This window comes from Onychomys torridus, chromosome 14 (assembly GCF_903995425.1).
Source record: "Onychomys torridus chromosome 14, mOncTor1.1, whole genome shotgun sequence".
NCBI lineage: Eukaryota > Metazoa > Chordata > Mammalia > Rodentia > Cricetidae > Onychomys > Onychomys torridus.
Window position 1 is genome coordinate 75,083,254 of NC_050456.1, and position 144,179 is coordinate 75,227,432.

At 49.2% G+C, this 144,179-nt stretch overlaps 1 protein-coding gene across 5 annotated transcripts; it reads right to left on the reverse strand.

Moving 5' to 3' along the window:
* Positions 1–34,659: 34,659 nt before the first annotated feature.
* On the reverse strand, positions 34,660–118,921 carry Bcl11b (BAF chromatin remodeling complex subunit BCL11B). Of its 5 annotated transcripts, none has more exons than XM_036206497.1 (4): positions 118,701–118,921; positions 105,398–105,760; positions 81,314–81,529; positions 34,660–36,895 (listed from the first exon to the last, which is right to left on the reverse strand). In XM_036206497.1, exons 1-4 carry the CDS (start codon positions 118,756–118,758, stop codon positions 34,884–34,886), a joined length of 2,649 nt encoding a protein of 882 aa, XP_036062390.1. In that variant the 5' UTR covers positions 118,759–118,921; the 3' UTR covers positions 34,660–34,883. The 5 variants fall into 5 exon arrangements, with proteins under 5 accessions (XP_036062390.1, XP_036062389.1, XP_036062393.1 ...); XM_036206496.1 differs by having other exon boundaries at positions 105,398–105,763; XM_036206500.1 differs by lacking the exon at positions 81,314–81,529.
* Positions 118,922–144,179: the final 25,258 nt, after the last annotated feature.

Below are 144,179 nucleotides of genomic sequence, written 5' to 3' on the forward strand. Positions count from 1 at the left end.
CTCTCTCTTGAGGCTGAGGATTTTGTAGAGATAAGAACATGGCTGGCTTGTTCTGTTTCTCTGATCTTTCAGCTCTCACCCCAATATCTGGCTCCAGGATATTTTTTATTAATAAGACCTTTTAAGATTCATGTTTCACCCATCTCAATAGAACAAAACGAAAAAATAGTAAATAAACAAAATAAAGATTTGGGGTTTAAATTAAAATGAACAATTGTTAAAAGATCTTTATATGTGATGTGTATTTAATAATTTATATAATACATGTAAATTTATATGTGACAACATATAGTTTATAAAAGTACATAGCTTATATCATGAATCTATAAAATATTTAAAGCATATATAAATTTACAAATGAGAAATAAATAAATAAATTTACAAATGAGAATGGTATAACAACAGGAACCATCTAGATTTGTTGCTGGCTACCTTGGAAAGTCATGAGCTTCCCATTGCAGGCAGAGGCTGCAGGGCTGCAGGGCTGCAGGGCTGCAGGGCTGCAGGGCTGCAGGGCTGCTGTGGGAGCAGCTATGAAAAGCAGAGTGCATACACCGAGGGCCCAGGGTTCTCATACTCTTTGGCTGCCACTGGGATTCACTGAGAGGGAGCCAGCTCAGGCTTCCCTTACAGGGTGGGTGGACAGAGGTCAGAGGCAAGGTCAAGAGCAGGTCCCCTTTCCAGTCTTAATCTGGGGTTGTCAGGTGGTCCAGGACACAGTCAGTAAGTATGTGGTGCTCAGTGGGGATTTAAGAGGGCTGAGTGGGGAGTGGGGAGTGGGGCTTGGGGAACTAGCCCTGGCAGGAGCATGGGACTACTCCCCTGGATCCTCAGCAATGGGGAAGATCCTGCAGACTGTGGGTTCTCCCTCTCTACCACGCAGCCCCTGAAGTCTGAACCGAAGAGACACAGTTCTAAATCCCAGCACTGAGCCCTGGTAGCCAGAACAGCCATCTGGCCTGTCCTGATTTTCTCCTTTATAAAATGCTAACATTAAGTGGCTAGTGACGTGGTTGACAGTGAAAGGAAATGACATCTACAGAGGGGCTAGCTCTGAGCCCTGCCCACGTGCCTGGGCAGGCCAGCAGGACTGTTCGAACTCTATAAACGCATGGGTCTTAATGGCAAAATAAACCAGGAGACACTCCGACCCTAGGTCCACTTCTGCCTGCCTCACAAGGCCCCTTTGTTTCTTCTTTGAGAAATGTGGGTCTTAGACCCAAGGCTGACCAAAGACTGTCACATCAGGATAAGCCTGTGACAAAGGAGATGTGCTGGGTGTCGGCTCCACATCTTACAGCATCACAGGGACCCATGACAGACAGGGACTAAGGAACTGCTGCTCAGATGGTGCCTCAGGAATGCATTCCCTTTCGTTTGGACAGCAACCGTGAAAGCCTGTACTTATTCCCGAGCTGGGGAAACAGAGGCCATGTGCACATCACTCAGGGTAGCAGACTGCCTCATTCTCTGGGTTTTTAAACTCAAAGCATTCCACACATCCACTTCTTTTTTCTGGAAAAAGAGAAACGAAATAACAAAGTAATCATAACAAGGCTATGGTTCAGGCAGCTCTCTCCACACTACAGGACCCCCCCCCCCACGTACACACACACACACACACACACACACACACACACACACACAGTCCCATCAGTCTTGTGTTTACATTTTTCCCTTCTTTCTGAGAATGGCAGAGGATGGAGCCCTGAAGCATTCATGACTCTCTCCCTTGCCCCAGTCAGAGTTGGAAATCTCTAGAAAGAACCAAAGAAAGGAGCTACAATCAGAAGGGACTGGAAGGCACGGGCTGCAGGTTTGGGGGTGGTGGGGGGCATCAAATGATGAAGCAACCCTCCGTTTCTTCCCAAAGTGGTTCCCTGTCTAGAAGTCTCTGCCTTGATTCTGACTGGATCTGCATTAGATGTCCCTGGGAGAGAAAAGGGGCTTGTCATATTTCTGCCATGAGAGCATGTTCATGCCCAGAACAAGGGAAGACTCCAGCGTAGTCTTGCCATCACTACAAATGGCAGCTGAGCTGAAGACTCTTTTCCCCTGGGCAAGTATTCCCGGGCTCCATCGAAGCAGCTTCTCTCTAGGGAAAGCAGATCTTCTGTCAGCGGCACAGCCTCCCAGCCGGCCCTCTGCCCTGTCTCTGCTGCAGGTTCACGAGGCCCTCTGTCAGGAATGACAGTCTCCTCTCTGAGGGAAGACAGGAGAGCCAGGGCCAACTTCTTACAGAACAGACTTCTTGGAAGGAAGCCAGAGGGAGTAACAAGGGGGCCCAGAGTCAAACCAGGACAGCAGTCCCCAGGAGGAGCCCAGCAAGACTCCCCATGATCTCAATCAGGGAAGGACACCCAGATGTCAGGCCTCCACCTCCCAACTAGAGCCAGGCACAGCTTCATGTCTACAAAATGTCCTACCTTCCAGGTGTCCTTCATGTTCTCTCCCAGGAACCTCCCCTTGCCCCTGGGAGCCCACCCAACATGGACTCCAATACTCACGGTTCTGTTCTCCAAGGCCAGTTATTGCCCAGAACATTCATACCCAGGTACAGAGTGTCTGGTAGCTCTCTCAGTGTTGAACGTGGAGTAATCAAACACATAGGCCCTAAGCTACACCTGGGCTGCTGTTCCTGGGGGAACATTTCAAAGTGTTACATAGAAAGTGGCACGGCCCTGTTTGTACTCAGTGGGATCAGGTTTCCTCCTAGAATTCCCAGCAAGAAATCAAAGAAAGGAATCCTTATGTCCAGGGGAGGGTTTATACATGTCTGACATGAGCCTCCATACTTAAGGGCCAAAGTCTGCAGGGGTATGAGGCGGGGGCTGTAGCCACACTCAGCCCTGTAGCCTCCATCTGCTTGTGCACAAGTCAAAAATAGGAGCACTTAGTAAGGGGCTTTGGGGCACAAAGCTAAGGTGTAGGCACAGACCCAGGCCAGTGGTTCAAGCCACAGCAGCAGGCGCTGACCAGACAGGATAGAGCAATCCCCCTAAGCCTCTTCAGCTACTTAGTAGGGTTGGCCATCCAGATTTTCTACCCATGTGTGTCTGGAGCCAGTAAGGTCTCCATAACCCTGGTTGTGATTCACGCCACAGTGAGTAAGGCCAGGTGGACAGAACACCTAGAGAGGCCCAGCTGAGCAACCTTTACAACACACCCTCATCATGCCTGGTCCACAAACACCTGAATGCTGCTGCTCACAGAACATCCTCCCAAAGGTGCAGAGTAGGGAACTTGGGCCATGTTCTTGGGTCCCATTTGTACACCTGTCGTCAAAAGCAGCTTGGCCAAATGGCATCAGAGGATCCCTTCCACTGTGAGGCCTGAGGGACTCTGTTCTATAGATTCAGCACCCAGTGGGGTTCACAGAAACCAGTGAGGTACAGGGTCAGAGCAGAGCATGAAGATGAAGAGCTCTCCCTGTACCACCAGGCAGAGGTGAGGCCTGGCTTTCCCTCTGCCACCGGAGACTTTGGCTCTGGGATTTCTCAGACCTGCTTGCCAGCCCCTGCCTGTTCCCTTCCATCCTGGGGCCTCCCTCTGCAGGGCCACAGCCCAGCACAGCAGGGTCCCTTCTGCTCTTAACAGAAGTCTTTCAGCAGTGCCTGAAAGATCAAGAAATGTCAGTGGAACCCAAAGGAACCTCAGCATTTAGATCAAGGCCCTTATTCTTAACCCAAGATCTGGGGGTAGGGGGTCATTAAAAGGGACGAGGGGTCACTTTCCTAGAGGGCATCGATCAAGCTCTGAGACTGTTCTGACCACTCCAAAGACTACAGAGGTGGGAGTAAGGGTGAGTTGGAAGGGCTTGCTCCTTGGTTTAGTTGGCTCATCACAGAGTGCTAGCAGTGGAGAGCCTGCTTGTAGGAAACTCAGGGCAGTGTGCTGGGTATACAGTGGAGACTAAAACCTGTCCTGTGGTGTTTACAGTCTCCAGAGATGTGGAGCTGTCATACATTAATCAGACAGGTAAACATAAGCCAGCAGTTCTGCCTGTTAGGGTGAGACGGGTAAAGGTCCCAGGCCCTGAATATGGGCCCATGACAGAATGGAGTCACGTCCACGAGCCCTGAGTGGCTCTTCAGCGTGTGATTCCAGATAGTTTGATGAAAAGAGAGGTGTGTGGTCTATGGAAAGACTAATAACCCATGCAGCCTGGCTGAGTAATCCCAATGAAAATGAATACTCAGGGTGGTTCCCTCTGTGGTATAGGAACCCCCAACTCCCAGGTATCTCCTGGAGGGTTCTGAAGGGAACCCTCCATAAACCTGAAGACCTGCTTCCTCCTGACACCACAGGAAAGCTGTTAGCTCTCGGGTGGAGTTTCATCACCAGAAGGCCAGACACATGGTGGCCCACGGGCAGAAGCCAAGATAAAGAGACCCATGGGCAGTTGCCAAGATAAAGAGGCCCATTTTGAGGGAGGATGGCTGCAGTCCCATCAAAGTCCCTTGCTTACCTGGAGGCTGGCAGAAACACAGGAACCAAGGGGCCAGCCTCTGCCTTTAGCACCAAACATTGTTCTAGAACCATCGCCCATAAACTCATCCATCCACAGTCCACAGGTGGAGAACTGCAAACCTCAGATAAGTTCCCATGGCTGCTTCCCGTGGATAGAGCTGGGGTACTCTCATTGGCCACCTGAGTTTGTCCCCTTGGAGCAGCATTCCTTCCACCAGTTCACTGCTTTTGGCTTGAGAAAATGAGCATCGAATGACATTGGCCCAGAGTCCCCTGTGCAGGGACCGGCTGAGCTCCAGGGATCAGCAAAAGCTGGTGGGTGGTCCAGCCAGCTGGGATCAGGCCCTCCCACCCAAGCAGCTCTCTGCCCCCTCTGCCACTGTGCCCAAGGCTATAGAGGCCTGAGCTCTCACTCACTCACACAGCATGGCCTGCCCTCTGCCTGGAATTCCACAGACATGGCTACATCCGCGCCTTGCAGAATAGAGGCCACACACAGGCTGTCTGGGGAGCATCAGGGCTGCCACAAAGACCCAGGGATAGGGCTGGACTTGACCTACATAGCAAGTGAGAAAATGTGTAGCAACGACAACCAACAGGGTATGGCTCAGGAAAGGATAGGAATGGACGGAACACAGATAGGGGCAGTATGATAAGGAGGCCAGGGTAAGAAGCTAGAGCTAGACACAGAGGAGATGTCCATGGCCATGCTGAATCAGGAAGGTCCCCTCTCCAGTCAGTGACAGGGCTCTGACCAGTGCTCTGACACGGTCACAATAGACTTTGCAGAGGAAAGCAAGGCGGCGTGCAGCTGGCCCCCACAGCTCCCAGTCCGCCTGGCGCCAATCAATTCCCAAACCCCTCCCCCTCAGGAAACAGGCCTAGGCTAGCTTGGAACAATCCCAAATCAATAATACATCTTAATCAAATAGTAGCAAATCTTTAATTGAAACCAATCACGAAATTGCCTTCTCCTCCCTTCCCCAGAGCGTGCTTTTGATTAGGCAGACAGAAAGTGGCATAATTTCCCACCCAGGGACTCGGGGTCCTACCCAGGCCCCCTTCTCTGCTCACAGCTGGGAAAGATAAGCTCCACAGGGGTGGGGAAGTGGGGGTTGTAGCATCTCAGATAGGCCTGGGTCCGGGGCTGGTCTGCAAGTGTGGGTTTCCTTGTGTGGTCCCTGAAGTGCAGGAAACATTCGGGAATACCCCCCTGTGATACCAGAGAAGATTCTAGAGCATACAGGATAGGCTGTTCTCACTGGACTACTAAGAGCTCCACTTAGTAGCATCTGAAGAATGGCAGGATTCATGGGTAGCTGAGGAAGAGAGGCGCCATGAGTAATCTGCCTGCCAGTGGAGGCTGAGGACTCAGACACACTGCCAGCTGCCAGACCCATCTTCTAGGCCACTATGCACACACAGCCGTCCAGTCGCCTCCTGCCCTGTCATATCTATCCAGCTTTGAACACCTAGTAAACTCCACTTTGTCAACAGTTGAGTGGGCTAGACCTCAGTCCACCACTCTTAACCAGAGCACATTGAGAGCATCTGTGCCTTTGAGCCTGACTCTGCAATGTGACCATACCTACAGTCCTGATCCCCCGTCTAGCTGTGTGCTGTGTTTGCATACCCAGATCCCCAGGGGCTTCCTCAAGACCCGGCCTTGTGCCTGTCCACATCCCACCACTCTACTCTGCCCTGTGTCATGCCCCCTTCAGGATCCCTGAATCTTGCCTCTAACCATCAGTGGGGTGCACCCAGGCCTCTGGAGTAGGCAGTGATAGCTGTAAACTGGTATCATGTGAATATCACACTCCCTTCCTACCCACTCTTCTGGTTCCTTGGAGGATGTTCCAACTCCATATGGCACTGGTAAGACAGTCAGATCCTGTTCCCCACCCATCGCAGTAGCCAAGCTGTCAATCAGAGTACCCCACCCTAGCCACAGCAGCTTGTCAGAGATGGACAGAGGAGCCAGACAAGGACAGTCAGAGGCTCCTGCTGACATAGAGATGCCAGAACCATCTTACCTTCCAGATGAAGCCAAGCGGAGGCCAATAGGACCATGCGGTTTAAGACGCAACTGCTGTTCCAGAGCATCACTCGAAGCTCCGAGTCCAGCTGACTTGAAGGCTTACTAGAAACAATAAAGTCCCTTCCAGTCCAGACCCATTTGAGTTTAATTACGACACTGTCATCAAACAGTCCCTAACCAGCCTGCCATGTGGGGATACACATGGTGTTGATGGAAATCTCACAAGATCTGTGAGCATCCCCGGGTCTAAAGGTCCTCTGGCTACAGATGGACAGGCATCACTGTACTGACAAGGAAGTCTGGGGTCAGTGGGCCTCAGCCCTGGTCTTTCTGATGCCCTCAAATCTTACAAGGCCCAGCAAAATGACCCCTGGCCCTCTGGTGTCCCTTGACTGAGAAAATACACAAATCACTAAACTTTTTAAATGAATGCATTGGTTTCTGCAGCCGCCGCCGCAGCAGCAGCAGCAGCTGCAGCAGCCGCAGCAGCAGCAGCATTTGCACACCAGGAAAAGCAAAACGTCCTGGTTTGCTTTCTGTTTTCTATGACAAACAGCATGACCAAATCCAACTTGGGAAGTGTCCTGGCTAGTTTTACATCAGCGTGACACAAGCCGAAGCCATCTGAGAAGAGAGAGCCTCAATAAAAAAATAAAAATTAAAATAAAAAATAAATAAATGCTTCCATAAGGTTGGGCTATAGGCAGGCAAGTCTACAGGGCACTTGCTTCATCTGTGATTGATGGAGGAGGGTCCAACCTATTGTAGATGGGGACATCCCTGGGCTGGTGATCCTGGGTGCTGCAAGAAAGCAGGCCGAGCAAGCCATGAGGAACAAGTCAGCAAGCAGCACTCCTCCAAGGCCTCTATACCAACTCCTGCCTCCAGGTTCCTGCCCTGTTTGAGTTTCTGCTCTTACTGCCTTTGATGATGAACTGTGATGTGGAAATGTAAGCAGAACAAACACTTTCCTCCTCAAGTTGCTTTTGGCCACAGTGTTTCATCACAGTAATAGTTGCCCTAACTAAGAAAGGGAGGAAAGCATTCATTTGGATTAGCTGTCCCAGTTATACTCCATCACTGAGGGAAGCCACAGCAGGAACCTGGAGGCAGAAACTGAAGCAGAGGTCATGGAGAATTACTGCTTTCTCTCACCCATTGCTTTGCTCAGCTACCTTTTTTTATACAGCCCAGAACCTTCTAGGTACCATCACTGCCTAGGTGATGGCACCGCCCACGGTGAGCTGGGCTTTCCCACATCAATCATTAACTGTGAAAATGTCCCACAGATATGCCCATAGGCCAATCAAATAGAGGCAATTCCTCATCTGAGGTCCCCTCTTCCCAGGTGTGCCGCACTGACTGCTAAAGCTAACCGAGGCACAAAGAGCCCTCCAACCATGCCGAAGAATTAATAATTCCATCCCAAAAAATGTAGGGAGGGTAGACATTAGAGAGAACTCTGGGCAGCACTGGCTGAGGCCTTAGCTTTCATCACTGTGACAGTGTGCTTGAGGAAAACATTTAGAGGGAGAAGGATTTCTTTGGGCTCAGAGCTTTGGAGGCTTTGGTCATGGTTTCTTAGTCCCATGGCTGCATGGCTTCTGGGCTCATCCAGAAATGCAAGTAGTCTTCTGGGCTGCATGGCTTCTGGGCTCATCCAGAAATGCAAATAGTCTTTCTCCAGCTGGGCTCATCCTCTGAATGGCCCCACCACTTCCTAAAGGCACCATCACATTAGGTCAGAGCCCTTTGGACCCAATGGCCTCTCAATGCCCAGTGGCTGGGAACCAAGCATTCAATACATGAGCTTGTGCCATGGGTGGGCTTGGGAAGTCACTTCCTATACCCATAATAATATTTAACAAAGGTAGAGAGAGCCTTTGTCTCCAAACCTGGAGCGAGGCAGACACTCTGAAACTCCAGGTCCTGCCCTGAGAAACTACTAGTCACTCCAGCTGTGCAGCTAGAAAACCATTTTTCTCTCATTCTTCCTCATTCCCTTTCCAAACCTCCTCACTTTCTCCAAGAGGTCTGCGCCGCCCTTGAACCCTGGGTCTGGCCCAAGCACCACCAACCAGCCTCAGGGATGCTATCTCCAGTTCTAGTGGGGACATGGGTCTGACACACACCTTCATGATTCCCGTCCTCTGTTGGACTGCAGCATGGCTGCCTTCTTGCACTCAGTGCTGCTGGGGCTTGCACATAAAAGAAAGTGCTACAACCATGATACAAACCCGAGTCTTAGTCTAGCAAGCCAAGGCTTTCCCCCACTGTCCTGGGCTATCCCTGGGAAATGATGTTTATAGAAGTAGAATTCTTGGGCAACAGTCTCCCTGAAGACACTATAAACTGGGGAGGGGCGACTTATTTCCCTCCTTGCTTTGGGGACTAGGAAGCTCAGAGCCAGACTTATAGCAAGAGTGAAAGACCATGTTGTCTTATGAAGGGTTTTTTTTTTTTTTCCTTTTTCTTTTCTTCTTCCCCTGATGACCTCACCCAACAGTCTTTCCTCTTACATTGTCTATAGAGTTCAAAGAGAAGGAAACAAGACCTACACAGCAGCATGAAAACTTCACTGGAACTGGGATTAGAGGCTGCTTTTCCTGCCCCCACTTCAGTGCCCTTCCCAGATGCCCCCAGCCCCTCCACAGCCCTCCCTCCAAGCAGCTAAAAATCTTTGGGATTTTGGTTGGTTGGTTAGTTCGAAACAAGTCTCACTCTGTATTCCAGGCTGGCCTTGAACTCATGGCAATCCCTCTGCCTCAGCCTCCTGAGGGCATGCATGAACTGATGTCTTTGGAAGATGATCTTACCAGCTTCAGCTTCCCCAGACTTTGGAAACCTCTCCAAGGACCTGACTACATGTTTTCCCAGCATGCAACGAGCACAAACGCTCCAGTCCCCACACTGGCTCTCGGGTGAATGGGAAAAGCTCAAGCAAGGCGCTTGGTGACTAGGAAGACAACGGTGTGGGGGTGCAGCTGGGGTAACACAAGGAGGGACGAGCTGCAGAAGTCACTGCTTCTGACCTATGTGTGTCCCATTGTGACAGCACCTCTCATAAATACCCAAATGTTATGGAGGGTCGAACTGTCCCTCAGGACTGTTCTCTGTCACTTTACAAAGCGGTGATGAACTCTGTGCAGAGGAATTGTCTGTCCTTTGGTACCTGGTATATTTGTATTTCGGTCTTCTCGGTCCCCCCTCCACAGCAGCTTAGGAGGTCACAGACTCGGGGCCTTATCCAGAGGATTCCCCTACCTTACCCAGCACCCAGTATGCTAGTAAGGGCAGGAAAAGGCTGCTGTTGTTTAACTAACCTCCACCAGCTACATCATCTGCTCACAAGGTGCCAACCCAGGAATATATGTGGAAACCCTATTCCCAATGGAACACTGAACACTGGAGTCTAGCTATCAAGACCCAGGTAGTGGCTCCCTGGAAGAGCACTGTCCTAACAGATGTGAGCTGTCGGCCCCCTCATTTCCATCCTTCCCCATGCACGCCTCCACTTCAGCCACACACCTACTCTGGCAGGTCCCAGAAGGTGCCACATCTGGGGTCTGCATGCCTCCCCTCCCCTGTCACTTCTCACACACTCCCACCCATCCTTCAGGAAGCCATGCTGCTCTCCACTTCCCTAAGTGTCCCACTTGAACGGTCCTCAGCAGAAATGAAGTGTCTTCCTCTGACCTCCCCCCAGGCACAAGAGCAGCTCCAGCCAGAGAGGCTCACCCCAAGGCAGCCAAGATCAGACCCAAACTCAGAGCTGGGTAGGAGGCCTCTGGATGCAGTGGGGTCAGGTTTGAGCTTAGAGCTGCCTAGGGCTCCTCTCTGCAGCCTTCTCACACCAGCACAGCTACTGCTACATGATCTGGAAATGCCACCAATATGCACTCAGAAAACCAAAGTCCAGAAATAGGTCCTATTTTTATACTAGCTGTTTAGATTCCCTGTCAGAGCTTATTTAAAACACACACACACACACACGCACGCACGCACGCACGCACGCACGCACGCACGCATGCACACTCACACACATGCGTGCATTCATGTATTTAACATTAGATCTCCAGAGTGGGTGGAGTTACAAGGACCTTCCAGGGGAAAATCACTGTGTAGGGCAGACAACACAGAGGTGATATTCCCAGCAGGGGATGAACCTGTGGAAGGACCTCCCTGGCCCATCAGTCCCCTACAGTGACAGGAGCTCCTCCTGTCCTGCATCCCCAGACTGTCTGCCACCCTCCCTCAATCCCAGTAACCAGCCACACATTTAGGCCTGGAGACAAGGATGCTCACCACCACTGCTGGGGCCCCTCACCAGCCTCTTGTGTTTCCTTTTGTCCTACCCTTAAACCCTGACCAACCTCCTTCTTTTGAGCTTGTTTTCTGTGCCCAGATCCCTAAGCTACAACCTTGAGGCATCTACCAGGCCAGGGAGAGAAGATTTCGGGTTTGTAGAACGCTGTCTCCAAGCCAGGTGGCCTGCCAGTGTCCCAGCCTTTCACCCATCCTTCTCTGTTTTGAGTTTTGTTGTCGTTCAATTTCCCCATCATGACTGCAGATTGACAGGTGAGATGCTTGCTGCCACTGTTACCACCTATCAGCCCACCGAGCTCGCCTAGTAAAACAGGCAAGCGGGCTGAAAGCATTTGTCTTATCTTGCTCATAAAGCTTGTAAATGAACAATTATACAGGGTGAGAACTTGCTTGCATTCTAGGCCAGGGTCACCTGTCTTCCTAATAAAGGTGCCTCTGAGCCAAACAGCAGAAACTGAGGGGGTTTATGTCCCGTGGTGGATCCCAAAGAGCCCGATGGCATCCAAGTGGGATTCTTCTCTGATCATGGATATACTTAAGACCCACTGCAGGGGTCACAGGGGCCAGGGGTCACAGATGCAACTCCTATGCAAGGTCAGGATTCTCCACATTTGTTCAATGGCAAAAATGTGACAGGTGATTCCATCTGTCCAGCAAAGTGGGCGAGGCTGCAGAAATAAGTGGGGAGGTGAGAGAAGGCAATGACCAGTGAGTGAAGCCGACAGCTCATGCTGATGAAGCCTGGGATGGCAGGGATGCTGGGGATGGCTCCCAGGCTCCAAGTTCTTCCAGCAGAATTGTGGGCAGAATGTAGCGTGAATTCCAGCATGCATGCTAGAGTGTATGAATGCAGCATGAAGTCACCTGGACGGTTGCAGATGGGTGCTTCTCCCAGATGTGCTCCCTCCTGCTTTCCTAGAAATGTACCAAGTTCATTTGCGGAGTTCTTGTTGTCAACCACCTTCAGGGGAAGCATATTCAGCGAGATTCACCGATTTCAAGCACACAAGTTAGAAAATTGTGTGATGTGTATTCAGTCCTGTAGCCACCATTGTATTCACAACAGAGATAATTTTCAGCACCTCCAGAAGCTCCCCAGTGCCCCTTTTAAGTCAGCCCTGCCCCATCTATCGGTCTGCTTTCTGGTACTAGGCTTTGCCCTCACCTGAGTTCTACATGAATCCAATAATGTCATCAGCATCTTTCATGAAACATTGGTACCTCTGAGAGCTATCTGCACTCCAGCATGAGTAACGAACGGGTCCCCTGCTTTTTATTGCTGGCTAGTAGTCCATCCTGCTTATACATTCCACCATGGGTGACCATTTGGGATGTTCTCAGGATTGAGGTTCTGTTCTGTGCTGTTGGCTCTTTTTGAATAAAACATTATGCTTTTATTACCCTTCAACAAGTGCTTAGAAGTGCTATGGCTGGTTCCTATGGTAAGGATACGCTTGACTTCCTAAGACTCTGCCAAGCCATTTTCTAGAACTCTGCCATTTCGCATTGCCCAGCCATCCTTGGGTGTTCCTGTTGCGTCCCGCCCTCCTCAGAACCTGTTACTGTCAATCAGCAATCAGTGGCTAGTGACTTCTCTGTCTTTTCATAATTTGCATTTTGCTAATGCCTCACGGTAACGAGCATCCTCTCGTCTGGGTGTTTAACATCCATGGAACATCTTTACTGTCGGGCTGTTTTCACATCTTGGACCTGGTCTTTATGTCCTTGTCTTTCTATCGTTGAATGGTCAGGGTTCTTTTTCATAGCTGCATCTCCCAGCTTGTGCCAGCCTTTCTATCACAAAGGTACCCAGGTTCACAGGTGAAGTCAGGCTTGTGGAGGCAAGGATGGTTGAGGCTGAGAAGCCACTCTGGCCACACTGCATCTCCAAGGAGCTTGGCTGCTGGGGGATGCTTTGTGAATTCTACCAGAATGATTCTCGGGGTCTGGAGTCACGGCAAACATGACATTGTAATCTCAGTTATGTTTTATTTATGGGGAGTGTTGCTGCAGCCAGGGTGTGTTAACAAACAAAGATGATTGCATCTGAGCCACTCTCCTTCCTGAGGTAATTAACACAAAGTAATGCACCAGTTGTGGGGTGCAAAAGACAACAGCTTTTTTTTCCACAAGAAAATGTGATCCTTGGAACCCAGGCCAAAAGGGTGGAGGCAAGGGAAGCAGGGACACATTTTGTCTTTGGATAAAGGTGCGTCATTAAAAGGCACCGGCATAAATTATTCTTCCTCTTTAAAAAAAAAAAATCCATACAACATTAAGAAAACTACAGAGTATAAAATGTCAGGGGCAGAGATGTGTGGATTCGCAGCTGTTAGCAGAGTGGGCCGGGGGCTCCCTGTGTATCTCGAACAGCATAAATTAAAAATATTGACTGCAACCCAAATAGCATTTGCAATCAGCTCAATGTTGCAATGTGTTATACACACCATTTGCTTTTAAAAAAATTAAAATATGAATCAAACCTAGATGACAAAGAAGTTCGGCTTCTGGGGGAAAATCAAATATATCATCCAAAGGCCACAATTCATGGACAAATTGCTGTTAAAATTTATTACTTGTTTGCAAAATGTACTCTTGATCATTGGTAACTGCTAAATGCTTGGGCGCTTCTGACTAAATAAATAAATAAATAGCACACCCTGCATTTGTTATGGGGGAAAAAATACCTGGAATGTCTCAGCCCAGGTGGAGGAGGGCAGAAGTGAGTGTCATCAGGCTGGGTACAGCAGAGGCAGAAGGACCAGGGAACTCAGAATGAATAAGAAGGAAATAACCATGGACAGGGCATGCTCTTCCCTGCCCCTTTGGACAATCTGAGCTTCCAGTACTAGGAAAAGCACTAGCATCCTAGAAGCATCCTCACTCTAACCAGGAGTGCTGTAAGGCCTCTGGGATAGTCTTGTAGACTCTGCACGTCAGTGGAGTGTTCTGCCTGCCTGTCTAGACCTTATGTGATGAGCCAGGTAGTCACACTCATTTGTTTACAGGTGGGATTGCATACAGGTCTCTGAATTAACACAATGAGGTCATACCTACTCATCTCATCCCTAGCAGAGTACCACACATGGGGCGAGGCCCTGTGGTGTGCAACGTGATCTGCACCCAGTACTCTTCCAACCCTCTGCACTTGAGAAGCAGGCATGGACAACTGGTTTGTGGGCTTCTTCTAGCCAAGGGACTGGTTTGGGAATGGCCAATGAGATATGAAAGGAGGTTGTCTGGAAGCTTCAGAAAGTCTCCCTGACTTCTGAGAAGTTTGGGGGGATTCCAGCAACTGGTGCCCTGACATATTCAATATGGAGAGGGGTGGAGTGTGGAGGGATAAAAGGAGGCTGAGTGGAGCTGTGGGATGGTACTAGGCACACTGAGTCCAATAGAAAGAATGCAGTCGCAAGATGAAGTCCTCTACAGAGTCTCTGAAATGAAGGCCATGCCACTGCCTCCTGGTCAACCAGACAGGGGCAGAAGTGATAGTCTCCCAGGCCTGGCCCCTGAGGACTCCTGTTGTCTTCCACTATGAATGGCTCAAGGCAGACTCTCAGTCAGCACTATCCAAGAGCTTACTGTGATGTCAGAAGTGCTGTCCATTGACAGTCAGCAGCCAAATGGTGGAGCACCTGACAAGCAGCAAGAGTGACTGAGGCATGTATTGACTTTTAAATATAAGTTGTTGCTGATGGCTTCCATACTGGACAATGTAGAAGGAACCCCTGAGCCACCACATGAAGGGCTGTCTGTACCCTAACCACTGGATAGGACTGTGAATTAGCAAGAAAGAAACCTGTACTGGGCCCAGCTGTGGAGATATGAGGATGGTTTGTTTCCACAGCTGGCTGGTGTGTCCCCACCTCTACACTCAGGCTCACTGAACACTTGTTATGTACAACAGGCTCATCACATCACCCGCCATGTCTGATTTAGCTACCTCAACAGCCGAAGTAGGCAGGTCCTATTATTAATCACAGTGTGCTGATGAGGGAACTGAGGCACAGAATGCTCACAGAGATTGGGAGGGCCTTCTAACTCAGGTTGCTCTGCCTCTGTAACCCAAGCTCTTGAAGACACCCAGAGGGGAAGCAGTAGGCATTAACCCCCAGAGTACTGTCACCTGAGGTCATCTCAGAGGAGGGTCCCACGGGAAGGAGCCAGGCACCCAGCACCAGCTCAGGGCCTCTAACTCCTCACTGTTTCAGACCCTGTGCTGTTTCCTTAACAGAAAACCTGCTTGTCCAAACTGTGTTACCCCTCGGGCAGGTATTCCCGCCTCTAAGCATAGGAGAGCACCTGAGACATCCAGGCCTTCCAGGACTTGCTGTGCTAAAGGCTGCAGGGTGCTAAATGAGGGGAAGGCTCCCTGATGGAGAAGCACCACACAGCCTGGGTGTGGGGGTCCAGGAGCCAGGGCAAAGGCAGTATCTAGACAATAGGAGCAGGAGGTGCACGGGCATGGCATTTCCAGAGGATGGGGTTAGCGAGGGGAAGCCTGTGGGGGTTTGGGAACAGCGGGGCTCATCTGAGGAGTGGCTGGTGGCAAATCCAGAGGAGTGGGGTGGAAGCCACCATCACCTGGGTGGTGCTTTAGTACATCGTCGTTTTCTAATGTTAGTGTAAAGGCGCAGACTCTTCAGCACATTCTGTCGTGTGTGATCTCATCGATCCCGCCCACAGTGTTGTGCAGACAGCTTGTGCCCCTTGTGAATTTGAAGAAAAGGGGACAGACCAAGAGGTGAGTGGACATGTCTAGGTCACCTAGGGGACAGTGACAACAGAGCTGGGACTCTGTGATGGGCTGAGGATCCCAAGTTCCAAGTTTCATTCACTCCATTACAGCTGCCCTTGGCCTGAGCCCCAGGTCCACCTACTGCCTCCCATTCTCTCCAGTCTCTGTCCTCAGAGCCTCAGAGAGAGCTGTGAAGAAGAGTGGGGGATTCCATGCTAACCAGGTCATAGGCAAGGACAGGCAGGCCCCAAAGACTGGTGTGTATTGGACTCACACCATGCTTCTTGCTCATGGCGCTAAAAAATCCCTTGCCTCAGAACCTTGCTGTTTCATCTTTAAGGATACAAATACTTCACCCTGGGCTCTTCCGTTCTGAGCAGAAAAAGCAGGAGTCTGCATTTCCACACCCTCACAGAAGATCCTTCTGGTTAAATGTGAGAGCTATAGAGTGAATTCTGTGTCCTGGTCTTGAACATTTAGGACACCTGTGAGCTTTTCCCAGTGGTAGCAGGGCCTCTGGACAGGGTTCTGAAAATGACTGATGTGGGAATGGAGGGAGGATCAGCCTGCTGCCAGAGAGAAGCTCATGACGGGGCGTAAGAATCTGAGAATCAGCCAGGCAGTGGTAGCACACACCTTTAGTCCCAGCACTCAGGAGGCAGAGGCAGGTGGATCTCTGTGAGTTCGAGGCCAGACTGGGCTACAGAGAGAGATCCAGGACAGGCACCAAAGCTACACAGAGAAACCCTGTCTTGAAAAACTCAAAAGAAAAAGAAAGAAAGAGATAAAGGAAGGAAGGGAGGGAGGGAGGGAGGAAGAAAGAAAGAAAGAAAGAAAGAAAGAAAGAAAGAAAGAAAGGAAGGAAGGAAGGAAGGAAGGAAGGAAGGAAGGAAGGAAGAAAGACAGACAGACAGAAAGAAAGAAAGAAAGAAATCAGAGATCAGGCAATCCAGAGGGTGGAAGCAGAGAGAATCTGGAAGATATGGAGCCAGAGTGTCAGGAGAGGCCCAGGAAGAGCCAGGGTGACCAGGCCAAAGGAGACTGTGGAGTTCCTAAAGAGGCATAACCAGGCTAAGTGGAGTAAAGAGTGAAGGGAGAGAGGGCAGGAAATGTAAGGGAGTCACCTCATGCTGAGGCTCCAAACTCCAGGTCTTCCAACCTTTGGAGACTAGGAACAGGTGGACAGACTAGCAGTGACCCCTTTGCCCCTCTCCACATGCCTACCACCCCCTGCCTGGCTGCCAGGGATCAGAGACGCTCCTTGAGGTATACGTGGGGGTGGGGCAGAGATGGCTACAGACACCAAGGACACCTCTGGTCCTCTAAGTGGGCCAGACAGTGTGTGTGTGTGTGTGTGTGTGTGTGTGTGTGTGTGTGTGTGTGTGTGTGTAACAAAGAGAAAAGAGACTGACTGGGGGAATTTGGAGACTTTCTAGGGTCTAACAAGAAAAGAAAAAAGAAAAGCCAGTGGGATGTTTTGGGGCACTCTCCATGTACCACCTGCCCTGTCTCCCCGCTTGTCAGATCCTCACAGGAGTTCTCTAGGTATCCTTGTTCTCACATTGCACATAGGGAAACAGGCAGAGAGATTCCAGCCCTTAGACCCTTAGCAAGCAGACAAGAAGCAGAGATAAAACTCCTACAAAAGTCAGAGCTGCTCAGTTCTAAACGCCTTATGCTTGGGGCTGGAGTGATAGCTCAGTGGGTAGCAGCACTTGTCCCACAAGCATAAAGACATGGATCCTAGAACCAAGAGATAAAAGTAGGCATGACCACACACATGCACCTGTAACTCAGCACTGTGTGGAAAGGAGACTAGAGGATTGCTGGTCACCAGCCTAGCTCCAGGTTCAGTGAGAGACCCTGCCTTGAGGGAATAAGGTGGAGCATGACAGAGCAGGATACCCAGCTCCTCTGACCTCTGTGAGCATACATAAATATGCACACCCACATACATGTGTGTGCTTGCAGCACACATAACCCATATCACACACACAAAAAAAATCAATAAAGTCCAGTTCCTTCCCCACAGATGTATCTAATATTTGATATTAATGTTCACACTTGAGAACCACATAATTACGTTACAAAAAGCTTACAAAAATAAATCTCATAAATTTTTAAGTCAGTTGATGATTTTGTGCTGAGCTGAATTCATAGCTTTCATTAGCTGCATGTGGCCTATGGACCACAGCTTTCCTCAGCCACATGTAGCCTATGGACCACAACTTTCCTCAGCCACATGTGGCCTATGGACCATAGCTTTCCTCAGCCACATGTGGCCTATGGACCACAGCTTTTCTCAGCCATATGTGGCCTATGGACCACAGCTTTCCTCAGCCACATGTGGCCTATGGACCACAGCTTTCCTCAGTCACATGTGGCCTATGGACCACAGCTTTCCTCAGACACATGTGGCCTATGAGCCATAGCTTTCCTCAGCCATATGTGGCCTATGGACCACAGTTTGGACATGTCTGCTATCACATTTCTCAGGTCTTCACAGCACAAAGAACAAAGCACAGAGTTTGGAAGCAGTGCCATTTAGCAATATCAGAGCTGTGACCCACTACAGCCACAGAGGTTTAGATAGTAAATGTAGCAGAAGCCTGGATAGGAGCAGACACTGTGGACAGCATCCTGGACAGCTCTGCGGGGCACTGGGCATCATCTCTTTATTTATTAATAGCTCTTTATAAGAGCATCTTCAATATTTATGAGGTTGCAATAAAATTACCTAAAGAACAATCTTATCAAAAGGCTGCATCAAAAAGAATATAAGAAAGACATTTTCTTAAAACCTGAAATGAATATTTCTGATCTTTTGATTGAACACTAAATTTAACACTGAGCTTCCTGACAATGGTGGAAAATGTAAACTGCAGTTGGTTATGTGAATTTGAATACAAAATGAAACATTAAGGTATTAAGGGAGTATTTATTTCCCGTTGCTAAATTCTCCTGGTCCCTGATGGAGACTTGCAGAAGGATAAAATATCCCCAATACTTCCTATATAAGTGTGCATTTATAAAAAAAAAAAATAATGCACATCTAAGTGGTATATCATACATACATACATATGATAATACATCTGTATGCCTATATTCAATCCATGAACTCAAGAATCCATGAAAGCTAGCCTGTTAAGAATTGACTCCACAACTTAAGGGTTTCAGACCCAGAAAGGGAAGTAGGGACATTGAGTTCTAATGTCCATGTGTACATATGGAACCCACACACATAGCTTGGTGGGCTTTGGGGGAGTTACTCTATCATCAAAACCTGGGCAGGAGAAGTCACATTCATCAGGAGACAGTTAAGGAAGTGTGTTGCCACCTCAACCCTATTTGGGAACTAAAGCTTTGGGACCTTGAGTGCATGGGGTCCACACAGACAGTCTCTTCCTGTATTGAAGACTTGGCAAGAAGCAGCTTCAGGGAAAAGGGTTTATTTTTGGCTCCTAGGAACACAGCCTGCCATAGCTAAGAAGGCGTGGCAGCTGGTCACATTGCATTTGCACCCTAGTGACCCACTTCTCCCAGCAAGGGTGCACCGCAAGACCCTCCTGGAGGTAAGAACCAAGTGTTCCCGCAGTGAACTCACTGGGAACATTTCTCATGCAAATCACAACGCTTCGCTACCAGCTAATGTCCCTAGGCAGCCCCAGACACAGCCTTGCAAAGCACTGAGGCTCCGAAGGCTGTTTTCATAGTCAGGACACTGCAGATACGCTTGGGAGGAATCTGAAGAGAGGAGCTCACAGTCTGAAATTACAAACTGAGGAGTCAGGTGACGGAATGAGCTGAGCAAGACTGTAGAACTTCTCCATTCCCTACACGGCCAGCAACGCTGTAGAGAGCTCCTGCAAGCTTTCTTCTTGTCCACACAGTCAAAAGAACTGCTGGATGGCAAGGATTCTTCTGGAATGACCTGTCAGCACCAGATGAAAACCCTAACACTACAGTGAACCTTGTTTTAGATGCTGATATGGGCAAAGCAAAGAACACACAATCTGGATCCTCAGATCCCTCAGATTGTCAGTTCCCTGTTGTATAAATGAGGAGACGGAGGCATAACCAGGTTGCACAATTGGATTCTGAGCCCACAGCCTGCAAAAACAGGGCACAGCTATAAGCTAGGATAGCTGGCTCCCAGCATGCCTCTCGCTCCCAGCATGCCAGTGTTAGCAGCCCCCATGCACTGTTGCTCCACAGATAGAGACCCTGAATTCCCCAAGCAAAACTGGTGAGGATGTTTTTGTCAGCCTTTAACTATGCAGCCTTTCCAGCTTCCTGAATCTGAGAGGGCTCTGTGTAGCACGAATCTTAAATGGTCTTATTAATGAAATCAAACCCAGAGCCAGGTATTGGGGTGAATGTTGGAAGATCAGAGAAGCAGAACAAGCCACAGCCACCTCACCTCACCAGTTCCTCAGCTGATCCTGTTTCCTCAGACTGGAAGCCTCGGAGTTCTCATCCAGAATGGGTCTCAGCTGAACTGCTTCTCAAAAGCCTGAAAACTTAACCAGCTCTAGTTCCTGGTTTTCACACCTTATATACCTTTCTGCTTTCTGACATCACTTCCTGGGATTAAAGGCGTGAGTCACCATGCCTGGTTGTTTCCAGTGTGGCTTTGAACTCAGAAATCCGGGTGGATCTTTGCCTTTGGAATGCTAGGATTAAAGGTGTGTGTGCTAGAGCCTCTGTATCTAGTGGCTGTTCTGTTCTCTGACCCCAGATAAGTTTATTAGGGTGCACAATATTTTGGGGAACACAATACCACCACAGCTCTGGATCTCCTTCCCTGACTTCCTGTCATCTGCAGGCTTCTCCTGGGTCCGTGGCCAGCTATTTACCCCGCTGCTTCTATCCTTCATTCCCACACTGTCTTAGTTTGCTTCTCTGTTGCTGTGATAAATGCCATGACCAAAAGCAACTTTGGGAGGAAAGGGCTTACTTTTTCTTAGAGCTTCCAGTCCATCGTGAAGAGGAGGCAAGGCAGGAACCTGGAGGCAGGAACTGAAGCAGAGGCCATGGATAAACACTGCTTATTAGCTTGCTTCTCATGGCTTGCTCAGTCTGTGTCCTAGGGTTTCTATTGCTGTAAAGAGACACCATGACCACAACAATTCTTATAGAGGAAAATATTTCACTGAGTGTCTTACAGTTTCAGAGGTTTGTCAGGTGGTGGTGGCACATGCCTTTAATCCCAGCAATCTGGAGGCAGAGCCAGGTGGATCTCTGTGAGTTCAAGGCCAGCCTGGTCTACAAAGCTAGTTCCAGGACAGTCAGGGCTACACAGAGAACCCATCTTTGTGTGCGTGCGAGAGAGAGAGAGAGAGAGAGAGAGAGAGAGAGAGAGAGAGAGAGAGAGAGAGAGAAAACAGTTTCAGAGATTTATTCCATTATCATGGTTGGACATAGCAGCATGCAAACAGACATGGTAATAAAGAAACTGAGATTTCTACATAACACAGGCAACAGGAAGTGAACTGAGACATTAGGCAGTATCAAGGTCATAACTACTCCAACAAAGCCATACTTCCTGATGGTTCCACACCCTTTGGGGGCTATTTTCTTTCAAACCACCACATTCCACTGCCTGACCCCCAAAGGCTTGTAGCCATATCATAATGCAAAAGTGCATTCAGTCCAACTTCAAAAGCCCTCATCGTCTATAATAGTCTCAAACTTTTTTAAAAGTCTAAAGTTCAAAGTCTCTTCTGAGATTCATGTAATCTCTTAACTGTAATCCCCTGTAAAATAAAAATTAAAAAAAAAAAAAACAGATCACATACTTCCAACATACAATGGCACAGGATATACATTACCATTCCAAGAATTAGAGAAGGGAGCATAGTGAGTAAATACTGGACCAAAGCAAGATCTAAAACCAACTGGGCAAACTCCAAACTCTGCATCTCCGTGTCTGATGTCAGAATGCTCTTCAGATCTCCAACTCCTTTTGGCTTTGCTGACTACAGCACACTGCTTTCTCTTGGGCTATTTCCACTCTGTGTTAGCAGCTCTCCTCAGCAGGTATCCCACAGCTCTGGCATCTCCAACATCTTGGGGTCTCTAAGGTGATCCAGGCTTCAACTTCATAGCTTCACAAAATGGCCTCCCTAGGCCTCCACTGAGGGATATCCCTGAAACATGCCTGGCTTCTGGATCTTCTCTTAGTCACCAAGGCAAACTCCATAACCCTTTTCTTCTATCCTTAATTCTAAACCAAGAACCACATGACTGAAGCTGCCAAGTCCTGCTGCTTGCTGGGGCTGGAACATGGCCCCTTTGTTCAATTATATTTTCATGCTTGCTGTTTTCCATGGTTTCCTTCACCACCTAAGCTTGGCTGTCCTGAAACTTGCTCTGTAGACCAGGTTGGCCTCAAACTCAGGGATCTGAGAAAATAGATATGAGGTAAATCATTGAATCTACCCTGAGAAAAAAGATAAAGAAATAATAGGATAAATGGGTAGATCACTGAATCTACTCTAAAAAGAAAAAGGAGAAGATATAAAAATGACAAAAGGTAGACTACTGAATCTATTATGAAAAGAAAAGATAGGATAAGTACTGAAAAATTTTTGTCTGAGTTTATCAAATGTTACTGGACTGGACATTATTATAGATAATGGAGTTTTTCACCTGAATCTGTCAAATGTTAATGGACTAGACATTAATGTAATCTTGACTGTGTATATTGTATATACTTATTGGATATGATTTTTCTTGTATTAGTTATAACCTTTTTTTAATTTTAGACAAAAACAGGGGAAATGTGGTGGGTATTGTGTTCCCTGAAATATTGTGTGTTCCCCGAAATAAACATATCTGGGGTCAGAGAACAGACAGCCACTAGAACAGAGCCAGAAATGGTGGCTAGAAAATGGGAAGAGTAAGCCATAACAGAAGTTGGGCGGTGGTGGTACACACCTTTAATCCCAGCACTTGGGAGGCAGAGCCAGGCGGATCTCTGAGTTCAAGGCCACTTTAGAAACAGCTAAGCATGGTGACCCATGCCTTTAATCCCAGAAACCCAACCTTTAACCCCAGGGAGTGGGGGCAGAAAGAGAAAGGTATATAAGGCATGAGGGCCAGGAACTAAGGAGAAAAAAAGCATGTAGTGAGTAAAGCATTCGGCTGGTTAAGCATTCAGGCTTTCGAGCACAGTTCAGCTGAGAGCCATTGGGATGAGGATTCAGAAGCTTCCAGCCTGAGGAAACAAGACCAGCTGAGGAACTAGCAAGGTGAGATAACTGTGGCTTGTTCTGTGTCTCTGATCTTCCAGCAATCACCCCAATAACTGGCCTGGGGTTTGGTTTCATTAATAAGACCTTTTAAGTTTCCTGTTACAGATCTGTTAACCTCTACTTTCCCAGTGTTGAGATTAAAGGTGTGTACCATCACACCCAGCTCCAAGCTTTTCTTTAATTCCTTTATACAAGTTGGAAACTTAGCTGGGTGGGATCTTGCCCTGAGACCAACATTCCCTTTAGTCCATTTCTAAATTTATCTCCCTGAACACAGGACTAAGCTCCATTCCACTTCCTTGTACTCAGAAGTTTTCCTGTCCTGACCACCTGCTCCCTGTCCAGTCAGCTGCTTCCAATTTACCACACAAAGACAATATTATTTATAAATGCTCAGCCAATAGCTCAGGCTTGTTACTGGATAACTCTTACATTTAAATTAATCCACATTTCTAGTTATGCATGGCTCACGGCTTATTACCTAATTCTCTACACATCCTGCTTGCTTGGTGGCTGACTAGCATCTCCCATGATTCTCCTGACTCTGTCCTTCCTCCTCCTACCATTCTCTCTGTGTCAAGCTGTCTCGCCCAATCTCTTCTTGTCCTGTTATCGGCCAATCAGTTTTTATTAACCAATGAGGGTAATACATATTCACAGTGTACAGAAAGATTATTCCACAGCACTTGCTGATACTCCTTTTCTCCTCAGCTTGCTCCTTTTCATTATAAATCTTCATAAGCATGAATACTAGTTCATGACAGAGTCTATACTAGGGTATTTTGAGATTTCTTTTGCCAAAGGAATTAATCCAAATCTCTTCACTTTAGCCTCAGGAAGACTCTTTAGACAAAGGCAAAAAGCAGCCACTTTCTTCACCAACATATCATAAGAATGATCTCTAGGCAACATAAAAATTCTTCTTCTCTGAAACCTCTTGATTCAGGCACCCACAGTTCAAATCATTCTCAACACCATTGTCTTCCATGCTCCTACTAGTATGGCCCATTAAGGTATGCTTAAAATTTTCCTAACCCAAAGTACCAAAGTCCAAATTCTTCCAAACAAAAGCATGGTCAGGTCTATCACAACAATACCCCAGTCCCTGGAATGAACTTCTCTCTTAGGATTTCTATTGCTGTGAAGAGACACCATGGCCATGGCACCTCTTACAAAGGAAAAACATTTTATGGGATGGCTTACAGTTTCAGAGGTTTAGTCAATTATCATCATAGTGGAACATAACAGTGTGAAGGCAGACATGGTGCTGGAGCTGAGAGTACTACATCATGATCAGCAAGCAACAGGAAGTGATCTGAAACACTGTGTGTGACTTGAGCAAATATGAGACCTCAAAGCCACAGTGACACACTCCAACAAGGCCATACCTACTCCATCAAAGCCACACCTCCTAATAGTGCCATACTTTTGAGGGGGCCACTTTCTTTCAAACCACCACAGCCTGCTTTCTTATAGAACCCAAGGGCCTGGAGAGATGGCTCAGTAGCGAAGAGCACCAACTACTCTTCCAGAAGATCCGGGTTCCATTCCCAGCACCCACATGGCAGCTCACAATTGTCTGTAATTCCAGTTCCAAGGGGACCCAACACCCATGGCAAAACACCAATGCATACAAAATAAAGAAAATAAATTAACAAAAAAAAAGAACCAATGATAACCAGTCCAGGAATGGTACCACCCATAGTGGGCTGGATCCTCCTGTGTCAACCATAAATTAAAAAAAAAAAAAAAAAAAAAAAAAAAAAAAGCCTTTTAGATGTGTCTATAAGCCAATAAGATGGAAGCATTTTCTCAATTGAGGCTTTCCTTCCCAGGTAACCCTAGTTGAGTCAAGTTAACAACAAAACAAAACAACAACAACAACAAAAACCACTGCCCAATCCAGTGGCAGATCTTAGAAGTTAGTCAGCTATACCCAAAGAGATCTTAAACGGGAAATTTTATCATCTCACCTCTTTTGATTTGCGCCCAAACCACCAACCTATCCTCTCCCTCTTGAACAGCTTCAGTGAACAAATGCATGGCTAGATCTTCGACTGGATTGCAGCTGCTTCAGGACAGTTTTCTAGAAGAAAAGTCATTGCAAATATTAAGGAGAAAAAAAAAAGAGATGGTTCCCACCATGTCAGTTACAGGAGGGGGAAGGCATTTGTGGACTGTCTGCTGGTAATGGGAGAAACTTCTGTAGGTGTAGCCTTCTCCCAACCATCTGTGCCCAGTCTACATCCACACATTAAACTAGGAATCTTGCAATAATAGCATCTGAATATTCTCTAGCTTTTAATGTTTGTAAGATTGATTTTATCTTTAATTATGTGTATTTATGTGTGTCTGTGCATAGGTATGTGTATGTGTGAGTGTAGTGTCAGCAGAGGCCAGAAGAGGGCATTGGATGCTAAAGAGCTGGTGTAGTAGGCAGTTGTGAATCCCTCAATATGGGTTCTGGGACCAAACCCAGTCCTCTGCAAGTACAGTGTATGCTTTTAACCAATGAGCCCTCTCTCAGTCTCTTTTCTAGCCTCTAAAAATTAACATTATCCTATACACAGTTTCCATGTTATTACCAAAGTCTCCAGTCCCCTCCTTTCAGGTAGATGCAAATAGTTCTTAATGAGGAAGCTAGTCTTCATTCATTTACCCTGTTGTTGCCAAACAGGGAAGCTGCTTATAAAACTTTGACATCATACATGTCATTCATTAATAAGTAATCTCTCTTCATGCATAATAACGACCATGTTTATATTTCTTTTTTCCCTTTGGCTGCTGGAGAGCTTACCCTCAATTTATGGTTTAAGTATACAGTTCTATTTTTGTGAATGTGCACACTTTATCTTCTAGTCTCTTGGGTACTGGTGTTTTGTTGCTTATTTGTGTCTTACATGTTTCTTAATAGCCTGCTCAGAGACTTGTGGGTCAAGGACAAACACCAATTATTAATAAAATATTTGCTGGGTGTTGGTGGTGCATGCCTTTAATCCCAGCACTCAGGAGGCAGAGGCAGGTGGATCTCTATGAGTTCGAGGCCAGCCTGGTCTCCAAAGTGAGTTCCAGGAAAGGCGCAAAGCTACACAGAGAAACCCTGTCTCGAAAAACCAAGAAAAATAAAATAAAATAAAATGTTTAACACAATACTGAAGTGACCATCCAGGCACCTAGCTTTTCCCTCTGTCTGGGAATCACTAATTAGTACACCTAGCAGAATTTTCAAGAATGACATCACCATCACCAGATCAAACACTCAGAATATCATTTAGGCTCTTGATACACACTAGCCCAGAACCTTCCAGGGAGAAGAGGGACATAAGGTTGGAACATGATACAGATGACCAAACCAAACCCTCCCAACACAGACAAAGGGCAGAGTTGTGCCCAGTGTGGAAGGTGTCTGCAAGGCATGACACCTGCCTACTACCTCTTGGCTTCCTAGGTTCACTTTGAACCCAACAGTTGGTCATCCTCCTCCATGCTGCACAGAACATGGAGCAGGCCCTTGGCAGAGTCTTGTTGACAGGAGGCAAGAGGCAGGTGGGTGGTGCTGTCCCTAGGCCCAGGTCTCATTTTTGGGTGAGATGCTAGCCAAGCCTTTGGAGACTTCTGTCTCCAGTGCATTTTAACCAGAAAAAAAAAAAAAAAAAGTCTTCCATGGCCTGGCCGAAGAGCTACACAACAGCATCACTTGGGGTTTGAATAGATGAATATCCCTCTACTTGTCTAGACAGGGCCCCTAGGATCACAACTGTACTGTGTCCTAAACCAGACATTTCCTATTTTAATTTTTTAATTATAAGAGATTACAAAAATACAATTACCTTTTCACTGCGGTCTGAAAAATAAACTACAGTTAAAGGAGACATAGGTATGGGGGACACTTGCTCCAGCTTCCCACTGAAGCCTAACAGTCCCACATGGCATTCCCAGCTAAGATGAAGTGACTCCATGGCAGGCTGCCTGGCCTGGTCTGGAAGTGTGGGCCACCAGGTGGGAACTCAAGAGAGTGAAAGGAATAAATGAGTAGGTAGATGGACCAGTAGTTGGATGAGTGGACCTATGGACAACCTGTTCTGCCCACTGACATCTAAATTCCTGAAAGACAAAAATTGTAGTCACCTCCAGCTTCCATTAGTCAGTGTGACACAGCATGGGTCTTTGATGTTTATGAAATAAACAAACTGGCGGGCCAGTGGGCCACTGAGTAGATGTTTGAGTGAGTGAGTGGGGAGGTGGGGAGACAGATGGATGGGTGATTAGATTGGTGAGTGGGTAGCGGATGAATGTTTGGATGGGTGGTTATGTGGATGAACGCATGCACGTGTGGATGTGTTCATGAATCAATGATTGGACATGAGGTACTTTGGGGTTTGGGAGGGGGTTCCTCTTCCTATGTTAGCTAGGAATACACTAAATGACTTTCAAGGATTGCAGTCAACTCTAGGAGTCTGCTTCTCTGTAAACTTGACAATGCTCTTCCAACCGCCATGAAGTTTCTCCCTCTGCAGATACACCTTCTCTCCCTCACATGTCTTCACCTTCCTGGAGAATCCTCAATGGTCCTTGAAGGAACAGCCCAGTTTCCCCAACCCTCCTGCCACCCAGCTCATCTGTTTCTCCCTCTTTTTCGTCCCTTCATTCTTTGCCCACACTACCAAGCCCTAAAAATTCTCCTTGTCCTGCTTCTCTTCTTAAGAGCAAAGACAAGCCAGAGACTTCCTTGTGTCCCCACTTGTGACATCCGGCTCAGTCCTGGCTTGGGGAATTAAATTGGTTTCCGGGTTCAGCCTGTTTTGACGTCTTTTAAGCGTCCTGGATGGTTTGCAATCAGAATCTGATGAAGCCGTTTTGAAGAATATTCAGGGCAGGCAATTAGTGGCTCAGGCTTCACCTGCACAGAGAGTCAGCGTTTTCATCCTCCCTGGCTTGAAAGTTACATGAGATTCATTATGTATTTCCATCACATTAACATAAAAAGTCCCATTCATCTAGTTTTATCTCCAAAGCAGACAAGGAAAATTTCTCATTTTAATTGCTGGACCTTGCAGCTCAGAATGGGGTGACTAGAGGTGTCCAGAAACTTCACAGATGCCCCAAACCACAACGGAATGATTGGAAATTGCAGAGACCCCATGATTTATGTCATGGAGGAAGCTTTCAAATCACAACTAGCAAGTGGGGTGTTCTGTTCTTGAGGCTTTTTCTCACTCTGGGTATTTGGAGCCCAGGCAGCCCACATCACCCTTAGGGGCTTTCTGTCTGAAAGTAAAAATGGTTCCTTCCTGTTGTCTTAACCCTTTGCTATACAGATAAGGAAACAGAGGCCTGGAAAAGGGAAGGGACTGACCTGAGATCATAAAACCAGTTATCAAGGAAACTGGTAGGAAACAGGTCAAACCCTTCCATTGCTCGCCTTGGTCCTCGATTTGCCACATGGCCCTCAGTCCGTCCATGTAGGCCAGCTATTGGTGAGCATTAGTCCACCTACACATCCGAGCAATTTCCGTGGCTCAGTCTAACCATTTTTTTCTGTGGCTTAAAGAAAAGGGTGTCTCCCCCGCAAAAAAAAAAAAAAAAAAACCTCCATCCATTGAGTTCTTATCGGAAGACCCTGGAGCATTTCAGCTCTGTATTCACAGAGGTCTCTGGGTAGGAGACACCAAGGCTCTGAGGGAGCCTGTTTCTGAGCTGGCAGAAAGGCTATGGAAAAGGAAAGCTTCTTCACTGAGAATTCTCGTCCCTTAAGCCCCAGACCCCACTCCTCATCCCTAGTCACTTTTCATGCCACTCCCAATGCAGCAGTTCAAACTATACTTCTCATTCGGTCACGTGACAAGTTTGGGGGAGGCTGTTGACTTGCTTGGGGTGAAGATAGGTGGAGAGAAGCACACCTCCACCCTGGTTCTCTTGTTACCTCCACAGGTGGGACTCACAGAACACCTTGGCAACAAAGCGCATCTATTTCTTTTCATTGCATGCTCCCCGTGAACACTCTAGCACAGTACTCAGCTCAGGATGAGAGCCCGAGGGCTTGTGGGGTGATTTCAGGTGAAAGTCCCTTGTCCCTTTGAGATCAGGAAATTCAGGGAGAGAACAGGTCAAGAACCCAGGGGACCCTTCCTTCTTTCCCATATGGCTCAGGTGGGCTCTGGTCCTTGCTTATGGAGAAAAATCGTAAGTTCACCCATGCAGATATAGCTAGAAGCTTGCCTTCCTCCATCCAGCTGCTCTCCGCTCAACCTGGGAAAGCCAAGGTAAAGGCTCATTCACTGTGCAAGGCTTAACTATGGTGAACTCCAAAGAGAGTTTCTTCCACTGTGTTAACAACTAGCATTAGAGAAGGAAAGGGAATCCTCCTGTGCAATGGTCAGGGAGGCTGCTTGGCCCAGAAGCCTCATTCTGCCCTTGGAAAGCCAAAAGCACCTGTACAGAGCAGCTGGCAAGGTCCTGTACACTGGTTTCAGTTCCTGAGAGCACCTGCCTGCCTGCCTACCTTACTTCTTGCCTTCCTCCCCTCTTTCCTTCCTTCTCCTCCTCACCTCTTTCTCTTTATCCCTCTCTCATACTTGATCATGCTATGTAGCCCGAGCTGGCCTGGAACTCATCAGTGGAAACCAGGTCAGCCTCAAACTTGAGACCCTGCTGCTGCTTCCAGAATGCTGAGCTTACAAAGCACACCAGCAATGCTGCCATTTGTTTGTTTGTTTGCTTGCTTTTTCAATCAAAATAACTAAGTCATTTCATGTTGTTCAACCTGGAACTGGACTGAGCTCAGGAGTCTCCGTGTGACCGGAAGTTCTCTGAAGCAAAGCTTCATCTACTAAATCTACCACAGAGCGCTTGACCGTGCCTAAATGGGGATTGTGGCACGGGATGTCAGTCAAGATCAAAATTATCTTCGGCTGTCTTAAACTACTTTTCATAGTCTTTTTTTTTTTTCTGTTTTTGTTTTGTAATTTGTTTTTTCATTTCGTTTTGTTTTGTTTTTTAAAGACGAGGTCTCACTGTGTGCACACATAGCCTATAGCCAGGGCCAAGAACTTTTCCAAACCTCACTGCTTCATGGAAGTATTGTCTCTCCTCCTGGTCACAGGCTTAAGGTGCAGGTCAGAAGGGAAATGGAGAAAGACCTTCAATTCCCCCCGTAGAAATAAGCTGTCCATTCCCCACCTTTAAAAGACACAGAAAAGGACAAGGTTTGGAGATCAAGTTAAATGTCCCAATTTATTTTCGTAACTTGAAACCAGAACAAACTTGGTTTTGAACAAGCGTACAAATGAAATGGCAGACACATGCTGAACTCAACACTGTGACATTAAGGGAAAAAGAGGCCCAAAGTCTTGTACAGAGAAGAAAAGAAACAATAAATATTTCACTCAGCCGTATTGAAATGACCTCCTGTCATCTCAACATTTTATCCATAATTAAAAAAAACAAGTGCCTGTTTTTAAAACAGAGCACAAATACCAAGCAATAATAAATAGCTCCAAACTTGTTGTAAGAGACAAACCCTCTAGGCAAACAACAAAAGCCCATACGATAAGTAATAGAAAAGGTAATAAAAATATTTTGCCTCGCCAGTACAAAAGCAAACAGCTGAAATCAATGTGCCTTTGCTATGCAGGGCTGACAGAGAGCACCAAAATCACGGATTCGCCTGCGCTCAACAAAACCTTGGACAGAAGGGCCAGGTGGAAGGCTGGTCACCTCGGGGTTCACATTTTGATTAGAGTAATCAAGTCTCCTCTCCCCTCCCCTTCCCACGATGACCCTCCAATGGCAAGTGGCAGGTTCCAATGTGGGGGCAGCTTTGGGTAAAGTGTGGCAGTGTGGAACCCGACCTGAGGTTGGTTGGGTCACCCACGCTAGAGCCCTTTGGCTGGGTCACCTGCTTCGGGGGGAGGTTGGTTGGTTGGTTTTCACTTTGAGAAGCGAAGCAAAATTCTTTTCTCTGCAGTGGACAGAGATATACAATCCTTGTGCTTTAGGATGGCTTAGTCCTGGCATTCTGGTGACAGGTGAGCTGGTGAGCGCTGGCTAGCTTTTTACGAGCACAGGAGAACCACACAGAGGCTCCCAGATAGCTAACAGGGTAGTGGAGGGGCAGGACAGCAGAAGGGCAGGGCCATCCTGGGCCTTGGGGCAAGTATGTGGGACACTGGGACCTAGGCGTGGCATCCCACTTGGCCCCCATCCTTTAACTGTGCAAAGGCAAGTCAAATGGGAAACAGTGAGGCAGAGTCTGCATTTAGTAAGGACCTGCCTGGAAAGATGCACAGCCATGCTTTCATAACCTGAAATGATGATTTCTTACATTTCCTGAAATTTAAACAAAAAAAAAAAAAAAAAATGGCTTCCTGATATAGATATTTGTGAAAAGTGTATTATTCCCTCATCCAATAAACAACCACTTTATTATCTTAAAGCTACTTGGCTTTACAAAAAGGGGTGTTGGGGGAGAGGGGACAAAGAGGGAAGAGGAAATTAAAGATGAGATGAACAGTGAGAGAGGGTTGGCAGAGACTGGAGGAGGGCGGGGAGGGAACACAGGAGGAGAGAACGATGGAAAGGCACAGAATTCCTTCATCCTAGGCCCCTCACCATTCTGGAACCAATGGAATTGCAGAGGAAAGCAGCGAAGCCAAGAAGGAAAGTGAGCAGACACTGTCCACGGAACAGAAGGATCTGCCTTCAGGGCCCTCCTCAGTCCCGCCTGCACCAGCCTCAGTGGCAGAGGCTCCCCTGGGCCCAGCTGCTCCTTCCAGGAGCTTTGTTCCATCCAGGTTTGCTCAAGGACAAAAGCAGCTGTGGATTCTCTCTCTGCTCTGGAGGGTGGTCAGGGGGCGGAGGGAGCAGCCACAGAAGCCATAGCAGAGTAGGGAGGTGACCTTGCTCCCTCACCCCTACACCTACCCTCTTAGAGGGAGGGCTCTCTCTCCACCACTCCACACAAATAAAGCACTTCCCATGGGATCTGCTGTGGCTGCACCCAGGAGGCCTGATACAAAGTTCGGGCCTTCAGATCGAAGCCCAAAGCCAGTAGTTCTTTGAGTAGGCCAAATCTGACAGGATATATATACAACTAAGATGACTTGTGAACCAAAGCATTGAACTCTTTCCTTTCTGTCGTTTTTCTTGAAGGTTGTCAAACAACCCTTTTTTCCTCCTGTACAAGAGGACTTAACATACAAATGTGGGTGAGGTTTTTGTTTTGTTTTGTTTTGTTTTTTGCAACATTTTATCCTGCCAAATTAAAAAAATATATTATGGCAGCCTGTTTGTTTTTGTTTTTTTTTTCCTTTTTATTTCCAAATTCACTAACAAAAAGGTACATTAAATCCCTTTAAAAGGACAAGCTTACAGTTAAAAAATTACAAGCTCCAGTAAAAATACAGCGAGAGCCTACATCATATGAACCGACCAATATATCCATTCCAGAGGGAGGTGGGGAGAGAAAAATAAGCACAGGTCAGAAATGTGATTTTTTTTTTTTTTTTCTGCAAAGCAGTAACAATATTAAGCACTTTTTTCTACATACTTTTTCTACACGGTGTAGCAATCCCCTTTTAATCCCCAAATACAAGTTTCTATACATTTGTTTTCGAAATAAAAATTCAACACCCAAGGCAGAAAAAAATGTACTAAAACTCCGACTTTACAGTTACTGTGACAGAACAGATTTCATAGACCCACCATTTAAAACTTACTGTAACGGTTTCAAGGAAAAGAAAAAGGACTTTTTTTTTTCTCATTTTGTAAAATGCCCAGGCATTCTCAATTATTACAAATACTGGTCCACTTTGACAGTAATCAAGAAATTTCAATATATATAATGTATACTAAAACCCCGTCACCAAAAGAAAACAATATACACGTAGCCATTGTGGCATTTCTGTATAACCTATTAAGCAAACTTTGAAAATAAAATAAAATAAGAAAGATCGCTCCAACACACATACACACGATTTATTTTACCCTTGTATGTATCCAATACTGTAAACGTATTTTTAAGACAGAGTGCACTAAATTTAAATTTAGAAAAAAAAATTAGCCATTGTTCCTGAATTATTTTGTTGTTTGTTTTTCTCATTCAACGATATCGGCTTGCGTCACTTGAGTTTTAATTCAGCAGTAAATCACCTCCATTCCACATCTAAGCAGCGATGTCCCAAAAAGAAAAGGGGCTGAAAACAATTCTGCTAATGGATGTCCAGGGCTGTGCTGAGTCTACTTCTTCACGTGATTGGGTCTTATGGCATTTTCACATCCTCTATCTTCAACCAGGATTTTTTTTTTTTTTAATTTAAAGTAAATGTGGCTTTGTTTTTAAAGAATGTACTTTTCTTGTTTGCTTTTTAAAGTCTTTTCATCTCGAAAAAACATAACCAAAAAAAAAAAAAAAAAGTTTTGCATTTGTCTCAAGAGACTCAAATAGGAAGATCAGTTTTCAAGGCACGCACATCAAATTGAATGGCAGTAGAGAAACTGTCCAATAAATTATTTAATTTTGTTCTTTATAGTGCCAGTATTGTGAATGCCACGCTTTGCAATACTGACACTCCATCTCAACTGTCCCTTACAGTTTAACCCACCTCTGGGCCAAAGACAAGAATATGCTGCAATTTCTTGTTTAGAAGCCATTTAATTTAAATGCAAACAAAAGCTTTAAAGTGCGGGTCAACAGAATTCAAACATCAAATCTGAACAAGTCCAATGTATGGTATGTCCCAACTAATTGGAGGAAGCAAAAAAAAAAAAAAAAAAAAAAAAAACCATGGAAGCAGCGTGGGGCACCTCAGATGGTACTCTTCCCAGCTCCTCCAGCAAGAAAGAACAGGCAAGATTCCCCTGCCCTACAGTGCTACCAGCACTAGATGAGAGACCCCGGGGCTCACTTCCCTAGTCCACCGTCAGGGCCAGCTTCTGCTTGGGACACGGTCAATTACCAACCGATGTAGCAATGGACACCTGGGATTTATCTGTAGGCTGTGGGGGGTGAGAGAGAGGCATCACATTGAGAGAAGCCTGAAAGAACATTGTTAGTCTCTTGCTCCCTGCCACCGCTGTCTACCCAGTAGATACCCTCAGCCCAATCTCATACAGCCAAACCTACAGCAAAGAAAGGGCAGAGGCTGCTCCCCAGGAGACACCGAGCTCCCCAGAAAAGGACAGCATCTCCTGGTGATGCCCAAGTGCTGAGGCTGTTCCTAGGGTCACCTGGAAAAGTTTCTCAGGGTCCCGAGTGGGGGGGGAGCTTGCTTGCCACATACCTACCCCTCCCTCCAAGTTTTCCTTCCATGACAGGAAAGTTGAATTCCACACAGAGAAGGTCTCTGGGACCTCAGGACATCAGTGCTATGTCTCCAATCCGATGCTAAAACAAAGTGCTACAATTTTCAAGATTGTAATCCGCTGTACATCCACCTCCCAGAAAAAAAAAAAAAAGTTTTTGAAAGCCACCCCCCCCCCAAAAAAACCCACATGCCACTTTATTTTTTTAATTTCAGGACAAAAGTAAATGATGAAAAGGCAAACAACTTTAAAAGTCATTTAAGTGTTGGCTTCTTGACAAGAAATTACACATGCTTAGCTTAAATTTCAAAAAAGCAGCACCCCCCCACACACACACACAAAAATTATAATTTAAAAGATAGCTTCCCTCTACATCACTTGCGAGTCATTGCTCAAACTACTACTGGGTTATTAAAAAATGAAGGGATGGATACCCAACAAAATCTTTTAAAGGAATTTAAACAGAAATAATAATAATAATAAGTACCTGCACATACATGCCAAAAAATTACAAAACCCAATAAATACAGAAATTATTGCACAGTTAAAAGGCTCCACAATTTTTTTTAAATCTTTACTGCCTTAATCAACCCTCAGGTTTCCATAGGACTTCGCAGACACAGGTTAGGTTGGACTGCCGCCTCCCTTGGGCCCCGGGGACACAGAGGCCAGTCCGGTCACCGGGTCCCATTGGCGATGGTTGGCGATGGTCACACTGTACAGACGCACGTGCTGCTCCCCGCACATGCGCTTAGCTCCTCTCGGCCTGCTCGATTTTGACATCATTAGTCAGCAAGTGTTCACCGTGCCACTTTTTCATGTGTTTCTCCAGGGTGCTGTAGACGCTGAAGGGCATCTGGCAGATGTCGCATCGGTACACCTCCTTGCCGATCTGCCCGTGCGTCTTCATGTGGCGCGTGAGCTTGCTGCTCTGCGCACACGCGTAGTTGCACAGCTCGCACTTGTAAGGCCGCTCTCCAGTGTGGCTCCTCCGGTGCACCGTCAGGTTGCTACAGTTCTTGAAGACCTTGCCACAGTACTCGCACGTGTCGCTGCGGCGGCCTTCCTTGGAGCTTGGCCGCCCAGGACCCGGGCCACCCAGGTGAGGCGTGCTGCCCCCGCTCGCTGTGCCGCTGCGGCCCGACAGCCCACCATCCAGCAGGTCCCCCGGTGGCGTGGAGAAGCGGAGGCTGCCATTCTCAGACGAGTGCTCGGACGACGTGGCGAAAGGCGACTGGCGCGCGTCCGTGAAGCCCAGGAACGGGTCCTTCATGAAGTGGCGTGAAGCGGCGTAGCCCACGAGCCACTGCGAGTACACGTTCTCGGATGGGATGAGCGCAGCAGGCGGCAACTCCAGGTCCTTCTCCACCTTGATGCGTTTGGCCGCGTGCAGTGCTGGGCCACCAAGCCCGGGGCTGGGCAGTGGTGCAGGCTTGCGCGGGAAGAGTGCTGGGAAGGGCTCTGCGCCCGGTGCGAAGGCCCCGCCACGCCCATTCACCGCGCCTGGAGCACCTGCGTCCCCGCAGCCACCAGCACCCGTGTCACCCGCATCACCTGCACGCTTCAGGAAGGCGCCACGCTTCTCCCCATACTGTGGCAGTGCGCCAAGCCCCGCATCCTCCATCACCTTGCCCAGTGCCAGCGCTTTCTCATCTGCCAGCGCCGCGGCTGCAGCACCCGCACCCGCCACGCCTGGCACGCCGCCTCCGTTCTCACGACCACGGCCCAGCTCCGAGTCCATGCTGAAGCTCGACTCAGGCCGGCTCTCATTCTCCAGCAGCAGTTCCTCTTCTTCCTCCTCCTCGTCCTCGTCGTCCTCGGGTTCGGGGCCCAGCGATGGGTCGCTCTCATGGTGTCGGAAGTCACCATCGGCCGCTTTGAGGTCGCCAGGCAGCTCGCTGGTGCCTGGCTCTGGGGAGCTGGCAGCCGACAGCCCGTCGTCCGAGCGGCCAGCCAGCGAGCCCGCCTTGTGCATGTGCGTCTTCATGTGGCGCTTGAGCTTGCTCGCCTGCGAGCACGCGTGGTCGCACAGCTGGCACTTGTAGGGCTTCTCGCCCGTGTGGCTGCGCCGGTGCACGATGAGATTGCTCTGGAATTTGAAGGTCTTGCCGCAGAACTCACACGACTTGCTCTTGGCGGGAGGCTGCGGTGGCGGCGTGCCCGCAGGCATGGGTGGCAGCGGTGGCGTGCTGAGAAACGGGGACTTGGGGCTGGGCTGGAAAGGGTTCAGCAGCCGGTGCATAGGGTTGCCACGGCCTGGGGACACCGGCGGCGGCGTGGAGCTGTTGCCAGCCAGTTCTCGCAGCCGCCGCGAGAAGTCCATGGCGGGAGAGTCTATGGCCATGGGGTTCAGGCGCATGACTCGGTCGAAGGCACTGGGGTGCTGGGCCACGAGCCCCATCTCCTCTGCACTGAGGCGGTGTGGGTCCAGGTGATGGCGCGGTGGTGGGCTGAAGAGCGGCGGCGTACCTGGCAGGCGGCCCTCGCCAAAGCCGGGGTGGTCCCGTAGAATGGGGCCCGTCATGCGCAGCAGGTTGAAGGGGTTGCTGTCCCCCAGGAAATTCATGAGTGGGGACTGCGCCACGGCCTCGGGGCCAAGTGGAGGCGGGATGGTGAGCCTGGGCGTGAGCGAGCTGCTGGCCGGCCCGGGCTCCAGGTAGATGCGGAAGCCGTGCGTGTTCTGCGCATGCTGCAGCAGGAACCAAGCGCTGTTGAAGGGCTGCTTGCATGTTGTGCAAATGTAGCTGGAAGGCTCATCTTTACCTGGGGAAACACGAAGGAGAAAGGCAGAGTGTGAGTAGCTGCACGGAGCCGGGGTGGCCACAGGGTGGACAGGCCTCACTGTGTCTGCCCATCAGGCAGAGGGCAAGATCTATGAGCACACCCTGGGAATCCTTGGAGTCAGCTTGTGCAGCCAAAGGGTAGACAGGCCTCATTGCAGCCACCCAGATGGCAGGGAACAATGGGATCCATGGGAAGGCCCCAGGACTCCAGGGAGTCGCTTTTGCAGCTGAAGAGTGGACAGGCCTCACTGCCTCCACCCAGATGCTGTGGACAATAGGTTCTATGAGAAAGCCCGGGGTCACTGGGGAGTAGCTTGCATTCAATGGGCCTGGCTTGGCTCCCCGTAAAAGCGTCCTTACTCTCATCATTTTGGGGACCAGAGGGGAGACAGTGACAATGTGTAAAAGAGCCAGGGTAATAAGCCTCACCCCCACACCATCTAGACCAGGATTTTTGACTCAGTCACTGTTGACATGTAGACCCCACCCTCATAACTCATTGCTGGGGTGAAAAGGAGGTATAGAGCCTCCACCTAGTAGATGCCAATATCCCCACCCTCCAGTGGTGCAAACAGAGTGTCATCAAATGCCTCCTCTGGGATAAAAATTAGTCCACCTCAGCCTCCCCTTGGAGACTACTAACTCCTTGCTTTGCAAACTTAATTTCTTCAACAGAAATTGCTCTGTGGTAGAAAGCCTGCCTAGCATGTATGAGGACTGACACTCAGTTCCCAGCTGCTAGCGACAGACACCAGGCAGCACTCTGATACCTTGCCTACATTGGAGATTTTAGCCACAGGAAATTTCTGTTTCATGGGCCAGCATCTGTGCAGAAAATACTGTCCAATAGAAACCCAGTTATGTGAAGCAAGACTAACCCCGTTCCAAAGTCTGCTGTTCTGTGAAAGCCACCCTCACCTATGGCCTCACACACTCCCACAGTGTGGAAATCGGCTCCACTGTCCCCAAGAAGAGCAGGAGGTGGGGGATGGGACTCCAGCCTGAAAGAGTCGTCCAATGTCTTCTGCCAGAAGACAAAGGAATGGAAGGAGCCGCCAAATGTGACAGCAGTCAGGACGAGCAGCCACACGTGCTGATTTGTTACCACTGGCTCGGGTGACATCTAGTTGTGGACACTAGTGGCCCTGAGCCAAAATACCACGTACTTGTCAGTCACTGCTGCAGTCTCAAGATGGAGGCTGAACCTTTTGTCTGGAGCTGTTGACCTCAATGGGAAGCCACATTCTGCCTGCCAGAACCTTCCTAATGCCTTAGATGAGTAAGACAGGTGTGGACAGGCCTGTCTGCCTTCATCGGATGCAGCGGCTCCGAGGGGTAAGAATAGGCCTCTCATTTCAGACCTGGCACAAAGTATGGCAACCTCAGTCTTGAAAAGACCCTCTCCTCTGTTTAAACTTGCCTGTATCAAAAAGATACTAATGCTGACACTAAGTCAGAAGTTTCAAACTCACCAGCCAAGCCAAACATGAACGGTTACCATACCTCACAGCAGACAGGGCCATGGAAATGGACCTGACAAGTTCTCATCTTTGCTTACCCCCAGCCTATCCTGGAACATCCATAATCCTGGGTAGACAGCTTCTTCACTCTCCACCAGCTAATTCCACTTCCTAGGAGGCTGTGTCCCTCGCTGTGTATGTATGTTCTGAAGTCTCCCTTGGCCTCAGTTTCCAGTGTGCACCTCTCTGGGCAGGGTTGAGATTCCCTTGGACCATGGCACCAGCAGGCCCAGGGCAAGCAGCACTGGGATCTGAGACATGCTTTTGCAAGCCAGGGATTTTCCCACTATCCCCTGATAGTGTGTCTGTGGTTTTGGTGTGGTAGGTAGTAAAGCAGAGAAATTTAAAAAAAAAAAAAAATCCTGAAGTTCAGCCTCATTGCACTGCACATCTGTATTCCTGTTTGCACGCAATGTGGGAGCTAGAGGACAACTTCAGGTATCATTCCTTATCAGGCACCCTGTTATCTTTTTTGAGACAGGGTGTCTCACTGGGACCTGGGGCTCACAGATTAGGCTTGAGCCGCTGGCCAGTATGCCCCAAAGATCCTCCTCTGCCCACCTCCCAGCACTGAGACTGTAAGTGAATGACTCCACCCCTTGGTTTTTATGTGTATTCTAGAGATTGGACTTGGGTCCTCACACCTGCATGGCATACCGGTACAGAAAGCCATATTTCCAGGCTTCCCTCCATAGTTTTAAAATGCTGCAGGAACACTGAGGATACAGCTCAATGGTAGAGTGCTCACCTAGCATTCATGAGGTCCTAGATACAATCTTCAGCACCAGCCCCTCCAGCAAAACGAACAACAAACAGAAGGAAAAAAAAAAAAAAAAAAACCCGAAGAGCAGAGGCTATTGCTCTCTCCAGGTGTCCCAGCACGTCTGGATGGGTCTGTACTCTATACAGGACTTCTGTCTTAGCCTGGTTTCACAAGGCCTGGCCAGCCATAATGCTGGCGATTGGAACCTAACAGAGGAACGTTAGTGCCTCCCGAAGTCCCAACTCCACCCCACCCTCCATCTCAGCTTATTAGCTAATGTGCTTGAGGGACAGGAAGCCTTGCCTCAGATGGTTCACATGGAGCTAGCCAGAAGACAGATTTAGACTGCTCCTCATATCGTGTGAGTGTGTCAGTGTGTGTGAGTGTGTGTGTGTGTGTGTGTGTGTATTTCATAAGAAGGTAAATACAAGTCCCTTTCACTTTGGAGTTACTAACACAAATGAAGTACCATGTCCAAGGAGGTCCCATATCAAATTAACAGTTGCTTCTGTACCCTTCCCTGGGCCCCAGCTACTCAGAGCAATGGATTTATGCACAAGGCTGCTGAGGCCTGGGGTGTCCTTAAGCTGGGCCCCATCTCTTCTCAGCATCTCCATTTCCTCAAGTAGCTCTGAAGCACTTCCTGCCTCTTTATCTGGTGGCCACACGTTTTCTAGATTGTTCCACAGCTAGCAATCAAGAAATGCGGCTATCCGATAAATATAGAAGTCCAAAACTGATTAGGTAGTCAAAATAACTGATTACATTAATTTTTAAAAAAGGCAATACATGCCCGAAAACTCAGATACTTCTTGAAGGTGTGTGCGAGTGGATGTCACCTCCATAGTTAACTGTGAGGAGAAAGAGGGCTGCTTACTCCTCAAGTCAGACAGATTTTTAGGGCCATTTGTCACCCCAGGGTGACAGCTATCATTATTGGAGCCCTAAATGTCCCTCCACAGAACTCCAAGATTCACCACTATAAGCAGCAGCCTCCCCAGTACCTGAAGGAGAAAATAAAAAAATATCCAGGCGCTTGAAGGCCCCCCTAGACAACTAGACAACTCTCTTTCCAGCCACCCCCCTCTTTTTTAAAACAAAATGTTCATTTCCATATGATGACCTCATGGCTCTCCCTTGCCTGGAAATGGCCCTGAGCACGGGGTTGCTCACTTTTAAGAACTGAACAATGTCCGAGAGTCTTTGACAAGCCACTTGGAACATCTTTCTATTCAAGAACTGAGTATTTTACAGACGCAGCACACTCACAGATGGCTGGCTTTTCAACGTGGGAGGAGAGCCTTAGCAGCTTGCTTCTGACTCAGGGCTGGCCTCGGCTCATCCCAAACTTTCCCTCACTGCCACTTCCTCCTTAAACTCACAGCCACCTCACACAGGTGTTCTGGCGGATGTCCTGCAGGAGGAGGTGGCTGCATTGCTCACTGGACAGGATCCCCTGGTGTGGCTGCTTGCTGAAGATCCCAACTGCTGGGTCCAGGTTACTTCAGAAGCACCAGTCCTGGCCTACATTTCACAAGAACAGTGCTCTCTAGGGAAGGGCACTGATTGCCCTTGGACAGCCTCCATTAGACCTTCACCCTAAGCTGGAAGAAGGGAGCCATTTTACAGAGCCAGAGAGCCTACAGCATGTGCTACTTGGTGGACCTATTGAAGGGGCCACATGACACAGAAATGGTTGAACTTGGGACAGGAAGTTTTATCCCTGGATGCCTCTCAGGGATGGTCCTCATCCAGCACCAAAGCAGAAGGCTGGTTTTGCCTCATCACTTAACACCCCCCATCTCCCACCCCCGCACCATCCCCCAACCCCTGCCAACCAACAACTGCTAAGAATTCTGTCTGCACAGCTCCCCAATAACAATAAGTAGAACTATTACTCAGGTGATATATAGGTCCCATGTGCATTTAAACCTTGCCTCCTGGGCTGGAGGTGTATTCCAATGCTAGAGCACTTGTCTAGCATGCATGAAGCCCTGGATCCAATCCTCAAACCTCCCAGCACCAAAATAAATGAAAAACCATTTCCTCTTTCATGACGTCAGAGAGAAAAATGTCAACTGGGCTCCTGGAGTGTTTATGGTCATCTGAAAATCCACAAGCATCCTGCCAGTTCCCAATTCACTCAATCAGACCTCAGCCCTGGGAGGCGGAAAGTCCAGTGGTGGAATGACAGAGGTCGCAACAGACAGTAGGGAATCCATACCGTGAGCTAGGGATGAGTTAAGTACACCCGAGGCCTCACGCAACATTCCCAGGGCTCAGAAAGCACAACCTGCCTTCAGTGCTGTTTCACAGGCAAGGAAACTGAGGGCTGGAAGAGATAGGGGATCTGCCTGATGTCCCACAGCGAGCAAGTGGCAGTACCTACTTGGTACACTGTCAAGATAAAAGCCACTCAAGAGAAATGTGCCCAGAGCTCAGGAACCTAGGGTAAGAATAGGCACCCGTGTCTTGATATTTTTACCTTCCATCCCAGCTTACATGCGAACAGAAAAGTCAGGATGTGTGGCTTTAGGTTATCATAGTGGTAAATGAACTTGTGCAGATAAGCTCATGAGAATGGAATAGATCCACAAGTGAGCCACAGAAGGGTGTGGCACCGTGGTGGCTGTGGGGGACTATGGATGCTCGCTAATACTTTATGATGGCCTCAATCTAACAGTCAGGTCCATCTATGCATTTTGCTCTCCCTGCAAACCTTGGGATTCTCTTTGGTCTGCACTTCAGACAGCCGTGAGCAAATACAGCGAGCTGGGACCTCTTTGCTGTCTGTCAGTCCCAGCACACAAGAGCTCAGGCAGTGGGAACTGGAACAGACAGGTCAGAATAAACTTGTAAGAGGACAATCAACAGACTTTCCATTCAGCGACTGGATACTCTGGATGTGCTTGGTACTCCTCCTGCAGCTAGATACACACAGCTCACAGTCCAGGGACCTTGTGAAAAGTGTGTGTGATGGAACTGGGGAGGCAAGAGCTTGCCTGGAAAGATCTGAGTTCAATCCCCAGAACTCACATTTAACAAAATATCCATTAAGAATCCCAACGTGGGGAAGCAGAGTCAGGAGACTCCCAGAAGCCCATTCACCAGTTAGCCTACCCTACTTTGCAATTTCTAGGCTTGTTCTGAAAAGTTTGAGAAGGAGATAATATCTGAGGTTGTCCTCTGACCTCTAACACATATGCGAGCGCTTTAACGTCTGTGCACTGTGGTCCTGCAGTTCACGGCAGCCTGGGACACATTCTTAGCCTTTGTAAACAGAGCTCCTGTGGCCTTCAGACTGGACACTGCAGTCGAGCTGACAGACATCAAGAAAGCTTGGGGTTCTCATTAGAAAAGGAGACGCCTTGCTGGGGCTGTTTTTTGTAGTAAACTGCCCAAGATGGGGGTCCCTTATCCTGTACTTCCTGGGAACACAGCAGGTGACTCAAGAGACATAGAAAACGCACACCCTGCACCCGTCACCATATTCTGTGTGTTTTCCCGTGGTCTGTGCCAAAGAGAGTGTTACCACCAGGTTTCACGGAATGCCTGTCTTCTGTTCCCCCATCTGTGTTCCCCACGTTGTCAGGTCTACTTTATGCTGGTCACTAAGCTGGATCCTCATTCTTTGACCTCAGCCCTGTGAGTCACGTGAAGTAGAGTTTGGACCCAAACTCCTTGGGAAAAAGAAAGCAAGTCTTGTCTCGGGTGAGTAGGCTCCACAGTCTCACAGCCTGTTAACTGGAAAAGCCAGAATTCACACTCAGATCTGCCTGCCCTGGGTTCACTTTGTGTCCTTATTCACAGCTGACTGGCCCCCTGGAAACAACAAACGTGCTAATTCGTCTGTCACCGGCCCCAAAAGGGGCCTGGACCACTCGATGCAATGAATACCAGACAGCAGGACAGGCAGGGAAGCCCAGTGGAAGGGGTTCAAGTGCAGAAAAGAGCCAAGAAGAAAGAGGTGGGACGGTAAGAAAATCTTATTCTCTTCCCCTGCATGGGACCAGTGCAGCAAAGATGACCATGTGGCTTCATCTACCAGGTGTTCACTCACCCTGGAAGGAAAAGTTCTGTACTTACCACCATCACCACAGTGGCAAACCAACTGCCACACAGTCCTCTCAACAGCCAAGTCTTACTGGAAATGTGAGTGAGTCTTGCTTCCCTCCCCTCCAGGAGGCCACAGGTTAGGGTACGGCACAGTGGTCCGTTAAGCCTTAGACACAGAATATTGTCAGGCTGAGCCTTCAGAGGCAGGACTTCAGAGATACGGGAGGGAAGGGGCAGGAAGATCGGGGGTGGGGTTAGGGGTGATATTCAAGCCAGACCTCAGAGAACCAGAGGTGCTGAGATGAGGGAGAGATGGGCCTGCAAGATAAACTTCGTGAGCACGCCTAGGTGTAGGGCAGGCAGCCATGATGGAAGACACAGCTCTGCCTGCTGGAGAATGGGAGGGAAGTGGGAGAAGCTACAGACACCCCCACAGAATCCAGAAGTTTTGCATTCCAGAGCCTGGGATGGAGGGCTGGCCCCACCCACCCACTCAGCCTCCCAAACCAAACCACACTAAATGCTGAATGTTAGGATTATTCTGTCTCCAGGAGTTCCATCTCCAAGGTCACACTATGTCTGGAAACCCAGAAACTGTACCGTTATGCAAATGTTGCCAGCAACTCCCAGACACCCTTTCTCCTTGAGTTGGGCCATCCCTCTTGCTCTCTACACTCCACAGAAGTGTAAAGCACTGTAAGCCAAGATCTCTGAGCATCCAGACATGGGGTGAAGACTGCCCACACGGAGCTACAGTCCAGCAAGATGTTCGTGACTATGGGATTTCCAGCAAGGGTTCGAGCCACTAGTCCCTAATGAAGAGTGAGTCCAGTAACTTGGGAGCCCTGGGGAAGACGCTCTGAGGACACCCTAATGTTGACTTTAGAAATGAGAGGAAGGAGAGGCCAGAGCAGGAAAGTAAGGACACAAAGCATGGAGGTGATACTCTCTATGCAAAGAGAGGAAACAGTGGAGACAGATCTCTAGACGAGGTTTGGAGCCCATCTGAGGAGAGACTGAAAATGAGTGGAAGGAAAAAAAAAACCTTAGCCAGAGATAGAGTAAATTCCAACTTCTAAAAATCTCAGGGAAAAGGTCATAGTAAAAACACAAGTGTTTTCAAGCCTATTCTCAAAGCTTTACAAGTCAAGAGCTGTTTTGTCAGGCAAAAATCTCACTACAGCCAAGAATGCAGGCGAAGCCCTTGGACGGTTTCCAACTGGATGCCCCTCCACCTTCCCCAATGTGGGGATGACAATAAAATGGAACTTCAAACCAATCTGTGAAGGCCTCTAACGTAGGAGGTGGCTCTCTATCAGTCTCTCCGGCAGGTCGATTATCCCAGCAAATGTCTCATTTGAGAGCTGAGAACCAGGAATCCACACCTTCGGGACCAGGGTAGTCTAGGCTAAGTGGAACAGGACTTCAGCTGCAGGCACCATGCACCCGTCATGTCCCCAAACAGTCTTTATTTCAACCGTTCAATTTTGTGGTCAGACCAGGTGTGCAACGTCAGGGTCGGGGAAACAGCCACCCAGCTCCAAAACAAAGAGAAATCGCTGACCAAGAGGTATATCCGAGAAGGGTGAAAACACCAGTGTCTGTGACAGACATGTAGAGTGGGGAGGGCAGGATGCAGAAGACTCAGGGTGCAGATCCCTTGATATCTGCACATTGTGGGCTTCTCTGAACCATGCCAACACTTCTCCAGTGGGTTTTTGTTTGTGTGTGTGCTTGTGTAAGCTGGTGCAAGTATGCAGGGAGAGGTGGTCTAGGTCTAAGTGCGTGTGCGGAAGCCACCTATGATGCTATGTCTCAGGAGCCATCCCTCTTGGATTTGCTCTGTTTTGTTTTGAGATGAGGTTTCTCACTGGTCTAGAGTTTACTAAACAGGCTGGACTGGCTGGCTAGAGAGCTCTAGGGAACCGCCTGTTTTGGCCTCCCCAGCCCTGAGATCACAGGCTCACACCACTATGCTTGGCTTTTTTTCCCACATAGATTCTAGGGATCAAAGGCAGGTCCCCGGGCTTGCAAGCAAGAGCTTCACCAACTGTGCGATCCTCAGCCCCCTCCTGTGAGATCTGAGGTGCTGATGGACAAATTCATCTGAGCCCTTGTGTCACTCCATGCCACCCCCTCTCGGTGTGGGTTTCTCAAGAGCTCTGGAGCAGGAGTCGCGTAGAGAATGTGCCAGAAACTCGCAAACCATACTTAGCACCTAATGGCCAAAAGGCACAGAATTTAGGCAACAAATCGTGAGGCAGGGAGCCACTGGAGGTATGTGGGAGCAGCCACGTGTGCACCTCGTACTATCTTAAGGCAGCTGAGCAGCACCCCAGTGGACTTCCTTCCCTCCGAGGTGACATAGGACCTCATGTGTCATGGCTTCCTTCCCAGGAAACTCTGTCCTCCCTTCCCTTCCTTAAATCCACAAAAATTTCCACTTTCTACCCCAAGAAGTATGGCCAGGGCAGTAAATCTCGTTTTAATGGACTGTACGTTTAGCTCTGAGGAGATAATTGACGTTATGGAGAGCCTCAACTCCGAGTTATATAGGTTAGCTAATGCAGAGGGGACTCATTACCGACACACTACAAACAAGTCGTAATATATGTATATTGTTCTGAGTGGTGTTATAGCGAAAGTGTTCCGGTCCGCGGGGATTGATAAAGCGCGAGAAAACAGCAGATCCGCACTTGTAAATTTGTCTCATTTGTCTCTGAAGTTAAAGGTTATTCCCTTGTTCTGAATTTGTAATAAAAACACGCTAGCCCAGGGTTTGTGGAGAATGTTTGAATATTTAAATTGTGTATAATGATAGGCAATTATAGGGTAAAAACTGGACCTTATGAATGGGGGGAGCGCCATGTGGACCACAGAGTGCTTACCCCCGATGACTCTTTTATCTTTACTGCATTTTGCAAGCATCACCACCCCAGCTCCCACCCCCCGCTCCTCCCCAAGGGTTAAGGTACACATTATATTCCACAGCCACTAAGTAGGGACCAGTAGGTTGCCTGTGTAGGTACCTCCCTTTCTCCATTCTGCTTCCTTCGGGATGCAGCGCGCCTCTCTAACCCCAGACAGAAGCTTGAGGCAAATGGCTCCTCTTGCTCAGAGGTGGTGTCAGTGTTACTGTATGGCTAAGGAGATGACAGGCTGGGTGCAAGGGGGGAGGGGCAAAGGGAGGGGGGAGGCCTCACACAGGACATGTATGAATTCCCTCTGCCCCTCTTCTTACATATTCCCATCCCCCTAGAAGGGGTTAGCAGAGAACCCCAGCTGTGCCCACAGCCCGAGGCAGGGACAGGAGTGGTGTTAGGGCTCTTTGCTGCAGCCCAGGTGCCCACCTGGTCCTGGCCGCCAATCTACCCAGGTTAACCAACTACAGTGTAAGAGTAACTCCAGCCAGCTTGTCACCAAGCACAAAAGTCATCAGCCGGTGACTGCTCTTTTTTGCACCACAATTAAGACGAATCAATACGACGTGCCACAAATGGTATTTTACTCTCAATAAGAACCGGAGCTGAGTTTATTCAGAATATTTTAGCGCTTCCCCGGGGGATTTTGGGCCGACGCAGATGGCAAATAAAGTACTCAGCCTAAGGCTACAGCACATTATGGTAATTCTGATGTCAGATGTACTTTAATATACAGCTCTATTTAATCACCCCATTATTTCACATTTCCATATGAAAAACCTGCGGCTCTTCTGCACAGCTTTCCCTCTACCACCGTGCCAAGCTTCCTCCAGCCCTCTGCCGGCAGCCGGGCTGTGGTCATCCTCACCAGGCACAGCTCTACAGCACTGGAGTTTCCGGATGCCCAGATGAACGATTAGAAAATCAGAGGACTCGGACTCAGGCCAACATCGCCACCATGGAAGACAGAAGTTAAGCACATATTCACACACACAAAAAACTGAGGAACAAGGGGTGACAACACACTTATACACACGGACACGGACACACACACACACAGGGACACACACACACAGACATGGACACACAGACACCGACAAGGAAAGACATTAATGTCAGACAGTAGTTACTCCTATACTTGTAACATGTCATCCTCCAAATACTGACAGCCCTAGCAAAGTGGCTGGGTGGCCTAGCATCTAGGTCCAGCCACAGCCTGTAACCCATACCAGCTGTACCAACTGGTCCTTCCAGCATCCCATCCACCACCCAAGGACAGTATGCACAGGCAGCCAGGAGGGCTAGCCCAGTAACAAAGATGGTGGCGGTAAGAAGGGGTCCAGCTGGGGAACCGCAGCCCAGGACTGTAAGGTCTGAGGCCAGAAGGTCCCTGGGCCTGGATACTGTACCAGAGAACCGGAAACTGTGAAGCTCAGACCCCAGGGGAGGTGGGGTCCTGTGAATTCACATATCTGCAGAGCCTCAAGGCTGGCTGGCTGGCCAGCTGGCGGAGAGCTGTCAGTGGAAGCCAGAGTTTTGGCTGGGCCCAGGAAATCACTCTTGTGTGGTCACATGGTGTTCCAAAGGAGCTGGGCACAAAACCCATTGACCACCTAACTCTAGATTTCTTGAAGAGGAGTCTGCTGAGGGAGGCCATGACACCTGACACCTGGCCCTACAGAATGTCCCAGTGATGAGTTAATTTAAAGCCACAGAACACCATTCTTGGAAATCATTACAGCATGGGTCATTAGAACAGGCATTTGCCTGAGAGCAGCCTGGGTCCTGACTCCTAGGAATGGGGGCAAAGGAGGGGCTCCAAGGAAAGGGAAGTAGAGAGAGAAAAGAGGAGTGGGGAAGGGAAGAAAGGAAAGATGTCACCACCAAGCAAACCCAGAGGACATTCCAGAGTTGCCAGGAAATTCCTAGAGACTCCACTCACCAAGACAAGTGTCAGAGCTAGGTATGGTGGCTCCTAACTGTAATCCCGGCACTTGGGAGGTAGGAGAGCTACTGTGAGTTAGAGGCCAGCTTGGGCTACGTAGTTAGTTCTGGGGTAGCCTAGGTTAAAGAGACTGTCTCAGAATGGGGAAGAATGTAGAGAAAACCAGCTTGATTACTTGAAAGTACAGGTGTCTGGCCTACCTGACCACACAGGTTCTTCGGGTGACACCTGTGACAGCCAGCTTGCCACCTGAGACCCCTGATGCCTGCATGAGACACATCAAAATCACCCTTAAATCCGAGCCAATCATGTAACACTAAAATATGCTTTGGGGTAAATTTTGACAGTGGACTTCAATCTCAATTTCTAAGGCCTTAGGTTCCTTCCTGTTCATATTCTGCAACATAAAAACGGATCTTCACATTCCTGGGCCATTTTCTAGTCTTGGAAAACAGGCTAGACCACTGGTTCTCAATTTCACCCCTCTAGGGGCCTTTGTCTGGAGACATTTTGATTGTCATGTCTAGCAGGAAATAGAGGGAAGGAAGCTTCTGGCATCTCTTGGGCAAAGGCCTGGGAGGCCATGATGATGAGCAGGCCATCTCTCCCACACTCACAGTGTGACCCGGCCCCAACTGTACAGCAGAGGGTGAGCAGTCCCAGGCTGGACTCTTCAGCATCTATACTGCCCCCCTCCCGCCCCCCTCCCAGAAGAAAATACAGGAGGAAAGTGAGACCAGGGGTGAAGAGGAGAGAGCAGGGAAGGAGAGGTGAGAAGGGACAGCAGGTGGAAGACAGAGTGGAGGAAACCACATCATCTCTCTCTTGTTGACAAATCTCAGAGCTGGTGGCAGCCTTGAAGCCTCCATGCCTTGGAACGGGGACAGCAGCTTGAAAAGCAAATGCAGGCAAAGACCCTGTCCTACCCTCGGCACCCCTGCCCCACATCCCGCCACCAAGCATCCCTATGTGTAGGGCACACACCCCTCCAGAGCTCAGCGGCCACAAGGGCAGGGCAGCAAAGGCTGTCCTAGATTTGGCAGCTCAGCTGCAAGCCCTGCAGCCTGCATGAGACGAAAACCCAAATACACTTCCTGAAATCGAAGAGATAAAAATACAATTTCTGCTGCGTAGACCACTCTTCGAATTTCTGCGTTACATATGGGGAGGTGGGGGATGACCATGCAAGCATAAGTGATTTAAAAAAAAATGATCTAGAGAGATTACATAAAAAGTGCAATTAAGGGACGCTCACCATCCAGGGGCCTTCCAGCGTGTGCCGCTTCTGGGCTATTTTTAGAACAATCACTGAAGTGATTCTTCTTAGTTGTAAAAACACTCCAAATCAGAAAGTCAATTTTTCCTCTATTTGCAGAAGTGAGCTGGCTCCTCTGGACGGAGCGCGCGTGTTTTGCTTGGCGCCTGTTCATAAGACTGTCTTGGCAGCGTTTCCTTGGAGCGCGCACGGTGAACCTGGCTCGCACACACAGTAGCACTTTCATTTGAAGTGCCCCAGCCACGCTTCCCTAATAACAGCCTGGGAACTGCAAAACGCCCCGTGAGCCCAGCCCTTTAAATGGGGAACAGAGCAGGGCTCTGGGGCCGGCTCACCACAACAGGGACTTGGGCTCAGGCCTTCTGTCCAGAAACAAGGCTCCCATTAAAAGCGGAAAGCAAAACAATACCGGCAAACTACTTTCTGGCAAGAGCCCACGCTAACTCTCATCTACACACACACACACACACACACACACACACACACGCACGCACGCACACGCACACGCACACGCACACGCACATGCACACACACGCACACGCCCACCCTTGCTGGCTTCTTACAGCATCCTGCTACCCCGACAGATGCCAGTGTTTCCAGTCACACTGACTGGGTGGACAGACCTGGCTCTCCAGGTTCCTCGCCTTAGCTGCATTTGAATGAGTGAGCTCTAGTCTCCTCAACCATGATGTGACTAATACCTGTATGAAGATGTAAGAAAGAAGGCGTGTCAGGGGGCTACGTCTGGTCAATGCTCTGTAGACACAGCCCCTGAATGGTAAGACTTACAAGGAGTAAATGAATAAGTAAATGATTTAAGTGAAGGAATGAGTGACTACATGAATAAGTAGTGAGTAAGTCAGTGATTGAATGATTAAATGGTGAGTAAATAATGAATGAGTGAGTGAACAAATGAATGAATGAATGAATGCAAACCAACAAGGCAGGACTACAAGGTCCCATCTCACAACTACTTGTGAGCAAATTCCTCTCCATCACAGATCTGTTAGTCCCACTTGGCCCTGCAACGGGATCTGCCACTCATGGAGGACTCGCAGGTACAATTTCCATCCCTCTACAGCATCAAGAAATGTAGCTATTTGGGCCTCTCAGAGCTGGCTCGTCACTACCGGCTCTGTTTCACACATTCCCTTTTCTTTCTCTCTCTGTGTTGTTTACAAAGGTTTCATTATGTTTTCAACTAATCAGAAAGGCCCCGCTAATACACAATTAACATGTGATTATAAAAAAAAAAAAATTAAAATAGCTTCCAGAAGAAGGAAACGTAATTAAGTAGAGAATGCTTTTCAATAAGAGCTTGCTTTAACCCATTGTCAGAACACAGTCTCCGTTCGTCCACAATGCCTGGAACAGATGCCAAGGGCAGAATGTTAAAAGCAAGTGGAAAAAAAAAAAAAAAAAAGGACATTATTCTGGGGGAATAATAACCACCACTTGGCACAATGCGCCAGGGAACTCAGATTCCGGCGGCAGAGGGACGACCTCCCCCAATCCACTTACACGCTGCAAAAATACTTCCCTTCCCCAGATGTAAAGTGAATGACTGTGGCCAAACCCTGGACAACTGGAACAAGTGTCCAAGGTGTGTAAGGGACAATAGGGTACACACAGGTCTTCAAAGCCCTCTGCTAGCAGAAGCTCTAGTCTCTGGGAGAACGGCTTCATTGAGGAATCCCATGCTCATTGCTGGTGATTATTTTCTCTTAAATAATCTGGGTGCAGATTCTAGAAATGCTTTGTCTCCCAAGCCAGAATGAATTCGAACTGGCTGTTCAAGAAGCCAGTGGGCAAGTCTTTCCCTACATCACCAGAAATACTTCTTTATGCCCCAGATGCAGCCGTTTCATTGGTCCTGATGCAGCTTGATGCAGCTTGAGACACTGACTCATCTCTGCCCATCAACATGGCCTCAAAGCAAACTGGAAATCTGACAGTCCCCAAAGATAGGGGTTTCGTGAGAGCCAAACACATGCCTGACCCATGATGCATCTGGGGCTCATGGTGGTTCTCCCAAACATGGTAGAAAAGAAGCATTGTCAAGGGATCTGTCTTCCCTCTGTGGATGCTTAGCCCAGGACTAGATCCAGGCTTGGCCATCTAGTTCCCCTGTACTGGTCTAGCGGTACAGACTGGTGACCTTATCACCAGGAAGAGGCCTAGGGTGTGGTCAACACGCCATCATCCTATTTCTGTGCTTTGAGACAGTTCATGTGACCTATACGCTCAGGCAAAGAACTTAACACCACAGCTAAGTAACTGGGCAAGGCACCTAAGTTCTCTCAGTCTGGCCCTGGTTGTGAAATTCCCTGTCTATAAAAGAGCTTTGGAGAAAAGAGAGATCGAGATAGAGGAGAGAGAGAGAGAGAGAGAGAGAGACAGAGAGAGACAGAGACAGAGAGAGACAGAGACAGAGAGAGACAGAGACAGAGAAACAGAGAGACAGAGAGACAGAGGGAGAGAGATTGTTCCTGGGTGCTAGTCCTAGGAAGGAGAGGAGGCAGCCAGGCCTGGAGGATGTATTCAAGAGCCAGCCTTTAACCAAGGGGCATACTGCCTTCTATGGCAACAGTCCAAAGAGGAGGCTAATAGCCAGACATGAGGATGGGGCATCTCATCATGCTCACATGGCAATCCCATCTTACCATGGCTCCCAAGTGGGGGCAGCAGCGCCAGAGCACCAGAATGCAGCTTATTTTCCCACAGAACCACATTGACAGAAGGGAGGCATTGAGCAGGACAGAGCCCCACCCTTCCCACTCCAGCTGGCCTCGGCTCAGAGCCACTGACGACCAAGATGGACAATCCAGATCTCAGCTCTTAGATTACTGTCCCACTAAGGTGAAGGAAGGACCTTTGTCTCCTGAAGCGAATCCAGGCGATGCTCTCTGAAGTGTGCTGAGTGAGCCAACCTGCGCTCCCTCATCTACACTTACAGCAAAACCCACCCCAGGCACCCACAGCAGTCCACTCTGACCCACAGCTCAGTTCATATCCAAAGGCTCCCCAACATCCCCCTGGCTTCCTCTGTGGTACACTCCATCATAATTCTGCCTCCCACAGCTGACTAGAACTCAAAGGAAGAAGGCACCCTTGGCATCCTAACCTGGTCCCACTCTATCCAAGGACACTTCTCTGGGCTCAACACCCTCAACAATATCATCCCCTCCTGAGGCTTGCTGAACAGTTCAGAATGCCTTTAGCAATCCCAGGTGAGGTTTGGCCACTTTGGATTACAGTCTGAGAATCCAAAGCCCCAAGACGTAACAGCAACCTTCCAGAGACCACACTATCCCAGGCTTCTGGCATAAAAGCCCTCAAAACATGACACAAATGCCATCCCTTTGCACCCTAAAAAGACTGGTCTCTCATGGGCAGGAGCCTGCCCCACTCACCCCTGCAATCCTATCACCACACAGCACATAGTAGGCACTCAAGCAATTCATCTGAGATGCTCTGCTACCCACTACCCAGAAGAGCTGTTAAAATTCTGCAGTCGGCACCCGCCCTGCACGTCTGCACCATGCAGCAAGAACTGACAATTCTTCCTAGATAAATATCTGGAAAGAAGTCGAGAAACAATTAAAACTAGAAGCTAATAAATGATGAAGAAACCCAGGAGCCAAGTCCTGGCCCACTTCCCAGTCTTCATTCATGCATCAAAAAAGCCCCAGCGGTCCGAGGCTTTGAGAGGGCAGCTGGGCAGTGGGGCTGTCCAGTGTAATATAAATGGGATGTGATATGATCGAAGGTACTCATTGATTCCCACAGCAGACACTATCTCCCAGTGCCCCCCACCTCCTGCCACATCTCCCCAGCCAAGCCCCCTTATCCGGGAACACGTGACAGATGATCTTGTAACCAGGCAACCAGGGAGGGGGAAGAAAGGTTCCCAAGTTCCTCAACATGAGTGAGCAAGGATGGCTGCGTTCTTGGCATGGTCGCTACTGGCTGCAAATATCTCTCCTGGGTCTTAAAGAGCAGGGCGGGGATAACACTTAAACACCTCAGCCTCCCTGTCAGCACCAGGTGGGCTGACCCATTCTGCACGTGGCAGCTCCTTGTCCTCTCCAGACACCATCACTCAAAGCTGGCTCCCAATAGTTGGCAGTGACAGGCCCAGGACACTGTCTTTCCAGAACATCCCTTGCTCTGCAGCAGCCCCCCAACCTTTCCTGACCATGCTGGTCCCCAGCTGTGATGACAGGCGAGTGCCTGCCCTCAAGGTGGCTGGAAAGGTGATGGCACTGTGAAGAAATGCCCACCTAGCCAGAGTGTATGTGGGTGTCTGGTAAGATGAAAGGATATGAAGGGGTCTCAAGGGTCTTACAAGTGAAATGGAGTCCTATAGATGGTCAAGGTGTACACCTGAAGGCTCAAAAACCATGATGGTCCTCAGAGTGTAGGAGGCATCCCAGAAGCCTGACACCCTGTGCTTACTTTGGTACCTCACCTACTGGGTGTTGTGGGTTGTTTTTTTTTGGGGGGGGGGGCTGGTGGTTGTTCAGGTTCCTAACCCCAGAGAAGAGAGCCCACCATACTGACCATGGTGCTAATGAGGCTCAGGCTGGAAGTTGTAGAAAGAAAAAGAACCTACAATGTGCTGGGAATGTCACTCAAATGTTTCTCCTATACTTGAGAATTTCCTCTCATACATGGCAGTTTACTTATCATTTTTGTTGTTGTTGTTCACAGTTGGGGGAACTGAGGCCCCACACCAGAGCCAGGAGCCACAATGGGCCTGCCCTTCTGCATCCTTGGTCCTTGAGTCCTTCGGCACACAACCCAACCTCTGCTCACAGTCACTTCGCTTTAGAGCACATTCTAGATGGAAGGCTGGTGACACAGAACCAGAAGCCAGGAGCAGGTATGTGGGAAGAAAAGAGTGCCTGAGCAGAGGACATACAGCATCAGGGACCTGGCAAGTACCACCCACCACCCTGGAGGCTAGAGACCCAGTGGCCTCTCCTGCCAATCAGCAGAAGCTACTATGCAAAGCAGGGTCCCACGCTTTGAATTCATGGCAGAAATGTCATTTTCTCTCTCTCTAATATCCATAGTTCACCTAATAAAGAAAATGAGTGGAGATGAGAAATTGAAAATTGGAAAGAGAATAATTTTTTCTTTATGTGACAAGACTCCAGTCCCTCTGGGTGTCAGGAGGTGTCGAGGGGCATTCAAGAAGGAAATGAAGACCTTGCTGGAGGGGTGGGGGGTGGGGGATCACCTGCATATCTAGTGAACCCCTTCTGATAACATGGAGAGGCCCACCCGCTCTGGCCCCTACCCAGCTGCATACACAGAATAGGATTATTATGACATCTATCTGAATGTCAGTGACCAAAGCCAGAGGCTGGTGAACAGTTCAAGTGGAGGAGACTCGAAAGCCATCCTCCAATTTACCAGCAGCATGAAGGAACCCATCCGTAGACAGTCATATCCCACACATCTCTGCCCTGGGATATGGGGCTCTGAGGGTCCCTGGGCTCCTGCCTCCCCATTTGGAGACCCCAGTGGGGTATGAAAATAACACCAACAAACAGAAGGTACCTCCCAGGACACGGGCGTGGAGCGGTGTTGGGAATCGATCAATTACAGCCCGCTGACACTAGCATCTCCAGTACATCCCCATTACATCTAAGGGCGGAATGGTTTTCTGGGAAGAGAAAGGCAGAGCTAATGAAACCACAGGCTTGGCACAGGCTGCTGGCACAGGGTGCCCAGCCAGAAGCTTTCTTCTCCCATCAGCAAAGTCACTGAAACTTTGGGAGTTGAGGTCACTGAGTTCTCTGCTTTTTTTTCAAAGGTCAAGTTCGTCTTGAAGGAAGCGTACAAGATACAGACAAGGATACGGGAGAGAATGTATACACTAGCGTATGTTACGCTCTGTTAGACCCAGGAGCTGCCATTGGCTCTGGTGTCAGACCTACACAGCGACATCCTCACGTCGCAGTTGGAATTTATTCTTGTCCCTCTTGGCATTTCCCCCATCCCTGAAAATGCCTGTGATGTTGCCATTTTTAATTGCTCTGTAATGTTCCTTACTGTGCCAGCTTTCACGGCTCTCTTCCTATGGGAATCGACTCCCTTCCAGTTTCCCACCTATCACAAGGATGCCACAGGTGTTTGCACATCCCGGTGCACCTCCATGGTCAGTCTTTGTGGTGTCCATGGAGCGGCATCCCTAAGACTGTGGCACCGAGTGCTCTTTTCACATGCTTCCAGCTCCCATATACAGACAGCTCCATCTGGACACACACCCTCAGGCCCCAAGGATACTGGCCTCCCCTCTCAGGGACCACGAATTACCCTCTATGCCACGAATTACCATGGAAAAACATTGCTCGTCACAGGCCAGGAGGAGGTGGCCTCTCGTTGTCCCTGCCAGGCACATCGCCATCTCCCAGGGTGCACTCCAGAGGCAGGCTAGCCCCAGTGACATGCCTATATACCTCACTCAGGCTCCCAAGTCACAGAACAATGCTTTGTCCACAAACAATCATGTTTTGAAAAACAAACAGAAAGAGCATGGCTGGTACTTTCCCAATCCTTTCCACTTCCTGGAAATGTGAGATAATGAATAAAAATGTTCATTACTGAATTATTCACTTTTCCTCCCGATTCACATCCTGGTAATTACCGTGACCAGCCTAATAAAAACTGCTACAAACCGAGGGTCAACTGGCAGTTAGAAGTGTTCATTTTCATTTCAATGTATTCATCTCTGGCTCCTAATGGCCTCATTTTCTCCCATGCTCCTTAATAAATACCACTGAATTACAGGTTAAATAGCTAAATTAAATTATTGCAATTATAGCGTGCAGAGCCCTGAATCCGGGTTTACCTTTCCTAGTTCAATTAGAGGCGAAGTTTCAGCAGCCGCAGAATCCTGATTGCTGTCAATAATCTCAACATTGAGAGTCTCGCCCAGATATTTGGTGGGGTTTTATTCTCCTTTCTCATGTCTAAGGGGCTGATTGGAGCACTCTCCAATGCAACCGAATCACACAATCAAAAGTGGTTTTTGGAAATCGACCACAAGACATAATTGGTTCTTTTCTACTGAAAAGACTTAGCAGGGTTCTGGCTTAGATGCGTGTGTGTGTGTGTGTGTGTGTGTGTGTGTACATAAGCACCATTTTATAAAGGGGAAAGGACATTTTAACACATACAAACAGACTCTCTCTTTCTCATGCCACCAGCCCAGAGCCATTTTCCTGGTCCACACTAAAGAACTTGTTCATTATTTAAATATATTCTTCGAATGCTGGTTGCTTTTACCTCTCCACAGGATTAATTATCCAGCATCCCCTATAAGACAGAGTATCTTAATAATACAAAATGCCTGAGAAGGAAAAAAAAAAAAAAAAAAAAAAAACAATCTGCCAGTTCTGTTTCCCCAAACTGCAAGCTATGACTGTCTATTTCTTGTGTAACAGCTCCCCCTGACTTCTCCATCCCTCGGCTTCAAAGGCAGCAAAGTCTACCACGGACAGGGACTCCTGTGTTGTTTAAACAACACTGCTATTAACACAAAGCATAGGTAGGTGGCAAAACCCCAAGAGCCCACCAAGAGTATATAGAAATCCAGATGTGGCAGGAGTCTGCGGCGGGGAGAAGAGCCCTCGGTCCAGGCACTGAAGGCCAGGTCTGGCTAGTGCTAAAGAGACAAACAGCAACTCCCTGGCAACCAGAGGAGGGGACCCAGTGGAAGAAGCCCCATAGCCTCTACCATTGCTACATGCCAAAAACCAGGACCCATTGCCCAAGCCAAGGGATGTGAGCAATACCCAAGATCCTAAGCGTAGATGTAGACAGCTATTTAATTCTTCATGCTTGCTGAGGGCATGAGCCTGTAACCCCCACCCCCAAGCAGAAAAGGACACCACCTCCGCTTTAGGCCCAGAACAACCAAGGCAAGGAGACGGTGTCCAACTGTCCACGTGTTTACAGTCACAGCTACAGTCCCAAACCTCTGCAAATCTGCTCCAAGACCTAAGCTGCAAACTCCTCCACACCCCCAGGGCTATATGTCCCTGGCCTAAAGCAAGGGGCTGGTACAGTTGTTGCTGGCCTACCATAGAGCAGACCAGAAGCTGCCAGTGAGCCTGGAGCTTCCAGAAGGTGAAGTATGTACCTTAGTGATCTCCAAGCAGGGGCCTCCCAGGTCAGCACAGAGCATACCAGGTGAACAAACTGATGGTGAAGCCCTGGGTATGTAGAAGGCGTGGTACTCAGGCCTCTCCTGGACCACACGGGGCTACACAGGGCCATGGGTTCAGCATGTCAAGAAGGCAGAACACTGTGACAAGGCAGGCCAAAAGGAATACACAACACCCCAGGTTCCCAAAGGGTAAGGCAAGTGGCCAGGGGTCTGTGCCAATATGTCTACAAGGAAAGAAGAGATTCTGGCCAGGCCAGGGATTTCTACCCTAAAGCAAGATCTGGGCTATCTCTGGAGAAGGCCAGGAGATCATACTGGCCAGTAGCTAAAGAGCTGTTACATACAACACATATACTGCTGGAAATGAGGAGGAGAGCATGAACGAACACACACACACACACACACACACACACACACACACACACATACCAGGTACAATCACATATTGGTGAAATTATTAAGGCCACTCCACATAGTTAAAAGGGAGGTTTATTTTGTGGGGTAACTTACAAATGAAGGGATAGGTTGTTGGGTCTGGCAAAGGTATGGCGCATTCCGGCAGTGTTCTCTGGAGAACTCTGCTCGGTCTACCTCCAGCGTCCAGGGTCCCAGAACCAAGAGAGCCCTCCTCTCGATCCTTGGTCTCCCGCTTCCTTCCTCCGCCCCGCCTTGTGGGCGTGACCATTACCGAAGCCTCAATGGGGGTTGGAACTTCCAGGCCAATGCTGGGATGGCTACCCACTACACTCACATCTTGATTCAATCCTGGCAACAAGCTGAGGAACACACCATCACCATCACCATTGTCTATCTCATAGCCCATCTGAGATGTTTCTTCCCCATCAGAGATAAGGAACCTCTAGGGCTCAGAGAAGTGACCTAGGGTCAGACAGCTGGAAACCACTGAGTCATTACTAAATAGGTTTGTTCCCTGAGAAATGAGCAACCCGTTCTTACCCTAGAGCGGTGGTTCTCAACCTTCCTAACACTACAACCCTTTAGTACAGTTCCTCATGACATGGTGTGTCCCCCATAGAATTACTTCATTGCTACTTCATAACTAATTTTGCTGTTGCGATGAACTGTAATGTATAAATGTCTATGTTTTTTGTGAAAAGGTCGGTCAACCCCAAAGGGATTGAGAGCCACAGGTTGAGAAACACTGCCCTTGAGTTACAGTTAGAATCTTCTCATGTCTTAGCTATAACATACTAAGTACTAGATTCAGATACTTCAGGATAGGACAGCTTTTGGAATAATCTCTGTAACACGCCATTTACCTATGTTCTGGACATCTCTGGACTTGAGTGCGTGTCTCTTGTTGGATGTTGTTCTTGTTGGTTGTCGATCCATTTTGTTTAGGTCATTACCCTTTATTTCTCCTGGACAATACTTGATAATCATTCCTATTGCATGTTGTTGTGTGTTAGGTTAGAACTTTCTTGTTAGACACTCAAGCAATGTGTTTGCCTTCAGATGCTGCCAGCGGCCAGTTTGACCTCTCCTTTGTCCTAGGCATTTGGAGGATGAGCGTCGCTGGCTGATAACAGGTCTCAAGAGAGTCTCTCTTCCCTTGAGTGCTGTGCTCTGGTATCTCCTCCACCTGCTTGGCAGGACATGAGATGTCTCTGTCCCTGTGAATGTGGGCTCTGACTCTCAGCATACCTCTTGATATCCAGGCTGTGGCTTGGCATAGCACACTGCTCACTGTCCGTTGGGACACACACCAAGGTCTCCAAAGAGATGACAGGGAGAGGTGGCACCTCAACCATGCACACACCAGAGCCCCTTGGTTGGCCTTGCCAATAGATCCTTTTCTCATATGGAGAAAGTGCCTGACATTGAAGTAAATAAAGCAATAGGAATTCATTTTGGCTCCATGTCAAAGGAAGACAGTCCGCTGCCACAGTAGAAAGGCATGGTGAGAACACATTCATGGTCAGGAAGCTGAGATAGACGTGGCTCTCTGCTCCCTTCCAGAAGCCCAGCCAGCAGGACAGTGCTGCCACATTCTAGATATGTCTTTCCTCCTCACTCAACCCTCTCCAAACAAAACACTCTTTGGCACACCCTGAGATGCATCTCCCCTAGGTGATTAAAGACACAGTCTGACAGAGATAAACCATCACATCTGGTGATCCTTTTGACCAAGTATGGAGCTCAGCGGGATCCTTATTATAATTTTTCCCTCTGTAGTAAACTCATCCAAGAATGGGGGATGGTAATCTTCTCTTTCTGCTGACCACCTGCTGGAGTTTCCATCAGAGAAGGTGACGAGTGGTAATTTGGTGATCTACCCAAAGCATACCTCAGAGTAGAGAAGACAGCCCAGGCCTGCAGAGGGAAGACCCCAACACAAGAGTTCCCTTCAGGAGGGAACATAAAAGACACCAGAGGAAAGCCAGGAGCTCACAAGACAGGAGGCCAAGTGCCAGTCTCTTGTAGACATACACAGCTCAAGGGGCCTGAGGAGAAGGAAGAGGTTACCTCTTAGCTACCAGAGCCAAAATCCAAGAGCACTTATGGGTACCGGGCGACTGAGCCTCCCTGACCCAGTGTAACTCAAGTTGGAGACAATGAGATAGATCTAGAGCTGGACAGAACAAGCGTAAGTCTCTCAGAGCTTTGGCTCTGGCTCTGGTCACAGAGAAGGAAGACCAGAAGCCTCTACAGCCCCATCAAGACGGCGCCTCCCACTCAAGCACTCTGGAAAAAGGGGCAGCTGCTGAGAGACTATCTCCATGCAGGGCCATGTCTACCCTCAGTGGCCAATGCCCACCCCTGTCTGGCAGAATAAATGGTAGCCTTCTCAAGCCCCTCCTATGCTAGGGCCAGTACGAGGCTGAGTCCAGTCATATGGTATCTCAATGAACCCCTAGAATGAACCCCAGAAGAGAATACAGAGGCTGGAGATGGGACACAGCTTCCAGCAACAACCAGTCCACTCTCCCCGCAGGCTCTGTTCTTGTCCTCTGTGACCTTAGAGGGCACCATGAAAGGCAGAAAGGGCACCAGCTCAGCCAGACTAGAGAAGCTTCTAGGATGAGATATCCCTGAATCATGGAGGCCTTTCTAGCAGCTGGTAATGTGGATCTAGGACAAGAGACTGCAGAATCCACGTCTCCTTTCTTAAAGCTTAGGTCAATGAGGTTAATGGGAAAGAGTGTATATGCTGGAACCCTAAGGGCCAAGGTGGGGAAGTAGGGTACTTTGCCAGCTCATTCACTGGACAGGCATTTCCTGAGCACCTACTCTGTGCTGGGCACTGGAGAATCCACAGCAGTTCATTCACTCACTTGGAGCCCATTCATTATTCGTTCACCACACAGATGGGGATGCTAAGCGCATCTTTGGATCAGGCAAAGTGGAGGGGCATTAGGAAAGCCTTACTGCCTCCCAACCTTAGCCTCTACAGATGGAAAGCCTTCCTTCCTTCCTTCCTAGGGGTTCCCAGACACTGTCCAGCCCCAAAGCATGAATATTCTTAGACTTCCCTAGTTAGGGACCTACCTGCTTTAGAATGTCAGAGGCTGCCTCTCATACAATGACTCAGGGTTTCAGCCAAGGGGGCAGAGTCCTAGACCCAGATAGTAGTTGTCCAAGGTGGGTAGCCATTCCCAGGAGGTCTGAAGGAAGGAAGGGAGGCGGCAGGGAGGCTGGAAGGCCACCACCACCTCCGCTGGCTAGCTGCATCTGAGCTCACTGCATCTGCAGAAGCCAACAGCTGTGAGTGAGGTGGGCTAGCCAGAGGGAGGAGGCAAGAAGGGGACCTCAGAACTGCACCCCTCCACACGGAATTCTCGCTCCCTCAGCCAGTACTCCTGTGACACTCTGCCAGTATAACACAGTGACCGACCAGCATCCCCCACCAGCTACCTCCTCAACTGCCAGGGCTATCTCCAGGTGGCCCAGAACGTGACAAGGGTCTAGGAACTTCTCTTTTTCTGCCATTCATGGGCAGAGACCAACTAGGAAAGGAACACTTTCATCCTGGGGTCCCTGACGATGGCCAGGAAGGACTATGGGAATTCCATGTACAAAACACCAAAGCCATAAGGAAAACTCCTGAACCTTGCCACATAAAGCCACCAGCTTCCTGGTACAGAGCCTGGATGAAGCCCACTGTGTGTGACCAGTGTGGTGCAGTCTGTATAGCACTACTCTCATCAAGGACCTACTTGGACAGGTGTGCTAGGCCCCAGATCACCTGCCCATGGGTCTGGTCACATGACTTCTGCAGGCAGAATATCTTCTGGCTGCTTCCCAGCTACACCTCTCAGGGCAGGGACAGAGAGGGTCCCAGATGATCTAGAAAGCCCCTAAGGGCCTTACTGGTGGCCAAGGGAACCCTGAAGCCAGTCACGACAGTGCTTTAACCCTGGGCTATTTCTTCAAAGCAGGGTGTCTAGAGGGTCTGAACCCCTAACAACAAACCTCCAGGGACACCCCGACAGAGTTGTCTTCACTCTGGGGATCCCCATGTTCTGGAAGGCACATTCAACCCAAGGCCCTCAAGCAGCATGGGACCAAGGGTAGTTTAGTCATGAATTCGGCCCAACCCATTCTGAACTTAAAACAGTAAGAGATTTTTAGGACCATGGTGGTGCATGTCTTTAAAGCACTTCAGAGCCAGAGGCAAACAGATCTCTGAGTTCAAGGCCAGCCTGGTCTATATAGTGACAGCCAGGGCTACAGAATGAGAGCCTGGAGAGGGAGAGAGAGAGAGAGAGAGAGAGAGAGAGAGAGAGAGAGAGAGAGAGAGAGAGAGAGAGATTTGTGTGATTTTTCTTTTAACTCAATTTTGCAACTCCCAGGGAAGCTCTTTGCCCATGGGAGTTTCATGCTGCAATGGCAAGACGTTGGACGGGTCTATCCATTCAGAGGAATTCTGTGCTCCACCCAAAGGTTGTGCCTCTTTCCTACTTCTGGTGTCAGTCACGCGCAGTGGACAGCCAGGCTGGCTAGAGCAGCACCTAGGGAGAGGGGACAGTGGCATGAAGGACCTCTTGCTTGTCCGGCTTGTCCTGGGTCGGCTCCAGGAGCCTCTAGGCTCCCTGAGATGAGCTTGCTGTCCTGAAGAGGACTGGTACCCACTCCACAGCTGTACCTCTTCTGGTCAGCAAGTGAGGGCAAGAAGCTTGGGAACTGAGTGAGAACACAGAACCAGCCACTTCCCACCTTCCACTGAAGCAAAGGAAACAGCAACCCTCATGTCTACTCCCAGAGCAGCTCAGGTTCCCTTACCAGAGTACGCCCCAGACACTGCTGACACACGCCGCCACGGCAGCCCTGTGTAGAAGGGCCTGGGGGAGGGCAGCGAGGGCCTCCTGGAATTCACCAGAGAGGAGGAGATGCAGGGAAGGGACACTGAGCCAATGGGGCTCGCCTAGTGATGCCTGGGATCAGTTGTCTCACGGACCACCAGACCCACTCTCTGGGACAGACAGACACAGAAGGAGGGGCCAGGGTGCAGGTCAAGAGAGCTAAGCCCTCTACTTCAGGATGTGTCTCAACTACTGTCAAGGTATCACAGTGCTCGTCTCCCTCAGGCTTTGACCTTCTACGCCTCAGTTTACCCATCTCTAAGATAGAGGTAGCCATCACCTCTGCAGGACCTGAAGAGAAGGAGAAAAAGGAAATGACCAAGCCATCAGTGGAAGGAGGGTGTCCCCGCCTCTCTCTCAGCTCACATTCCTAGTGGACCCGAAGACTCCTTGTTGACACGCAGTGTCTGCTGACATCAGCAGAGAATTCTTGGGTGACTAGAGAACAGGCCATGGCCCTGGGGTGGAAACCCGCAGAGACCACAGAGGCCATGTGACAGAACAAGGCGCAGCCTGGGGTCGGGCAGTATGAGCAGAGGCCCTACCCTAGATGTAATTCCAACAGAGCACCCGGGAAACACGTGGGACCCCAAGGGAAAAGTAAGCAGTATGCCAGACCACCATCCCAGCAAGATGCCTGGGCGCCTGGCCCCAGGCTGGGGAGACTCGGCCTCAGTAAGCCAGTGCCTACTTTCCAAGCAGCCAAGAGCCACCTGGAGGGACCCTGGCATCCTTAGCACTGGTGAAATATGAGAGCCCTGGGGTGGTCCTGGTTGATCTGCCATGCTATTTGCTTCTAAGTCTGGATTCTCTGGTCAAAGCCTTCCCTTCTCTGAGCTTTAAAGGCAAAACCAAGAAACTGCAATGTATGCAAGTTGGTAGGGGGAGGGTTAGGGGAGTCTGAGTTTGGCACACACCAGCTCTCACCAGGGAAGCTATTATCTAATGTGCCCCTCCCTCCATTCAGGAAAGCTCTGCCAGTGAAGCCTCAACTCCTGGCCAGTATGATCAATTATTATTGGCTGCCTGACTATCAACTTGAGCTATCCAGGTCAGGGAAGGTGGTGATCACCTAGTAATGTCTGCCATGGGACAGGAGGGATCCACTCAGACACAAATGCTGTGTGCATGTCTGGCCCAAATGCATCCTCAACATCCTGCTTCTTTCAGGAGAAAAAGATGAGACCAGGACTTTAAAAAAAAAAAAAAAAAAAAAAGGAAGGCTGTTGAGCTGTTCCCAAAGAATGCCTGAAACCACTGGAGAAGGGAGGGTTGACAAGCTACCCAAACTCCTGCGCTCCAGGGGCCCAGGGCAAGAATGTAGCTTTTAGCCATCTTTCTGCAAAGACCCTTACTGTCCACATCTTCTCTGGAGAGAAACCATTTCAAGACCTCACTGTCCATCCAGCCTCCGTCTAGTGCCTTGCCTAGCTTTGTCTGCATCAAAGAGGCTCCCAAATGACCCCGAGCAGCTCGCACGAGGATGGAGAAGCCTGCTGCCTGATGTCAGCCATGACAAGGATTCTCCCCGCTCTGGTTTGGACACAGCCTGGCAAAACTGAGAAGCAGCTTAGGGAGGGCCTCACCCCGGCTCGATAGAGAGAGGGAGGGCAGGCCTTCCCACCGGAGCACAGGGATGTCACTGACAAAAGGGTTTTCAAACCTAGACAAGCCCAGGGTCCCAAGGTGGGTCCCAGCCTTCCCATCATCCCTCAGCTTTGGGGTCACTGCAGACTCATCAAATTATTACGAACAAGACACTTTCATCCCACATACATGGACATTTACCACACAGCAAGGTCAATCACAGCTTGCCTGGCTGGAGCCTACCATGTAGCAACCTTGCCCTGAGCACTGCACACACATGGACTGGTATAACACCATTATCTTCTAGGAACAGGGAAGGAAACTGAGGCTGGGACACGAAGGTGAAGAGTCACTCAGCGTATAAAGAGGCAGAGCTGGGTCAGGCCAAGGCCCATCTTGTACCCCACAGGGCTCTGCATGCCATCTCAGGCAGTACCATGAGAACGTCAAGGGGTACAGACACCCACCCTGAGCCAGCACCTGAACCCCACTGAGCTGGAGCAGGGCTGTGCACTTGGGTGCTGCTTCCACACCTCACTTCTTCCTGCTGCTGTGCACTTATGGGTCCCCCTTGAAGTACCACAGCAGCTAGTCACAAGCAGGTCCTCAGAGAGGAGCAGAGACATTCCTCATCTGGTGCATATTGTGCATGAATACATATGAAGACATGTAAACAAATAGACCACCTACACTTGCATCTGAATGAGCATGAACACACTCTGTGCATGCGTGTACAAGCACATATGAACACACATTCGCATGTGTGCCTGTGAGTACATGCGTGCATTTACACCTGTACACCCATCACCCATGCATCTGCATGCTTCCATACATGTTTCCATACATGTACTCATGTGTACATGCTTGCTTGTATGTGTATATACATAAACATACATATGTCTATGCATGCTCACATGTTGCAGAACTATTAGTGTACCCACAAGCTTACACACATGTTATGTGCACACATGTCCCTTCTAGACACTCATACCCATCATTCTTACTTCCTGGGTCAACACATGATCCTGGCCTGCCAGTCCATGTCTCACTCTGAGTTCACATCAAACTTGTCCCCTCCAACCAGAGCGCCCTGCATCTGGGCCCTCCATTCCAAATCTTTGTTTATTTTATGGAAAATGTAATGAGTGAACAAACTGCCTTTCTGGACTGTGTTTCTCATCACTTTCTTGGGCTTCTTCTTCTAACTCGTGAAAAGAGGAAACTTCAGCTTAATACAAGTAAATGAAGTTGAACCCCTGCCCACCCCTGCTCCCCACAACCCAAAGAGAAGTGTTATTCCAAACTCAGAAACCACACTCTATATCCCATTCCAAACCCAAAGCCTTTCTCATCACAGCCACCAGCTTCCACTCACTCACTCTCCCTACCCCCATCTCCTGAGGTCCCAGAACCTCTTCTTAGCCAAGGGTTCAGCATCAGGTGAGCTGCAGCAACTCTCTGAAGGAAGAGAAATAAAAGCAAAGTGCCCTTCCCAACCTCTGAACCTCAGAGGCTGCCCCAAAGCTGCAGAGACACAATTCAGGTCCATTTGACAGCTGCACTTCCAGAGACCAATATTCTTCAACTGTGCCAACCTGCCCTTGTTCCGGACTAGAGCCGACAGCCGGCGCCATAGGAAACAAGAAAGGGGTAGAGCTGACACCAACCTAGTCCCAGGACCAGTGGGAACTTCCCTACCACAGTCTGTAGCAATAGGTGAGCTTGGACCTGAGAGGTCACGGTAAGAGGAACACACAGCTCAGGAAACTTGATATCATGGCCACAGTATTCTCCACTTCCTCACCAGCCTGGCTATTTTTTCCCAAAGCAGGTCCAACCACCACCACCCCAATGACACTTCTCTGCCTAGGTCTCTTCTCTAATCATCAGGGATGTCTGGGTCCGCCCCCACCTGAGCAGAAAGCCCCCTGGGAGAAACAAACACCCCCTCCCAGTTCCAAGACAGAGCTGGACTCCCATCTCCTTAGAATTCACGTGAGCAGCCAGACATGGTAGCTTATCAACCAGACATTAATCATCCGCGGCAATTAGATACCCAAGACAACGCACAGGGAATGTGATGAGCCCAGAACAGAGGAAGGCCCACGCACTGCACAGAAACCCTGGGTATGCAGCAGCAGAGGGGAAAGAAAGCACAGAACATCCATGGCGGAGGGCTGAGTTACCAATCGTCTAGTGGATTACCCAGCAGTGAGGTATAATTGCAAGGATTAGCATGAATGTGATGCTTCCCTTCCAAAAAAATTCGAGGAACGTCAAAACTATTCTCATCTGGGCTGGTGTGACTCATGTTTTTAATAGAAGAACTTAATTTTACTCGGGAGGAAAATTGGGCTCAGGAAAACATTGTCTAAGAAACATTCATTTTCTACTCCGGACAACAGGAAACACCACCACCGCCCTGAAAGTAAAAATAAAGAACCTGAGCCAGTCTCCTAGACCTTGTTGTGAGCCACGAGGTGTGTCCCCCAAACGCTGGAACGGAGTGCGGTATTCAAAGGGAAAGTGAGGAGTTAAATCAGACAGGTCCTAGCTCAGCCCAGTGGCCCCAGGCATGTCCTGTCTCCTCTCTCTAGGACACATTCGGGTGGTACCTGAGGAAGAAACCTGGCAGTGGAACACAGGGCCCCTGGAACACTCCCCAGAGGGGCATCCTGTATGACCAAGCACACAGACACACAGCTAAGCTGGATCTTTTTCCTGATCTCCAAGGATAGGAAGACACCACTCCCCATATCTACTGAAGAGAGACAAGCCGCACACTGTGGCCATCTGGAATTGTTCCATCTAGGAGGGCAGGGTGAACCCACAGAGAGGCCAAGCCCAGGATACTGGCCTTCCTACTCTGATTCTCAGATTCCAACAATAGCATGGGGAACCTGGGACTGTGGGTCACCATAGATTAGCTACCTCTTCAGCTGGTGTCTGCAGAGACTCCACAATGCACAAACTTCCAGCCTACCTCCCTTTACTGGGACTTCCATGAGTGACTAGGTTTCCATAAAATCTGAAGCTAGAGTGTGTGGGCTACAAGCTTCCCACAGCCTCTATACCTGGCAAGATACTGTTGCATTTTCTGTCCCTTTTCCTTTCCACTGGACCTTCTTATTCGCATAGGCCCAGCAGGTCCCAGTTGGTGCTACCTGTCATCTTGAAAGAGAGAGATCACAGATGCTGAGGGTACCTGCAGGGTCCCGGGCACCCCACCTCCACATGTAAGAGGACTCCGCAGGTGAGTTTCCTGTGTGATGGTGCTGGGAAGGAGGTGCGAGCAGATGCCTATGTCACACATGCTGGGGCTGAGTGCTACTGACCAAGGTCTCTGTCCTGTTCCACAGTCTCCAACCCAGAGATGCTTCCCTCTCAGCCCCCCACCCTGCAATTAAGAACAGATATGCAAATGTCCCTCCCCAAATCTTCCCCGGCCCTGCCCCAGCCAAGGGAGAGGCACTAATTTATAAGTTGCAGATAATGTCACCGACCATTCATCCAAATGTGTCACTAACATCCCATTAGACTGTAATTATTTTTTAATTAAAACTAAGAAAACTGGCATGCCTGCGCCGACTTTATGCATCTGTTATGGGTTAAAATAGCTTTTAAAAAATGTTTCAGAGACCACAGTCTATTGTGGCCGCGGCCTCTGCCAAAGAAAACGCAAGCTCGCTTATTTTCTCCATGGGGCGCAACAGTGCCTGTGTGTGCCGGCACAGAATCGGCTGGCCGTGAAAAGAATTCTAAATAAAACACAAACATGGAATTTGGCAACGCCACAGAAGCAAGCTTAAGACTAATTCCAGCATGCGGACGACGCTCACATAGTAAGTCTGGCTCCAGCATAAATGAAACCAGGCTCTGTAAAATACCACGGCAAGTCGGAGCCTCAGCTTAAAGAGACAGGACGCTGACTGCAGGTATCTGAGCTTATAAAGCCAGCTCGAGCTGCTTCCATAAATCCATAGGTTATTAGCCGTTTGCATCCAGCCAATCCCTTCTTAAAGAGATGTGTATTAAAAGAGAAAGGAAGGGGAGGTCAACGAATGAAAACCATCACTTCGCACTTGACTTTCAGTATGGAGATTCTGGGGAGGCGGGGGGGGGGGGACACCCTGCGTTCATTATCTCAATTAGAGCAGAAAGGTTCTGAGACCTCAGACACACAAACTCAAAATAGAAGAGGGGCAGCACGAAGCGGGTAGATGGAAGATAAGATGCCCAGAAAGGATGAACAGGGCTAGGAGTTGGGGCTGGCTGGAGCCGCACCAGAGGAATATCTCCACCCAGGAAACGGCCACTGTGATGATCTTGGGGATGATAATTATAGTTATAACAACAATAAAATGTAACAGTGACACCAGGCCAGCTGCTGCTTGAGGCAGTGAGTGTATCACAGCAGGGGAAGACTCAAAAGGAACATTTCTGAAGTCACCACGCCTCAGTTTCCCCATCTGTAAAGTGGGATTGATGATAATGTCTTCTTCACAGAGGAGGGTAAGTAAGGAGTGCTGAAGTGAAGCTCATGGTAAGCATGTGTCCTGTTGTCACATGTCAGATGGCTTACTAGGACACTCGGTTGGCACCATTCCCATTTTTCAGGTGAGAAAACAAGCTCATTCATCCACCCACAATCACAACTTGTCACAGCCAGGATAAGAACCCACCATCCACTTCAGAGCTTTTGGTCTCCCTGCACACACATGGGTAGCCACACTCTGGACTGGTCACCATGTCTTGGCCTAGGTACAGTGAACTCCCCAGCAGGCACTGAGAAGAGAATCTGTCTTCAGAGACACACTCACACCAAGGCCACAGCAGGCTGCAATGCTAAGCCATGTCAGCATGCACCACAACCCAGGAAGAACATGCCTGTACAGGAGACACACCAGACAGCAACGCTGTCATATTCACACACAGATTCACAGGACACCTACAACAAACACCAATATCAACACACATTGATATGCTACACACCTACCTACAGACACACACACACACACACACACACACACACACAGGGCTTTTTATTACAGAGACTCTGCCAGGCCCAATGACCCTGGCAGAGGCAATGGAAAAAATGGGGAGATGACATGAGGCCATGTTTGGCTCCCAACAAGAAGGCTTGGAACCCTTTCCCTCAAGACCCCTGCAGGTGTGCTGAGGTAGCAGGCTGGACTGGTCTCATTACAAGCCCACCCACCCACCCAGAGCTGACCCAGCTGTCAATCGGTCAATACAACAGCTACCTCTCCAGGTGTGACCAGGATGTCCCCAGCTGCATCACCCACAGAAGCACAGTCTGGCTCTCAAGAACTAGTCCTCCAGCAAACACACACTCAGCAAAGTAGGGCTGAGGACAGGTCTCCCTTAACTCCAGACCCTGCTCCCCCAGGGGCTGTCACCCAACTTGGTGACATCATCACATTCTGGTGGGCTCTGAGATGTTCTTCCTGAGATGATGCCCAATGTCCTAGAAGACACAGGCTAAAAATACTCCTGGCTTCTCAGAGCTGGTTCACAAAAATAATTATGTTTTCTTTAAAAAAAAAAAAAAAATTATAGGCAAATGTGTGTCCGGCTATTTTTAGCTTCTATTCAACTCCGTTAATTTTTTTTCTCATAATCATTACAGGCTTTTTGAATCCCCCAACTCCAAACACACCCACACTCTCTCTATACTCTTGACTGGACATGGGTTGGACTGGTGGGGACAGATGTGGCCACACAGCGCGACACTGAGCCTGAGAAGAGCTGGCCAGAGGTTCCAGGCAGCTGAGAAGCATGACATTCCGGTGGCCATCTCATCAGGGACCGACTCTGGAGTTCAGCAGGGAAACATCACACAGTTCCTTGAAGTGCCCTCAAAGTAACCAAAGTGGGGTTCCTGACCTGGAAGGGCCTATAGTCCTACAACATGGGGCCATGCAGGGGTTGGTGAGACCCAAAATGTTACACATGTCTGTGACTAAATCAGTAGAAGCCATGTGTGACCTTATTTAGAAAATGGGTCTTTGTGGATAAATTAAGGATTATGAAAGGAGATCACCCTGGATGGTCTAGGTGTACTCTTAGTCCATTGTCTAAAAGATGCAGGAGACCACCAATGGCACCATTCGGCCACACAGGCAAGGATTAAGGCGATGTGACCAGAGGCCAAGGGACTATTGGAGTTACCTGAAGGTGGAGGGAGCAAGAAAGCACCCTCAGCCATGGCCTCTAAAGGAAGCCAATGCCCTGGCTTTGAACCTGTAGCTCCCTCGACACCCAGTTTGTGTTCATTTGCCATAGCCCAGCTCGGGCCACTCACAAAGGGCATCAGAGAGAAGGCACAGCCCTGAGAGACCATCTTTGCAGACATCTCATAACTATTGTGCCAGTCTACAAAGGACCCAAAGCCACTCACTGGACATTCTTTCTCCAGTCAAGGGAATGAGGCCTGCAAGAGGATCCCTTGAAACAGAGAAATCCCTGAGGCTCAGAGAGGGCAATGTGTTACCTACCCTTTGCTGTCTGTGAAATGTGTGAAAATCATCTGATTCACCTTCCCTAACTCCTCATGCTGGGTGAATGTTCAGCTGCCTGCTTAAAACCAACTAACTGAGAAGAAGTTGTCATGAGGGGAGTTAGGGGACTGAGACCCTCACAAAATATGAAAGCAGGTAACTCAAAGAAATGCTAAGCCTGAGTCAGTGGGGCCTGGTTCAGATCACACCAAGGGTGCACTGTGTCCTGTTCCCATTTCTCAGAATGACTTCCTTGGCTTTAACCCCCCAACAACTGGAGCCTTGCACAGCATGAGCAGGGATAGGGAACGGGCAGCCTCTGTGGAAAAGCTGGGCGACAGCCTTCAAACTAAACACAGAGTCATCTATGATCCAGCTCTCCCGCTTCTAGGACACACCCAAAAGAACCTAAGGAGGACGTGTACCCCCAGGGTGGCAACTGTAGTGTTACAACAGGAGAAGATGGAAGCTGTCCAGTTCTCATCGATAGATGGACTCGAGAGCAAATGTAACCCCCCACACACACAAGGGAATAGTACACAGCCCTAGAATGGGAAGAAACATAACACCTGCTACACCACGGGTGAGCCGAGTGTAGACACACACACACACACACACACACACACACACACACACACACACACACACCGTCCAATTCATGCCACCCTGGAGCTGTGGCATTTATACAAACCGGAAGTAGAACTGTGGCTGCCAGGATGGAGTTATTGTTTAATAGGAGACTGAATTCTGTTGGAGAGGAGACAATTCCAAAGACGGAAGGAGGTGATGGCTACATTGTTGCCATGTACTCAGTACAACTGGAGTGCACACTTAAAAACAGTAAAAAAAAAAATGAGGTTAGGGTTGCCGCTGAGTGGTAGAGGCCGCCACAGCAAGCCCAAGGCTCTGGATTTAGCCATCAGCAGTGGCAGTGATAGCCACTTACCAAAACTGTAAATCATATATATATATATATATATATATATATATATATAAATGTTATCCACAGTAAAAAATATTTCGGGTGGTATAGCCACCCTACGGGAGGCAGGTGGATCTCTGCCTGGTCTACAGAGCAAGTTCCAGGACAGCCAGGGCTACACAGAGAACCCGTTTTTGTTTTTTTTCCCCCAGGGTAGGGGGGGATATTTCATGGCCCTCCCTACCTTTGAGCCATTGTGACACTCAGTTCATCAAGGGCTGAGCATGTCGTTCAGTTGATTCGGTGCTTGTCTAGCGTGTACAAGACCCTGAGTTTGCTCTCCAGCACCACAGACACTGGGTGTGGTGCCTCACACCTGTAATGCCAGCACTGAGACAGAGGCAGCAAGTTCAAGACTAACCTAGACTACATGAGACCCTCTCTCAAACACAAAATAAAACAAAAGTCTGGGGCATACATATCATGGGCCACCAATCAATGGTTTCTTTTATGATTAAATACAGAATAAATGAGCTGGTTAATAAGAACACAAAGAAATTCAGAGGGACAGCACCAAGTCTGGATTTCACCGAGGCCAGGTTAACATCAGCTGGAGTCACAGACACATACACCAACCCGGCAGGGCAGGCCTCATGCCATCAGCCAGTCGCAACCTTATTAAGAAAGGCAATAATTAATGTCCCGCTTTATGAACCCATCCCATCTGCCTGTTTCTGCAGATAGTAACTTTGGTTTTGCATTAACCTCCTTGGAGAAGACTCGAGCCCTCCGACCCCTTCTACAGAAACCATAAAATATAGATGGTCCTATTATCCTGGGCCCCATAGGAGCGCCATGCATGATTCATGTTTGTGCCTCTCCCTACTTGTACCTACCAGGTAGAAGCTTGCCAGAAAGCCAGCGACCCCCAGGCTCCGGAAGCGACCATCCAACATAGGTTCCTGTACACACACGCGCGGCCCACCCTTTATAAGCCGGCGCCATGTTCCCCCGGCCTCACTCTCTACCTTGACCACGTGTGTTTTCCACAGACCTGTTCACGTCTGTCTCTTTCTTTCCTATCTTAATAAAAACTCTTGTGGATCTGTTGTGTTTCAGGACATTTCCTTGCAGGGTAAGAGCACCACCAAATAACTAACATTCTGGATTGATACCAATCATGCTACATCTTAGATGCCAGTGTCTTCTGTACCTGGGCATTCTGGGAGAGGTCAACCCCCAAGGAAAGTCTGAACACAAAACCCAGAAGGCCCCAGCCAAGGACCTCACATGCACTGGGGTTGTGGCGATGACAGTCTGACCGCCACCTGGTGGACCCACTGCTAGACATAAGACCCCAGTGAGAAGGGGAAGTAAAGGGTGCTGCCTCCACCACTTGTGACCATATTCCGAGGTAACATGCCACCGCCTGTCACTTATTAAGTCATTTCCAGAGAGGGGACCACAGAGCTGGCCAGGACACAGGTCCTCTAAGTTCTAATGAGGACTGAAAAGCAGCATATGGAGGGACCCACGATGGCTTCTTCCCAACACTGGATTAAATTGGCTGGTCTCGACTGTGTTTGATAAACTGTATTTCATGGTTTCAACTACTCGGAGTTCACTGTAACTCACCGACAGTGGACAACCCCTGCCTCGGATTTGGAAAACATGAGCCATTTTATTCACCTCAGCAAGCTCAAGACTCTGAGTTCAGTCTCTAGCAATAGATGAGGGAGAAAACGAAAGAAGTCAAAAATCATAATTCTTATGTGTACTTATAATTATATGTTTAAAAAATTGATCATGTCCTTGTACCCTTGCAATACTTAATGTGTCCCCCCAAGCCATCTCACAACAGCACACTCAGTTTCTCCCTGAGTGTGGGGTCTGATTATGTAGAGAATGAAGAAAGCAAGCAATTCTCCCTAGACTACCTGACTACAGACCTGCCCTGCATCTTCTCACCTTGTTGGGGCCCCAGAATGTCCACCAGTGTCCTGTGCCCTGCAGATGCAGGCCCTGCCACAGTCACAGGAGAGGCAGGCCGGATGCCCACCCAGACACGAGAAACCCAGTCTTAGGGCAACTTGCCACAAAAGTCTTGTGGGGGGAGGGGGCTCCACCTCTCTTCTTCAACGCTCTCCTTCCTTGTATCCCTCTTAAGTCCAGTCACACATGAAGGCCCAAGTCAAAGTGGCCACTGTCTGAGCAGGATCGAGGGGCAGCCTTCCCCACCTCTACCTCAGGAATCTCTAGCACATTTCGGTTCTCACACACCCAAGGGTCCCATTTCTAGGCCAGGGTCAGACACAAATGTGGTCAGTAAAATGAAGAACCCAGGAGATGCTCTCAGGGACTACATCCAAGTATCCGCTGGTTTCTTACCAGCATGCTGCATGTATGTTAGGCAGGTCCAAGCAGCTGCCGCAGCCCAACAGAAATGGGGAGGCGATGGGTAGAGAGAGGCACAGCTTTGAGGCCGAGCAGGGATCAGCCTTCCCCTCTGCGGGTTTGGTGCTGAGTGATCTCAAAGGGGTAGCCTGTGCTCCTCCCTAAGAGCACACTCAAGGGGGACGAAGGGATACCTTTTCTTGGAGGATGAGGACAAGATATGAGGTAAGGGCCAGGGCCGGTGCACAGTAGGTTTTATAGGTAACAGCAGCAAGTCCTAAAGCACTGAGAGTAATGGTCCTTGGTCCCCGTTTCACTCATGCTAAGAAACTGGCAGGCAAGGATCGCCACAGAGCCGGCAGACTGGCCGTCACAGGGCCTCTGTACCCAACCAAGGTCATCCAGCCTGCTACCCCATGCCCCAGCAACACCCTGACAGGAGTTTCTCAGTGCCCTCCCAAAGCGGGTATTTTTACCCCATTTGACAAGCGAGCAAGCCAAGGCTCCGAGAAGCAGGGCAGGCAGCCCTATGGTCGTGCATTCACGTCCATTAGCACCAAGACTGGGACCAAGGATGTCCTAGGTCGGGGCTTCCTCTGTTAACACGTGTGGGTCAGGTAAGCTTAATTCAAACAAGTCTGTGCTGCAGTTCCCAGAGACTGAACAGCAGCCGTAGAGGCATGGGGGTCTCAGAACAGGGACATGCATGGGAGTGCCCCACAGCAGAGGCAAAAAAAAAAAAAAAAAAAAAAAAAGTCCCAGGACAACATATATGGTTCCAAAATGCTACCTGCTGCCAAGTCCAGTGTACAGGGCATCCAGCCTGGTGGCAACACAGAAACTACTGTTTCAGCATCTCCCTTGGATAACAGGTGTCCTTCACTAGTTCTCAGTGTGAACTCAAGGCGGCTCAGAATGTGGGCTGGGGATGTGGCACCATCAGAAGAGTGCTTGCCTAGCATGCAGGAAGTCCTGGGTTCAGTCCTCAGCACAGTATAAAACAGGGCATGGTATTATGGACCTGAAATCCCAGCACTCCAAGTTAAGACAGGGAGATCTGAAGGTCAAGGTCATCCTCTGTTTCAAAGTGAGTTCAAGGTCAGCCTGGGATACAAGAACTGCCGTCTCAACGTAAAAAGAGAGGCAGTATAGCCTAGTGGCCAGAGCTCGAGAGACATAGAGCCAAGTCAGCTCTGCCAGTCGTTCGTGTCCTTCGGCGTCCTCCTCACCGCCTGGCTCAGTTCCCCATCTAGATATTGAAGGGGGTCAGGGAAGATGTCCGATGAGGACCCCTAATCCTGCTTCATGAGGGGTTGGTCTGAACCTCGGGTCATGCACCGCGAACTCCTTTCCGGATAGGATCCCCTCCACACGGAGGGTGGTACCCAGCCTCTCTCGCCACTGTCAAAACCCCTCGAGAGGAGCCTGTGGCTGCCTGGCTCTGAGGTCTCTGATGTCCACAGCCAGCGCTGGGTCTTCACATCCACTAACTGCTTGAAAGTGCTGCATCCAGCGCTGCATTAAAAATTAATTACACATGCTATTTTATTGCCAGTCCATAATGTAATGAGCACCAGCTGTGCTAAACAGCCAAACTCCTTTTTAAGACAGCTATAAAAAAAAAAAAAAGGAAGAAAGAAAAGAAAAAGAAACTGCTCTTCCAAATGCCTCTCCCGTCAGAGCAGAAAAACAGCAACATCTTGTACAGATCTGAACAGAATTCTTTGATTTAGCTCTGCCTTCGGAAGGGCCAGCAGAGGGTGACATGCTATTTGCAGAGGGTGCAACAGCGTCTGGGCTGCTGGGATGACCCCTTTCATCGGAAGGCAGGCGCCCCAGTGAGTCCTGCCCTGACTGGCCAGCCGCAGGCCCTCCGCTGACCCCACTCCCCAGCTGCTCTGGGCCCCTGTTGGTGCTGAAAGGTGTGATTTGCCAGTTACACGGACAGTGGCCTTTTTCTGGAGCTCACCAAATACTTGTCAACCTCGGCTACCTCCTCCAACATGAACACTGGCTTCCTGAACTCAGGGAGTCTTGCAGCTCTCTAATGGCCTCTACTGGAATGATTCCAGTCAGGAAGGATGGCGAGCAGGTCTTGGGCAGGCACTGGAAGACAGCAGTTACAGTGGAGCCATCCCAAGATGACACAGATACCAGTCAGTCTGAGGAACCAGCCCCCCAGGAACTGCCAAACATGCTGTAAATGTCAGTCATAGGGTGAGACCACCAATGTCTTGGTTGTACAGACACTGTGAGGGGACAAATGATTGACTGAATTTTTTTTTGAGACAGAGCCTCACATAGTCCAGGCTGACCTATTAACTTGATGTGTGGCTGAGGATAACCTTGAACTTCTAATCTTCTTGCTTTCATTTCCCAAGTGTGAGAACAACATGCTTGCGCCACATACCTGCTTTACACGACGTGGTACTAGGTAGCTTCATGCGTCCTAGGCCAGCTCTCTACCACCTAAACTGCATTCCCAGCAGGGCTCTCTATATTTTTAATAATTCCACTCAGCCAGCCCCGTTACACGGGACCTGGTGAGATCAGAAAGCACCCCTCACCCCAAAAGCATTGGAGCCCACACGTGTGTCTGCCACCTGTCCCCAAAGGTTCGTCACACACCTCCTTCACACTCAGTTCCCTACTACACCCTCATGGCCCTCCTCCTTCTGGTCCCCATGGAGGCTCACATGCCCCCCCCCCAGCACCCAGCACACCACACCCACCAGGCAGTGCAGAGCAGGGAGAACTGCCAATCTCTGTCCCCTGGGAGAGCGGCTGCCCTGTGAGCCCCTACTGCTAATCAAACCCAGTCCAAAGAGAAACTCCAGCTCCATCTTCATTTTGGTATGAAATGTGCAGCGCGCAGACCATATCATTAACATAAAACTTCCAGAAATAAGGCCACTTTCCAGACAGACTGTATTAATTGCATCAAGCCTCCACAGCTAGGGTGGTCTGAACCTAGGCATCCCATTGGAGGGCTCCAGTTATAAAAACCAACACAAAACGAACACTGGGATATAATTGAAGGAGGAGAAAACGATAGATTCCACTGTTAAAGCCTACTATTTACTTACAGGTATTCTTTTATCTTTATTGTCCCTTTAACCCATGCCAAGAAACCCCAGACTAGTTAAATAACACAGCAAGCACAATTTCAGTAGAAAAGTAAATTGAATTTAACTTTACAAGATTGCCCTGTGATTTCAGCATATACTAATGACTGCAACTGACTCCCTCTATTAAATCCAAACACTTCCACTTCCCTGAGCCTGGATGCTGTGTGTTCTTGCATGAGACCTTGAACTTCGCCGAGCACATGCATTAATCACTCTGGCTGATGACCATTTACAGCTCCTAAATATGCAATGAAGTTTCCTAGTTCCCATTCCACCTCCTAATGCTGGTGCATGATGGAGCTAGCCAAGAGGCTAAATGCTTTTAAGCATGGAAACCAGGGATGCGGTTTAAAGGAAGCTCCCACCCAGTGCCAGATACGTAACGCCATCAGATTGCGAAACCCCTTCTGCTTGCGTATGAATCATACCGTCTGTGGGGCTTGTTACATGCAGAGTGTTGTTCTGAATATCTGCCCCAAATGACCTCACGAAAAATCCTCCAAACAACCATAGAGCATGCCCTATACTTATGCCCATTTCACAGATGAGAGAATGGAGGAGCAGAGTGGACAAGGAATGACTTGAGTAAGGCCACATGGCTAGCTACGTATGTCACTCACTAAGGTAGCCTGATACATTCTGAAGGCCACTGATGCCTTCAGAGCAGAGAAGGACTGAGGACAGGATGGAGCCCAGTAACTTTCAGCTGTTATTTGAGTATCCTTGGATTCTGCCTTGGAGACTCTGTACAGGCCCAGACCCACAAAAGCCCAACCCATTTTAGTCCACAGATCTACTCATGGAGCATTACTTTTCAATATTACATTCATATATATGGGGGTGGGTAACAGGAAAGGGGGCTAGGCTTAAAGAGGACAATGACATGTTCAAGGCCTCTGGTCCTTGGATGGCACAGGGCAGGGCAGTTGGTCGTGGCTCTCGATTGCACAGCCACCTTGATAATTCTGAGAGATGATCTTTCAGTTGCCAAGAGTACCTTGACTCAAAGCCACATAGGATCTCTGCAGAATCCACAGAACAGTGGGCCCCTGTGCCCCTTCTCCTGAGCATCTGAGAGAAGCGTGAGTGAGGGGTCCCAGCAGGGCCTGGGTGTATCTGGGTAACTCTCTTTCCTATGAAATCACACCCTTCTATAAATAACCCAGAGTGTGTTTGTGGGCATGCAATTAACCTGTGCGAAGCTCAGGCCTCCTGAGTTAATTTGAAGAGATAGGTTCAAAGCGCCCTGATCAGAAGAGAGACTGAGCGCACTGAGTACCGCAGCGCGCCGTCTTCGCAGCCCCTCCTTCCTCGAGGGTTCCTGGCGACTTTATGCCTCCTCTGCAGCTACTAATTAAACAGGCACTAAAAACACTTCAGCAAACAGCCCAGTGCCGGGAACAGAACCAAAGGGACAAAATCCACTGGAAGAAGACACTTGACTGTGTCAAAATTTATCAGAAAATGCAGCACAGCGGTACGGCCTGATGCAGGCTAAGTTAACAAGGCAGAACCATGGCTAAGAACAGTACTGGGTATGGGACAAAGAATGGGAAGAAGAAAAACAGTGGCTTCCTCAGGAGCCAGCTCCTAGAGAAGTCCCGGGGCCCAGACCGTCACTGCTGCTCCCGACCCTAACACAGCAATCCTCACACATGGACAGAGCCCTGAAGTCCATGGTGGCCTCTGTACTACAGATGAAGCAGGTGTCGGATGGGAGCCCCTTCCGCTCTATGGTCTTCCCTCCTCTCCCATCCATCTCAAGACAGACCTCCATGCCCACACTGTAAGCTGTAAGCTAAGCAAGGGACCCACATACTTGACTCTGCCTGGGTCTGCACATGGCCTACCAACTCTGTGCCTAAGGACCTACAGTGAACTAAAGAATGAGTGAGTTTGAGCTGTGAGACCTTGAGGCTCTGAAGCTCACCTATAAAGTGGGAAAGTAAAGCCTCAGCACATGCACACATGCCTAGTGCACGATGGGTAGTTATGTTAAGAAAACAAGTGAGGACAGACTCCCCTGGCTGCCAAGACCCTGGGATCTTGTCTGTCCTCCCCTGAGTCTAAGCAGAGGTCATGTGGCTAACTGAGCTAATCCCCAGGACTAAGCCCAATTCTTGAAGGGGGCTCAGCCATGGCCTCCCAGCCTTTGCCCCTCCCACTCACTTACAAAATGGAGGCAGGAATGGCTCCTGCTGGGCACTTGACACAAAGGTACCTGGAGAGCCCCGTCAAATCAAAGGCAACTCAGTCCTCCACTTTGGCAGCTCCTAAGGAGGGCCAGCAGAGGGTTAAGCACACCCCAGTGACACAGGAGACAAAGAGATCATGTTTCTACATGCAGAACTTGACTGAGTCTAGCCATAAACACTCAGGCTTATCTTTGAAAGTGCAGCCCCCACTAAGTGGGTGCAAGGCTTCAAGGCCACAGCACGCATTACAGGGATCCAGAGAACAGGTCAGCTGCCCTGACCAGCAGGCACTCCAAGCTCCATGAATCCTTGGTCGCCTTGGGGACCAGGCTGGCCAGGAAGAGAAGCCTTTGGGAAGCAGGCTAGCCAGGAAGGAAGCTTTGTAAGCTTTTTCAACTCTTCCCTGGGGGATTTTTGATCTCTACTTTATGCACTCAAGACATAAGCCCAGTAAGGAACCAGAACTCCTGGTCCTGGATATCAGAGCCAATGGCATAACCACTTGTCATAGCAGGAATATGGGGCGCGGGTACTGAAGGCTGCAGAGGTCTTACCCTGGAGCAGGGGCTACTTGTGGCCGTATGCAAAGCCAAATCTCCAGTAAGAGGGGTCGCTGAGACAGTGTCAAATGAAAAGCAAAACCTGCCCAATAATAGTATTTTTCCTTTCACAGCTTGAGTCAAGAGAAAGCTTGCAACGTGCCTGGCAATGAAGCAGGGACAAATTGAACGTGGCCCAGCACTGTAGCCACCCTCTCCCTCCCTGGCCCTGGCCACGGAAACCAGGCCACAGCTGCTCGCCACGTGAGTCTGTGTCAGCATCCTGGCTCCCGAAGCCACAGTGTGTTGCAAACCAGGCCCCACCAGGAGGCTGCAGGGAGGGCCTTCTCTCCTCGACCTCATGGGGACCCCAGGCCACAGACATCGTTGGTCTGTGTTTGTGGGGAGACAGAGCAAGGGGGCAGTGGAGGCAGTGTCAGCACCTGGCTGTGGCTTTCCTTTGTGTAACAGGCAGCTCCACTGGCCTGCAACAGCAGCAGAGGGGACTGGAGCAGGTCTGGGGTCTGCCCAGAGCTACCAACCTTCAGTCTCCACCCCAGACGCCCACAATGTTTCATTGCTACCCATGGCCACAGAGGTTTTTTTTTAAGGCTCCTCTTTGGGACGACTTTTTTTTTCTTCCCTCTAAGTTAATGGGCAACACATTGTCCCAAAGAGAAAGTCAGCATTTTGAATGGCTCCGGCACTGTACACAGACAACCCAGGAATCCTCTCCTACCCTTGTCTGGGGTGGGTGGCAGGGCAGCAGAGGCGAGGGGCAGAAGAAAACCTCCCTCAGATGTTAAGTGTTATCCAATTAAACTTTGGCTAAACAGCCCAAAGAGATGAAACTCGGAGGTTGGGCAGTGCATTCTGGGAGTGAGACTCTCAGAATTCGGGGGTGAGGGGACACGTGAAGGTGAGGGCCCCTGAGCCCCTGGGAACAGGCACGAGTTTACAATTCGGTGGACACCCTTTGCCACGTCCGCTGCCATCCCCCAAAAAGCTTCAGTGTGTGTGGGGGGGTGCATCTCCCCTGGCAACCCGCCTTAGGTCCCCAGCTCTGCCCGGGGCACAGCCCGCCATCCCGGGAGCCCGCCTCCCCCACCGCAGCGGCTCTGTTACCTGACAACTGACACTGACATCCAAAGGGAGCCTCCATCTGACCCTCACCCTGAGCCCCGTCGCCCGAGACGGGGCGTGCGCCACAGCAAGGCAGCGGGAAGCAGGGTGGGAGAGCGCCCAGGGCACGCAGAGGTGAAGTAATCACAGATGTGGGAGGGTGGGAAGAGGAGGCAGCTATGGGGGCCATCGGTGGCAGCTGGGCAGGCCTGCACGGCCCTGGAGAAAAAACAATAGAAAAGACTGGTCAGTTGGGCCCTGGACTGGACTAGAGGCTTGGGGCACAGGAGGGGGGGCCTGGGTCACAGGGCTACAGTAGAGCCTCCAGGAGGGTTTGGCCCCAAGGATACTAGCCCGACAGGGATGGCAACTGGGGCCCGAACAAGGGAGAAGGGGTCAGGGTGCACAGAGGACATTAGCAGAGGCTACACCTGCAGCTGCCAGATAGTTTCTGAGGGACCCTGCCTTTAGGGGCCTAGTGCAGGGGGTTAAGGCACAGAGGCCTGTCAGGGCCCCTTCTCCCAGTTAGGAGTCCCTGGGTGGGGTCTTTCCGAACAAAACCAGAGAAGGCTTCAATTGAGGATTTGTTCTCTCAAGCGATGAGCGAGCCCTCTTTGTAAGAGGCAGGAAGCTGTATTCTATCAGTACAGGTTCTTTGGACAGGCCTGAGCCGCCTCAAGTCTACCTCCAAGGGTCTGGACAATGATGAGCCTCCTGCCTAGTTGATCACCTGAGGCCTCTCTCCAGACCCTGACAAGCAGTACCAAAGCCCCAGTGGCCCACAAGATGCCCTGACTTCCTCCTCCTTTCCCGACCACAAGAAAACCTAGCACGGCCCAGACGCCTCTTAATGTCTTCACCTTGGCTCAGGAGTCTCCACTCCCTCATCTGACAGCCGGTGACAGCAATGAACAGGAGGGTTGGGGGGCCACTGCCTTGCCTCCACCCAGCCCCACAGTGAACCTCCACTGCCAGCAAGACCTGGGTTTGATTTGGCCGTTTATCTTACATGGTTAAGAGACCACCAGGGCAAAACATTTGTGTGAAGGCCTTGCCAAAACCACAAGTGAAGAAGCCCAAATTCCCTGGGTAAATAATTGAGCAGAGAAGCATCAGAGAGACAAGACAATATCCACAAGATGATGGGCAGCTAAGCCTCACCAGCTCTGCAGGGGAGGCCGAAGTCTCACCTCCTGGCACCTGCAGATCTGCACAGGTGGGCATCTGCCTACTCCGCAGCCACCACAGCGGAATCCCTCCTCCCAGGAGAACCACAGAACCATGCGAGCCCACTGGGAGGCAGAACCCTGTCAATTTTCTCCAATCCAGCTTTCTAACGTGCTCCTGGGCACAGGACGGAGGATATCCATTCCACAGACCCAAACAGCTGCCCTAGCCACAGAAACAGCAAGCCTTCACAGTCGCGGGTCTCCTCAAAAGCCCACTGCCCGTGTGTAAACAACGTATAGAGGTACACAGGGCATTTGAGAAACACCCCCAGCTTGGAGCTCACTGATGTCCAGCCAAGAAGCCAGTGCCAGCCCTGACACTACTAAACCCCACTGAGGGAGTGATATATTCAAACGCTCCAGATATTTCCGGGTTGGCACATCCCCCCAGAAAGGCGTGGTCAATAAACCCGAGGATGGTTCCAGTGCCAAACGTAGAGCAGAAAGCCACACCACAGTTTTCTTATGGGACTCAAGCAAAGACAATGTAAGGCCAGTGCCACCCAGCTCCCCTGGAAGGCCAGTGCTTGCCTCAAAACCTATTGCCTCAGACACTGTACTTCGCCCTGTCCACTAATGGCCTTGAATCCCTCCCTGTGTGGGCCCCCCTTTTAGACCATTGGAGAGCTCAGGATCACCAGAAGCTATCACTGTAAATTTGCACTAAATGATAAGACAACCACCATGCTTAACAGGGAGGGCCACCTCTCACTCCAAACTGAGACTGGAGAGGAAGGACATGAATGTAACAGTGTCTCCAAAGCCTGCAGCTGGGGTAGAGTGAGCAGGGTACCTTGTATCCTGAAGCCAGGGGCCACATGGAGGTGGAGGAAGGCTGAGCACCCGGGACCTCAGCACATCCATCAGTGAAAGCAGCAGGTTTCTGGGTTCTACAGAGGACCCTAACTCAGCCAGCACCACGTATCACAGTTGAGATGCCAACAGGAGCTCCTCAGAGTTGACTGTGATGGGAAGAACGGCCAAGGAGCAGAAAGGAAATGTCATGCTGCCACAGCTGGGAAGGATGTCACTGGAGCTGTTCCAGGGTCTGTCCAGATGAAGTCCCACACCAACACCAGGCGGTAACACTCTGGCTAGACAGGTGGCCACAGGGCCTCCTCAGACATGACGACCTCATTGAAGTCTACCTGCTCCAAGGGCAGGAGGGCGTGGGCCCCCTATGGGACTGTTAGATCGACCTCTTCCCCACAGGAAGTCCCCTCGAGACACAGCGCACCTCAGAGCTTTGCACACAGAGGCACCTCTGACATCCAGCTCCCACAAAAGCTGAGTGAGAAGCCACCATCCTATAACTCTCTGGGGAGCTCCTGGGCAGGCAAGCCATGGAAACTGAGTAGTGATTTGCAGGGGCTGGGGGGGCAGTGGAGACTGAGGAACCGTGGGTTACAGGGTCATTTGGGGATGTGATAATTCAATAGTAGTAATAGCTGTGCAACACTGTACATAAACCCAAAGCCACAAATGGTACAAATTGAGCAAGTTTCACAATATGTGAATCTTTATTTCGAAGAAAATTACCGGTAAGGACCATGTCTCCGGGGTCTGTCCCTGCCCACTTCTCAGCCTTCTGCTGGGAGGAGTGCTGGCCTTGAATCTAGAACACAGACAGTTCCTGAGACCTGCTAACAAATTATGCACCTGACATGCTCAGAGGAATAGACAGTAACAGAGACAAAGACAGAAAGACTGACAGGGGTTTGGACAGAAACAGAAAAGTGAGTTCGAATTTCTTCTCAGTCATTTGCTAACATGTGACCTAGGGTAGTCCCTTTTCAGGCAACATGCAGCCAGAGCCAGCCACCTAATAAACACAGCCACTACTGTCCTTACTCCGAAACCTCATTTATTTCCAGGCCCAGAGCTTTCTGTTTTCTCCCTCTGCATCCTCCTCACAGCATCCTGCCCACTCCAGTGGGGAAGCACCCTAGAAGCCTCTCCAGGACACCTTTTCTCCCAAGCTCTCTGGGCTGGGCTTCAGTGTTAACAATGGTCTCTTAGTATGTATGAGGTCTTGGGTTCTGTTCCCAGCACTTCCAAAACAGTGAACAGAAGATGTGGGCCTATGAGATGGTTCAGCAGGGTAGGGTTTTACCCCCAAAACCCACATAAAGGTGGGAAGGAGAACTAATCCACACAATGGTCCTCCAAGCCCCACACATGCACCACAGCACACATACCCACACACATTCATTCATCATGTACACACAGACACAATAATAGCATGAGCAATACAATGTTTTTAATTTTCTTGTAAAAGACACTTGCTTTTGCAGCCTAACCCAGTCCAAACAGACCCATGTGCAGCAAGGTTTGTGGCCAAGGGGTAAGGCCACTACTTCAGCTTCTAGGAGCCCAGCCCCTGAGTAATGAAACCCTAGCTGGCTCAATTTTTTTTATCATAAAAGTATATTTTAACCAGGGGGAAAGAAATAAAAAATTGATACTTGTATCATGCCATGACATAAGGCCTTCCTATAGGATAGGGATATATTTACTGCCCGTCTCAAACACGTGGAAACAAGGCTCCAAAGTCAAGGTTAGGCAGCCTTCTTGGTATTTGTGCAACCTACAAAAGACTATGCAAAAGTCTCCCTAGAAGGCCTGTGATATGTTTGCTAAAAGCCAAATGGGGCAAGATCACTGTTGATGCCTTCCTGGGGGTGAAGTAGTTGGAGCGGCCCGAAGCCCACCTCCCTCACAAGCAATCCTTGCAGATGCTGGGCTCCATGCCCTGCACATGCGCACTAGCCAGCGACACGCCCACCGCCAGGAGCGTGTAGACACACAAAAAAATGCCTGGAACCACCCAGTCCGGGTTGAGGGGAACCAAGTCTTCCCAGTGCAGCCTTCCTGGTGCAGCATCCTCGGGCTGCCACTCTGCAACCGGGAGGTGGCAGATTCCATGTTCCTAGCCCGGGAGCGGGGCCTGGCACACACCGTGCGGAGAGGTCTATTTTTCTCCCTACCGGTGCCTTTCAACGGATACATTTTTTTAAAGGCGAGAACTCCTACTGATGGTGCAGAAATGAGTCAGAGATCAAAGGAGACAGACAGCCACGCCAGCGCGTGTGAGAGAGGGACTCTGGCGAGGGAACCTGACAGTCCCCGCGCCCCTTCCCCCGCCCCCCCCCCTCGTGCCAAGACATTAATTCTCACAAGTCGGAGAAAATTACTATGCATGAATGCAAAAAGCATGATCAGGAGTAATTAACATGGCTTCATATGCAAATTTTATTAATGCAGAAGTACAAAGTCATTATGCAAATGAAACTTACGTCAACTCTCTTGACAAATATTCATCTCTGAGGCTCAAGTTTCTCTTTTTTTTATTTATTTATTTAATTCTATCTCTTTCTCCCCCACACCTTTTTTCTGTTTGGGGATAGGGTTTTGTTGTTGTTGTTGTTTGGCTTTTGGTTTGGGGGGTGGCTAGGGTGGGCCAGGAGGACTGGGGAGAGAGATACACAGTCCTAGTGTCCAGGGAGGAACCAGCCGGCTACAACGGCTGTTTGACAAGTTTGCTAAGTTGTTTTCAACCAGAGAAATTTATTCTTGCATTGTTGATTTTTTTTTTTTTAAGTTGTTGGCAGGTATAAGACAGCTCATAGGAGAAGGGAAATTTAAAAAAAAAAAAAAAGAAAGAAAGAAAGAAAGCTATGGGCAGCAGGCAGCCAATCAAAACGCCAGAGCCAGTAATGAGGGCGATTGATGGCTGTTTGGCTTTTACTGCAGGGTAATGAACTAGAATCCAGTCTGAGGAGGGGGAGAATATGAATATTCATGAGACTGTGCTCCTGCGTTTGATGATTAAAGAAATTTTTAATATTCAAATAAGCGCTTGCCAAGTGATTAACAAAGAAGAAGCAACGCAGAAATATGGAAATGGGAACCGGGGAAGATTCGAGAGGCGAACATACTGTGCGGGAAAAGCAGCCCCAAATTTCATAAACAAGATAGGCAGATAACCCAATTCGCACGCAGGCAAATAAAAACATTTGTTTCTGATCACTTAAATATTTTGCCAGCTACTTTGTCTTAAGGATGATAAAAAAAAAAATGCTGTGTATTAAGGGGGTAGAGAAAAATAACATGTAACCAAATGCATTGCTCATATTTAAGAATCATTATCCTGACTCTAGCCTGCCTCCTCCCAGCCCGACAGGAAATTAAGATTCTTTTTCCGGTTTAGTAGAGAGAGAAGATGGAGGTGAAGCCAGTTTACACTTGAAAAGCCAGAGCGTGTTCAGAGCATGATGCTGTGGTGATAAAGAGCCTAGACGGCCACTGGCCATAATATGCGGCTGCTGGGCTAGTCCAGAGGCCCAAGGATTGAGGGCCAGTGACATCTGGGGAGGGGGGAACACTGAAGCCCACAGTCTGGACATCTAAGGGCCCCCTCTCACTGGCTCTGGTCTAAACACAGAAATACGGAAAGCCAGCTGCCACGGAGAAGAACCTCAAAACCCAACTCCGCTAGATGGCTGTGGAGGCAAAGTTCCCACTGTAACGGCTCCACCACGGGTTCACAAGGAAGCACATAATAACGGTATTAGCTGGTAAGATGATCCTGCAGTTAAAATTCATCTAATTAGCAGCCAATGACATCCATTTTGGCAATTTCCTATTTCAAAGGGGTGGCGTGCCACCTTAATGGAGACAGGCCTGGGTAACTCACTAGACAAGGCCTGGGCCTGCCATCCCTGGTCTCTCCCCCACTCCTTCCTTAGGGGGAGGGAGTAACTGGGATGGGAAAAATAGGAATGGTTCTAAGGAAACCTCTCTGTCAGTCACTGTCAGAGCTCCCTAGGTCTGGGGAGCTAAACTCAACAAGTAAATTCTTTTATTCTTTCATCGTAAGAAATAAAGTGTAATGATAAAACAAAGCAGAAAAGAAAATCTAGGCCTCTAATGAACTCTATCGATTGCCATGAAACCTAGAAGGCCAGGCCAGCCCTCCATGACAAAGCCAGAAAGCAAGTCAGTGAGAGGGTAGCTGGGCTCATTGCCCCACAGCAAATGACCAACGGCCATGAAGAGGGTTCCCAACTTTCCCCTCTCTCTTCTAGATCCTTGGTCTGACTCACATGTCCCTCTTGCCTCAGCAGCATGTGATGGTCATCACATCATAGGTCTCCAGTCCCTGACTGTGTCACAGGGATGTGGGGTGCATATGTTCTTGGCAACAAGGGTAAAAAGGGTCTCACCAGCAAATGGGGTCTCATAGCTGTGTTTATAGAGTTCACATGGGAGACATAAACCCAAAATTCAAACCCACCCTGCCCTGTCTTTGGGCTGCTTTCTCAAGGGTCGGTGACCTTGCAGGTGGCTGGAGGTGACTGAAGGTTGGATGCAGGTGAAAGGGCCTATCTCACTTCCCCATCAACCACCTGCTTATGACTGGATGGAGAGAAGCTGCTGTGGGTACCCACGGCAGGGAAGAAAATGGCTGGCCACAGCCTGAAGGAACACAGGTAATTGCTCATGACTGAGCCTAAAACTACTGTTACTGACTTTTCGTGAAATGACCACCCAGGGACACTACTCACAACCCCATGTGCACAGCTGGACATCTTTCCTACACCCAGCATGAAAAGCTCAGTTACCCTAGGAGAAAACAGCACATCTTCTGGATCCTGAGCCAGGCTGCCTCCCTCCAAGCTCCTCCCTCATCTGGCATCCCTGCAACTGCCAAAGAGCTCCCTGACAGGCATTCCAGGGAAGGGTTGAGGGAGGCAGAGAGAGGGTCGCACCCTCCAACAGCCCACCAAAACCTGCTTTCACACTGCCTGCCAGCCTTGGAAAAGAGATCATTCTCTCAGGCAGCTGCATCTAGCAATCAGAAGCAGGTATACAGCGGCACCACTTCCCAAGGTCCAGAAACACCATTTTCAAAGGCTGCCAGTCCCAACTTCCTTCAGACATGGAGCTGCTGAAATCCTCTGAAGCAAGCAGATCCTCTTTCCCCATCCAGAGCCAAAGACAGGTGAGGCTACACCACTTGTTCCAGAATCTTCCGACAGCTTCCCCAAAGGCTCCAGAGGCAGATGGGAGGATAGTATGGGTGCCACTAAGGTATGAAGGTGACCCTGAAGCATCCACTGGATCTACCCAGAGTCAAGGCGGAGGAGCTGGACAGTTGTTTGGGCCCCACTATTCCAGTCCCCAGATGGGTACCTTGAAGTATGTAGTTCTCAGAACTGCTGGAATGCAAGTCAGCTGCCGACAAAGCCCGAGCCTGGTGGCTTTAGCAACAGCAAACCAGGTCCTCAACTGTGATCTTGGAAGGCATAGTCCACCAAACTAAGATTCAGGATTCTGGGAATGACATGGTCTAGGGGCATGACATGGCAGAGTAGGAGGCCATGTGTTTGACTAGTTAGAAAAATTTATGTGGGTGTATTTATGACACAGAGAGGGGCTAAAGATGCAAACACACACCACAAGCCCCCCACCCCCGACACACACACACACACACACACAAACACGTCAGGAACATGGACAGGCTTGCCGTCTATCTGTCTACCTGGAGTCAAAAGCTACGGAGCTGCGTCAACGCTCATCGCTCATCAGATTCTGCCCTCCAAGACAAGTCAGTCAATACTTCAGAAATTTTGTCTTGGTTTGCTTCCAGAACAAACGGTTTGCCACATGTGTCCACGGAATCACAGTCCATGGAGACACTGCTTACAAATGGAAGTCAACAGCTGAGTACATTGTTTGCATTCCAAGAATGAAAAATTTGAGACCTAGGGGTCAGGATGCTTCAGTCCTTTCGCAGATAAAACTTAGGGCCAGACTCCAACGACAAGCTCAGTCATGCATCCCTCACGTATGTCCCCATGTTTCCTTTCATTTACAACTCGGGGGTGAGGGGGATCCACAGTGAAAACAAGTCACGTTACAAGAGGGAAATAACCCAGGAAATGAACTGTCAGCTTTGGGGCCTCCCGGGAGGTTTAAACTAAGGACTCCTTTATCCTCTCCGACAGCATCCATGGGGCCTGACACCGATAACCTGAAAACACTGAACTTGACCCTTGTCCAAAATCTGATCCTGCAAAAAATATGTTTGAAAACTGCTGAATTCAGGTAATCATTGCAGGGAGAAAGTGTCAGGAGCTCCAACCCAGGATTTTGTTTGAGCCCTCGTGGGGAAAACTCAAGAGAATAAATAGAAGGGAGACAGAAGTCTGAACTGTGAGCATCCTGGAGAGCAGGGAAAGAACACAGCCCAGGCCAATGAAAAGAAAAGGTAGTACCAACACGGATTAGTGTGGTGACTCCAGCTAAGGGCATGGAGCACACAGAGGGCGCTCGCACGTGGAGAGCCCCCGGGGGTAAGGCAAGTCCGCACAGCTGTCTGTCCTTCTGCAGAAGGGACCATAAAACTCCAGAAGCGAACTCACAGCCTCTGGGTCAGCTGGGTTTCTTGTTTCAGATGGAACAGAAGTAAACTTAGTTAAAGAAAGGTTCAAGAAAACCAAATATAAAAAGAGGATCCCTGCTAGCCCTTAAACGCATGGTTTGTTTTTACTGCATGTGTTAGTTATAAGCAATTGATCTCCCCTATTATAATTTAAACACATACACACACACACACACACACACACACACACACACACACACACACACACACACGCACACACACACACGCACACCTCTTCTCTAGATTTAGTTGGTGATTATCCCCGCCCCCCCCAGTTTATCTCTTTGTACCTTTTTTGAATGGACATAGAATAAGAATACCAGGGTTGAACGCTTTGCCTCACGTAAGGACAGGATCTTTCTGTCTCTTTATGTTTCTAAGCTGAGTCTGAAATGTCACTGACTAAAGGGCTGAACAGGCCTGTAATTACTTTCAACCAAGTCGTCTCTTTACCTCGGTTTTCTGTATGTAGATGGCATTTAATATACATATTGTGAGCCGGCTTTTCAGCCTAGTAGCATTTGGTGGCAACAAAAAGAAAAAAAAAAAAAGAAAAGAAAAGAAAAAGAAAAAAGCCACCCACTTCCTTTTAAGGGGGTCCAAACACTGACAGTGGCAGTCACCTTCTTACTCCCCCCCCCATGAATTTTCATCTCCTGCAACACCAGAGGTGATGTGGGGTGTGTGCTCAACAAAATACATAAAAATTAACACTTGGTGGGATTAATTTAATAAAGATGGTTATCACGTTAACACTGGCAACGTTGATGCTTACAAGTCAATCTAGCTAGAAGGCTTACAGCGGCGGCCGAACCGGAGGTTTACATTCAACTGAGGCTTACACCACTATTTAATGTAATTAAAAATGCTGGCAACGCAGTCCTCAATGGAAATATCATCTCTACTGTGGAGTATTCCCATTAGAAATTGTGGAAAATCATAGCACGCCTACTTTGATTTTATTGTATTTTTTTTTTCCTGGCCATCTTTGCAACAGGGCTGAGGAGCTGGACCACGGATAGAATTCCTGAAGGAATCCTTCAGAGAACACAGGTCTCGCCTTCCTCCAGAAGCAACGTGTTTATCTACCATTCACTTGTTTTTTAAATCGTTTCTCTAATGTTTTTTAATCCGAAAGCCTGCACTTAGCTGTAATTACCCAGGAAGTCCTCTGCCTGGCAGAGGGGACCCAGCATGAAAGTGACTTTTTCAGATGCCCCCCAAAACATCATGAGTGAAATGCAGAGGTGGGAAGGCCTGCGTGGCTCATACAGAAACAATGACAATGTCAGTAGGGTCCCCACGAGTTCCCACTCCGGCCCTGGGAGAGATTCCTAACTGGTACCTCGGAGGAGAAAGAATGTAGTCAGGAGGCCTCCAGAACTAAACAGACCCAAAATCTGAACAGACGGAAAGAAAAAAAAAAATCATTGCACCACATCTCCCAATCTGAGAAAATGAAGTCTTGAGACTGCAATGCAGGAACTTGACTCAGTTCTCAGGGCCCAGAACAGCCTCTGCACCTCCTACAGCTGCCTGCCGGCTGCCCTGGGAAAAGCCACCACCAACAAAAAAATTCAGACCTTTCTTTCTCTAACCCTGCTTGCGATAAGCCCTGAGCAAAGGTAGCCAGGAAGCTTTGTCCCCCTCTCCTCTACGTGCATTTTAATACCCCTTATTCCACACCCTAATTTCTTTGAGGGGGGAAATCAGTGTCACTGAAAAAACGTCACTCTGTTTTGCAAAATCCAGCAGCTTCCTTGGCAGCAGAAAAGGCTGGCTGGCATTATCCCCTCATTTGACAAAACTACTATTTCTGGGCATGTACTCAAAAACAGGTAGGGAGCAAATGCTGAGAAATAAGGAAGTGGAAACCGCCAACAGCTTTTTCACTACCAAGAACGCCAAGCGTAAACATGATTTATTTAGCTGTGTGTAACACGCCTGTCCTCCACTCAGCTCCAAGCCCACTTGGGTTTAAGGGAAGGGTGGGTCGAGGGAACAGGAAGGGGCAGCTGGAAAGACAAGAGAGGTCATAGCCCCCCGGGGAGGCTCCTGAGCAGTTCTGGTTGGAGTTTGAGAACAAGAATATTCTCCCCCAAAATATATGCACGTGTCAAAGAAGGCAGCCCTAATCTGTGGGTTAATTAAGTAACTGCCACTAACAAAAGATGCAAGAGCCTGCCCGCACAAACAGAATATGTACGGGCTTCTAGGATCTTTGCTGCTCCTGGGTTTTCCACGCACCATTTGGGCTCGATGGAGTTGGGAGATTTTGAGATTCCAGGTTCAGCCGCGAGAGAGCGGGGAACCTCGACACCTCCCTTGCCCATCCTCCATGCCCACATGGAGCTCACTGGGGTCTGTATTCAATTACAGAGTCCCGCACACCTGGCTGAGAGCCCACACTTCGATACAGCCCCCATCTATCTGCAGCCCCCACCCCTCTTCATCTCAGATGCTGGAACAAGGGCTCTGCCAAGGTCCCCGGAGGGAAGAAGAGAATGTGCGCGCGCGCGCGCGCGTGTACACACACACACACACACACACACACACACACACACACACACACCCTGTCCCAAACCCAAGCCCCAGCTGGTACGTACTCCAAATACACAGCAAGGTCAGGAGGTTATTATCAAAACTCGAATTCAGGTCTCCGAGCATTTGCAGAGGGAAAAGGAACCAAACTTCTTTGAATACAAAATTACAGCAACAAAAAGGTAAAATGTTGGCCCCCCTGCAGGCCACTGGAGGTCTGAATCTCCCTAGTGAAGGTACCATTTCATAGCCGCCAGCTGTGTACTAGATGGGTACAGATGCCAATTTCTGTGAGCTTTGAGAGGAGGTAGAGGAAGGACAAGGGGAAGTTCCTCACCGGGCTGGCCAGAGTTCCTTCTTCACCTACACTGAGTAAGACTATGCATTTAAAGGCAGCCTGCTATAAGCATTCCAGTCTACATTCCATTCCCCAACACCCACCCTCCTCACCCACCCTCAACTTGCTCCCTACCCTTCCATGGCCAGAAGCTAGTATGAGGACAGGAAAGGACTTTTTCTGGGGTGTTCAGGTCAAGGGCAACAGTAACATCACCCAGTATTAAGATCATCAATCACATGATGTTCCCCAACAAGGAGGAGCTGGAGGTAGGGGGCTGCAGAGAAGGGCCTCTAACGTGAATGGAGATGGGTGAGGGGTGTTTCCTAGTTACCACCATAAGCCTCTCCCGAAAACCCCCAAATGCTTCCTCATTGCATTAAAAACAACACCCTATATATACAAGCAGCTGTTGGATTCCGTTCCTTGCAAATTAGTCGCCCCGCCCCCAGGGCCCAAACAATAACAGTCTCTCGGGTATGGTGTCTACGAAACCAGCCAAAGCTTCACGGAACCGGTAAGCAAAAAAGATACATCCCCATTCTACAGATACAGGCACCAGCTGAGGGGCTCGAGCTGGCCCTGGGTACTTGGAGGACAGGACAGGCTGTGTGCCAAAGGCTCTAGTCTCCTTCACCCCGGGGCCTAAGCCCTGAGGAGATACCTGACTCTCCAACTGCAACAAATATTTATCGAACGCCTAAGCGGGGTGCAGGTGCCACCGAAAGAAGAGATGCTGTAGGGAATTAATTCTACAAGAACGTGGAGATTTCTCCAAGCAGCGGAAGTGAAAGTGCTGGGCAGTGATGCTGTAGAAGGCTTCTTCTGCCCCCGCTTCAGCTACCAACCCCAACGGTTGGGCTGCCACAGGATCCTGCTGACAGAGGGCTCCATTTCCAGGCACACCTCCCACACACTGCTCCTGAACAAAGCCAAGCAAAGCTACCTGTGCCCTGAGGACACAGCCCAGGGCTCAGAGCCACATAGCCAGGCAGCCCTCTGTCACTCTGGCACCTAGGCATGAAAGACCCAAAGGATGGTGGGGTGGAGTGGAAGGGGCTGAGTGTCAGGCCCTGGAGGTAAACCTTCCACTACACAGCCCCAAGCCTTAGCTCAAATCTAGAGGAGGAAAAAATGCATAATTTTTAAAATCACCTTCAAGTCATCAACGTAAGGAAAACACAAATAAAAAACCAGCCTTCTTCTTATGTGGCCATTAAGCCAGTCAACCCCAGGACATTTGTCCCAAAAGCAAACCATGAACAGTGACCCATTCTCTCACACATCTAGCCTCCAAACACACTAAAATGTTCATCTCTTTTGACTGCAGAGCTGGGACACACACACACACACACACACACACACACAGAGAGAGAGAGAGAGAGAGAGAGAGAGAGAGAGAGAGAGAGAGAGAGAGAGAGCGCATTTCATCTTCATTGTTTAAAGGAACTCAGGTACATAAATATTAATCAAACACAGAACCTGCCTTTGCGTCCCAGTCCATTCTGAGGACAGGGTTGTGATCTTTACCCGTATTTACAGATATCCAAAGGCAGTTTCTATCTTGTTGGAACTGACATAAATGGACGACTGAGAAACCCAAGAGCAAGTCTGGGCAGAGAGAAACCCTTCCTGTCCAGGAAGGGGAGGTTTCCATTCCTGGGAACAACTTGCTGCTCCCCAAAGCTTTTCAACAAATAAATTGACAAGTACCTTCAGACACCTCCAGAAAAGCTAGTTGCTCGAAGTTCAAATTAGCAAAACCTGTGGGTTTGGGGTTTTTTGTTTGTTTTTGTTTTTGTTTTTGCTTGTTTGTTTGGTTTTGTTTTTTCCCTTTTTCTTTTGAAGACCAACTCTTTCTCCAAATGCCAGGAAGGCATTGTTGACACAGGACCCAGAGAGGTCAGAAGGCACAGCCCACCCTGTCAGGCCCAAACCATAGGCGCACGTGGACACACATTTTTTAAAACCACCTTGCCTACCATTCTAAAGCATTTATTCTGTCTAGCTCACACCTATTTCTAAATAATGGAGAATGGAGAGTTGGGCCCAATCCTAGGCTAGATGTCCCAGCTAAGGCAAATGCCTCCTCTTCCTTGGGCAATCAACACTCTTTTTTATTCCAGGAGTACCAGCTCCAGAAGAATATTTGGCCCGTTTTCTTATGAGTTTATTGGTTGAGCCCGGCATGGTGGGGCGCACCTTTGATCCCAGCACAAGGGAGGCAGAAGCAGGGAGGATCTCTGTGAGTTTGAGGCCAGCCTGGTCTACAGAACGAGTTCCAAGACAGGCAGAGCTGTTATTAAAAGAAACCTGTCTCAAAAACAAACAAAAAGCGGGGGAGGCTTATTGGTTGATTCCGAGATCCACCACTGTTTGTAAGTGCCTCTTGGAGAGCTAACAATGAGGCCAATTTTTAAGACACAGAATGAGTACCGGAATTCTAGCAAGGTGACAATTTGCATACCAAGTCTCTCTAGGGGTATGGTTAAAGACGCGGTGGGTGTTGAGGAGGGGGTTTACTCCACTCCTAATCCCATGCTTTCTGCCCTACACAATTGGGAAAAACTTTTGTCCCCGAGTGTTTCAAAGTCACAAGCCCAAGATTCCCCTCTAAAACAGCAGGTCCCAGCTCTCCCACTTGGGGGGAGGCCTGGCTGCCCTGCAGGAATTCAAGTATGCAGGAAGGATCTCAGACCCCTGCCTTCCGGTCTCACCTGGATCCTTAAGCCAAGGTGAGCTTAAGATCCCTTCTGAACTATATCAGCAAAAGATGGGGATCTTTAGGTGGCCCCAGGACCCTGAGCAAAGATCACACAGGCTGGGATGTCTGCCCCTCGCCGTGGCTTCACTGGCAGCTTCCAGGGGGTTCTGAAATGCAATTTCCCAGGCCAGGGGTCGCTCGACTTGGCGCATGCACTCTGCGCAGAGAGGGGGCGAGCGGTGGAGGAGGGGCATCCCATGCACAAAGGGCCCCAAAGCCAGCCGCCTCCCCGTCCTTGACCTTGGGTCTCCGCCTCCATCCCTCTCCTGCAGCCCAGGAAAGAAGCTGGCTCCATGCCAGGAGTGTGCTTACTGGACTGCGGCTGGGCTGGGGGCCTCCAAGGTGAGGGGGTGGGGGTGGGGTCGGAGGAAAGGAGCACATAAAAGGATGGAATCTGGGGCTTCAGCCCGCTCCGCAGAAACCCGCACTGCAACTCCTGCAGGAGCCAGTCCTGGCGACTGTGACTCGGTGCACAGTCCCCGAAACCCAAAGAAAAAGTTGCATGAGTGGTTGCTCCAAGAACAAATCCACCCCATGAGTGGCCTTTCGGCTTGTCCAGCCCGCCCCCACCCCTTCCTCCAACCCTGGCCGAAGCGGGCAGAGAAGAAAGGAGCACGCCTGCCCCGCGAGGCCAGACGCCGCCAGGGTCAGCTGCGCCTCCGCCAGCTCTGCGCCCTGCGCGGGCAGCTGGTCCATTAAGCTCCCGAATTATGCATGGGCCTGGCTCCCCTCGGCCTCCTGCCCAGGGCGCAAGCAACGTGCATGGCGGGGAGGGCGGGCAGGAGTGGTCAGAGGAAGACCGGGCGCACCCCAAGGCCCGGGAGCGGTGCGGCAGAGGCCCCCAGCATACCCGGGCGGGCCTAGGAAAGATTACCTACAGCCAGAGAGGCGCGGGTGCAGTCACCGAGTTGTGGGTGTCCGTACCGCACCGTGCACCCGCCCAAAACACTGTGCGGCCGGCATTGGGGAAAAGCCATTGTGTTCTCTTGCTGGGTGGATTGGTGTCAATGGACCCAAACTTCAGAGTGACCTCCAAGCAGGCAGGGTCTGAGGTGCATATCACGTGGACCAAGCCGGAGGCGTGCAGTCCCAACCCCCTCTCTCCGGAGCCTAGGAGATGGCCAGAGGCTGGGTGGGGGAGGGGCTGCTGTCCTCTAGAGGCGGGAAAGGAGACGGAGTCTTTCAAGTAGCACTGTCCGGGTGCGTGGGAAATTGCATTAGTGGTGCCTTGTACCAAGAGCCTGAGAGGAGGGTCAGTGTCAGAATCGTGAAGATTCTGATGTCCACCCGCCCACCTCCCTGGTCCCCACCACAGGCCTCAAACACCCTGAAACCTTAGAGACCACCATCACAACCACGGGCCACTTTCCAGACCTCTGCACTGCAATATACAGACTCCGACCCGAAGCGCAGAACCCCTTTGTGACTCCGAGAGACTGTTTACGAAAATGACTCTTTCCCATTTTCCCCAAAGCAAAGGCCAAGTCGGGAAAATGACATGCCTTTGTTTCCCCTTCCCAGCGAATAAAGTCGCCTGGTTTTCAGGGAAAGTTTTACAAGCCAATGATGCCGAGAAGACCGCACTGTTTCCGTCTCCTCATTGGTTAGCTTTGAACTAAGGTGGGGGTTGGGGGCAGACCCAGCTCAGGCTCCAAGAAAGAACTTAGTTCTGGTGTAGGACCCCACAACGGTTTTCCAGCCATTTGTTGGAGATGGGAAGGGGTCAAGGGAGGAGTGTCCTATTTGTTTATAAGGGAGAAGAACCAGACCCTACTGTCACCCTAAACAGGAAAGACCCTGCCCTCCATCCTCAAGGGCCCATCCCTAACTCCTACCCTCTCCAGAAATCTGGTCTGCCTTGGAAAAGCTGAAAGGAGGCCACTCAGACAGTTCAAGGGTAACCAGGTTTATTCTTGCTGGACACTAACTGGGATTCACTTGTGCCTTCATTGGGGCCATAAGCCAGGCTCTGGGGCTGCAGCCATTTTACAGGGTTCTGCATTTAGGCGCTGAACCCTACACCCACGGTTGGCCTGCCCCTTTAAAGCTGTGTCCACACTGACAACCTGAAAGTCTTAGAAATTGCCCCCTGGCTCTAGCCCATGGGCGACCACTATGCTCACACATCTTTAGGTGTGGCTGTTTTGGACTGGAGTTTTGCCCTGCCTTGGGAGGCACATCTCAACTGCTTGCCTACACCAGGAGGGGAGTCCTTCACCCTCTTGAGCCAGGTTCAGGTACACTGTATGGGAAGCCACAAACAAATGCCACCACAGACCTGTGGACTACCAGGAGGTCAGCCTTTCCCAATCAGCAACCTCATCCTCCCCACCCCCACCCCCAATCAATGGTTTTTATTTTCAACAGCCAATTCTTCAGGGAAACTTGCCTTCCAAGCCCCATATGTAAAAGAGTTAAGTCTGGCTTTGTAGGAGGGCTTAGATGGGAAGCTGAGGGGGTCTACCTAAATACCTCTTCTCACATTTTAGCTTAGAAGACTGGGAACCAGAGAGGGAAGCGGGGCAGGTTCAAGGTCACACAGCAAGAACATAGCTTCCAGGTCTCAGATCCCTCCCTGCCTGGTTCTTCCTGGACCCAGAAAGCCACCTACAGGTTACCATCCTACAGTTAGGACAGCACAGCCAACAGTGGACACATAACCACAGATACGCACAGCACAGGTGGGGCCACTGTCCTCCTGGCCCCACTTCCTCTCAGAATGGCCCCCAGTAGACAGCACCCAGTGCCCAGCTAGGAGCAAAAAGCCTGTCCCTACCACAGTAAAAACCCACTGGGTCCCACAGGAGGGGAGGACCCAACAAAGACGCCTTCCGGGGCATGGGGCAAGAGCCAGGTTCCAATGAACCACCCACAAACGTAGGCACTCCCCTGCCTATGACTCAGTTGTCTCTCTTACAAAATGAAAGTAGCAGCTGATTTCCAGCGTGTAGAGGGTGGAGATAGCAGTTGGAACCAAGAATCAAATATGACCATATCTCTGCTTGTTTACCCTTCTGTAAAGTGGGGTTGAAGTTAACACCCACCAAACACAGTTGTAAGATGATTAAGCGGAGGGTCCATCTTTACAAGGCCCTTGGAAATAGTGGCACATAGCACATACTCAGCTCCAGTAAGCATATATTAAATTAAATTCCGACAAGGTAAAAACCACAACCTCCAGTGAAAAGATAACCCCAGGGGAACAGGAGTGAAGGCCAGGCTGTCTTCTTTGCATAGACATGGACACAAATCTCCCTAGCTTGGCATGAGACTAACAACACCATCAACAACACACACACACACACACACACACACACACATAAAATAAAAAACCCAAGTCAACTGCTAACCACTGTCAAACAAAAAACAGTAACAGACTGAATGTGGCTAAATTCTCCCTCAGGGCCAAATTTCTTTCTTTCTTTCCTCACTTCCTTTTTCAAGCTGCTGCTGCAAGAATGGGCCAATATGCCATCTAGCAAATAGAGACACACACCTCATGGGAAGTGCAGGGGGAGACGGGAGACCCTTCTAGCAGACCTTTTTTTTTTTTTTTTTTTTTTTTAATCCAGTAAAATTTTGGACTATAGCTCAGAACTGGGGTCGTGACTGTCATTAGTACCGCTCTGGTCTGTATAGTTCGGGAGCCTCTGTCTCCTGCTGTGTAGAAGCTCACCCCCAGTTACAGATGAAGTAGGACCCTCTGGGAGAGATAACTGGCCCCAAGCCTCAGGGCTGGGCAGTGATGGCTAGCAAAATGCCACATGTCCTGACTCAGGATCATGAGAGCTAACTTCAGACAAGCCACCAAATCTGTAGTGACACTACCAGCTCTTCCTTGTCACCTCTGAGGCCAGCCAGCAGCCTTCCTCTGAGTGGCCCTGTAACAATAGCTCCTGGTCTAAGGGTATACAGTCACACAAGTAAAATTTACAGTAAACCATCGGTCCTGGAAAGAAACAGACCATCCAGTTGTACAGGGGGCTGGGACTCGCAGAAGTGAATAGCTAGTACTTGTTCAAACCCACAATTCCACAAAATAAAACAAACGATTTGTATTTGTGGGTTACAAACAACTACAACAACGAATATAAAATAAAACAAGTAAGTCTCAGTGGGAAAAAAAAAATCTAACCCAGGCCCACAGACATTCACATTGTACAGCTTGCCCAGCTGCCACCTGCGCCTTTCCAAAGCCTTCACATGCAAGGGTCAAGTTTTGGGGGCCTGAGGATTCCTGGCTGCATCCAGATTCCAGCAAGGGTTTCAAAAATCACGCCAGATGGGGGACAGAGGTGTTTGCCGGATGCCCCCAGATCTGCCAAGCAACTGACAGAATTCTTCTCCCTAAAAGCCTATGCAAGCTGGCCAGGCCAACCACGTCTGGCTTCGCTTTGCTATGTGACTATGGGCAAGTTCCTTAACTTCTCCAATAACCTTCCAAACCTGAATTCAATATAAGATTAGAAATATTTATTTGGAGGTTTAAAAATTAAGTGGGACATCCCAAGAAACCCATCTAGCACAGGAGGAGAAGGGCCCGGTAGAACCTCTATCTGGACCTCCCGGCAAACCATCCTGAGCCCTGACGTCAGTCCACCAGCCAGTGTTCACCCAGGGCTGTGGTTCCTCAGTCAGAAGACGGGCCTGTGCCTCACTGCAGACGGAACTAATAATTAGTTGTCACGATTCAATAATAAAAAGAGATAATCCATACCACAATATGCATGGATTTAACTAATCTTAATTTTGAGGGAAAATAGCAACTCCAAATAGATCAAATGCAAGTGTTTTGAGGTATCCAGCAAGTGGGGTTATCTCCAGCTGCCAGCACAAGCCTCTTATTTACTTGCTCCTCTCACATTCAAGCTAATGCTGCGGTTTTTCACATTGAATTTTCTACATAGCCTGCAGCGAATAGTCTCAGAGCAGCATGGAAATCATGGGGCTCACCAGGACCCCTTTCCTCCAACAGTGGGTTTCTGAAGCCATAAACCCCCGTCTGTACTAGGACTCTCCAGGCTCATCCTGGGCCCAGCTCAGGTTTCCAATGAAGACACATGCAGCAAGCACAGCCACCACTGTGATGACCAGCTGCCACCTCCAAGCTAGGGACCTGCCACCTCCCATCACTACTATCCTATATCCTATATTTCAGAAAACTGACATTTGGGGCTTGGGGGTGTTAGGACTCAAACCTGGGACAAATGGCTGTGATGTCTATTAATTCTCCCAGCAACCCTCAGTCCCTACCTGTTACAAGGGCCTCCTGGTTGGCATCTCCCGCCCTCCACCCTAAACTACTCCTGCCTAGGGACTGGGCTGGGCTACACCAGACTCTTAGCCCAAGCACCCATCTCGGTCAGCGGGATCTCTCTTGCTCTCCTTCCTCCTCTCTCAAACATGCCCCAGCCCGGTCTGCCCATGCTCACTCTGGACTTCCACAGATGTCTCTGTCTCTGTCTGTTTTCTCCCTTATATCTAAAATAAAAAACCTCAACCCCTCAGGAAGAGTCATGTCCTCCTTTTATTTATTTTCTTTTTTTCAATTCAGGGAAAAAGAAAAGAAAGGCCAACAGCAGATTCCTCTCCATCGGGCCCCCTTTTGGATGTGGACAGGGTGGTAACGTGAAGAACCAAATTTCCTTTGGAGGCCATCTGAGGAGAACGAAGAGGACCAGATTCAGCTCCAAGAGTAAGACTGAGAAAACAGGTTCCCCATCGCTGCTAAGCCGGGTCCACTCTTTCCTCTGCTGGGTGGTCTACCTCTGACTTGATTTCTGCTCTGAGGTATAACCTAGGCCACATTTCATTGAGTCTCCTTCATGATACTAAAAAGTGGGTGCAGGAAGAAACTGAGGCTGGAAAAGCAGAGTGATTTGCCCTCAGACCAGCTGGAGTAAAGGTGTTTGGGTTCAGTCCAGGGGACATCAAGGTTCCCATGCCCTTCCCAGGTGAGGCACTGCAATAGATATCACGTGACATTAGTGTGATAAAAGAGACAGGGGTGGACATCTCCCCCTGCCATTGTTTCTGATGTGTGAGTCTCAGAGCCCTGTGGAAGCTTCCATAGCTCTCTCACTGAGCCTTTCCTAAAACACCCAAAAGTGTGTGTAGCTAGGGAGCAGAGTGCCATGGTGGAAAACCTGGGTGGGGGGGAGCACATATGTGCACTGCACATGTGTATTATACTTGTGACCTCCCACACACACAGGCTTGAGTCATCATTAGCTGCATGCGCAGATAAGGAAACTGAGTCTGTGAAGGGCTGGGAGCAGAGTGGCCTCACATCCTGCCTTTCCTACACAGCTTCAGACTCCAATCAACTGAACCCTTTCCTCTCCATCCCTCCCTAGACAACCCCTCAGCAAACCCTGTGTCTCATCCCCCCACCCAGGTCAGCCTGGGTGCAAGCACCTAGTGCCTGAGCAGAGTCCCTGCCAGAGGCAGGAAGACGCCACAGGAAGGCATCACTAGCTGCACCCAGAACCTCCATGGGTGGATATTACCATAGGTACCCCTGCTCTCTTGACTCTGACCTCCAGCCAAAGGCTTTACTTCTAGCCAATCACCACTATCCCTGGGTGGGCCTTGATACCAGCAGCCAGGGACTTCCTCTACCACAGGAGGTGAACATCGAGGAGGACCCAGACCACCAAGCCAACATCAAGGACAGGGCTGCTATCTTTTCACACATTCCATTTGAGGGACACTTTCTCAAGAGGAAGAGCATAGGTGTTCAATTAATGAATGAATGAATGAGCATCCTCCAGGAGCTGAGCTTTTCAAATTCCTTCCTCCCTGTACCTTCCCATTCCTCTATCATTTAAAACAGCAAAAAGATCACAAACCACTTATGGCTATCTCCAAAATGGCATTGCCCAAGGAAGGGCAGGGACAGAATCCATCCACACCTTGTTTGGATGACTGGTCAAATCCCAACTTAGTTCTCACCCTGGGGACACAGTTAAGGGCAGGAAGAATCTCAACACCTCCATCCATCTCTGGGGCCCTGCTCCTGGAAGTTTCTGGTAAAGAGGAAAGGCTATATGAACCAAGAGAAGGCTGCAGGCTGCAGGCTCCAGAACCTGACACTCTCACAACCACACCATGGACTCAGCCACCCTGGCCAGCCAGAAGCAGAGTCCGAAGAATCAACAGCCACCTGCTCACCAACTACTGGCAGGGACCAGCAAGGCCAATGAAAACAGCAAAGGGCATGGAGCAGCTGGGAAGAGCCCCTGACGCCACAGCCAGGAAGTAGGAGTAGGGAGCCCACTGAGGCCAGTATGCAGGGGCCTGGACAGCAGCTGTAAGGATTTCCGGAAGCCTGGGTAGGGAAGAGTCCGTGATTCCTGGCTCCCCTCTTAAAATATAAAGACTCAATTATCTTTGAGCAGCTTGCTTTACACATGAATTGACACATTTATTTTACAATAAATAACTGAAAGTTATCTGTGTTTCCTTTACTGTTAATCTACACAGAGAAATAATAAACAGGCCTTGTCTACCAGGCTGCAAGGACTGCAGAGTCCTCAGAATTCAATTAAGCTAAAATAATTAATGCTCTCACCATATTAAATTACTTTATACATTTGAGCCACTGATGTTTTATTCTTTAATCTTTCCTTTCCATTAAATGGAGAAAAAAAGAGAAAAAAGAAAAAAAGTTGGTACCCAAGTAAGGCGGAGCCAGGAGACCCTGGGGTGGAAAGGAAGGGGGGTGGGTCATAAGAATGAAATGGCCAGTTGTGGCTGACACAGCATGCAGGGTGCTTTATGCCTTTGATGAGAATAACATTTTAAATACTTTAAACAAACATATCTCTTTAGACCTCTAGGGGCTTAGTCTCCATATTTCTTCCAGAATGAAGAAATCCATTCCCCACCTTCCTCCTCTTGCCCTGCCACTGAACAGAAGGGCTGAGGATATCTCCCGTCACACAGAAAATAAAAAGACTGTGGGTCATTGGCAGTATGGGGGGTAAGGAAGCAGAGTGTGGAAGGGGGATCTGGGGGATAAGGACGAAGCGGCTGGGAGATTAACCGCCTTTTGAAAAACCACATTTCGTTGCTTTCTTAAGCAAACTTCCCCACGGTGATCCACAGGCTCTCATTGGAAAAGACTTTTCAACACAAAATGAGGATTTGGAGGCTGGGCTCAGCAGATGAAGGTAAATAGGGACCAGCCACCCCTCAAAAGCTACACCAGGCATTCCCCCCACCACTTTTGAAATCTATCCCAAGTGATATGTCTGACAATGCAGACAAGGGACTGGACACCCTTCTTGCCTCAATGGTGGGGTGTCATGCTGGCCATGTTTTTTCGCCTGGTTATGTTGGCATTGTTTTCATACCTGATTCCCACTAGGGTACCCACCAAAAAAGCAAAGTCCAAGTCAAACTCGTCCACAGGTCCCCCCACTGCCCGGCCTGTGTCTTCAGACGTTTGCAAGCTATCCAGTTACTCCCAGTGTACAGGTAGATAAACTGGGGCCCGAAGGTATGCGACTGCCATGTGGTGGAGCTGGGCCTGCCTTGACAATGACTACTTCTGATGGGCAGTCGTGGCCTATGCTTTGTGTCACCTCCTAAGAACATGCAGTGCCCCAGTGTCCTCAAGGGCATGACCCAAACACTGCAGGGACTGTGTTTACATTTCCCCATCTGGCTACCTACTTGCATGATGCAAAGCCAGATGAAAACCCTGAGAGACAGCTCCACTGCCAAAGCACAGGTGGAACCCTTTCTTTCTCCATTCTCATAGCAGGCCTGCTAGGATTATTTACTCCCTATGGACAAAAGAGGAAACTGAGGTTCAAACTCACGAAGCAGCTAGCCCAAAGTCAGAAAGCAGGACTTGAACCCTCATCTGCACAAACTCTAAAGCCTGTCTTGCTGTCTCTTTGGGGGAACAAAGTAGAGCAGGGCTCCCACATTCCCTAGAAGTGAAAGCTTTGGCTTGCACACTACCCAGAAGCTCCCTGGGAGACTCTAGTACACCATAGTATGGCCAGGAAGGAAAGATGTACAGCAAAGTCACCACTGAAGGACACATATGGTACCTGGGGCATAGGCTCCACACTTGTTCTTCAGGTCAACAGAACAGCTATCTAGGTAGAAGCAAATAGCATGCCAAAAAAGAATGTCCATTCTCCCCTTAGGGGATCAGAGCTCAGACAGGTTCCCACAACCTGAGGGTCAGGCAAAATGGGAAGCAAGCTCATGGATCAGATGGCTTGCTCTTCTTTTCATAGTTGGGGAAACTGAGTCCCCAGAGAGGAGGGAAGACAAATGCCACACCTAAGTGCCTAGCAGGTACAGACATACTCAGAAGTACAGAATCTTCTGAGTGCCTCTAACCATCAACACAAGGGAGGTCTCCCGAACTCCATCTTAGAGATGAGGAAAACACTGTATCCAGGTTGGGAATAACAGAGTCCAAACCAAGCCTGGCTCCAAAGCCAGGGACTGAGCCAAGATCACCAACCAAGAGAGGGCCAAACCAACCTCCAAATTTCCATCTTGCATTCCAGGTCACTTCTGGATTAAGCACAAGATAGAGTTCCCTCTCCAAAAGCAAAGTACCCAACATGTAGCAGCCAGGCCTCCCTTGGCTGTCTTCCCCGGAAGGTCACAGCCCCAAATCATGACCCAGAGACCCTCTTCAAAGGCCCTGGACCTCCCCAAGAATCAATGCTCCAAGGTCAGGGGGTGGGATCAGCTGGGGAGGTAGTTTCAGCAGCCACCAGGTGAGCAAATGTCATACCTGCAATGTTCTCCTGCTTGGGACAGATGCCTTTCGTTGGTGACAGTAGGTGGTCATCTTCATCAGGGGTGACCTGGATCCCGATCTCCACTGGCTCAGACACTCTCCTGAGCTCAGAGCGAGAGGAGGGTGGAGGACTGCCCTTGTCCAGGCCCTTGTCGTAGCAGGCGCCCAGGCCTCCACACTGTTTCTTCTTGTGCTCTATAAAAACCAGGATGTCCCCCAGCGGGAAGTTCATCTGACACTGGCCACAGGTGAGTAGGTCAGGGTCGGGGCCACCCACCATCAGCCCCAGGCTGCTAGGCTCCTCTATCTCCAGACCCTCATCTTCCTCGAGGATGGCAGCCTCCACATGGTCAGCCTCTGCTGGAGACAGAAAGGAAACAGGGGAGGGGGCAGAGAAGACAGAGATGGGCTTAGGTGATCACAAGCACCGGCTCCCTCCACCCCTCCCCGCTAAGAAGCAAGCCCCTTTACTGCCAGTTTCTGTGGCTCCCCAAAACCTCCCAGAATTGGAGTTCACCGTCCCTTCCCGTCATAGCCCTGAGGTCATCGCAGCAGCCCTGATTTCTTGGCTCCCTAGAGCACACCTTGCCAATTTCTCCCTACACACAAGTGTGCACAAGCACACAACACCTCCACCCCCCCCAGCTGCGGCAGCATCAGCTGGAGACGAGGCTCTCACACTTCAGGGTATCTGAACATCACTCCCAGAGCGTCTCACTCCAGATCAATGACTGGAAAAGTCAAACATCGGCGTTCTTCAAGCTGCCCCAGTTTATTCCAGTGGGTGACAAGGCTGAGAAGCAAGGCCCAAATGCCGCCCCCCCCCCTCGCTCATTCTGGAGCCGTGTCCTCTCCCCACCAGCTCTCATTCATGTTCTTAGCCTCCCCATTCATGAGCTTCCTACTCGCATTCTTCTACCTGAGTCCTGGCCAGGCACCAAAGTGGAAAACAGAAACCCAGACAGGCGTTGGAAAGTCAGTCCGGGGAGGGGGGGGGGCCCCCGCAAAGAGAGTCAGATTCCAGAACGCAGAAGAAAAGCAAACTGAAGAGAGAGCTGGCTTCCCCTACACAGCGCGCTCCTGCTCAGACCTCCATACCCTCAGAAATTTCTCAGTGCTCATCAGCTCACACCGTCCTTTTTCATAGGTCGGTTTTCTTTTCATTCCAAGAAAAAAAAAAAAAAAGTCTCTTCAGACTCCAGAATCATTTCTGGGCAGATCTCAAACCACACTTTCAATGGGTTGGATGTTTTTAAATTTCTTTAGCAGTCAGGACACTACCTTTTGTTGTTTGTGTTATTATTTTGGAAGGGGCACAGGACCCAAACATTTTGAAGCTAATAAATGCTTCAAGAATCAGCCACTCCCTCAAGGGATCCTTGGAAAGCTCAGCAGCAAAGTGGTATAATAAATCAAAGGCAGTGGACGGAGGTTCCGTTGTTCCCCTTGGGGTCTGGGAAACTCTGGCTGGAATTCTTCTGTGTCAGCTGGGCAAAAGGCACAAGTGACCAGGTCTTCATAGGATCTGGGAACAGCCACGGGTCTGACACCAAGGAGGAAGGTTAAATTTTAAGCTATACAGCAATTAGGAAAGGGTAATGATTGGCACAGAGAAGCCGGAGGAGTGAAAAGGAGGAAGACACATTCCGTGGCAGTGAGGTTATTAATGGGCCAGAGCCAGAGTGGAAAACTGAAGGGAAATAGTCTGTGGCATCTCCAATACTACATGTAAGTTGCTGCTCCATGTTTTCTGAGCATACACTTGCTCAGGGCCTGTGTGAGTCCATGTGCAAAACTGAATGCAGCATCAGAGGCTGGTGACATAGAATGTGCCCCTGGAGCCACACAGGGAGAGGAGCAGGTACCGTTGATGGAAATCACACCTTGAATCTCTGGTCACTGAGAGACACGCAGGGCCCTCTGTGAATTAAATGTAGATAAGCACCCGAAAACATGGCAGTTCAGAAACACCCCACAGATATGTAAATCCTAAATCTGTTGTCTGCAGACTGTTAACAATAACAAACAAAATAAAAGTAGACAGGTAAAGGGACAATCCTCACCACACCACCCCATAACCATTAATTATACTTGGAAAAGAAATCGGAGTTTACTTAAAAGGGAGCTTGAAGACAATGCGACGTAATTAATTTGCCGATTTATCTTATGAAAAGCTGCCGTGCCATGGTTAAAATGTAATCACAACCTTCAAGTTGAAGGTTCGAGGGAGAGACTGGATTCCTGTAAATCGTTTGTCGGGACGTAAAAGGTAATTATTCGGTGCCTCCTTTTCCTTTAATAATCTAACATTGAGCAATACTGTTTATATTGAAAAGCTTGTACCTTTAATTACCAATTACATATACATAATTTCAGAGCCAAAAGAGAGGGCTATGCAAACAGTCCTTTAGAAATATAAGGATGTATTGTGCCCCGTTTGCAGAAAGGGAACACTAATCAATGGGAGGAGAGTGTCAAAATATTATCTGCCCCCCAAAAAAGGCACAAAGGAAATGAGATGAAAAGAAAAAGAAAAAGGAGGCAAAATAAAACTGAGAATTCAAACTCAGCAGGGTGAGGTGCTATGCCTGGGATGGCTTTTCAATGCCCACCTTGAGCTGGCCTGGCAACACACCTGGCCCTTACAGCCTTCGATAAAAACAATAAACCCACATCCTCAACCTAGTGTCACTCCCCACAGCCAAGGGCTCCATTTCGCCTTTTAATTGAGTCTACCGTCGGTAAAATAATAATAATAACAGCATTATATATTATTATTCTTATTATCATTATTATTATGAACATTTTCAGCCATGCCCACCCACCTGGAAAATTCTCTAAAGTTTGAGTTATGTCCTCTCTGCTAGGAGGTTTCAGGCCACAAAATTTCAAAATGATTCTCCAACTCCAAAGAAACGCAGACTAATATAAAAATTAGTAAATATCATATATGTCTGTTCATCGTATCTGTCCACGCCTTCCTTGACCAAGACTGAAAACTAGCATCGTTTCCTGCAATATCTGATTGTGTCTGTCCATCTGTCTGTCGTCTCAGCTCCCTCATGAAGCAAACCCTGTGAGCCCCAGCAATGGGGTGTGGAGGTCTCCAACATTGTTCACTAAGCTGTAGTTCTGAGTTCTGGGTCTCCCCCTTACAGACAGTCAACCTGGAGAGCCCTACGGGATGGGCTCAACTCAGAACTTAGGAACTGGCTTTCAGACAGGGACCCAACCCACTGCCACTACTAAAGGAGTTGGGAGGAGAAGGAACCAGGGGAAAAAAATAAAAACTACCTCCCCTCCCACTTTGAGCGCGGAAAGTAGAACTCCTGGCGGTGGTGACAGCATGCTCACCCTGTCACTGCCAAGGAGCGGGGTTCCTTTCCCAACCCCCAGGCTGTGTGAGTGGGTCTCTGAACTCTGGCCTGTTGCTAGTGATTCTCTGCTGAGAAAGATGGCAAGATTGCCCCCCCAGCACTCGGGCAGCAGAGTCCCACTGAACCTCAGCTTCAGTGTGTGGACCAGGCAGCTGACTGGGTCTGAAAGCTCAGACAGAAGCTCTCAGAGACACCCAAAGGCTGTGGTTTCATTTCCGTTGGCAGGCGGATATGGGCTGGGCATGTAGTGTGTGTGTGTGTGTGTGTGTGTGTGTGTGTGTGTGTGTGTGTGTCCCTTCTAAGAACTGTATCAATAACGGAAGAAAGAAAAGGGGAAAGAGCCTCTTGGTCAAGTCCTGAGAAGAGGGAGGCTGGCCCTCTGGGAACCCTCCTTGGCGGCGGCGGCGGCCTCGTACTGAAGATGTGCCTCTGGCCCAGACATTTGCATATCCCAGATGTGCCCGGCCTGGAGGCCCCAGCCTATGCTTCCATAGGCAGAGTCCCACTTGCCACACTGAGGAGATGAAAAGCAACCATTCTAACCCCAGACTCAACAAACCAGCCCCTTCCCTCGGCCTCATCCCACAAACTCAGGCCTTAGCAAGCAAGGCACAGGTGAAGCGATCCTGGATATGTGCGTCCCTGAAAAGCTCCAAGTGTCAGGCAGCCTGCAAAATATTACTGCTCTCAATACACCGTGAGCCGAGTAAGAACAGCAGTTGCTAAAATGTTTGACTCATTAAAGAGGGAAAATGAATGGACAGATGCAGCCGGCAACTTGCTTGAATGTAAGATACCACGGGATTGCAGAAAGTTCTGAAATATTAAATCTAAAGCATGTGAACAAATGTATATTTACAGAGAGAAAGAGAGGGAGGGAGGGAGAGAGAGAGAGGGAGAGAGAGAGTTAGATTTTCTTTTACAACAAAACCACATTTTATTTACAAGGCTGGGCCTTCTCCCAGCTGGTAAACGCATTTAGAGGCAATGAAATCAGGCTTCACAAATAATAATGAGCATCATTGTTAAGTGGAAGGGGAAACCCTTGATCCTAAGGCAAACTTCCCATGTCTCAGCTCCACTGGGAAGGAATTTGGGACAGAAGACAGAAATAGAGAGGAGCTGTTCACACTAGCCCAGCCAAGCAACCATCAAACCTGCAGCAGGGCTCAGAAGGCCTTACCTGGCCTGGGAGTTCCCTATGTGCACATAGATCCTAGGGCCCTGCCCATGCCGGTCCATCAACAACTGCCCTGCACCTGCACCCTCAGAGAATTCCAGCCAAGAGACCAACTACCTGCTGTCCCCAGACCATGAGGTGTTTACACTATTACACACACACACACACACACACACACTGCTGCAGACACACACACACTGCTGCAGACACAATACGTAGGCTCATGTTCCCCTTTGCTTCTGTTCGACTCCAAATCTCTGTCCTTAATGGCTAACCCACAGAAAGTACGGTTTCAACAATGTAGGTGGAGACAGTAAGGAAGGGCTGGGGGGAGGGGCAGGCTGTTAAAACAGTATGCCGCCAACGTCACTGCCACCATCACAATGCATATGTATGTTTACAAGAAATGTTCGGCATCCACCGAGCCCTGCCTCCTCTGACTGGAGACTTTGTGCCTGCTTCCCAGGAAGCCAGAGCCAGCTAGCCTGTGCTTACCAACAGCCCGCAAAGGGTTCCTCTCATAGCCTTCCAGTGGACACTCGGGAGAGGCCGAGACACCGAGAGATACCGCCACAGTAACACCACCACCTACACTGGCACCCCGCAGAGCACAACGCTTTCTGAGCTCCCATCAATTTTTAATTTATTGGATCAGAGGGAAAATAACAACCAGAAGGGAGGGAAGGAGGGGGCTGGGTGGGAGGAAGCAGGAATCAATTCTTGGGGGAGAAAATGATCTATGACCGGATGACGCAAGGCGCGACCAGAGGCTTTATGAAGTTCTCCAACTGAGGGAATAATGAAATGCCCAGTGAGGAAGAGATGGAGGCCAAGAGTGAAACGTGCATGGGGTGGGGTGTCCGTGCTGGGTCACGAAGGGTTAGGTCCCCAACAGGGATCTGGCAGGTCCCAACTACCAGAGTCCAGAGCAGGAATTCCACACTCTATTCCACCCCCTCTGCCCTGACCACTCTCCCTCGGTGGGTTTAGAAGTCCAGCAGGTCCCAGGTGTCATTTCCCCACATCTCCCCTAAGACTCTCTAAGAGCCACGTCCCCAGAAGGACAGGGCCGTAGCACACAGCAGGCCGCCATCCTGCCTACTTTATGCCAACCCTAGCATGCAGCTCAAATTAAAATTTGAAATTTCACCATTTCTTTTCTTCCTCCTTTTCTTTTTCTTTCTTTCTTTTTTTTATGTGGTTGTTGTTGTTGCTAGTTTTTTTCGTTTTGTTCTGTTTTTCGAGACAGGGTTTCGCTGTGTCACCCTGGCTATCCTAGAACTAGCTCTGTAGACCAGGGTGACCTCGAGCTCAGAGATCCACCTGCCTCTGCCTCCCATGTTAGGATTAAACGCATGCGCCACCGTGCCTGACCTGAAATTTTCACCATTCCTGACTAGTGGGATAAAGACAGGAAATGGAATGGGTTTCTCCTCCCCGGAAACTGACCGGGATTAGGGCTAATATGACCACAGAGGGGTGTGATGGAGCCTAGTCAGCATCCCAGGAAAAAGACGTCCTGGCTACAGGAGGAGCCTCACTTATACAGCCTTAGTTGATAGGCTCTAGGGAGGGAAATCACATGGTAAGGGCAGGGGACCCCCATCTGCACAGACTGTCCTCTAATAGCCTGGCCTGGGGGAAAGGTGGATGGATCAACCTCTAAACATCTCCTAAAGTGCTCCACAGGCTTAGTCCTAGCCCCTTGCTCCTACTGCACACGGCTCTCCAGAACCCCAAAAACAGAGTTCAGGAGGCTGGATCCCCACAAAACTAAGAACAGACTAAGAGAGGAATAAGGAAATTTATACTCAGACATTCTCATGCCCAAAAGTTAAAATGAAAAGCTAAGACCATGACAAATGAGGATGAATCGACATATGCTTTGATAAATAAAAGAGCTTCCTTAAAAAAAAAAAAAAACCAGGAAGAAAAAATCTATCAACGACAGAACACCTCCTAAACATATTTGTCTAAGAAACTGCAAGTGCCTTCAATCTTCAGAGTCTCTATGGGGCCAGCAATGATCCTATCTTAGAGTGTTCTCTGCGGCCAAATGAGGGCATTTCTTTTGTTTAATGTTTGGGTTTTCAAAGCCATGGTGGAGATGGGAGAGGATGTCAATGGGTACAATGCACATCAGGCTGTCTCCAGGGGGATCCAGATCCTCAGAGGCTACAAGAAGCCCACAGGGCAGCAGTTTCTCCCTATGTCTCTTCTCCAAGGTAGAAATTTAAACATGGCTCCAACCCCATCATCTTTGGTTTACAGCAGCAATGTCTCCCTCGGAGGCACTTGTTAATCGCAGTAACGTTGGCACTCAGCTCTCTTGAGTCTCTCGGCACTCTGTCCTAGAAGGCCCTTAGAGTGGTCCACAAATGCATTTGTATTTTAGCAGTTCCGTGGAACAAGGTCATAAAAAGTTATAGCAAAACAGAGGATTTTTCTCTCTCTCTTTTTACTTTGAAGTTACTTAATTTTGTGTGGTCTGGCATTTCATTGCAGTAAATAGCTTGAGCTGGCTAATTCCACACCCAAGCAAATTATCAGCTGCCACAGAGAAAGAGAGGGGGTTAAAAAAAAAAAAAAGAATGAAATTCTGGAATTTCAGCGGCTACACAAAAGACTTGCATATGTCAAAACGGCAGCAAGAGTCCCCGGAACACAGCACTGCTCACCATCTAGTGTTGTTCTGTCAGTAAACAAGAGATCGCTGTGCCCACCCCTCACCAGCTCCTGAGGAAGACACAAGATGTATGTGCCCCTGACAGCCTGCTCCCAGCAATTTTTAGGCACATCCTGGGAAAGCTAAGCACTCAAGGGAGGCAGTCCACAAACCAGAGAGACACGGGGAACAGAATATGCACAGATCTCAAAGGCCAGTATTCAGCTCTCGAGTACAGGAAAGCAGATTTATGAGGTCGGAGCGCAGAGCACTCAAGACCCCCCAGGCAGGATCTCATGAGTCAACTGAGTGCCGAGATAGGGCAAAGCCACCATCGGAACAGCTGTAGGACACGGGACCACATCCCCAGCATTCTTCTGACTCCTCCCGACTAAGCAGAAAACAAGTGTGTTACAGCTAATGAAATCTTCCTGCATGTTCAGCCGGCATCAATACCTTGACCATTCGGTGCAGGGTGCAGCCCCCCCAAAAGAGTTTATGTTCACCTAGCCTCCCCAGATGTGACATCAGCATTAACCTGGGGACAATATCCTTGGAGAGTTTTAGCTAAAAAGAAGGCCCAAGCAGGCAGCCAGAGAGCCCTGCCTTCATGAAAGAGAAAGATTTTGACAGGAAAACATCCAGCCGCCATCTGTCCCCCTACCCCGTATATATGTATTTTACCCCCACGAATTGAATGTCTGTGTTAGTGTGTAGTCACAGCTCAGGAAAGCTCCCAAATTCCAAGGCAAATGATTGGGAGTTCCTATAAACTGAATTTGGGGTTTAAAAAAAAAAAAAAAAAAAAACAGTTTTCTGCAGGCCAAAAGCCACTGCCCAGACCCAAGGTTGAAAGGTACCACATTCCTCGTTTCAGAGTTATCCTCTGTAGTTGCCTCCATGGTGTGCTTACCACTGGCCGGATTCAAACATTAAATGAAGTAGAGAAATCATCAGATAAATGGCTGGCCCTCTTCCTCCAGCTGATGACAGCGAAGGCTTTTGTCTGACCTAATTTATTTCTCTTTCAGGTTAGAATAAAAGCACTTTCCCGTGTCAGAGCAGGCTCTTCAGCTCACCCACTGAACTCATGCCTAGGACTCCAGCTTACTGTGCTGTCTGCAGATTTCTTGAACTCTAAAGCGAAGTCGCTATCGATCCAGAAACCCCACCATCAACACTGTCCATATATTCCCCAGCTCTGAACCACACATTTGGGGATCTTCATGACAGGCCATCCACGAAGGGCACTGTCTGGTGTGAAAGGTCCGGCTGCTGCTGGCCCTGGCAAGCACACACTCCTCAAAAACAAAATTGTCCACATGATTTGAGTTATGTTATGTCTTTAGGGAAAGAGATTGCTCCCGTAGTTCCATGGGCTCACTATGGAATAGACGACATGGAAAGTGCCATCAAATCACAGCGGAAAGGATTTCCATCCATCAATCTGTCTTGGGTCCAGGACTCCCTTAAGCAGCAATTCACAGTGACCCCCTCCCCAGGTAACACACCCTAAAACGGACCACCCCTAAAATTATGTTTACTGTTCCCAGACTCTCTAAATGGGTTCTGAATACCTTTACCAACAAAACAAAATGTTCAGAACGTCAAGACCATGGACAGATCAGGGGACATACGCTCATCCAGGAATAACCATTTTAATTGCTTAAAAAGAAAAGGAAATTGAAGGAAAAGAAAATACCTCCCCACCTGCCAGGTAAAGGCTTACAAATCGATGGCCATGGCTTGAAAATAGATTTTTCAAACTTATATTCTCATTTTGTCCTGCCCGAATCTCTGCTTGAAAATCAATATTACAACTTCACGCTTAAGACATTTTGCAGCGACCCAAACTGCAGAAGCTGCTGCCGTGGCTGCCGATGCTGCTGCTGCTGCTGCTGCTGATGGACGCGGGTTCCCAGGCATAGCGGTGGAGGCACCGCAGCCATGACACGGGCACCGAGCGCCCCCTAGCTGACGAGAAGCGCTAGGCGAGGCTTGGAGCATCGGGCTTGCCATGAACCAAAAGCCAATTCCACTGAAAGTTTACTTGGAAAGTATTTTATCACAACAAGCAACAAAGAATGTAAGGCAAGGGAGATAGGAGGTGCAGAATGGATACATAAAGGAGGAGGAGGAGCAGGCAGGAGTGAAAGTCTGATTAGGCGCTGAAAACCTGTTCGCTGCTGTAGGAAACTGGAGTCTGTAACCAGACTGTTTTACATGCATCCATTTCACCTGAGACATAGTTCTAATTAGTGTCAAATACGTCGAAAGTTGACCTTTCCCCTGGCCAAAGAAGACCTGCTGGGCCCTTCCGGTGGTAAGCTGAGAAGTGCATCTAGCCATCTAATCCTGACCCTCCCAAGTCTCTAAGGCCAGGTCCCCAGGAGCAACTGTATTCACCCCAAGACTGAAGAGCCGACTTGTTTTTTCTGTTATGAAGTATCCTGAAGATCAGACAAAATTTGCCAAAGCCCAGGCTCAGGCGGATAGCAACCTTCCCCCCTCCAGACAATAAACATGCATATACACAAAAATCTTCAAATAAGAAGGGACAGGAATGCCCTTTAACAATATTGGGGTTGTTAAAATATGCTCATGGCTGTTTTCTCTCCGGTGTGAAATACAAATGAATAAAACCAACCTGGTATAACACCTTTGACAAACACATTTTTATTCTCCCATGGAATCCAAGCTGCTGACATATCACACTTCTAAATGACACGGGGTTCCCTTCTGTGCAAAAGGCAGACAAACTTCATTGCCCCTACCCGACTACCAAAAAAGAGAAAAATAATAGAGGGCCCAGGTCCTGTGAAATTTACCAGAGACACAGTTCAGTAAGGTAAGTGGGCCATTATTGATATCCTGTACCCTAGGGTCCAGGTCATTGTGAACATAGCCACCTTTAAAACATACAACAGTCACAAAACCCAACTTGAAGCGGCCAGTATGGGATTGATACAGCTAGCCTAACTTCTACGGCTAATTTTGGGTCTCCGGTTACTGTGCGAAATCATGAGTGCATACAAAAAAATTACTCGTCTTCCTAGGAAACCTGTTGGTGGGTTATTGAAAAGTTGGCTTAATTAGGGCTCTATAATTGACCACTCCATTTTACCTCCTTTATTTCTTCAGAAAGCCTTGAGCTCTTCCATCGACTGTAAAGTACATTTCTGCCTGACCCTGCCTGGCATGGCCTTTCCCTCAGCCTGGCCAGCGGCCGCCTCTCTTTCCTCCCTTCCACCATTGCCCCTTGTTTTGTGTTTGTTTTTATTAATGGCTGTGTCTGTCCTCCTGTTTGAAAAGCCGCATCCATCTGGGTCAAACATTTTGAAACAAGCCAGAAGCCCAGGTTTTCCTCTCCAGCTGCCTCCCACTCTCCCACTTCCTCACTCCTCTTCTTCCCCGCCCTGGCTGTAAAATATAAGTAACTCATTGCGAGTCCTTCTACCCCCACCCCCAACACACCAAGACCATGGATGCTATTTTTGTGTTTTTCTGGTTTCCTAGGCCATCGGTGATGCTAAGTTGCATCATCCCCAAAGAACCTGAAGCTGTTGCCCCACAGGCCCAAGGCTGCCACCCAACAGAAAACGATACGCCACATTTTAGATGGTTTCCTTCACATCTGAAATCTCACATGTGAGCGCCTGTCGGGGCCTGGGACAACACCTGCTTTGCTGGCCAGTGCTTGCAATCAGGGATCCTGCATCCCAGGGTTTGTGGCTAGTCACATTCCCCAGGCCACCGTGCATCTCCTGCATCCGTGTCTTGCCACCTCCGGGGTGGCACAGCACAGACAGAAAAGCAGCATATCCTGAGCACTGGCGACACCACTCTCCTTGCTTAAACCCTTAAACAATACCCAGGCTCCCAGGGCCCCGGAAGCAGGTAGACTTGCTTAGCAGCCTGGTCTCTTGGCCCTCTTTTCTTCCCAATACTCTTTGCCTTCTCTGCCTCTGCTGCAGCAGTCAGCTGGCTTTTCCCAGCTGCTCTGAGCAAGGGCGAGACAGTGAACCAATGCAGAATGGAAGGATGTCACACCAAGCACCCCTCACCCCCAGGCCCAGCTGCCACCCGGCCCTCTGATCAGAGCTTGCTCAGGATGTCCCAGGGATGCCCAGCCAGGGACAGCAAACCTACTTGCCTTCCCCCCCATCCCCCCAATACTCAACAGCAAATGCTCCTGTGCCGGGACTACCAGTTTCTCTCTCACTTCCAATCGACTCTCCCCTCCTCAAAAACAATCCTTACAATTACACAGGGGCTCCCAGGGGCAAACTGCCTCCCGGATAAATTAGGCTCTGGAAGTATGAATGTTTTAACAACTACCTCACCTAAAGGTGGGACGGGGCTGTAAAATAACCCGTGGCTGCGGCTTACTAAAAGAAGGAAACAAATGTCAAGTGGTCAAACGCATCTTGATGAGAGCAGGTTCAAATGTGATTGCAAAACATTTTGTTTTAAATACAACCAGCAAATCTCCTTTGACATTACAACATTGAAAAAATAAAGGAGACTCCTTTTCCCTCCTCCCCTAAAATCACCCCTCTCCCAAGAATCTCACTTTTATATATATCCCCCCCAAAATAATAATAATAATAAACGCACAAATTCTTACTAACGTGTCTGCGGTAACAAAGGAGAGATGGGAAGAGCAATAGCTTCGAGCAGATGGCTCCTGTGCTGGGTTGGAGGGGAGGGGAGAGCCCCTTTATATATTTATTTATTTATTTAAATTCTTTAAAATATAACATAAATATTCGGCTCTCGACCGCAGGCCAGCCAGTCCTAGGCGGCGGCCGTCGCTCACAGCCTTCTACAGCTCCAGCGTGGGGAGCCGGGCCCCGGCGCAGCGAGGTGAGCGAAGGATTGCAAGATTACAACCTGCCTGAGGTCTCGATGGCACCCAGAGGAAATTTTATTTCTTTTGCAATAAAAAAATAATAATAAATAAAAAGCAACCGCGACCAAAAGAACGCGGGGAGAGGCTCGAGCAGGCTGCGGCTGAGGCCGGCCCGGAGCTCTGCAAGCCGACCTCGCTGGTGCCAGCGCGGGGACCCGGCGGGCTCCCGGAGAACTGCGTACCTGCGCGGCTCGCGCTGGCGTTTTCTTTTCTAAATGAACCCAGCTGGGGCGTTGGAAGCTGCTGCGTGTCTGCCCTGCTGCCTGACTTCGCGAGCCCAGCCACTGGCTTGAAATCCGGCGGATTTGCACCGCGACCTGCCTTGTTTATTTAGATGGGGAAGATGAAAGATACTGAGATACAGAGATGGATAAGAGGTTGATAGGTATCCTTTTTTTTTTTCTCTTCATTTTTACTGTTGTAAGCGCATCCCTCTTTTCCCACTCCTGACAATCTTTTTTTTTTTTTTTTTAACTCGTGGTGGGGATTTTTTCTTCACCAACCCAAATCCTCCCCCCCACACACCTTTTTTTTTTTTTTTTTTTTTTTTTTGGAGTTGGGGGGGGGAAAAGAAGACAAGACCGTCCCAGGAGACGGAGGTGGGGAAATGGGGAGGGGGTACTCCAGCCCAGCAAACAGCTGCGCAGCTGGATTCTTTTGCAAATAGCGAGAGGAGGGGAGGGGACGGCGGCTTCGGAATCCCAGCACCAGTGCGGCCGGCGCCCTGCCTGGCGGGGCGCAGAGACCGGGCACCGGGAGCCCGCGGCCACCCCCTCGCCCTGCGGGTCCCCGGGTCCGGGGCGCACTCGGGGCTCGGTCAGCCCGCTCCTCCGAGCGCGGACCCACGCGCTCGCCAACTTTTCCGGCTCCCCCTCCCCCTCCGCTCCTCGGCCCCCTCCCCCTCCTCTCCAAACCCCGCCACCAGCGCCGCCGCCGCCACACACGCCGCTTGGAGGGCCGAGCGTCCAGCCCGGCTCGGCGCGCATAGCCGCCTGCAAACCCGCGTGCCCCCTCCTCGGCCCGGAGCCCGCAGCGGCTGCCCCCGGCTGCAGAAAAACTTTCCCAGGGCCCCACGCCCGGCCGCTGCGTCCGGTTTGGTGTCCCCAGCCCCGGGCGCCCGAAGCCCCGGCCGCCGGCCCCTCACGCGCGCTGCAAACACTTACGCGTGATGAGCTCCCTCTGGGACAAGTGCTGCGGGTTGCCCTGTTTGCGGCGGGACATTGCCCCGGCATCTATTCTGGCATCGCCCGGAGAGCTGCACAGATGCGGGCCGGGGAGGGGGTCCGAGCCGCCGCCGCCGCCGCCGCCGCGCCTCCTCCTCTGCCCGGGTTGGTGCCTCTGCCCTTCCTCGCTTCCTCCTCCTCCTCCTCTTCTTCTTCTTCGTCTTTATTTTGCTCTTTCTTCTGGGCTGTGTTTTTGTTTTTGTTTTTGAAAAAAGAAAAAGCCAGGAAGATGGCTTGGTCTAAAATAGAAAAGGCAAAAATAAATGATAAAACTGCTGTTCCTCGCCGCGGGTTGGCTGGTTTCTTTAAAAATATATTCTTTTGGAGGAAAAATATCTCTCACACTTCTTCAAAGTGCTTGGCCTCTTAAGACTTGTAAATGTCTTCTTGAAGTTACGCCGGGTTTTGCACCGGCCTCTGACACTTTTCTTTCGGGGTCTGGTAGGTGGAACGCGCACTTCCACCCAAAGGGAGGGGGGAGGAAAATGCAAACAAATTTCAAAAAAGAAGGAGGAAAAAAAAAAAAAAAGCAAAGAAAACTTGGGGACTTGTCTCGTAACCCCTCACCCCGCCCCCTCAAAAGCCCAAAAGCAATGAAAAACTGCCTTGGTTCGGCTCTTTCTGGGTTTTCTGCGCGCTGCCTGCTTTTTTCTTTCTCGGAGGCTGACCCCTCCAAGGCTCTGGGGGACTCCGGGAGCGGCTCCTTCCCGGGTCACCTGGCAGGCTGGCGCCGGCCGGAGGGGCTGCGGGTCCCCGCGCGCGCTCCCCAGCGCTGCCCGGCGCCGCGGGCCCAGGGGGAGCGGGGCTGCGGGGCGGCTCGCCCAGTGTGCCCGGGTCGGTGCGGGCGTGGACGGGAGCTATAGATTGCAACGTGAAGATGGCGGAGTCCGGGTTCTCCGGGAGCTCTCGGTCTCTCTGTGGCTGGGGCTGCCTCTGTACAATGGGATAAAATTCAAGTTCAAGTGCGGACGTGACGTTTAATCTGCTCTAGAGACAAAAAGACCCAGAGAGTCGGAGCACTGGGGGCGACTAGCGGTGGCTTTTTAACATTGTACCCTGTAAGAGAACAAGAAAGCACACACCGAGACACGCGCGCGCGCACTCACACACACTCGCCAGTGCGCACACCCGCAACCCAGGCCGGCCACACGTGCAAACTGCTGTTTTTGTGAGCTTGTCTGATCCCCGAGCACAGGCTGCGCAAAAGCGGAGGGAGGGGAAGTAAAGAAAATAAAGTCTTTGCCCCCCCATTCTCCCTCCCTCGGGAGCAGGACCCCCTGAGAAAGGGGGCGGGGTGCTGTTTGAATCACTGAGGTACACTGAGTCCAAGCAAGTCCAAACCCACCGACTCAGGAAGTAGGGCTGGGAATGGAGGGGGGTTGTGAGTGTACTGGGGAAATATATACCATTGCTTCACTTCCCTGGAAAAGTAGTTACAGTAGGCTTTACTTTTTGGGGGGCGGGGGAAACGTTTTGTAGAAACTTCCAAAAAGTGTCTCCACATAAACCGTGGGGATTTGGTCCTCTTAGCTAACAAAATAAAAGATACTAAGAGGGCACAGTGGGGGGCCCATTTTGTTTGAATCCCATTCCAGAAGGGATCTTCGCCTTTCCGGGCCCCATTAACTTCTAGGGGTCAAGCATTGCCCCGCCCCCACACCCTAGTCTCCTTGGGGAGCACGCACTAGAGGGGCAGGGGCACTCCACGTGGGAGAAGACTCCGACACACAGATCCAGAAGTGGGCGTGGCCAGCTCTCTGCAGGAGGGTGACTCGGCGAGGCGCCCCCCAATTCCCTTGGTGAAATCTCTGCAACCTGGAAGTCGCCCCCCTCCTCCACCGCCCGAGATTGGACTTGAAATTGCTTGTCCGACCGGGAAGGACAGAGCCGCCTTGTCAGCCGTTTGATCTCTAGCCGGCGAGGACAAGGGGAGTTGTGGGGGCCTGCCCGTGGCCCGGGGACAAGGGCAGGCTGCAGTCCCCGAATGCACCGCCCCCTCCTGGCGCTCTCCTCCAGGAGACCAGCTGGGTCTGCTGGATAACCTGGCCTCCCGCGCTGGGCGCGCCAGGCGACTGGACCCCTCTCCCTTCCCCGGCGGCCAGGGCGGGTCGGGGCCTGGCTGGGGCTGGGCTTTGCGGTGAGCCTGGCTGCACCGGCCTCACCCCACCCCAGGCCCGGCGCCCCAGCTTCAGCCCAGGGATTGGCGAGGCTGCAAGGCCTCCAGGCGAGCCGCCTCTCCCGGGGCCTGTTCCTCAGGGGGCACCTGGGCTTTTGTTCATCCTGAAAGCCATGGGTGGGGCCATGGCACCAACGAAACACGTAGTGCTAGGAGCAAGGACAGAAGGATCTCTCTTCCCTTCCCACTTCACCCAAAATAATCACTGTGCAATGTGCCCCAGCTTGCAGTTTCCAGCACCGTGGGCTGCAGGGTCCACGGACCGACGCGAAGATGAGCCGAGGAGATGCTGGGTGGGGGCGGATTTGCACCTCCTTCGGCGGGCCGGGCAGGCAGCGTGCAGCTGCCCACCACCACACACACATGCACCCCTCCACGTGGTCAAAGCCTGGAAGCGTCTCCTCTCAACCCATCCCGCCCTACCGAAAAAAAATGTTTCCAGGAAAGTGGCCAGAGTAGGGGGGGGAAGTAGCCCACACCCACCCCTTAATAAACCTCCTAAGAAATCCATAAACTGGCCTTACTCGCACACCCCTGTTTCAAAGTGAAAGATCAATTAGCCTTCTGTGTCGTAGGCCTGCAGATGGGAAAGAAGGCCAGAGAGGGTTAGGACTTTGCCCAAAGACACACAGCACATCAGGGGCAGGTATGGACTTAAAACACAGCGGCGCGCCAGCAGCAGCCTGCCACCTTGGGCGCGAAATTCAAACACGTGGCCCTCACCTTCTGGGGGAGATGGCTACAAGGAAACCGGACCAGGACGAGGGAGGAGGAAGAGCTCGCTTAGGAAACAGGGAGCTTAGGGGCCCCGGAGTCAGCTGCCTACTTGAGCACGGATGGGGACCCGAAAAGGGACAGCGGGACGCAGCTGAACAGCTCGGGGACTGACCCCGAGCACGTCCTCCCGGACTGCGCGCTACCCCGACGGCGGGAAGGCGCGCGCACTGATGGCCGGGTGCAGGGCCGGAGCTGTCGCCGCCGCGCGCTCCACCTCGCGGCCGCCGACAAGAGGCCTCCCTGCCCGGGCCTGCGCCTCCTCCTCTCCCTGGAGGCGGCCGGGAGCAGGCAGCGAGCGATCCCAGCTGCCACTCCAGTCTCCTCCTTTTCCCTCTGCCCGTCTGGCACGGCATCATTTGCGCTGAAAGCTGTTAATGTCTGGTCTCACAGCTCCCCCTTTAGTCTTCCAGCGCTCCGTGTCTCGCGTTCCCAGCCAGATCAATAGCTGCCTCTTGGCCGACCTTGACCTCTCGCTTGACCCCGCCCTGCTTAGGCTACTGGCTCCGGGGTTTCTCTCTCTCTCTCTCTGTCTCTCTCTCTCTCTCTGTCTCTGTCTCTCTCTCTCTCTCTCTCTCTCTCTCTCTCTCTCTCTCTCTCTCAGACTGGGCCTTTGCTCAGGACCCCAGGTCAGGCAGGTGTATCCAAAACCCCCTCAGACAGAGCTACCCCTCTATGAAACCTTGTTAAGAATAAAGGTCACTCCCCTGATTCCCCAACACACACACACACACACACACACACACACACACACACACACACACACACAGTGCTAACCAAAAGAGAGAAGGTACAAACATGGGCCTGAACCCCGTGCATAAAACCCTAACATCATTTCTCCTGTACTTGCTAGAGTCCTACTATGTGCTTTGCCCTTGACACAGAACTTAAACAGAAACAAATGAGAGAAAGAAGATAAATATGAATGTCACAACGCTTTTTTGAAGTCCCAAATATTTCCCTATTTCTTCCTCGGCTTCACACTCCATTCCCAGAGCGAATCCCCCATAGCCTCCATCCCTTTAAGGATAGGGGAATCGTTTTTTACAGAGGAATCTTCAGAAATTAAAATTCATCTCGCCGAATCAAAGTGCATTTTTATTAACTGGTGTAGGGTTCTAACCCTCTGTGTGTGCCTTGTGTAACATGCCACACAGTGGGGGCGGGCTGATCCGACCGCCCCGCCCCACCCCACCGAGAAAAAAGGCTTTTTGCTTAAAATTCCTTGAAGGATTCTCAATCCTTGGGCACAGACTGGGGCCCGTGGAAGAGTGTGCAATGTTGTCTTTGCCTTCTGAGCTGTTACATTTCATCTTCTGTCTGTACGAAAATTTGGAAGGATCTAGATCTAGAAGTGTCGGGGGAAATGGAGAGTCCTGGAGTCCTTGCAGGAAGAAAACTGACATTTCATTTGTTTTTGTTATTTTCTCCTTAACAGGGAGCCTCCCTCTGAGATGTAGACAGATAACTTTGGAGCTGTCTGAGCGCCCAACAACACAGCTTACCAAATTACTTTGGGTTTCATTTCTGGTGCTTAAAAAAAATAAAAATAAAAAACCCATGCAAAGAGAAGGCGAATCTTCTCATTTTCACAAGTGTGGGGCAAACTCCGAAGTAAGCTACGCCTGCTGCTTTCTGTTCCCCCGGGCTCTAAACCTTATTGACTGTGAAGACTCGGAAAAGTCAATAAACGCTCTAAGGAGAGCACCCACACCTTCTTTTGAGAACTGGCAGTGGAAACCCTAGGCAAGTCCTATACACACTAGGAAGGCTCCCAAGATGGTCTTGATGTCTTTCCTCATAATTTCAAGCCGTTTTAAATTATCCGGTAAGAGCGTGTATGGGGTTTGTAGAGTCGGTTGTCTCCTCCCACCTTTATGTGGGGCACCCTGGGGTCAGGCGTCTCCGAAAAGGCCTCTGCAGGCTGAGCCACCTCTCCAGCACTGGTTTAGACTTTTCAGAGATCAAACTGAGACTCCCTGGTGGACAGGAGAGGCCGGGTAAGCCTTCTTGCACACTGCCTAGAATGATGGAATGTCCTTTCTGGGTGCAGGGAAGGCTTTGCTGGATCACCGAGGGTCTAGGCCTCGGTACCTAAAGGCTAAACAGGACCCCAAAACTTGCCTCTCAGCCTTCTTCAGTCTGTTCTTTCCACACGATCAATTTAAGATCCAGGCTTCTATTAAAATACGAGTCACTGCATCTTCTTTTCCTTTCTATGTTTTCTTTTCCTTCAAGTAAGACTTGGGCTCGGCACCGTAGTAGATTTTCGACAATCATTGAACTGCTTGAAATAGGCTTAAATAGATCCCGGGACACACACACACACACACACACACACACACACACACACACACACACGGCATTCCTGACTGCCTTCTTTAAGTCTGCAACCTAGAAGATTTAAGCCAGTTTCACTGCTCCTGACTCGTGTTTTATTTTCCTTTAAAAATATTTTTAATTAAAAAAAAAAAACCTTGCCCAGCTCCCAGCCCTGTATGTGAAAAAGACTGACACCCACATTGAACGTTCCTAACTCTGCCCTGTCATCAGAAGTGATATTGAATGGCTCAGTACTAGAGGATCTGGAACTATTTCCACAGCTTTCTCACCTCGTTTGGAATTTTCTTGCCTTGCTAATTTTAATTCCTCAGTTGAGTCATCAGTTCACATTGGGTAGGGGAGCCATCACCCTCTTGGGAGAGATACCACCAAGCCTGTATCCTCACCCCTCTCACAGACAGGGGTCAGAGCGGTGGGTACTTACATCTCTGTGTGTGCAGCATGCAAAGAATCTCTCTGCTCATTTTCTTGGTCTTCTGATTGTCTGATGTGACTTAAAATGCAGAGGGGACCATTTCTCTGAAGATTTCCCGTTTCAGACACATTCACACATGGTGCCCACCCAGGAGGAGCCTAAGTTCAGTGGTCTGGTGACCAAGCCACCTGCCCTATTTAGAGCAGAGACGAGGGTGTGGGGAGGCTCCAAAGAGTGAAAAGTGGAAATGGTTCCTTTGGGGGAAACACCAGAATTCAGCAGGGAATTTTCAGTTCAGAATCTGGCTGTCAGGCTGTAGCTGAGAACGGGGACGGCAAGGAGGTGGCTTGGTGATAGGAGATGGGGAGGGCTGGGGATGGAAGCATTAGTAAGAATCACCTTCCCAACAAGGGTTTGATGAGGCTGTGAGGATTAATTAGTTTGTATCCTTAAGCAGTATGAGAAGGAGGAAGTTTCGGGAAATGTTAAGTTGGAGTTGTAGACAAGTTTGATTCAGTTGAGAGCTGCCCCCACCCCCCAAGGCCCAGGATGTGAAAACTCCTATCTGTGCTGTAATGCACTACAGAGGAAGTGAGGGGGTAAGAAGGGCTTCGAGAAGAAAGGAGAAGGAACCAGAAGCATGAGTCAGGCTAGCATCCCCTCCCGAAAGGCGCAAGGCTCAGCTAATAACACTGCAAGGGGGCGCTTATCAAGAAAAAGAAAAAGCCAGCCAACACCTTGCTTCAGTGATGCCTTCCAGAGCTGCAAAAGCAAAAGCGGGGTGGAGGGGGGGCCTCATCTGTTGTTTCGTCGTTTTAGAAACAGCCACACACATGCTTTCGAGTGAATTCAACAAAGATAGCTTGCATCCTAGGAAATGTGTCGCTGGCTCTCCCCCTGTTGAAGAGGGAAAGGTTAGGACTGCAAACCCACTAACAAACAGTTCCTGGGGGTTGGGGGTGGCAGCATCTCTATGGTGCATACAAGTTTTGAGTTGTTTCATATTAAGCATGCATTGTTGAGAGGTAGAGGCAGGAGGATCAGGTGTTCAAGGTCATCCTCAGGCACATAGCAAGTTCAAGGCCAGCCGGGACTGCCTGAAATTCTGCATCAAAAAAAAAAAAAAAAAAAAAAAGAGAAAGAAAGTAAATATAAAATAAAACAAAAATGTATGTTGGCTTGAAGCTGCATTTTGGGTACCATTTACAAAGCAGACAATTTACCACAACAAAAGACGATGAACACCCCCAAGGGAGAACTAAGAAGCTGAGTTGCTGTACATTCTGATATTAGTTTAATCTGGGTCTTTAAAAAAAATGATTTCACTGTGATCTTAAGCCTTCGGGATCTTTGAAACAACAATGGCTCCTAAAATATAGATGTGGCGATAATATTCCCCACCTAAACCTGCAACAAAGCCCCCCCCCCCCCCCCCCCCCCCCCCCCCCCCCGCCTTGTGCTTGCCATCTCCCACGAGTCTCTCAGGGAGCTCTTAGAGGAGCAGAGGACCCCATTTCCGGCCTATGTCCAGCTCACCCTGACGATTTGGAGTCTAAACAGGGCAGATTTATGGTCAACTATTAAAATCTGCATTTGGACCCCCAGATGTAGACGGTGGCTTCGTCAGCTGCTGGGATTCGGCACAGGCATCTGCAGCTTCATTATTTCTATCTGCTTAACAGGGACAATTAGAGAACAGAAGAGTAGGGACGCCTGTTTGGGGACTGGTTCGGTATTGTACCCAGACCACACATTCCGGCTGGGAAGGAAGACAGTAATGTATAAAGCATTAGTGGATTTAACACTGTGCGCTGTGCTTGGGGGATCGAATTGTCAATGTTTCTGGCAAGAACTCACACTCCAATTGAAATCTATCACACACCTTAATTAGCTCCGGGTACCTAAATGCACCCAACCCAGAGGCAAGTTGGAAAGCTGAGGAAGAGGGCAGGAGCGAGCAAAGAGGCGATGCGGGACCTGCCCCCGGGGGCTCTGCGCCCCAGTTTTCAGAATGGTGTGCACCAGCCAAGAGGCTAAGACACAAATGTGACTCACTACCCCAGCCCCAGAGAACACTGATAGAAGGCATTGGGATGGCTCGACCCCCGTTGACTAAAGGGATGAGAAGAGGCCGTGATGACACAAAGCTGTTGCCGACAGAAACTGGAGGCTTTTTTTTTTTTTTTTTTTTTTTTTTTCTGAGCCAACCATCCCACCTGGACCTCGGCACAAATTATTGTTTTCAATTACCACCTGTGTATTCCTTCCCATGCAACTTATTGATGTAAAATTACTGCTACAGCGGTATAAATAAGTTATACCGCAGTTGTAAAATGGAAGAAATTTTGTTGTAGCAATTATGTTCAGCAAGATGACAAAATAAATTTCCAGAGCTGTGCCTGCAGTAACCTGGGGAATTTAAACCTCATAATTTCCATTCATTTCAGATAATTTGGAGTAATTTCTATATGTAATAACTTTGTAATGAAAAACAGCAGTACTGAAGTGATTTCACTCTGTTTTCGCCTCCTATGGTATACATGGCACAAAATGAATGATAAAAATAATATTTCCTTTTTATATGTGTGTGTGTTGAGTAATTCCTTCAGTAAAAATCATAAACTAATACCCAGACTAAATCTCTGTCCACAAAATGAAAAATAAATTGAGTTAAAGAAGTGAGGGAGAATAGAAGGCTTTGGATGTTTTATTGTGGCTTTATTGAGTTGTCTGAATCTCAGGCTCTTCCTGATCTCTGAAGGTTACTGTTCCCAAGCAAGAGATGCAGAGAGGCAAGACCCCAGGGCTGCCATGGGGGACCTGCAGGGAGACGTCCCAAGACTGAAAGACCTTTCCCAGGTGGCCATTTCTCAGCCCTAGCATGTTCCAATAGTCTCTCCCCTCCCTCAGGGAGCAGGCTCAGGGGAATGGCTGACTCCCATCAAAGTCCTTAAAAAAAAAAAAAAGTAGGTTTATTTATTATTTTGTGCATATGGGTGCTTTGCCTGTATATATGTATGTACACCATGTACATAGCTGGAGCCTGCAAAGGTCAGAAAAGAACATTGGATCCCCTAGAACTGGATGATTGTGAGCCCCATTTGGGTGCTGGGAACTGAATCTGAGTCCTCTTCAAGAGAAGCAAATAATCCTAACCACTGAGCCATCTCTCTAGCCCTACATCAAGTCTTTAACAGCAATGTTCACTGACACTAGGAAGGACCTATTAGGTTGGACAGTGGCCGAGTAGGTTCTGACATATTTCCTCTTTTAATTAAAGACTTGGCAAGGTGGCACTGTGTTCCCCCACTGCTCTGGTGCCCTGCCAGACCTCTGCCAGTGACGCATGCAACTGATGTGCTCAGCCTCTGAACGCCACATGTTATTCATCAGAAGCTCCTACAGAGCTGTTAGAAGGTGACAGGAATTACAGCATCTGCATTAGCTCCAGGCTCCATGCAATTAGCCTCCGCCACCACCATGGCGCCCATCAAGAGCTTCCACTAAGTGAAAAATGGAGGCTAGGTCTAAAGTTGGACTTGAGAAGTGATGGGCAGACCTGTAGGCACTCTCCTCCTACCAGCCCCAAGGGCCCCTTACTGCCTGGAATGAGAGATGCTTCCTAGCCTGCAAACCCTGACTCCCTCTCTACTCCCAGGACATAGACGGGCAGGCACGGGCTAGGAAAAGGTGCCCACTTGCTGAGCAATATGGGGAAATACACAATCATCTCTGATTTAGGGTCTCCTTGACACACAGCCCCAGCACACCTGTGAGCTGACAGTCCTGGCCTCTGCCACCCAGCAGTCATAGTCCCATTATAGGTAGGTACCCTGTGGCTTCTCCTTGGTGACTGAGATGGCAGTTCAGCTAATACCCAGGTTTCTAGGTCAAACAAACCTAAACTCAGTATCAGTTCAATGACAAACAAAAGACAATGACAGTTGTCTAGACTGGGAACATTATAGCCCCCAAAATGTACTTGTGGCGGTGTGTCCCTCTTACTGAGTTTACCACTGTGGTCCTCTCCGGGCCTCCAGGGTCACAGAGATACTCCATGCAAATCTGTTTATCAGGAGGTCTGTATTAGCTCATTCTAGGAAGAGAGAGACCATCAGGCTAACGTCAGGCTCCCAAAGACAGAACTCCAGTCCCCTAGGCCTGTCTCCACAAAACCATGACTCTGCCCTCCACCCAGCCCATTCCAACCATCCGCCAATCGAGAAGAGGGTACCAGAGACATCACTAGACCTGGGACTGGAATAGGGATGTCAAAAAGTCCACGGTGGATCAGGACATAAAGGAGGGACAAGGAAAAGTTCAAAGGTAAACCATGAGCCCAGCAAGGACACCTGCTTAACAGAAGAGATTGGGCAGGGCTCGTGGGTAGTAAAGTCATGACCACAGACAGGCAAACAAACAACAGAGAGAAAGTGGTGAAGAGTGAAAGATGCCCGAGACCTCATCTCACACAGCACAGAACCAAGGAAATAAGTGGACTCGGAGTACATGGGGCCCAGGAGAAGGTTCTGATGGTGAACTTGAACTTTCGGTCCAGCAATCTCCTGATATTGACACAGAGTTTAAAAGCATGTAAAGTCCTTTTGCCTCTTAGATTGAGTTTGTCCTTGCTGGAATTTTGAAAGATGTGAGGGTGGGTACCAACATGGTGCCTACATCCTCACAGACCTAGGTTCAAGTCCATACTGCATCTGCCATAAACTAGGTCCCCTGGGGGCAAACAGCTGGCCTCCTAAGCATTCAGGTCCTCTTGTGTCAGGCCCCAGCCTCAGTCAGGAGTTCCTCAGGTAACCACACAGAAAGTCCCCAGTACAGGACACAGCACAGTGTAGGCATTTGACAAACTACAGATACTACTATAGAGGTCAATGCCCAATGTTCAGTTTTACAGGAATTCACATTCATTTCAACCCATGGCACATACCAATGTTTTCATTCAAAAGGAGAAGTTTTCCCCAGACCCTGTGAATATATTCAGGTAATATTAATAAAATAGCTTGTCATGGTCCATCTGGGTTGCTATAGCAAAATACCTGGAGCTGGCAATTTAAACAGAATGGAAATGCACTTCTCACAGCTCTGGGAGGTAAAAGTCAAAGGTCAAAGGCCAGTGAGGATTTCTAGGATGGTGCTATGTCTGCCAGAGAAGAGCAATATTGCATCTCATATGGTCCAAGGCAAAGAGAAGAGTTCTCCCAGTTTCTTTTTAAGGGACTAACCATTTGTGATGATGGAGCCCCTTGATTCAACCCCCTCCTACCTCTTAATGTCACATAAAAAGAAAGAAGAATCAATATGAATTTTGAAGGGTGCATGTACAAGCCATCCACATCTGCCCCGTACTATAGGCCAGGCTAAAGTTCAAGAATATGCAGAGAAAACATTTAAGTCTATACCTCCAACCACCTCATCTGTCACTAGGCTGAGCTTCTTAAAGCCGACTGCTCAGGCTCCGCCTACTCGCCCCTCTCTGTGACTGACACATGCTGGCGCACCAAAGTCTGAGCCATCTAGGTCTTAATATAAAAAACCAAATACATCTGCAAACTAGGAAAGCCATACCCATGGACAGTGGCAGGGAAGAATGTCTCTGTGGCTAGTGGGTACCCCTCAGAGGGCCAGTCACCATTATTCATTTTCTCTTGGAAACCAAGTTTGCAACGGGCTGCACTTGTGGTTTTTATAATTCAACTCCCAAAATTAAAAATTTAAATTTGCAGCAGCTAAACCATTTGGTTCAGAGAGAGGGAGGGAGGGAGGGAGGGAGAGGGAGGGAGGGAGGGAGGGAGGGAGGGAGGGAGGGAGGGGCGGGGGACAGGGGTGGAGAAGGAGGAGGAGGAAGAGAAACAAACTCCTATTGGAGAGGAAAAGACTAGGTAGAGATTTGAAAATGACACCCACCATAAGAGGAGCTTCTGAAACAACTTGATCATCCCAGCCACCTGCCGTGATCCTGAAGTCTTAAGTCTTACATGTGTTCCTTTTGTCTTTTGTTTTCTTTCTTTTTAAGACAAGACCTTTCTATATAGCCTGGGTTGGCCTCAAGTTTTCAATCCTCTTGCCTCAACTTCTCTGGTGTAACACGGAGTCACAGACATGTGCCACCATGTCCAGGCTTCAGTATACATGTCTATACTCTTACACAACCGTTCTTCATCCAAGAATCAGACACTGGTGACTATTCTTCAAAACAAGGGAATGTGACCTTGAGATCCAGTACAGTTGCTGTCCGTCCCCAAGTGAGACCATCCTGGTATGGAGGGAAGTGCAGGACTTGCTTGGATGGGACCTGGCCTAAGAAACAGCCCCCTTCCTATCCTTGTTCTACACAGGGACTTTTCACCACCTGAGATGGATAAACATTCACTAACACCCAGTAGGAAATGTCCCCAAAGCTGTCTTCAGAGAGTTCAAGCTGGCTGGTTTAGATGCCCTCTGGGGACAGTGGCAGAGCCTGGTGGCCTTGCCCTCTTCCTGCACAGAAAGCAGCCTCACTGGGCTCCCTGCCGCCGGGCAGAGCTCAGCGTAGAGACATGCAGACACACAGAGTGAGGAATGTCCTCCCGGGCCTCCTCCTCCTTCCCACCTTCTGTCATCCGGGGAGATAATTCATTTATGCAGTGCTCACAGAAGACTGACATTTTCAACTTTTTCAGCAGAATAAATTTATAAGGTAAATTAGGGGGTGGGAGCCTGAGTGTCCTAGGCAGATTCAAACTGGTAATTACCGAGGGCCTAATTATGCATTCCCTACAGAGCCTTCTGGAATGGGGAAGGTTACAGGATGGCTCCCGTTCTTCCTGCAGAGGACATTCCTCCTGAATTTCCAAGAAGCCTTGCACCAAACCTCTGAGATGCTTTTGCTCCCATCTCTGAGCCTTCTCCAGAGGCCCTTATATCCTCAACTTCCACAAGACTGCAGAGCAAATCCTCACCCTCTTCAGAGGATCCAGAATCCCTACCTGACCATGCCCATCAAGAGCCAGAAGCCCAGACATCCCTCAGACCCTGGGTCTCGACTTGAATAAAACAAAAGGCACAATAGCAGGCAGGAAATTTGAGACCGTCCTCTGTCCCATCTTCCCAAGATCTATCCAGGAGTTCTAGATCCAAATTTACTGGTTTCTGGGATGTATCCTGTTCACTGACGTATCTACAGGACCCAGAGCACTATGGAGACGGGATCTATGCTATGGTCTTCTCCATCTCACTGGAACTTGGCTTGGCCTCAGTACAGCCAATGAACAAGCAAACACAGAGGGAGGGAGGGAAGGGAGGGAAGAAGAGAGGGAGGGAAGGAGGGAGGGAGGGAGGGAGGGAGGGTGTGAAAGGAAGAAGGGCCAGTAAAAGTACCTTGTGACCATCACTGCAGAGCAAACAAACCGGCCTCAGCAAAGCAGTTGATTGGCTGCAGGGAAGCCCCGCCCTTCCCACACAGCACAGTGCACACCAGCTTTTGAAGGGATAAACATATTTTTAACATAAAGCCCTCTTTTCTATTCACCCCCATTCATTTCCCACTACACTCTCTGTTTCCAGGTGTCTTGTCATTCACCGTGTGTCGCACTGTGTCAGGGATTCAATTGTGTCCTCCCTCCCCGACCCAAATATGTTAGAGTCCTAAAGCCTTTACATTTGTCACTCCCATGATGCTGTAGCAAGACACCCGACCTTAAAGAGCTCATTGTGGTTCAGTTTCACGGGCTTCCCTCAGTCCATCATGAAGGGGAAGAGGACATGTGATGAGCAGAGACACTCACATCACAGAAGCCTGGAAACAGAGAGCGAAGATGCCTGTGTTTGCCCCTGGCTTCCTCTCCCTCCTCTTCTGTCCCACTGGGGCCCCAGCCTGGGTTCCCCATTGGTTAAGCCTCTCTGAACACCTTCAAAGGCATTAGACATCTACCGGCTCACCATCCCACACTGCCATCCTAACATGGGAGTTCATCTGCATGGGGTTACAGCCTGGGGCCAGAGGTCTTGGAAAGCAGGCTGACATGAAGGAAGTTTACCAGGTGTGGTGCAGCTGCAAAGAGAACAGTTGATAAGGCCCACCAGATGCCCGAGAGCAATAACAGCTGGACAGAAGACATCCTGGCACAAACCTTTCGGACTTATTCTGATGCCCCATCCCGAAACCCTACAACCAACAGCCTCTGGTTCCCACCCAGCACCTGCACCTAGTGCAGGCTTCAATTACTGCCCCAGAATTTGGTTTAACTAAGAGTTTAGTACAGGAAACACTGGGGCTGAAGAATATTCACTGTGGTCCTCAAATCACACCTTCCCTCTGACCACATAACCAGCACCAACATGAAGCTGATCCTAAAGCAGGAGACTCAGCCCTGAACCTTTGCAGCCCCTGAGGTGTCAGCTTGGTGTGTGTGTGGTCGGGTTTCGTTTTCATCATAGAGAAAGAACAGTGCTTCTCAGTCTTCCTAACACTGCGACCCTTCAACCCAGTTCCTCATGCTGTGCTGACCCCCAACTATAAAGTTATTTCTATTGCTACTTCATGACTGTAATTTTGCTACTGCTATGAATCATAATGTAAATATTTGATGTGCGACCCCTGAGGGTCCCCTGAGGGGTCACTGCCCATAGGTTGAAAACCACTGGTGTAGAGCCTGGAAAGGCTGGGGCTCCAGGGCTGGAAGGGCTTCTTCCCTGTAGCACTGAGTCCCGCACACTGGCTCTGGTTAAGACCTGACCCATTTTTGACCAGGAAGTGTTTCCATTTGACGTTCCTGCACATGGCCCTCCAGCCCAGCTCCTGCAGGGAGAAGGACTGGAGGACACCTCTTGGTCCTGGTCAGCCTTATCCCAGTGCCCACCCAAGGCAGGAGCCAATGCTGGTTGACTCTGCCTCCCTAGCAAACCAATAGAGAATTCACATTTCTGACCCGGCCACCACCTGCTGCAGCTTTGATCAAACACAGCAGGCTGATGTAGCTTAGGGGTCAGACTGTGACCTTCACGAGGCGTGGAGTGCAGGGTATAGGGACTGTGCCCCTACAGGACACTGGGCACTGGCTGTACATGTGACTTCTGCTCCCCCAACACCCCACACTGTCAGTCCAACAAAGTTCCCCTACACAATAGGGGAACCAAGATGCGCAACTTGCCAAGGAAGCACAGCCAGCAGAGGCAGACACTGGTCCTCACCCTGTCTACCTCAGCTGGTCAGGATGAGCCAGGCTGTGTTGCTCGAACAATCAACCCCTGTATCCAATGGGCTTACACCAGGGAAATTTGGCTTTCTACAGCCCTCTTGCTCTGCTAGCCACATCTGATGGACTCCAGGACCACCACACACAGTAAGGAGTCAGGGAAGTCACAGCAGCTCTTAAGCTCAGAAGTGGCACCTTTCTCTTGTGCTCACAGCCTATTGGCCAGAGCTAGTCACATGACCTAATGTAACTGCAAAGGAAGCTGGGAAATGTATGCAAACAGGTGCATATCAGAGAGCTGTGCCTATGTATTGCCCTAGGAGTATGCTGGGATTCTCAGCGTGAACTGAAAGGGTAAATGACCTCACAACTCAACTAAGGACAAGGCCATGGGTGAAGGAAATCAAGAAGTGCCAGGCTTCATCACTAACTATGCTTAAACTTTTGCTTTCTGGACCATTGTATTTCCTCTTCCCACCCACTGCGATTTACCAAGTGTGACTGATTTCTTGACCACACACTCCTGAGCTGGCCACACCCCACAGGAGAAGGCTGGGGACTTCCCAGCTACAGAGACATCTTGGTCTAGTAGCTGCTTCCCTTCTGGGGCTATCCTGCTGCCAGGAGCAAGCACACCTGAGAGATTTAAAGGTGACCTGTTAGCTCCTTATGAAAAGTGGCTCACAGACAGGGCCCCGCTAACTCCAAAACTTGCCCACTAGACATGTCAATCAGGAGTCTTGAAAGCTTTGTGAGGTGGGTGTGGAAGATAATGTAACGACACCCAGGTTTCCCTTCAAAGCCCTCAAAACTGTGTTTGATGGATGGATTTGGAACAGAAATTCTAAGCTGGAAAGAGCCAGGAGATAATGCAGTCCACCTACCTCAAGGGGGATTTGGAGGCCGTGCGGTGGTGGGGATGGTAGAGCCCAGGGCAATGCGTGAGCCTGGAGGCAGGCCTCTGGCCCTGACTTCCAGGCCTGTGTCAGTGTCTCTACCCAGCCCCAACTTTTCCTTACCCTGTCAAGCAACAAAAGGGTCCCATGTTTGGGGAAGCACAGGAATCAGTTTCCAGTTGGCCTGACAGGCTCGGAGACAGTGGGTCCAGCCTCCCAGGATGACACTGGGTGATGAATGCATGGGGCTGTATAGAGACTCTTCAGCCACCAAAGGGGGAAGTGGAGCCTCTTACTCCTCAGTCTGGGGACAAGGAAGTCCAAGATGAAGACTCTAGTGCAGTCGTTCCCAACCTACCTGTGGGTCTACAACCGTATTGAGGGTTGAGTGACCCTTTCACAGGGACCGTGTATCAGATATCCTGCATATCAGATATTTACAATTCATAACAGTAGCAATTACAGTTACGACAACGACAAAGCAAGGAAGTGATTTTATGGTCACCACATCATGAGGGTCTGTACTGAGGGTCAAAGCATTAGGAAGGTTGAGAACCACTGCTCTGGCAGATCCAGGGCATAGTGAGCACCCACTGTGTGGCTTGTCTACTATCTTCCTGATGAGTCCTCAGCAGTGGAGAGATAGCGTGGCAGTCAGTAGTCTCCTCTGATAAGGCCATTAATCCATGGGTGGGGCTCCATCCCTTTTTAATCTGTTCGTTGCTATGAGAAAATACTTGACAAAATCCACTTAAGGCAGGGAGCATTTATTCTGGCTCACAGTGGAAGGGTGCCATCTATCACAGTGGAGACGGCATGGCAGCTGGACCTTGAGATAGCTCATCGCAAGTGTCCACCCTCAGGAAACAGATGAATGGTCTTCTCCTTTTTACTCAGTCCAGGGTCCCATCCCAAGGAGTTGTGCTGCCCCCTCTTCAGTTAACCTGATCTAGATCATTCCTCACAGAGATGCAACCTAATCCAGATAATCCCTTATAGGCATGCCATAGGCTTGTCTCCTAGGTGACTCTAGATTCTGTCAAGTTGAATATTAGCCCTCGCAACTCCCATGACCCCCTCCAAAGACCCAAGCTCTTGCTTCGTACTATCATACTAGGGTTCCAATATTCAGATGGAAAGGTCACATTACTCTGTAACAACTTCCAAGTTCTCTACCCCTATCTACCTTCATCATGGCCTTGGGGTTCCTGTTCAAGATCTGAGGGGCCACCCTCACCCCAGAGAAAGAATCTTCCTGCTGGGAGGGCATAGAACTCAAGGAATCCAAGGACTTACTCATAAGAGAATTAGGCATCCAGAGGGCAGAGGACCTGCAGTCTCCCCGATGCTTGAGACCTCAATATAGAGAAAGCCCCATCCAACAACCCTTCTGTGTCAAACATGACATCATAAGAACTTGTCTCAGCTAGTCTACCATGCTCTTGTGCATGCTAAGGCTCTCCTTGCTATCAAAACACTCCAAGGTTTTAGGGCCCCTACCAGAAGGCAAGAACTGTCTCTAAGGAAGTGTGCTGTCATTGGCAGGATGGACAGTGTCCCACTGTGCACAGGAACTCTGAGAATCCAAGTTTCCCATCTGTCACAGGTGGGGAAATAAAGGACACTAGGATCAGGCCTTGCTTGACACAGATTCTGCAAAGAGAAATGAGAAGAGGTGGGACAGGACTGGGGGTGCAGCCACCACTGGGGAGAGGGGACCAGCTATAACTCTCTGCATATCCCTTTTGGTTGTGAGGTGAAGAGGATGTGGGAGCTACCTTTGAAGCTCAGTGACCAGGGAAGAATGGTCATCCAGGCTACAGGCTATGAGGGGCTGGTGACTAGAGTATTGGATACTATACATTGACTGCAGCCATGTGGAGGTCCCTGGAGGTCTTGGAGAGATCTTATATAGCTCTGAACACAAGTACAAATGGGTTGGACTCCTCAATTCAAGGGGCATCTCCAGTTGTGCCCAATGCCCCGCCCCCAGCCTGGCCTCCACATACCCCACCACCTGCCTCTGCTCTCTCTGAGCCTGAGACTGAGTTCTAAAAGTCCTTGTGCTGGTTGGCTTCTGACAACTTCACACAAACCCAGACATATCCAGGAAGAGGGAATCTCACCTGAGGAATTACCTCCATGCTATTAGCCTGTAGGCAAGTCTGTAGTGTTGCAGAAGATGTGAAGATGTGTCTTTGCCATAGTGCCTTCTGATCAGTTTAATAAAGAGATGGACAGCCAGTAGCTAGGCAGGAGGTATAGGCAGGAATTCTGGACAGAGAGAGTTCTGGGAAGAAGAAAGGGGGAGTTGCCAGCCAGACACAGAGGAAGAACATGTGGGAGGAGAGGTAAAAGCCATAGTCCACATGGCAACACATAAATTAATAGAAATGGCTTAAGTTATAAGAGCTAGTTGGAAACAAGCCTAAGCTTAACAAGAAGTCTCCGTGTTGTTATTTGGGAGCTGGCTGCCAGGACAGAAAAAGACTTGCTACACTGTAGAGGCTTTTTTTTTTTTTTAAATGGTGGTTAATGTGGGAAGGCCCAAACCACTGTGGGCAATACCACCAGTAGGCAGATCATCTTGGTGTATAAGAAAGCAGGCTGATGAAGAAGTTGTGAGAAGCAAGACAGGAAGCAGCACCCCTCCTTGACCTCTGCTTCAGTTCCTGCCTCCAAGTTCCTGCTTGAGTTCCTGCCCTGACTTCCTTTCATGATGAACTGCCTTCAGAACATGTAAGTCAAATTAACCCTTTCCTCCCAAGTTACTTTTGATGCTGTCCCACAGCATCAGAACGCAAACTAGGGCACTCCCCCAAATCTGGTATTTCCTAACTCAGTGGTCATTGTTCAGACCAAACCCCCAACACCATCTTGGCCTTTCTCTTGTCTCCTCAGCCAGCATCCAACACATCACTGCATCCTGCTGACCCTGCCTTTACAGCCTTTCTGCAATACAACCAGTGCTTACCACCTTCCTGAACCAAGAGACAGCCTGCCTGGTCTCTTTGTTTCTGACCCTGCATCTGTTCTCAAGAGGCATTAAGCCTTTGAGAAATAACACTGTCTTAGTTAGGGTTTCTGTTCCTGCAATGAAACACCATGACCAAAAAATCAAGTTGGGGAGGAAAGGGTTTATTTGGTTTACACTTCAGCTTTGCTGTTCCTCCCTGAAGGAAGTCAGGATATGTGGTGGTATTGTGTTTCCCAAAATATTGTGCACTCTAATAAACTTACCTGGGGTCAGAGAACTGAACAGCCACTAGATATAGAGGCCAGAAAATGGTGGCACACACACACCAGAGGCAGAGATCCACCTGGATCCCTGAGTTCAAGGCCACACTGGAAACAGCCAGGCATGGTGACTCACGCCTTTAATCCCAGAAAGTGGGCCTTTAATCCCAGGAAGTGATGGCAGAAAGCAGAAAGATATATAAGGCGTGAAGACCAGAAACTAGAAGCTTTTGGCTGGTTAAGCTTTTAGGCTTTGAGCAGCACAGCTGAGCTGAGATTCATTCTGGATGAGGACTCAGAGGCCTCCAGTCTGAGGAAACAGGATCAGCTGAGGAACTGGCAAGGTGAGGTGGCTGTGGCTTGTTCTGCTTCTCTGATCTTCCAGCATTCACCCCAATGCCTGGCACCGGGTTTGATTTTCTTAATAAGAACTTTTAAGATTCATGCTACAAGGATAGGAATTCAAACAGGTTGGGATCCTGAAGGCAGGAGCTGATGCAGAGGTCATGGAGGAATGCTGCTTACTGGCTTGCTCAGCCTGCTTTCTTATAGGACCCAGGACCAGGGATGGCATCACCCACAATGGGCTGGGCTCTCCCCATTAATCACTAATTGAGAAAAACGTCTTAAAGTTGGATCTCATGGTGGCATTTCCTCGATGGAGGCTCTGTCCTCTCTGATGACTCCATCTTGTGTCAAGTTGACACACAGAACCAGCCAGGACAACTGACCCCTTGTCAGCTTGACACACAAACACATCACTACTAAGCCACAACCCTTCCTTTATTACTCATCTCCAAGATCTCACATTAAAATCATAATTTTGAAAGTCCCACAGTCTTTACAAACTCAAACACATTAAAATTTTAGTCTTTAAAATATCCAATCTTTTTTAAAAGTTCAAGTCTTTCATCTGTGGACTCCTTTAAAAATCAAAATTAAATTAAATACTTTCTTCAAGAGGGAAGAACCAGGGCACTGTCCCAATCTGAATCAAGTAAAATCAAACTCTAGTCGTATAAATAACTGAATGTCCTATCTGGGATTCACTCACAATCTTCTGGGCTCCTCCAAATGGCTTGGGTCACTTCTCCAGCTCTGCCCTCTGCAGCACACACAGCTTGTCTTCTAAGCTTGGGCAGGTTTCAATGCTACTGCTGTTCATGGTGGTCGTCCCACAGTTCTGGCATCTCCAAAAACCCTGGGGTCTTCTGTGGCAACTGGGCTGCACTTTCACCAATAGCCTCTCATAGGCTCTCTTCATGGTGCCAAGCCTCAACTCCTTTGCATGACCCCTTCAGTCCTGGACCTTCAACTACCACTGAGGCTGCACATTTCACCAATGGCCTCTCCTGGCCTCTAACAGTGCCAAGCCTTAGCTGCTCTCCATGACCCCTTTATGCCTCCAAAACCAGTAACACCTGGGTGGCTCTTACACATTACCAAGTCTGGCTGCTAGCATGAGGTACAACGTTGGCCACCCCTGGAACACAACTTTTCTGTGCTCTCAGGAAACATTTCTCAGAAGATTTCATCTCAGCAATTCTGGTCTCTTCTTAATCACTGCTAATTTCTTAACTCCAGCTGAACAACATCAAGTATCCCAGTAAAACTAAGTCCCTCTCTAGAAGTTCTGGTATCTTGTTAATCACAGCTGATTCTTCAGCCCCATCTAACCAGAACTACTGAGTCTTAATTCAAAATAACAAATGGCCCTGATAGTCTTTAAATTTCCCTCTGGAACTTTGCAAGCCAGATCTCCATCTTCTGTGTAGTTCTTAACATTCTTATATTCCAAGTTCCGAAAGAACATCCAACTGAGCTCTTAACACTCAATGGTTCTTCTAGCCCAAAGTTCCAAAGTCCTTCCACAATCCTCCCACAACATGGTCATATCTGTCATAGCAATGCCCAACCTATGCTGGTACCAATTTGTCTTAGTACAGGTTTATATTCCTGCAATGAAACCCCATGACCAAAAAGCAAGTTGGAGAGGAAAGGGTTTATTTGGCTTACACTTCAGCAATGTTGTTCATCACTGAAGGAAATCAGGACAAGAATTCAAACAGGACAGGATCCAGAGGCATGAGCTGATGCAGAGGCCATGAAGGGGTGCTGCTTACTGACTTGCTCCCAATGGCTTGCTTAGCCTGCTTTCTTCTAGAATCCAGGACAACTGGCCCAGGGATGGCACCACCCACAATGGGCTGGGCCCTCCCCCATCAATCACTAATTGAGAAAATGTCTTACAGCTGGATCTCATAGAGGCATTTCCTCAACTGAGGCTCCTTCCTCTCTGATGACTCTAGCTTGTGTCAGGTTGACACACAAAACCAACCAATACAAATGCAGACACTGTTTTGGGAAACTACATCACTCCAAGTAGGAAACAAAGCCTAGACAACAATCTCTGTAGGAGCTCTTGCCCCCACCAAACCCTGCTAGCTTCACCTGTTTCTCCATCACCACTCTTCAAGGCATGCCTCGATGCCTTTGCACCTGCTTTACCCTGTCTCCCAGACATCTGCACAGCCAGTTCCACAGGCCTCCAGCAAGACCTTTCTGGGTCAGACTGCTTTTCATTGAAATTCCAACAGTTTAGATCATTTATCTAAACTGACACAAGAAGAAACAGAGAAAAACTAGAGCCATGTCTATTCAAGATTCAGTTCACGGTTTATGATCTTCCCTCTCTTTCCCTGCCTGACCCCGCCCCCAAAAGCTATTCTCAAATGCTTAACCTGTGAATTCCTTTAAACACTTAAGGAGGAAGTACCAATTTTATACTCATTTCTAGACAATGGGGGGAAAGGAAACAGTACTGCACTCATTTTGTGAGAATGAACTATGATTAAAACCTAGCAAAGTTGGGGTTGGGGATTTAGCTCAGTGGTAGAGCACTTGCCTAGCAAGTGCAAGGCTCTGGGTTTTGTCCTCAGCTCTGAAAAAAACAAACAAACAAACAAACAAACAAACAAAAAACCTAGCAAGGGTGCTACCAGAAAAGAAAATTAAGGAATTGCAACCCTCATGCACCTAGATGACAGAGTCCTAAACAAAGAACTAGGAAATCAAATCCTGTGTTTGATAGTCAAGAGTGAGTGGCATGTGCTGACTGATCACTCAACATATGATGCCCTTATGTGGAAAGCTTCTGGAATGCTGTATTAGGTGAAAAGTATAAGAGTATCCACAGAATACTGCATTTAGGGTAAGAGGGAAAGAGAGGAGTGAAAAATAAATACTTAGGCTAAAGAGATGGCTCAGTGCTAAAGCATACACTGTGCAAGCTTGAGGTCCTGAGTTTGAATCCCTAGATCTATCGGGGCAGAGTAGCATACATCTGTAACTTCAGGGCTGGCATGAGGGAGTGGAGACAGGAGAATCTCTAGAAGCTTGTGGTACAGCTGTCCTGCCATATACAGCAGTGGCCAAAAAGACATCCTGTCTCAAACAAGATGGAAGGCAAGAAGTGACATCTGAAGGCATGCTCTGCCACAGCTCACTATGGCACACACATGTGAACACACACACTCACACACACTCACATCTGCGTATTTGAACAAAGAGAAGGTGTAATGGGGACAGAAAACGAGTCAGTTTCTGGGCTAATTTATTCCCTCCACCATGAGAGGGAACCACAGATGCAGTAGTCTGAACAGGCAGTTCCTTCTTATAGTTTTAGTCCAAGATCAAAGTGTCAGCAGAGCTGGTTCCTCTGAGACATTGTCCATCAGCTTAGATGGCACCTTCTCTAATCCAGGTACCCATGATTTGGATGAAGGCTCACCTACACGACTTCATGTAAGATAACCAAGTGTTGTAGCATGAGTTTTAAAGGTACTTATTAATAAAATCAAACCCGGGCCAGGTAGTGGGGTGAATGCTGGAAGATCAGAAAAGCAGAACAAGCTGCAGCCACCTCACCTTGCCAGTTCCTCAGCTGATCCTGTTTCCTCAGACTGGAGGCCTCTGAGTCCTCATCCAGAATGAATCTCAGCTCAACTGTGCTGCTCAAAGCCTAAAAGCTTAACCAGCCAAAAGCTTCTAGTTTCTGGTCTTCACGCCTTATATATCTTTCTGCTTTCTGGGATTAAAGACTCACTTCTTGGGATTAAAGGCGTGAGTCACCATGCCTGGCTGTTTCTAATGTGGCCTTGAAGTCAAAGAGATCCGCTAGGCTCTGCCTCCTGAGTGCTGGGATTAAAGGTGTGTGCTACCAGTGTCTAACCTCTATGTTTAATATTGTAGCTTTTCTGTTCTCTGACACCAGATAAGTTTATTAGAGTGCACAATATTTTTGGGGAACACAATACTACCACAAAGTGTGATGATATGTGTCTATAATCTCAGCACTGGAGAAGTGGAGACAGGTGAATGACTGGACCTCATTGGCCAGCCAGCCTAGCCTAATTAGCGAGCTCCCTGCCAGTGATCTCTGTGACTTCAAGGCCTGACCTTACCTCAAAAACAAACAAACAAATAAATAAAGAAGATGGACAGCATCCAGGAACAACAGAACCAGTTGCTCTCTGGCCTGCACACACATGTGCACTCACAAAGAGACACACAAGCCGTGTCTCCAAGTACAGTCACTATCTGTGGTAAAGAGCCTTTCACTTCAGCACAGGAATTTGAAGAGACTGTGACAGTCTCTCAGGCTTTGTGGGAGGTGGAGGAGAGTGAGGCAAGGCTGTGTAATCAATACTCCTTGTTGTCCATTGTGTGGTCCTGACCAAGTCCCCATTCTACCTGCCTGAAAAGCAAAAGGAAATCAACAAGAAGCAGGGGGAGCTAAAGTTGTCTGGGATGCAAAGCTCAATTTCAAACAAATGGCAGAGCATACTAAAGGGGAAACCCAGCAACATTTGAACACAACATTTGGGTTGCACACCCTCAGAGAATGGACCAAAAGCTCTAGAGAAATACTAAATGCAAGCTAGCTGGCTCCCTTTTTGCAGAGAAAGGGATTAGCAATTCTGAAACTACTATGTGCATCTAAGATCAGACATACACAGAAACATGCTGTGAGAACAGAAGCCAGTGCTGTCACTGTCAAAAAGGAAGCTGCAAATGTGGAAAGTGGGGAGAGAGGTGTCCATGTGGTGTTTCTGAGGATTGGAGATATCAGTGTAAAGTTACATATTTCAATACAGAGTAGAGAGAGAGGGGGAGGAAAGGAGGGAGGGAGGGGAGGGGAGAGGGAGGGAGATGAAGGGAGATACTAGAAAATGGACAGATTATAGATAGATAGATAGATAGATAGATAGATAGATAGATAGATAGATAGACAGACAGATAGATAGTATGGTGGTTTGAATAGGTATGGCCCCCATGGATTCATGTGTTTAAATGCTTGGCTATAATAGAGGGTGGCACTATTAGGAGGTGTGGCCTTCTTGGAGTAGGTGTAGCCTTGTGGGAGGAAGTTCTCACTGTGGGGGCAGACTTTGAGGTCTCCTATGCTCAAGCTATGCCCAGTGTCATGGTTCACTTCCTGTTGCCTACAGATCAAGACCTAGATCTCTCAGGTCCTTCTCCAGCACCATGTCTCCCTGCACGCTGCCATGAACCACTGTGAGGATAATGGACTAAACCTCTGAAACTGTAAGCTACCCCCAATCAAATGTTTACCTTTATAAGATTTTACATGGTCATGGTGTCTCTTCACATCAAAAGAATCCCTAAGACAGACACATAGATGATAGATAGATAAACAGATGACATAGATGGTAGCTGGATAAGTAGATGATAAACAGATAAGTGATAAATATTTGATAGATTGATAGATGACAGCTATAACAAATAGAAAGATAACAGATAAATGATAGATGATGTCTAGATAAATCAACACATGATTGATAATGATAGATAGATAGATAGATAGATAGATAGATAGATAAATGGCAGACAGATAATTGGCAAATAGATAATAAACAGATAAATGATAGATGATTGTTACACTGATAAATGATATTTAAGTAGAAAGATAATAGTAAGGTGATAGATGGACAGACAGGTAATAGATAGATAGATAGATAGATAGATAGATAGATAGATAGATAGATAGATGGATGGATGGATGGATGGATGGATGGATGGATGGATGGATAGATAGATAGATAGATAGATAGATAGATAGATAGATAGATAGATAGATAGATAGACAGTGAGTACGTAAAAAAAATGACTATTAGGTTAGTAGTTTGGAATGAAGCACCAAGAAGTAACAAATTGGACATCAAAAGTAGGAGTTGTCTTACAGGGAAGCTGCTCTCCGCAGGGGTGGGGGCAGCAGGTACTGCAGAGACTCATAACTGGTCCAAGCGTTGAGAATAAGTGACTGTTGGTGCTCAGCCCTAACTGGAACCGCTGTATCAAACCCGA

Bases quoted from the DNA above. Each gene is read 5' to 3' on its own strand.
- Bcl11b (XM_036206496.1), bottom strand. From the start codon at position 118,758: ATGTCCCGCCGCAAACAGGGCAACCCGCAGCACTTGTCCCAGAGGGAG. The intron at 105,764-118,700 runs GTAAGTGTTTGC...TTCTGTCTCCAG, and splicing joins CCAGAGGGAGCTCATCACGC to CAGAGGCTGACCATGTGGAG. The intron at 36,896-81,313 runs GTAACAGAGCCG...GTGTTTCCCCAG, and splicing joins ATGTCAGTGTCAGTTGTCAG to GTAAAGATGAGCCTTCCAGC.